Genomic DNA, 144179 nt, shown 5'->3' on the forward strand with positions numbered 1-144179 from the left:
TAGGTTCAGAATAATTTTTGTGAATTCACTACATACACAAATTTTTGCTTGCCCTCTTCTGCAAGAAGAGCGTTGCTATTTAAGCAAAAATCGCAAGTCTTGCAGTTTTGCCTGTTTGGCACGATATATATATATATATATATATATATATATATATATATATATATATATATATATATATATATATATATATATATATATATATATATATATATATATATATATATATATATATATATATATATATATATAATGTGAGCAATTACTGAGGTTTACAGAGTATTACCTGAATTATTACCTGCAAGTAATTTGGGCGAGGTAAGTGAAACTTAGTCACACGGTTGCTGAACTGTCACTCCCTCGATGCCCACTTCACCAATTAGTGAGCCGTTAACCAGACTGAGAGTCGAAGACGCAAAATTTTTTTGAGGAAAACACACAATTTGGTAGGCTCAAACCTATCTGATATTAGCATCTCATATTAGCACCTGATATTATCTGATATTAGCATGACATACCCATGCACTCTGCTCCAGACCCAGACTCATGGAACTCTGTGTTCATCAAGAACTGCAAGAAACCCATATCATGTGGTTTTAACATCCTAAGGAGAGAGAACATGGACACTGGGGTCATCCCACAGCTGCTGAAAACAACAGACATAGCCCCACTCCACAAAGGTGGCAGTAAAGCAATAGCAAAGAACTACAGTCCGATAGTGCAAGCATCCCATAAAAAATCTTGAAGGGTTCTAAGAACCAACATCGCCACTCATCTAGATACCCATCAGTTACACAACCCAGGGCATCATGGGTTTAGAGCTGGTCGCTCCTGCCTGTCCCAACTACTGAACCACTATGACAAGGTCCTGGATGCTCTAGAAGACGAAGAAAATGCATATGTATTATACACACACTTTGCAAAAGTCTTTGACAGGTGTGACCATGGTATAATAGAGCACAAAATCGTGATAAAGGAAAAACAGAAAGTTTCTAGATGAATCTATAATTTCCTAACAAATATAACACACAATAAACAGAGTAAAGTCTGAGGCAGCTACTATGAAAAGCTGTTTCATAAGGCACAGTACTCGTTCCTTGCTTCTCATCCTCATATCTGATAAAGACAAGGATGTCAGCCACAGCACCGTGTCGTTCTTTGCAGATGACACCCGAATCTGCATGACAGTGTCTTCCATTGCAGACACTGCAAGGCTCCAGGTGGACATCAACCAAATCTTTCAGTGGGCTGCAGAAAACAATATGAAGTTCAATGATGAGAAATTTCAATTATTCTGATATGGAAAATGTGAGGAAATTAAAACTATATTGGAGTATAAAACAAATTCCAACCAAACAGTAGAGCGAGAAACTAATGTAAAAGACCTGGGAGTGCTAATGTCAGAGGATTTCACTTTCAAAGACCACAACATTGTAAGAATTGCACTGCTAAAAATAATGACAGGATGGATAATGAGAACCTTCAAAACTAGGGATGCCAAGCCCATGATGACACTCTTAAGGTCACTTGTTCTATCTAGGCTGGAATATTGCTGCACACTAACAGCACCTTTCAAGGCAGGTGAAATTGCTGACTTAGAAAATGTACAGAAAACTTTCACAAAACGCAACACTGCGATAAAATACCTCACTGGCAACGCTTGAAATTCCTCAACCTGTACTCCCTAGAATGCAGGCGGGAGAGATACATGATTATATACACTTGGAAAATCCTAGAGGGACTAGTACCAAACTTGCACACGAAATCACTCCCTATGAATACAAAAGACTCAGCAGACGATGCAACATTCCCCCAATGAAAATCATGGGCAACACTAACACGATAAGAGAAAAGACAAGTGTGAGCAGCCCAAGACTGTTAAACTGCCTCCCAACATACATGAGGGGGGATTACCAATAGACCCTTGGCTGTCTTGCAGAAGGCACTGGAAAGGCACCTAAAGTCAGTACGTGACCAGCCAGGCTGTGGTTCATATGTTAGGTTGCGTGCAGCCAACAGTAACAGCCTGGTTGATCAGGCCCTGATCCACCATGAGGCCTGGTCACAGATTGGGCAGTGGGGGCGTTGACCCCCGAGACCCTCTCTAGGTATACTCCATGTAATTCCAGTAATGGAAAATTATAAAATGTGGACTGTATATGATTAGGTTTGCTGGGTACACAGAATATAACAATTTATATAAATTATAATGCTATGGTGTTATTAGAAAATAAATTCATATTACCACTTTTCATTGAATTACTGGATCACAATTATGTGTAATACACCCTGATGCTACCTTAATAGATAGAATTTACGATGGCCAACACAAAACTACTATTGTAGATGAATGGTTCAGATAACCGACACGTTGATGAATTAGACACATGTGCAAAACTTGGGTATCTTTTTTGAGGAGACGTTTCGCCACACAGTAGCTTCATCAGTCCATACAAAGGAGAAACTTGAAGAACAGGAGGAGAATGAGGTAATCAGTCCCCCAACCTTGAGTCGATGTGGTCAGTCCATCAATCTTGAATAGAATACGGCAAATGTGCGGAGAAGGAGCTTATAAACCGTAGGCAGGAGAGGTGCAGCAGTCGTAGGTGGTGTCACATGTGTCCAATGTGGAAGTAGGTCGTGCCCAAGGGTTAGTCAAGCGAAGAACTCCCAAGAATTAAGATCCCAAGAAGTTGCATTGTCTGACAGGATTGTAGATGAATTGTTCACAGAACCGACACGCTTCTCCTTTGTATGGACCGATGAAGCCACTGTGTGGCGAAACATTTCTTCAATAAAGATACCCAAGAGCTGGACATGTGTCTAATTTATCAATAAAACTACTATACATTATGGGTAAGCATCACTTATCTAGGGTGTGCTGCTGGGAAGGATTGCAGTCCTCTATTTTTCTCTTTGTTGTTGAATTGCAAAGGTTTTCCACACTATCCCAATTCTTCAGCAATGTCTAAATTAAGGATTGAGGCTGATATACAACAACTGAACCTCGATGACACCTGATTACGTAACTATTGTAATAACCAGTGTACACACATTAAATTCACTATGGCGTCCTCCCCTATCCGCCTTGCGGCTGTTCCACATCCCCCCCTGCTTGAAATTTCTCGAAGGGTCAAATCAGCACTCCATTTTAATACACAATTTTTATATTATTCAAATTTACGCATGCTAAAGGAAAATTCTAAATTTTTCACACTGTGGCTGGGGGAAGGTTATTGATAAATGACTTATTGTTTCTTCCTCTCTGAGATGATTCCAGCCAACTCAAGCTTGAGTGATTGTTCTTGTTTGTCTTCCTACAATTTTTTCATTTTGCATTCCTTGGTCAGCGCTATCTTCAATTTCACTCGTGTCACTTTCCCATAGATTATCATTTACATTTTGTTGAACAGCATTTAATTCCAAGGGAATTAATTTATTAATGGTACACAAGTTTTCCTGACCACGACACACCTTGACATTCCTGAATACATCTTGTACACAACGTGTATTCAGGAAAAAAAGAAATGTAAGTTGTTACAAAAAATACGATTCTAAAAGCTTAGAGATCTCCAGTGAATACTAGCATCCAGCCTGTTACTGGGTTTTCGTAACAAGTAGTCAGTATCCTTGTCCAATTATCCATTAGAATTCAGTATGGTTCAATAGTGCTTCAGGATTACAACTGGTAGGCTACTAACTAGAGAAATTAAAATTTAATAAATTTATTAAGTCTAGAGGTATATTATCAAATTAAATTAAATTAAATTAATCACAGTAATCAAAATAATATCACTTCTCTCAAGTACAATATTATTGTGCTGAAAGCACATATCACATTTATAATTCTTAAGTACCGTCTGGTACATTAACATTTAATAAGATATTACAAATATGTACAAGTAATTTTGTGTGTATGTGTGTAAGTGCTCTAAGTAGTTCGCTTTGTCTCACGACTCGACTAGACTTAAACAAGTGACTGACAAAGTCCTCAAATAAACTAACTTCTTGACCAACTGGCTATCAGAACAGTCTGCTTGAACAATAAAAAGAATGCTAAGCCCAATAGCAATATAACAAGCAACTGCGACACAATCAGGATCAAGGAGATAATATAACGACACTAAGTAGGGACCATCTGCAGATCATCCACAAAAGTCACAAAACTCCCATACTACTGAATCTAAGTTCAGCATAAGAAAATCCCCGACTGTGATAATATACAGATACCAGTACAAGTTAGGTCAGAAGCTACAGCTCAGGACCTGAGTTGCTCAGAGTGTCTAAGAGACACACAACCTCAGTACAATGTCGAAAATCACTAAGTCTATACAATGTTCTGTGAAGAGAGTTCTACAGAAATAACAATAATGATGAGACAGACAATCTGTCCAACCACCAAGAGAGTCTAGACCAGACTGAATACTTCAGGCAAGGTGAGGACAACCCCCCTCAATCACGTGATAGCTCCGTGGACAGCTGCAGCTCACAAACAGAAGCCGGCAGTCTAACGAGCAAAGAGCGATAATTACAGTAGTTAGACAATCAAGACTTGAACTGAGCACATAATATGTTACGTCCTACCTAACAAAAGGAAGCTAAGTCAAATAACAATATAAAGCAATACATTTACGATTTAGCTATTATCGCAAATACAAGCAATATAAAATTATATGAAAAGGTAATAATTATATATATACATAATCATTGCAACCCATTCAGGGGTTGCAACACCCCCCCAACACGACAAACGGTCGCACTAGGAGTTGCACTAATGACTTTCACATTACTGATTACTCAGGTTACATTACTAACAATATAATATAAACCTTAATCAGAGTCACTCTTGTGCCAAGCACTTCTATAATTTCACAGCATCTATACAATAAGATATGCCCCTAGTACTAGGGCAGTACACAGTATCGTATCTCTGCATACTCGTGGTTATGTACATCAGTGTAGAGACAGGATAGCGCAGACGAGCCTGACACGTTGAGGCTCGATCATAGTAGTGTAGACAGCATAATTGTCTTGTGCTATAGACAGGAGACAGCATTCCACTCTTAAGCAGTGGTTGTGGAATGCTATTTAGTATGGACATCTGAGTATGAAACAGCTTAAGGTGTGTAGTGAGGGGGGGGGGTCTGCAGCAGGACAGTGTTCCGTCACGCAGTACATCGCCCACACAACACTACCCACTCATCACTCAGATTATGCCTCCTCCTCATACACATCACTACTGTGAATATATAAATATAATAATTAGACATGACATGAGTATACATAATTAATATGGGCTGGAGGGATTAAGTTACTCTACTGAATTTGACATAGCAAGTAACAAAAGGTATTTGGGCATTAAAATTACGTTAATTTAATGTAACTGATAATTATTAAGGACGTGACAGAGTGTCAGCAAATACATTACAATGACCACTTATGTGTTTTGTACTAATAGAATAAGGTTGGATTCTGAGGGCCCACCTCATGATCCTAGCATTCTTACTCTTCATAGTGTTAATATAAGTGAGTGGATTGTGGTCTGAAAAAACGTTAATTTTAAATGGGGAAGTGCCCAAATACACGTCAAAATGTTCCAAGGACACCACAAGAGCTAGAGCCTCTTTCTCAATAGTGGCATAATTTTTCTGGTGTCGCTTAAGCTTAGATGAATAGTAACATATAGGATGGAGAATGTCAGTGGATGTTGACTGTTGGAGCAGCACAGCGCCCACTGCATAACTCTCGCATCTATACGTAAAAAGAAGGGAAGATTGAAATTAGGACTCAACACTGGAGCAGAGGAAAGCAGATGCTTCAACCTTTTGAATGAGTCTGAACAATGTCTAGTCCAGATGAACTGAACTTTGCTACTAATGAACACAGTGAGAGGTGTAGGTGGAGGTGTGTGTGCTGGCTTGTCTGTCACTTGACACACGTGGCAACGTCGCACATGATCAGCTACTGTTTCCTTCATCTTTGGCCAAGTAAAATGTTTTGCCAGTTTACCGAGTGTCTTCTTGACACCCAAATGTCCTCCTATGGGACTATTGTGAGCAAAATCAATGGTTTGTTCACGAAATGTAACTGGTAACACTACGAGATGCTTGACTGTGGTGGAAACACTATCAGCTGACAACTTACATGTATTTTTCTCCATCAGTACACCGTTACTATAATAGTAACAATTATCGAGATCCTTTGCTTCACTCTCAGTAACTGCTATATCTCTCAGTCTTTCCAGTGACTGATCAACAAACTGATCCTTGATTAAATCATCATGAGTTAGAAATTTAACGTCAGTTGGGTCCTGACTAGGTTGATGACCGGGGGGAGTCAGTGTTAATGATCCTGGACGCAGAGCGTCACTAAACAACATATTCAAGCCCAAATCATTGTCATCCACTAACTCAACAGGAGACAAGGATGGTTGTTGAATCTTTGACATAGCTCTAGTAATTGCACTGAGAGGAAATAAAATAGGTTTCTCTTTACAAGCTTCAATGGCATAATTATCATCAGTGTTATTATCAATCACAAGTGGTTCCTTACATACACCAGCATGAAGGATATCGTTCCCTATCAACAAGTCCACTGACCTGATGGGAAATACACCACTGGATATACCCACTGAAATATAACCAGTATAATAGCTTGTTTCAATGTATACCTTGTGCAGAGGTACTTTTATAACAGCCCCACCATAGGCTTCTAACAATACATCTATCTTGCAATAGGTATCATCAGTTATGGGCAGTACATCTTCTCTTAATAAGGTGAGATAACTGCCAGTGTCTCTGAAAGTAATTATCTCAGTTAGATGTGATTCGTCAAATCCTACTTTACCTCTCGAAAAGTAAGGACTCATCGCTGAACGAATCTTTTCGTCAGATACACTTTCTGACGCTAGTCATCTGTTCTGAGTAATATTATCTAAAACAGTAGGATCAGAGGTATTACATGTACTAGGATTTTGGTGCCTTTGTTGCTCGGAAGAGGATACGACTTGAGTGGGGGCGCCAGCCGCACGACTGTCTCTTGTATCTCTTTCTAACTTATAGCAATACTCTCTAGCATGTCCTTTTTTGTTCCAATAGGTACATTTAACTTTCTTCTTCTCGATATCCGATTTCTGTCTAGCCACAGAGACAGATTCAGGATTGTAAGTTTTCCTGGTAAAGGTACGAGAAGTTACAGTAGCAGGTACATCAGGCCGGCAATGAGCAGCTGATTTAGGTTGCCAACTTCTAAGACAATCTTTAGTTACCTTGTTTCTTTGTTTTTTAGTACGTACAAATTTGTGAGAAATCTCGTAATTGTCTGCTAATGCTGCAGTTTCCAGAATATCCGAGGTAGTATGATCGATCAGATATTCTTGTATGTCAGCAGACATACAGTTGTTAAACTCTTCGTGTAGTAACAACTGAACTAGACTGTCGTAGTTATTGCACTTGGCAGATCTACACCACCTCTCAAATGCAACTTTTTTCTCACGAGCAAACTCTACACAAGTTTGATCTTGTCGTCGTTGTAATGTACGAAATGCGCTTTGATAACTTACAGGTAACAAGTTATACGTCTCTAGAATAGTTTGCTTGACGGTGTCATAACTAATGTACTTGGCAAATGGTAAAGCAGCAGTACAAGTTTGAGCTCTTCCTGTTATAGCTGTGTGCAATAAGGTAGCCCAGTGCTTACGTAGCCAGTTCATAGCACGTGCCTGGCTCTCAAACACATCAAAATAGGTGTCTAAGTCACTCTCAAAAAAATTTAGGAACCATGGATGCCGCTTTCTGCACATTAAATGTGTCCTGTGATCTATCAATCTGTTGTCTTCCAAGACGAACATTTTCTCTTTGGAAATCTTCTTCGTTCAATTTCCTCTGTGCCTCTATTTGTGCAGTCTTCAACATAATGAGACGTTCTAACCTCTCAAACTGTTCCTGAGAGATAGGACCGGTAGGTAATGGAGGAGAAGGGAAATTAACATGTCTTTCTGGACTGTCCTTAGGTCGGAAACTTCGTCAAGCCGTCCCTAAAGAGTCTAGATCTGGTCTAGGATATGTAGATACAGGTGTAGCATACACAGTACTAGCGTGAGGCTTAGTCATACTACCAGCTATACTCTGTACTAATGTGTCAGTGAGGGAAGGAGTGAGCGAGAACTGAGCTACACTAGGCTCAGACACTTCTGCCTTAGTTGCTCTTTCTTCTACATCATCAAATAGAGTCATACTTCCTAATTGTGACATTAAGCTTTCTGAATCTGAATCATAATCAGACATCTCTGTATGAGCAGGAAACAATATATCTTTAATTAATGCTCTGACAGTTTCTGCGGTGTAATTCCTGTTATACGTCACACCGAGATATTTGGCTACTCGCCAACACGTCTGAAGTTTTTAATGTACTTAACTCAGACAAAGTCAGCGTATCAATTAACTGTTTCACTTTGACATACATCACGAAAATAATTGTACTACGAGAGTGTGATTATGGGAAACTATAATCCTGATAGGAATTTTAGTGTTGGATGTCTTAGAGCTAGAACTCATAAACAGTATTTCCATCTCCTTGGATCAAGAGACTCAATCAGGTACATACATCCACCTGGTATGTTGTACAAGACTAAACTCAAAGTCTTCAGATTAGGAAAGTACTCAAAGTGTTTGATCATAGAGTTACTAGTATGTCAAACTGGACAATTTCTCCAACACCTTGGATCAAGAGCCTCCCGGACAGGTCCCCATTTGTTACAAAAAACGCGATTCTAAAAGCTTAGAGATCTCCAGTGAATACTAGAAAGGACTACTCTTCTAGCATCCAGCCTGTTACTGGATTTTTGTAACAATTAGTCAGTATCCTTGTCCAATTATCCATTAGAATTCAGTATGATTCAATAGTGCTTCAGGATTACAACTGGTAGGCTACTAACTAGAGAAATTAAAATTTAATAAATTTATTAAGTCTAGAGGAATATTATCAAATTAAATTAAATTAAATTAATCACAGTAATCAAAATAATATCACTTCTCTCGAGTACAATATTATTGTGCTGAAAGCACATATCACATTTATAATTCTTAAGATATTACAAATATGTACAAGTAATTTTGTGTGTATGTGTGTAAGTGCTCTAAGTAGTTCGCTTTGTCTCACGACTCGACTAGACTTAAACAAGTGACTGACAAAGTCCTCAAATAAACTAACTTCTTGACCAACTGGCTATCAGAACAGTCTGCTTGAACAACAAAAAGAATGCTACGCCCAATAGCAATATAACAAGCAACTGCGACACAATCAGGATCAAGGAGATAATATAACGACACTAAGTAGGGACCATCTGCAGATCATCCACAAAAGTCACAAAACTCCCATATTACTGAATCTAAGTTCAGCATAAGAAAATCCCCAACTGTGATAATATACAGATACCAGTACAAGTTAGGTCAGAAGCTACAGCTCAGGACCTGAGTTGCTCAGAGTGTCTAAGAGACACACAACCTCAGTACAATGTCGAAAATCACTAAGTCTATACAATGTTCTGTGAACAGAGTTCTACAGAAATAACAATAATGATGAGACAGACAATCTGTCCATCCACCAAGAGAGTCTAGACCAGACTGAATACTTCAGGCGAGGTGAGGACAACCCCCTCGATCAGGTGATAGCTCCGTGGACAGCTGCAGCTCACAAACAGAAGCCGGCAGTCTAACGAGCAAAGAGCGATAATTACAGTAGTTAGACAATCAAGACTTGAACTGAGCACATAATATGTTACATCCTACCAAACAAAAGGAAGCTAATTCAAATAACAATATAAAGCAATACATTTACGATTTAGCTATTATAGCAAATACAAGCAATATAAAATTATATGAAAAGGTAATAATTATATATATACATAATCACTGCAACCCATTCAGGGATTGCAACATAAGTATGCATATATAATCAATTGAATCTCGGTATTCTCGTAACATTATCAGTAATTATTTAGAAGAAAAATAAACAAGAATTATTTTATTATTAGAGAAAGGTAGATTTATATTGTTTATTTTTTATTAGAAGTCACTAGTCAGGTGACGCTCTTATGTATTCTCGTGTTCCTGGACTCAATCATAATTTATACGAAGACAGCAGATATATATTTCTAAAGGTAAGCAGAATTTTTTTTTTCAGATGTGCCCAGTGGCTGTGTTGTGTATCCAGTGGCCCTGTTGTATGTCCAGTGGCTGTGTTGTGTCCAGTGGCTGTGTTGTGTGTCCAGTGGCTGTGATGTGTATCCCGTGGCCCTGTTGTATGTCAATTGGCTATGTTGTGTCCAGTGGCTGTGTTGTGTGTCCAGTGGCCCTGTTGTATGTCCAGTGGCTGTGTTGTGTATCCAGTGGCTGTGTTGTGTGTCCAGTGGCCCTGTTGCAGGTCCAGTGGCTGTGTTGTGTATCCAGTGGCTCTGTTGTACGTCCATTGGCTGTGTTGTGTATCCAGTGACCCTGTTGTATGTCCAGTGGCTGTGCTGTGTATCCAGTTGCCCTGTTGTATGTCCTGTGGCTGTGTTGTGTCCAGTGGCTGTGTTGTGTATCGAGTTGCCCTGTTGCATGTCCAGTGGCTGTGTTGTGTCCAGTGGCTGTGTTGTGTCCAGTGGCCCTGTTGTATGTCTAGTGGCTGTGTTATGTATCCAGTGGCCCTGTTGTATGTCCAGTGACTGTGTTGTGTGTCCAGTGGCTGTGTTGTGTATCCAGTGGCTGTGTTGTATATCCAGTGGCCCTGTTGTATGTCCAGTGGCTGTGTTGCGTATTCAGTGGCCCTGTTGTATGTCCAGTGACTGTGTTGTGTATCCAGTGGCCCTGTCGCATGTCAATTGGCTGTGTTGTGCGTCCAGTGGGTGTGTTGTGTACCCAGAGGCTGTGTTGTTTATCCAGTGGCCCTGTTGTATGTCCAGTGGCTGTGTTGTGTGTCCAGTTCCTCTGTTGTGTGTCCAGTGGCTGTGTTGTATCTCCAGTGGCTGTGTTGTGTGTCCAGTGGCTGTGTTGTGTGTCCAGTGGCTGTGTTGTGTGCCCAGTGGCTGTATTGTGTATCCAGTGGCCCTGTTGTATGTCCAGTGGCTGTGTTGTATGTCCAGTGGCTGTGTTGTGTGTCCAGTGGCTGTGTTGTGTATCCAAAGGCCCTGTTGTATGTCCAGTGGCTGTGTTGTGTGTCCAGTAGCTGTGATGTGTATCCAGTGACCATGTGGTGTGTCCAGTGGCTGTGTTGTGTGTCAAGTGGCTGTGTTGTGTGTCCAGTGGCTGTGTTGTGTGTCCAGTAGCTGTGTTGTGTGTCCAGTGGCTGTGTTGTGTATCCAGTGGATCTGTTGTATGTCCAATGGCTGTGTTGAGTGTCCAGTGGCTGTGTTGTGTGTCCAGTGACTGTGTTGTGTGTCCAGTGGCTGTGTTGTGTATCCAGTGGATCTGTTGTATGTCCAGTGGCTGTGTTGTGTGTCCAGTGGCCGTGTTGTGTGTCCAGTGGCTGTATTGTGTATCCAGTTGCTGTGTTGTGTCCAGTGGTTCTGTTGCGTATCCAGTGGCTGTGTTGTGTGTCCAGTGGCTGTGTTGTGTGTCCAGTGACTGTTTTGTGTATCCAATGGCTGTGTTGTGTGACCAGTGGCTGTGTTGTGTATCCAGTAGACCTGTTGTATGTCCAGTGGCTGTGTTGTGTTTCCAGTGGCTGTATTGTGTATCCAGTGGCTGTGTTGTGTGTCCAGTGGCTCTGTTGCGAATCCAGTGGCTGTGTTGTGTGTCCAGTGGCTGTGTTGTGTGTCCAGTGGCTGTGTTGTGTGTCCTGTGGCTGTGTTGTGTGTCCAGTGGCCCTGTTGTATGTCCAGTGGCTGTGTTGCGTATTCAGTGGCCCTGTTGTATGTCCAGTGGCTGTGTTGTGTATCCAGTGGCCCTGTTGTATGTCCATTGGCTGTGTTGTGCGTCCAGTGGCTGTGCTGTGTACCCAAAGGCTGTGTTGTGTATCCAGTGGCCCTGTTGTAGGTTCAGTGGCTGTGTTGTGTGTCCAGTTCCTCTGTTGTGTGTCCAGTGGCTGTGTTGTATCTCCAGTGGCTGTGTTGTGTGTCCAGTGGCTGTGTTGTGTGTCCAGTGGCTGTGTTGTGAGCCCAGTGGCTGTATTGTGTATCCAGTGGCCCTGTTGTATGTCCAGTGGCTGTGTTGTATGTCCAGTGGCTGTGTTGTGTGTCCAGTGGCTGTGTTGTGTATCCAAAGGCCCTGTTGTATGTCCAGTGGCTGTGTTTTGTGTCCAGTAGCTGTGTTGTGTATCCAGTGACCATGTGGTGTGTCCAGTGGCTGTGTTGTGTGTCTAGTGGGTTTGTTGTGTGTCCAGTGGCTGTGTTGTGTGTCCAGTGGCTTTGTTAGGTAAGACACATATGCAACAGTTAGACAACTTTATTCCGAAACGTTTCGCCTACACAGTAGGCTTCTTCAGTCGAATGACTTAAGAAATCGTAATGACACGATTTCTTAAGTCATGTTGACGGCAGTGAAGGGACTTGAGCTAGAGTTCGTCACGGCCACGCTAGCTGGAGATTCGTCTGTAAAAACTTGCATTTGTGGTCACAGAGGTGCCTGTGCTAACTTTCCTATGGTGTAGAAATATACCTAGTTGGATGAATCTTATTGTGGCTAGCTGGTCTAGTGGCTAGCGCGACGGGCTGGAGTTTTGAGACTCTATGACCGCGGGTTCAATCCCGGCCGGGGGTATGGTTTCTTCAGTCGAATACAGAAAATAGGTAGGAACAGTAGAGATGTGAAGACGATGTAATCAGTCCATCACCCTTGTAGTCGTAGAATTTGAGGTTGTCAGTCCCTCGGCCTGGAGAAGTTCAGTTCCATAGTCAGGAACTATCTGAAGATCAAGCGACAGTGCGGAGACTTAAATACTGTCGGAAGGAGAGGTGCAGAGTAGTAGTAGTAGTAGTAGTAGTAGTAGTAGTGAGAATGTAACCACTGATAGGTCATGTCCCTCTCAGATCCAACACTTCTCACTTGAAAAGCTTGTCAAAGGTGTTTTCTGTACCAAGATGCCATGTGTTGCAGTGTCTGACAAGATGAACATCAAAATGGTATACCATTTTGATGTTCGTCCAGTGGCTTTGTTGTGTGTCCAGTGGCTGTGTTGTGTATCCAGTGGATCTGTTGTATGTCCAGGGCTGTGTTGTGTGTCCAGTGGCTGTGTTGTGTGTCCAGTGGCTGTGTTGTGTGTCCAGTGGCTGTGCTGTGTATCCAGTGGATCTGTTGTATGTCCAGTGGCTGTGTTGTGTATCCAGTGGCTGTGTTGTGTCCAGTGACTGTGTTGTGTATCCAGTGAATGTGTTGTGTGTCCAGTGGCTCTTTTGTATGTCCAATGGCTGTGTTGTGTGTCCAGTGGCTGTGTTGTCTTTCCAGTAACTGTGTCGTGTGTCCAGTGGCTGTGTTGTGTGTCCAGTGGCTGTATTGTGTATCCAGTGGCTGTGTTGTGTGTCCAGTGGCTCTGTTGCGTATCCAGTGGCTGTGTTGTGTGTCCAGTGGCTGTGTTGTGTCCAGTAGCTGTGTTGTATCCAGTGGCTGTGTTTTGTGTCCAGTGGCTGTGTTGTGTATCCAGTGGCTCTGATGTATATCCAGTGGCTGTGTTGTGTATCCAGTGGCTGTGTTGCGTCCAGTGACTGTGTTGTGTATCCAGTGACTGTGTTGTGTGTCCAGTGGCCCTTTTGTATGTCCAGTGGCTGTGTTGTGTGTCCAGTGGCTGTGTTGTGTTTCCAGTTGCTGTGTTGTGTGTCCAGTGGCTGTGTTGTGTGTCCAGTGGCTGTGTTGTGTGTCCAGTGGCTGTGTTGTGTATCCAGTGGCCCTGTTGTATGTCCAGTGGCTGTGTTGTGTGTCCAGTGGCTGTGTTGCGTACCCAGTGGCTGTGTTGTGTGTCCAGTGGCTGTGCTGTGTATCCAGTGACTGCTGTATGTCCAGTGGCTGGGTTGTGTGTCCAGCTGCTGTGTTGTGTAACAAGTGGCTGTGTTGTGTGTCCAGTGGTTGTGTTGTGTGTCCAGTGGCAATATTGTGTGTCCAGTGGCTGTGCTGTGTATCCAGTGCCTCTGTTGTATGTCCTTTGGCTGTGTTGTGTCCAGTGGCTATATTGTGTGTCCAGTGGCTGTGTTGTGTATCCAGTGGCTCTGTTGTATGTCTAGTGGCTGTGCTGTGTCCAGTGGCTCTGTTGTATGTCTAGTGGCTGTGTTGTGTCCAGTGGCTGTGTTGTGTATTCAGTGGTTGTGTTGTGTCCAGTGGCTCTGTTGTATGTATAGTGGCTGTGTTATGTCCAGTGGTTGTGTTGTGTCCAATGGCTGTGTTTTGTGTTCAGTGGATGTGTGTCCAGTGGCTCTGTTGTATGCCTAGTGGCTGTGTTTTGTGTCCAGTGGCTTTGTTCTTTGTCCAGTGGCTGTGTTACGTGCCCAGTGGCTGTGTTATGTCCAGTGACTGTGTTGTATGTCCAGTGGCTCTGTTATGTATCCAGTGGCTGTGTTGTGTATCCAGTGACTGTGTTGCGTATCCAGTGGCTCTGTTGTGTCTAGTGGCTGTGTTGTGTGCCCAGTGGCTGTGTTGTGTATCCAGTAGCTGTATTGTGTATCTAGTGGCTATATTGTGTATCCAGTGGCTTTGTGTATCCAGTGGCTGTATTGTGTATCCAGTGGCTGTATTGTGTCCAGCGGCTGTGTTGTGTGTCCAGTGGCTGTGTTGTGTATCCAGTGGCTGTGTTGTGTCCATTGACTGTGTTGTGTGTTCAGTGGCTGTATTGTGTATCCACTCGCTCTGTTGTATGTCTAGTGGCTCTGCTGTGTCCATTGGCTGTGTTGTGTGTCCAGTGGCTCTGATGTGTATCCAGTGGCTGTGTTGTATATCCAGTGGCTTTGTTGTTTATCCAGTGGCTGTGTTGTGTCCAGTGGCTGTGTTGTGTCCTGTGGCTGTGTTGTGTGCCCAGTGGCTGTGTTGTGTTCAGCGGCTTTGTTGTGTGTCCAGTGGCTGTGTTGTGTATCCAGTGGCTGTGTTGTGTCCAGTGGCTGTGTTGTGTGTTCAGTGGCTGTGTTGTGTCCAGTGGTTATATTGTGTGTTCAGTGGCTGTGTTGTGTCCAGTGGCTGTATTGTGTATCCACTCGCTCTGTTGTACGTCTAGTGGCTGTGTTGTATGTCTAGTGGCTCTGTTGTATGTCTAGTGGCTCTGTTGTATGTCTAGTGGCTCTGTGTGTCCAGTGGCTGTGTTGTGTATCCAGTCGGTCTGTTTTATGTCCAGTGGCTGTGTTGTGTATCCTGTCCCTCTGTATGTCTAGTGGCTCTGTTGTATGTCTAGTGGCTCTGTTGTTTATCTAATGGCTCTGTTGTATGTCTAGTGGCTCTGTTGTATATCTAGTGGCTCTGTTGTATATCTAGTGGCTCCGTTGCATATCTAGTGGCTCTGTTGTGTGTCCAGTGGCTGTGTTGTGTATCCAGTCGCTCTGTTGTATGTTGTTACAAAAAACGCGATTTCTAATAAGCATTGAGATCTCCAGGTAATACTAGAAAGGACTGCCCTTCTAGCATCCAGCCTGTTACTGGGTTTTTGTAGCAAGTAGTCAGTATCCTTGTCTAATTATCCTTTAGAATTTAGTAAGATTCAATAGTGCTTCAGGATTACAACTGGTAGGCTACTAACTAGAGAAATTAACATTTTAATAAGTTTATTAATAACAATAAAGTTGTATAGGTGTATAAGATCAAAGTAAATTAAAGTAATCAATTGAATATAATATAGGATAGAAGTTGCTACACTTCTCTGGTGTACAGTAGTATTGTGCTGAAGGCACATATCACATCTTTATGGCTTTTAAGTACCGTCTGGTGCACTGTTACCATTAAATAACATAATACAAATATATACAAGTACTTGACCCACGTGGCAATCAGAACAGCTTGCTTGAACAATAAAACGACTGATAAGCCGAACAGCAATATAACAAGCAACAGAAACACAATCAGGAACAAGGACATAATGTAACTACACTAAGGGACCATCTGCAGATCCTCCACAAAAGTCACAAACCTCCCATACTACTGAATCTAAGTTCAGCATTAGAAAATCCCAAACTGTGACAGTACACAGATACCAGTACAAGTTAGGTCACAAGCTACAGCTCAGGACCTGAGTTTCTCAGAGTGTCTATGTGACACACAACCTCAGTACAACGTCGAAAATCACTAAGTCTAGCCTACGTTCTGTAAACAGAGTTACACAGAACCAACAACAAGAAAGCGACAGAGATGATCTTCCAACAAGGGCCAGCAAGGGAGAGCTGGAGAGGCACGTCTTGTTGGAAGCCACGTCAAACAGACAAGAAGGAGCACAGGCCATGCAGACTCTCACTCCTAATGAGATGTGATCACCCCATCCTGATCACGTGACTCTCCGTGGACTGCTGCTGCCCAGCAACTACAGAGAAGCCGGCAACGAAATGAGCGGAGCGATAATTACAGTAGTTAGACAATGTTGTCAGCTACTTAACTCTCTCAAACAATGACCACTGAATAATATATGAATGTTACATCCTACTTAATAATATAACTAAGTCAAATAAGAATATGAAGCAATATATTTACGATTTAGCTAATATCAAAAATATAATCAATATAAAATTATATGAACAGATAATATACATTATATACATTGTGACCCATTCAGGGGTTGCAATATATGTCCAGTGGCTGTGTTGTATGTCCAGTGACTGTGTTGTGTGTCCAGTGACTGTGTTGTATGTCTAGTGACTGTGTTGTATGTCTAGTGACTGTGTTGTATGTCCAGTGACTGTTGTGAGTGTCCAGTGACTGTTGTGAGTGTCCAGTGACTGTTGTGAGTGTCCAGTGACTGTTGTGAGTGTCCAGTGACTGTTGTGAGTGTCCAGTGACTGTTGTGAGTGTCCAGTGACTGTTGTGAGTGTCCAGTGACTGTGTTGCGTGTCCAGTGACTGTGTTGTGTGTCCAGTGGCTGTGTTGTATGTCCAGTGACTGTGTTTTATGTCTAGTGACTGTGTTGTATGTCTAGTGACTGTGTTGTATGTCCAGTGACTCTGTTGTGTGTCCAGAGACTGTGTTGTATGTCTAGTGACTGTGTTGTGTGTTCAGTGACTGTGTTGTGTGTCCAGTGACTGTGTTGTGTGTCCAGTGACTGTGTTGCGTGTCCAGTGACTGTGTTGTGTGTCCAGTGACTGTGTTGTGTGTCCAGTGACTGTGCTGTGTGTCCAGTGACTGTGTTGTATGCCTAGTGACTGTGTTGTGTTTCCAGTGACCGTGTTGTGTGTCCGGTGGCTGTGTTGTGTGTCCAGTGGCTGTGTTGTATGTCCAGTGACTGTTGCGTGTCCAGTGACTGTGTTGTGTGTCCAGTGGCTGTGTTGTGTGTCCAGTGACTGTGTTGTATGTCTAGTGACTGTGTTGTGTGTCCAGTGACTGTGTTGTGTGTCCAGTGACTGTGTTGTGTGTCCAGTGACTGTGTTGTGTGTCCAGTGACTGTGTTGTGTGTCCAGTGACTGTGCTGTGTGTCCAGTGACTGTGTTGTGTGTCCAGTGACTGTGTTGTGTGTTCAGTGACTGTGTTGTGAGTCCAGTGACTGTGTTGTGTGTCCAGTGACTGTGTTGTGTGTCCAGTGACTGTGCTGTGTGTTCAGTGACTGTGTTGTGAGTCCAGTGACTGTGTTGTGTGTTCAGTGACTGTGTTGTGTGTCCAGTGACTGTGTTGTGTGTCCAGTGACTGTGTTGTGTGTCCAGTGACTGTGTTGTGTGTTCAGTGACTGTGTTGTGTGTCCAGTGACTGTGCTGTGTGTCCAGTGACTGTGTTGTGTGTCCAGTGACTGTGTTGTGTGTTCAGTGACTGTGTTGTGAGTCCAGTGACTGTGTCGGTTCTCTGAACCATTCATCTACAAACCTGTCAGACACTGCAACTTCTTGGAATCTTAATACTTAGGAATTCTTCGCTTGCCTAATTCTTGGGCACGACCTACTTCCACATTGAACAAATGTGACACCACCTATGACTGTTGCACCTCTCCTGCCATACGGTTTATAAGCTGCTTCTCCGCTGATATGCCGTATTCTATTCAAGATTGATGGACTGAACACATCGACTCAAGGTTGAGGGACTGATTACCTCATTCTCCTCCTGTTCTTCAAGTTTCTCCTACGTATGGACTGATGAAGCCACTGTGTGGCGAAACGTTTCCTCAATAAAGATACCCAAGAGTTGCACATGTGTCTAATTTATCAACATGTCGGTTCTCTGAAGCATTCATCTACAAAAATATCAATCATAATTTATACGAAGACAGCAGATATATATTTCTAAAGGTAAGCAGAATTTTTTTTTTCAGAAGTATGTGCCCAGTGGCTGTGTTGTGTATCCAGTGGCCCTCTTGCATGTCCAGTGGCTGTGTTGTGTCCAGTGGCTGTGTTGTGTGTCCAGTGGCTGTGATGTGTATCCAGTGGCCCTGTTGTATGTCCAGTGGCTGTGTTGTGTCCAGTGGCGGTGTTGTGTGTCCAGTGGCCCTGTTGTATGTCCAGTGGCTGTGTTGTGTATCCAGTGGCTGTGTTATGTGTCCAGTGGCCCTGTTGCAGGTTCAGTGGCTGTGTTGTGTATCCAGTGGCCCTGTTGTACGTCCATTGGCTGTGTTGTGTATCCAGTTGCCCTGTTGTATGTCCAGTAGCTGTGTTGTGTATCCAGTTGCCCTATTGCACGTCCAGTGGCTGTGTTGTGTCAAGTGGCTGTGTTGTGTCCAGTGGCCCTGTTGTATGTCCAGTGGCTGTGTTGTGTATCCAGTGGCCCTGTTGTATGTCCAGTAGCTGTGTTGTGTATCCAGTGACTGTGTTGTGTGTCCAGTGACTGTGTTGTGTGTCCAGTGGCTGTCTTGTGTATCCAGTGGCCCTGTTGTATGTCCAGTGGCTGTGTTGTGTATCCAGTGACTGTGTTGTGTGTCCAGTGACTGTGTTGTGTATCCAGTGGCTGTGTTGTATATCCAGTGGCCCTGTTGTATGTCCAATGGCTGAGTTGCGTATTCAGTGGCCCTGTTGTATGTCCAGTGGCTGTGTTGTGTATCCAGTGGCCCTGTTGTATGTCCATTGGCTGTGTTGTGCGTCCAGTGGCTGTGTTGTGTACCCAGAGTCTGTGTTGTGTATCCAGTGGCCATGTTGTATGCCCAGTGGCTGTGTTGTGTGTCCAGTTGCTCTGTTGTGTGTCCAGTGGCCGTGTTGTATCTCCAGTGCCTGTGTTGTGTGTCCAGTGGCTGTGTTGTGTGTCCAGGGGATGTGTTGTGTGCCCAGTGGCTGTATTGTGTATCCAGTGGCCCTGTTGTATGTCCAATGGCTGTGTTGTATGTCCAGTGGCTGTGTTGTGTGTCCAGTGGCTGTGTTGTGTATCCAAAGGCCCTGTTGTATGTCCAGTGGCTGTGTTGTGTGTCCAGTGGCTGTGTTGTGTATCCAAAGGCCCTGTTGTATGTCCAGTGGTTGTGTTGTGTATCCAGTGACCATGTGGTGTGTCCAGTGGCTGTGTTGTGTGTCTAGTGGCTGTGTTGTGTGTCCAGTGGCAGTGTTGTGTGTCCAGTGGCTGTGTTGTGTGTCCAGTGGCTGTGTTGTGTATTCATTGGATCTGTTGTATGTCCAGTGGCTGTGTTGTGTGTCCAGTGGCTGTGTTGTGTGTCCAGTGGCTGTGTTGTGTGTCCAGTGGCTGTGTTGTGTATCCAGTGGATCTGTTGTATGTCCAGTGGCTGTGTTGTGTGTCCAGTGGCTGTGTTGTGTGTCCAGTGGCTGTATTGTGTATCCAGTTGCTGTGTTGTGTCCAGTGGTTCTGTTGCGTATCCAGTGTCTGTGTTGTGTGTCCAGTGGCTGTGTTGTGTGTCCAGTAGCTGCTTTGTGTATCCAATGGCTGTGTTGTGTGTCCAGTGGCTGTGTTGTGTATCCAGTGGACCTGTTGTATGTCCAGTGGCTGTGTTGTGTGTCCAGTGGCTGTGTTTTGTTTCCAGTGGCTGTATTGTGTATCCAGTGGCTGTGTTGTGTGTCCAGTGGCTCTGTTGCGTATCCAGTGGCTGTGTTGTGTGTCCAGTGGCTGTGTTGTGTGTCCAGTGGCTGTGTTGTGTGTCCAGTGGCCGTGTTGTATGTCCAGTGGCTGTGTTGTGTGTCCAGTGGCTGTGTTGTGTGTCCAGTGGCTGTATTGTGTATCCAGTGGCTGTGTTGTGTGTCCAGTGGCTCTGTTGCGTATCCACTGGCTGTGTTGTGTGTGCTGTGGCTGTGTTGTGTCCAGTGGCTGTGTTGTGTCTAGTGGCTGTGTTTTGTGTCCAGTGGCTGTGTTGTGTATCCAGTGGCTCTGTTGTATGTCCAGTGGCTGTGTTGTGTATCCAGTGGCTGTGTTGTGTCCAGTGACTGTGTTGTGTATCCAGTGACTGTGTTGTGTGTCCAGTGGCCCTTTTGTATGTCCAATGGCTGTGTTGTGTGTCCAGTGGCTGTGTTGTGTTTCCAGTGGCTGTGTTGTGTGTCCAGTGTCTGTGTTGTGTGTCCAGTGGCTCTGTTGCGCATCCAGTGGCTGTGTTGTGTGTCCAGTGGCTGTGTTGTGTGTCCAGTGGCTGTGTTGTGTATCCAGTGGCCCTGTTGTATGTCCAGTGGCTGTGTTGTGTGTCAAGTGGCTGTGTTGCGTACCCAGTCGCTGTGTTGTGTGTCCAGTGGCTGTGCTGTGTATCCAGTGACTGCTGTATGTCCAGTGGCTGTGTTGTGTGTCCAGTTGCTGTGTTGTGTAACAAGTGGCTGTGTTGTGTGTCCAGTGGTTGTGTTGTGTGTCCAGTGGTTGTGTTGTGTGTCCAGTGGCAATATTGTGTGTCCAGTGGCTGTGCTGTGTATCCAGTGCCTCTGTTGTATGTCCAGTGGCTGTGTTGTGTCCAGTGGCTATATTGTGTGTCCAGTGGCTGTGTTGTGTATCCAGTGGCTCTGTTGTATGTCTATTGGCTGTGCTGCGTCCAGTGGCTCTGTTGTATGTCTAGTGGCTGTGTTGTGTCCAGTGGCTGTGTTGTGCATTCAGTGGTTGTGTTGTGTGCAGTGGCTCTATTGTATGTATAGTGGCTGTGTTATGTCCAGTGGCTGTGTTGTGTCCAATGGCTGTGTTTTGTGTTCAGTGGATGTGTGTCCAGTGGCTCTGTTGTATGCCTAGTGGCTGTGTTTTGTGTCCAGTGGCTCTGTTCCTTGTCCAGTGGCTGTGTTATGTGCCCAGTTGCTGTGTTATGTCCAGTGACTGTGTTGTATGTCCAGTGGCTCTGTTATGTATCCAGTGGCTGTGTTGTGTATCCAGTGACTGTGTTGTGTGCCCAGTGGCTGTGTTGCGTTCAGTGGCTGTACTGTATCCAGTGGCTGTGTTGTGTATTCAGTGGCTGTGTTGTGTATCCAGTAGCTGTATTGTGTGTCTAGTGGCTGTATTGTGTATCCAGTGGCTTTGTGTATCCAGTGGCTGTATTGTGTATCCAGTAGCTGTATTGTGTCCAGCGGCTGTGTTGTGTGTCCAGTGGCTGTGTTGTGTATCCAGTGGCTGTGTTGTGTCCATTGGATGTGTTGTGTGTACAGTGGCTGTATTGTGTATCCACTCGCTCTGTTGTATGTCTAGTGGCTCTGCTGTGTCCATTGGCTGTGTTGTGTGTCCAGTGGCTCTGTTGTGTATCCAGTGGCTCTGTTGTGTATCCAGTGGCTTTGTTGTTTATCCAGTGGCTGTCTTGTGTCCTGTGGCTGTGTTGTGTGCCCAGTGGCTGTGTTGTGTTCAGTGGCTGTATTGTATCCAGTGGCTGTGCTGTGTATCCAGTGGCTGTGTTGTGTATCCAGTGGTTGTGTTGTGTCCAGTGGTTGTATTGTGTGTTCAGTAGCTGTGTTGTGTCCAGTGGTTGTATTGTGTATCCACTCGCTCTGTTGTATGTCTGGGTGTGTTGTGCCCAGTCGCTCTGTTGTACGTCTAGTGGCAGTGTTGTATGTCTAGTGGCTCTGTTGTATATCTAGTGGCTCTGTTGTGTGTCCAGTGGCTGTGTTGTGTATCCAGTCCCTTTGTTGTATGTTGTTACAAAAAACGCGATTTCTAATAAGCATAGAGATCTCCAGGTAATACTAGAAAGGATTGCCCTTCTAGCATCCAGCCTGTTACTGGGTTTTTGTAGCAAGTAGTCAGTATCCTTGTCCAATTATCCATTAGAATTTAGTAAGATTCAATAGTGCTTCAGGATTACAACTGGTAGGCTACTAACTAGAGAAATTAACATTTTAATAAGTTTATTAATAACAATAAAGTTGTATAGGTGTATAAGATCATAGTAAATTAAAGTAATCAATTGAATATAATATAGGATACAAGTTGCTACACTTCTCTGGTGTACAGTAGTATTGTGCTGAAGGCACATATCACATCTTTATGGCTTTTAAGTACCGTCTGGTACATTGTTAACATTTAATAACATAATACAAATATATACAAGTACTTGACCCACGTGGCAATCAGAACAGCTTGCTTGAACAATAAAACGACTGATAAGCAGAACAGCAATATAACAAGCAACAGAAACACAATCAGGAACAAGGACATAATGTAACTACACTAAGGGACCATCTGCAGATCCTCCACAAAAGTCACAAACCTCCCATACTACTGAATCTAAGTTCAGCATTAGAAAATCCCCAACTGTGACAGTACACAGATACCAGTACAAGTTAGGTCACAAGCTACAGCTCAGGACCTGAGTTTCTCAGAGTGTCTATGTGACACACAACCTCAGTACAACGTCGAAAATCACTAAGTCTAACCTACGTTCTGTAAACAGAGTTACACAGAACCAACAACAAGAAAGCGACAGAGATGATCTTCCAACAAGGGCCAGCAAGGGAGAGCTGGAGACGCACGTCTTGTTGGAAGGCACGTCAAACAGACAAGAAGGAGCACAGGCCATGCAGACTCTCACTCCTAATGAGGTGTGATCACCCCATCCTGATCACGTGACTCTCCGTGAACTGCTGCTGCCCAGCAACTACAGAGAAGCCGGCAACGAAATGAGCGGAGCGATAATTACAGTAGTTAGACAATGTTGTCAGCTACTTAACTCTCTCAAACAATGACCACTGAATAATATATAAATGTTACATCCTACTTAATAATATAACTAAGTCAAATAATAATATGAAGCAATATATTTACGATTTAGCTAATATCAAAAATATAATCAATATAAAATTATATGAAGAGATAATATACATTATATACATTGTGACCCATTCAGGGGTTGCTATATATGTCCAGTGGCAGTGTTGTATGTCCAGTGACTGTTGTGTGTCCAGTGACTGTGTTGTGTGTCCAGTGACTGTGTTGTGTGTCCAGTGGCTGTGTTGTGTGTCCAGTGACTGTGTTGTGTGTCCAGTGACTGTGTTGTGTGTCCAGTGGCTGTGTTGTATGTCCAGTGACTGTGTTGTGTGTCCAGTGACTGTGTTGTGTGTCCAGTGGCTGTGTTGTGTGTCCAGTGACTGTGTTGTATGTCTAGTGACTGTGTTGTGTGTCCAGTGACTGTGTTGTGTGTCCAGTGACTGTGTTGTGTGTCCAGTGACTGTGTTGTATGTCCAGTGACTGTGTTGTGTGTCCAGTGACTGTGTTGTGTGTCCAGTGACTGTGCTGTGTGTCCAGTGACTGTGTTGTGTGTTCAGTGACTGTGTTGTGTGTCCAGTGACTGTGTTGTGTGTTCAGTGACTGTTGTGAGTCCAGTGACTGTGTTGTGTGTCCAGTGACTGTGTTGTGTGTTCAGTGACTGTTGTGAGTCCAGTGACTGTGTTGTGTGTATAAAAATTAGACACGTGTGTAACTCTTGGGTATCTTTATTGAGTTGCACAAGTGTCTAATTTAACAACATGTCGGTTCTCTGAACCATTCATCTACAAACTGTGTTGTGTGTCCAGTGACTGTCTTGTGTGTCCAGTGACTGTGTTGTGTGTCCAGTGACTGTGTTGTGTGTCCAGTGACTGTGCTGTGTGTCCAGTGACTGTGTTGTGTGTCCAGTGACAGTGTTGTGTGTTCAGTGACTGTGTTGTGTGTCCATTGACTGTGTTGTGTGTTCAGTGACTCTGTTGTGGGCTCAGTGGCTGTGTTGTGTGTCCAGTGGCTGTGTTGTGTGTTCAATGATTGTGTTGTGTGTCCAGTGAGTGTGTTGTGTGTCCAGTTGTTGTGTTGTGTGTTCAGTGACTGTGTTGTGTGTTCAGTGACTGAGTTGTGTGTTCAGTGACTGTGTTGTGTTCAGTGTGTTGTGTGTTCAGTGACTGTGTTGTGTGTTCAGTGGCTGTGTTGTGTCCAGTGGCTCTGTATAGTGGCTATGTTGTGTGTCAAGTGGCTATGTTGTGTATCCAGTGACTGTGTTGTGTGTTCAGTGGCTGTTGTGTGTCTAGTAACTGTGTTGTGTGTCTAGTGACTGTGTTGTGTGTTTAGTGACTGTTGTGTGATCAGTGACTGAGTTGTGTGTTCAGTGACTTTGTTGTGTGTCCAGTGACTCTGTTGTGTGTTCAGTGGCTGTTGTGTGATCAGTGACTGAGTTGTGTGTTCAATGACTGTGTTGTGTGTTCAGAGGCTGCGTTGTGTGTTCAATGACTGTTTAGTTCAGTGGCTGTGCTGTGTGTTCAGTGACTGTGTTGTGTGTTCAGTGGCTCTGTTTTGTCCAGTGGCTCTGTTGAGTATCCAGTGGCTCTGTTGTGTATCCAGTGGCTCTGTTGTGTATCCAGTGGCTCTGTTGTGTATCCAGTGACTGTGTTGTGTGTTCAGCGACTGCGTTGTGTGCTCAGTGACTGTGTTGTGTGTTCAGTGGCTGTTGTGTGTTCAGTGACTGTGCTGTGTGTCTAGTGACTGTGTTGTGTGTCTATTGACTGTGTTGTGAGTCTAGTGACTGTGTTGTGTGTCTAGTGACTGTGCTGTGTGTCTAGTGACTGTGTTGTGTGTTCTGTGACAGTGTTGTGTGTTCTGTGACAGTGTTGTGTGTTCTGTGACAGTGTTGTGTGTTCTGTGACAGTGTTGTGTGTTCTGTGACAGTGTTGTGTGTTCTGTGACAGTGTTGTGTGTTCTGTGACAGTGTTGTGTGTTCTGTGACAGTGTTGTGTGTTCAGTGCCTGTGTTGTGTGTCCAGTGATTGTGTTGTGTGTCCAATGACTGTGTTGTGTGTTCAGTGATTGTGTTGTGTGATCATTGGCTGTGTTGCGTATCCAGTGGCTCTCTTGTGTATCCAGTGACTGTGTTGTGTGTTCAGTGGCTGTGTTGTGTGTTCAGTGCCTATGTTGTGTGTTTAGTGACTGTGTGGATGTGTTCAGTGACTGTGTTGTGTGTCCAGTGACTGTGTTGTGTGTTCAGTGACTGTTGTGTGTTCAGTGACTGTGTTGGGATAAGCAGAAAACAAACTTTTGTGTGTTCAATGACTGTGTTGTGTGTTCAATGACTGTGCTGTGTGTTCAGTGGCTGTGTTGTGTGTTCAATGTCTGTTTTGTGTTCAGTGGCTGTGTTGTGTGTTCAGTGACTGTGTTGTGTGTTCAGTGGCTCTGTTTTGTCCAGTGGCTTTGTATAGTGGGTCTGTTGTGTATCCAGTGGCTCTGTTGTGTATCCAGTGGCTCTGTTGTGTATCCAGTGACTGTATTGTGTGTTCAGTGACTGTGTTGTGTGCTCAGTGACTGTGTTGTGTGTTCAGTGGCTGTTGTGCGTTCAGTGACTGTGTTGTGTGTCTAGTGACTGAGATGAGTGTCTAGTGACTGTGTTGTGTGTCTAGTGACTGAGATGAGTGTCTAGTGACTGTGTTGTGTGTCTAGTGACTGTGTTGTGTGTTCAGTGACTTTGTTGTGTGTTCAGTGACTGTATTGTGTGTCCAGTGACTGTGTTGTGTGTTCAGTGACTGTGTTGTGTGTTTAGTGACTGTGTTGTATGATTAGTGACTGTATTGTGTGTTTAGTGACTGAGTTGTGTGTCCAGTGACCGTGTTGCGTGTTCAGTGCCTGTGTTGTGTGTCCAGTGATTGTGTTGTGTGTCCAATGACTGTGTTGTGTGTTCAGCGATTGTGATGAGTGCTCATTGGCTGTGTTGTGTATCCAGTGGCTCTGTTGAGTATCCAGTGACTGTGTTGTGTGTTCTGTGGCTGTGTTGTGTGTTCAGTGTCTATGTTGTGTGTTTAGTGACTGTGTGGATGTCTTCAGTGACTGTGTTGTGTGTCCAGTGACTGTGTTGTGTGTTCAGTGGCTGTTGTGTGTTCAGTGACTGTGTTGGGATAAACAGAAAACAAACTTTTGTGTGATCAATGACTGTGTTGTGTGTTAAATGACTGTGCCGTGTGTACAGTGGCTGTCTTGTGTGTTCAATGACTGTTTTGTGTTCAGTGGCTCTGTTTTGTCAAGTGGCTCTGTATAATGGGTCTGTTGTGAATTCAGTGGCTCTGTTGTGTATCCAGTGGCTCTGTTGTGTATCAAGTGACTGTGTTGTGTGTTCAGTGACTGTGTTGTGTGCTCCGTGACTGTGTTGTGTGTTCAATGGCTGTGTTGTGTGTTTAGTTACTGTCTTGTGTACTTAGTTTCTGTGTTGAGTGTTTAGTTACTGTGTTGTCTGTTCAGTTACTGTGTTGTGTGTCCAGTGACTGTGTTGTGTGTCTAGTGACTGTGTTGTGTGTCAAGTGACTGATTTTTGTGTTCAGTGACTGTGTTGTATGTCCAGTGACTGTGTTGTGTGTTCAATGACTGTGTTTTGTGTCCAGTGACTGTGTTGTGTGTCCAGTGGCTGTGTTGTGTGTTCTGTGACTGAGTTGCGTGTTCAGTGACTGTGTTGTGTTTTCAGTGACTGTGTTGTGTTCAGTGTGTTGTGTGTTCAGTGACTGTGTTGTGTGTTCAGTGGCTGTGTTGAGTCCAGTCGCTCTGTACAGTGGCTATGTTGTGCATCCAGTGGCTATGTTGTGTATCCAGTGACTGAGTTGCGTGTTCAGTGGCTGTTGAGTGTCTAGTGACTGTGTTGTGTGTCTAGTGACTGTGTTGTGTGTTTAGTGACTGTGTTGTGTGTTCAGTGACTGTGTTGTGTGTCCAGTGACTGTGTTGTGTGTTCAATGCCTGTGTTGTGTGTTCAGTGGCTGTGTTGTGTGTTCAATGACTGTTCTGTGTTCAGTAGCTGTGTTGTGTGTTCAGTGACTGTGTTGTGTGTTCAGTGGCTCTGTTTTGTCCAGTGGCTTTGTTGTGTATCCAGTGGCTCTGTCCTGTATCCAGTGGCTCTGTTGTTTATCCAGTGACTGTGTTGTGTGTTCAGTGACTGTGTTGTGTGTCTAGTGGCTGTGTTGTGTGTCTAATGACTGTGTTGTGTGTCTAGTGACTGTGTTGTGTGTCTAGTGACTGTGTTGTGAGTCTAGTGACTGTGATGTGTATCTAGTGACTGTGTTGTGCGTTCAGTGACTGTGTTGTGTGTTCAGTGACTGTGTTGTGTGTCCAATGACTGTGTTGTGTGTTCAGTGATTGTGTTGTGTGTTTAGTGACTCTGTTGTGTGTTTAGTGACTGTATTGTGTGTTTAGTGACTGTGTTGTGTGTCCAGTGACTGTGTTGTGTGTTCAGTGACTGTGTTGTGTGTTCAGTGGCTGTGTTGTGTGTTCAGTGCCTGTGTTGAGTGTCCAGTGATTGTGTTGTGTGTCCAATGACTGTGTTGTGTGTTCAGTGATTGTGTTGGGTGCTCATTGGCTGTGTTGTGTATCCAGTTGCTCTGTTGTATATCCAGTGACTATGTTGTGTGTTCAGTGGCAGTGTTGTGTGTTCAGTGCCTGTTTTGTGTGTTTAGTGACTGTGTGGATATGTTCAGTGACTGTGTTGTGTGTTCAGTGGCTGTGTTGGGATAAGCAGAAAACAAGCTTTTGAGTGTTCAATGACTGTGTTGTGTGTTCAATGACTGTACTGTGTGTTCAGTGACTGTGTTGTGTGTTCAATGAGTGTTTTGTGTTCAGTGGCTGTGTTGTGTGTTCAGTGACTGTGTTGTGTGTTCAGTGGCTCTGTTTTGTCCAGTGGCTCTGTATAGTGGGTCTGTTGTGTATCCAGTGACTGTGTTGTGTGTTCAGTGACTGTGTTGTGTGTCTAATGAATGTGTTGTGTGTCTAGTGACTGTGTTGTGCGTCTAGTGACTGTGCTGTGTGTCTAGTGACTGTTGTGTGTCTAGTGACTGTGTTGTGTGTCCAGTGGCTGTGTTGTGTGTTCAGTGCCTGTGTTGTGTGTTCAGTGGCTGTGTTGTTTGTTCAGTGCCTGTGTTGTGTGTCCAGTGATTGTATTGTGTGTCCAATGACTGTGTTGTGTGTTCAGTGATTGTGTTGTGTGCTCTATGGCTGTGTTTTGTATCCAGTGGCTCTTTTGTGTATCCAGTGACTGTGATGTGTGTTCAGTGCCTGTGTTGTGTGTTTAGTGACTGTGTGGATGTGTTCAGTGACTGTGTTGTGTGTCCAGTGACTGTGTTGTGTGTTCAGTGGCTGTTGTGTGTTCAGTGACTGTGTTGTGTGTTCAGTGCCTGTGTTGTGTGTCCAGTGATTGTATTGTGTGTCCAATGACTGTGTTGTGTGTTCAGTAATTGTGTTGTGTGCTCATTGGCTGTGTTGTGTATCCAGTGGCTCTTTTGTGTATCCAGTGATTGTGATGTGTGTTCAGTGGCTGTGTTGTGTGTTCAGTGCCTGTGTTGTGTGTTTAGTGACTGTGTGGATGTGTTCAGTGACTGTGTTGTGTGTCCAGTGACTGTGTTGTGTGTTCAGTGGCTGTTGTGTGTTCGTTGACTGTGTTGGGATAAGCAGAAAACAAACTTTTGTGTGTTGAATGACTGTACTGTGTGTTCAGTGGCTATGTTGTGCGTTCAATGACTGTTTTGCGTTCAGTGACTGTGTTGTGTGTTCAGTGGCTCTGTTTTGTCCAGTGGCTCTGTATAGTGGGTCTGTTGTGAATCCAGTGGCTCTGTTGTGTATCCAGTGGATCTGTTGTGTATCCAGTGACTGTGTTGTGTGTTCAGTTTCTGTGTTGTGTGCTCAGTGACTGTGTTGTGTGTTCAGTGGCTGTTGTGTGTTCAGTGACTGTGTTGTGTGTCCAGTGACTGTGTTGTGTGTCTAGTGACTGTGTTCTGTGTCTAGTGACTGTGTTCTGTGTCTAGTGGCTGTGTTGTGTGTCTAATGATTGTGATATGTGTTCTGTGAGTGTGTTGTGTGTTCTGTGACAGTGTTGTGTGTTCTGTGAGTGTGTTGTGTGTTCTGTGACAGTGTTGTGTGTTCTGTGAGTGTGTTGTGTGTTCTGTGACAGTGTTGTGTGTTCTGTGAGTGTGTTGTGTGTCCAATGACTGTGTTGTGTGTTCAGTGATTGTGTTGTGTGTCCAATGCCTGTGTTGTGTGTTCAGTGATTGTATTGTGTGCTCAGTGGCAGTGTTGTGTGTTCAGTGCCTGTGTTGTGTGTTCAGTGACTGTGTTGTGTGTCCAGTGATTGTGTTGTGTGTCCAATCACTGTGTTGTGTGTTCAGTGATTGTGCTGTGTGTCCAATGACTGTGTTGTGTGTTCAGTGATTGTATTGTGTGCTCAGTGGTTGTGTTTTGTGTTCAGTGACTGTATTGTGTGTTCAGTGATTGTGTTGTGTGTCCAATGACTGTGTTGTGTGTTCAGTGAGTGGCTCTTTTGTGTATGTGTGTGTGTGTTTTCAGTGGTTGTGTTGTGTGTTCAGTGCTTGTGTTGTGTGTCCAGTGATTGTATTGTGTGTCCAATGACTGTGTTGTGTGTTCAGTGATTGTGTTGTGTGCTAACTGGCTGTGTTGTGTATCCAGTGGCTCTTTTGTGTATCCAGTGACTGTGATGTGTTTTCAGTGGCTGTGTTGTGTGTTCAGTGCCTGTGTTGTGTGTTTAGTGACTGTGTGGATGTGTTCAGTGACTGTGTTGTGTGCCCAGTGACTGTGTTGTGTGTTCAGAGGCTCTGTTGTGTGTTCAGTGATTGTGTTGTGTGCTCAGTGACTGTGTTGTGTATCCAGTGACTGTGTTGTGTGTTCAATGACTGTGTTTTGTGTTCAATGGCTGTGTTGTGTGTTTTGTTACTAAGTTGTATATTTATTTACTGTGTTGTGTGTTTAGTTACTGTAATGAGTGTTTAGTTACTGTGTTGTGTGTCCAGTGACTGTGTTGTGTGTCCAGTGACTGTGTTGAGTGTCCAGTGACTCTGTTGTGTTTCCAGTGACTCTGTTGTGTGTCCAGTGACTGTGTTGTATGTTCAGTGACTGTGATGTGTGTCCACTGACTGTGTTGTGTGTCCAGTTCAGTGGCTGTGTTGTGTGTTCAGTGCTTGTGTTGTGTGTCCAGTGATTGTATTGTGTGTCCAATGACTGTGTTGTGTGTTCAGTGATTGTGTTGTGTGCTAACTGGCTGTGTTGTGTATCCAGTGGCTCTTTTGTGTATCAAGTGACTGTGATGTGTGTTCAGTGCCTGTGTTGTGTGTTTAGTGACTGTGTGGATGTGTTCAGTGACTGTGTTGTGTGTCCAGTGACTGTGTTGTGTGTTCAGTGGCTGTTGTGTGTTCAGTGACTGTGTTTTGTGTTCAGTGACTGTGTTGTGTGTCCAGTGATTGTATTGTGTGTCCAATGACTGTGTTGTGTGTTCAGTGATTGTGTTGTGTGCTCATTGGCTGTGTTGTGTATCCAGTGGCTCTTTTGTGTATCCAGTGATTGAGATGTGTGTTCAGTGGCTGTGTTGTGTGTTCAGTGCCTGTGTTGTGTGTTTAGTGACGGTGTGGATGTGTTCAGTGACTGTGTTGTGTGTCCAGTGACTGTGTTGTGTGTTCAGTGGCTGTTGTGTGTTCATTGACTGTGTTGGGATAAGCAGAAAACAAAATTTTTGTGTTCAATGACTGTACTGTGTGTTCAGTGGCTATGTTGTGCGTTCAATGACTGTTTTGTGTTCAGTGGCTGTGATGTGTGTTCAGTGACTGTGTTGTGTGTTCAGTGGCTCTGTTTTGTCCAGTGGCTCTGGACAGTGGGTCTGTTGTGAATCCAGTGGCTCTGTTGTGTATCCGGTGGATCTGTTCTGTATCCAGTGACTGTGTTGCGTGTTCAGTGACTGTGTTGTGTGCTCAGTGACTGTGTTCTATGTTCAATGGCTGTTGTGTGTTCAGTGACTGTGTTGTGTGTCCAGTGACTGTGTAGTGTGTCTAGTGACTGTGTTGTGTGTCTAGTGGCTGTGTTGTGTGTCTAATGATTGTGATGTGTGTTCAGTGACTGTGTTGTGTGTTCAGTGACTGTGTTGTGTGTTCAGTGACTGTGTTGTGTGTTCATTGGCAGTGTTGTGTGTTCAGTGCCTGTGTTGTGTGTTCAGTGACTGCTTTGTGTGTCCAGTGATTGTGTTGGGTGTCCAATGACTGTGTTGTGTGTTCAGTGATTGTGTTGTGTGTCCAATGACTGTGTTGTGTGTTCAGTGATTGTATTGTGTGCTCAGTGGCTGTGTTGTGTGTTCAGTGCCTGTGTTGTGTGTTCAGTGACTGTGTTGTGTGTCCAGTGATTGTGTTGTGTGTCCAATCACTGTGTTGTGTGTTCAGTGATTGTGCTGTGTGTCCAATGACTGTGTTGTGTGTTCAGTGATTGTATTGTGTGCTCAGTGGTTGTGTTTTGTGTTCAGTGACTCTGTTGTGTGTTCAGTGATTGTGTTGTGTGTCCAATGACTGTGTTGTGTGTTCAGTGACTGTGTTGTGTGTTCAGAGGCTGCATTGTGTGTTCACAGCCTGTGTTGTGTGTTCAGTGGCTGTGTTGTGAGTTCAGTGCTTGTGTTGTGTGTCCAGTGATTGTATTGTGTGTCCAATGACTGTGTCGTGTGTTCAGTGATTGTGTTGTGTGCTCACTGGCTGTGTTGTGTATCCAGTGGCTCTTTTGTGTATCCAGTGACTGTGATGTGTGTTCAGTGGCTGTGTTGTGTGTTCAATGCCTGTGTTGTGTGGTTAGTGACTGTGTGGATGTGTTCAGTGGCTGTTGTGTGTTCAGTGACTGTGTTGGGATAAGCAGAAAACAAACTTTTGTGTTCAATGACTGTACTGTGTGTTCAGTGGCTGTGTTGTATGTTCAGTGACTGTGTTGTGTGTTCAATGGCTCTGTTTTGTCCAGTGGCTCTGTATATTGTTTCTATTGTGTATCCAGTGGCTCTGTTGTGCATCCAGTGACTGTGTTGTGTGTTCAATGACTGTGTTGTGTGTTCAATGACTGTGTAGTGTGATCAGTGACTGTGTTGTGTGTCCAGTGACTGTGTTGAGTGTCTAGTGACTGTGTTGTGTGTCTAGTGGCTGTGTTGTGTGTCTAATGATTGTGATGTGTGTTCAGTGTCTGTGTTGTGTGTTCAGTGACTGTGTTGTGTGTCCAGTGACTGTGTTGTGCGTTCAGTGACTGTGTTGTGTGTTCAATGACTGTGTTGTGTGTTCAATGACTGTGTAGTGTGATCAGTGACTGTGTTGTGTGTCCAGTGACTGTGTTGAGTGTCTAGTGACTGTGTTGTGTGTCTAGTGGCTGTGTTGTGTGTCTAATGATTGTGATGTGTGTTCAGTGTCTGTGTTGTGTGTTCAGTGACTGTGTTGTGTGTCCAGTGACTGTGTTGTGCGTTCAGTGACTGTGTTGTGTGTCCAGTGACTGTGTAGTGTGTCTAGTGACTGTGTTGTGTGTCTAGTGGCTGTGTTGTGTGTCTAATGATTGTGATGTGTGTTCAGTGACTGTGTTGTGTGTTCAGTGACTGTGTTGTGTGTTCAGTGACTGTGTTGTGTGTTCATTGGCAGTGTTGTGTGTTCAGTGCCTGTGTTGTGTGTTCAGTGACTGCTTTGTGTGTCCAGTGATTGTGTTGGGTGTCAAATGACTGTGTTGTGTGTTCAGTGATTGTGTTGTGTGTCCAATGACTGTGTTGTGTGTTCAGTGATTGTATTGTGTGCTCAGTGGCTGTGTTGTGTGTTCAGTGCCTGTGTTGTGTGTTCAGTGACTGTGTTGTGTGTCCAGTGATTGTGTTGTGTGTCCAATCACTGTGTTGTGTGTTCAGTGATTGTGCTGTGTGTCCAATGACTGTGTTGTGTGTTCAGTGATTGTATTGTGTGCTCAGTGGTTGTGTTTTGTGTTCAGTGACTCTGTTGTGTGTTCAGTGATTGTGTTGTGTGTCCAATGACTGTGTTGTGTGTTCAGTGACTGTGTTGTGTGTTCAGAGGCTGCGTTGTGTGTTCACAGCCTGTGTTGTGTGTTCAGTGGCTGTGTTGTGAGTTCAGTGCTTGTGTTGTGTGTCCAGTGATTGTATTGTGTGTCCAATGACTGTGTCGTGTGTTCAGTGATTGTGTTGTGTGCTCACTGGCTGTGTTGTGTATCCAGTGGCTCTTTTGTGTATCCAGTGACTGTGATGTGTGTTCAGTGGCTGTGTTGTGTGTTCAATGCCTGTGTTGTGTGGTTAGTGACTGTGTGGATGTGTTCAGTGGCTGTTGTGTGTTCAGTGACTGTGTTGGGATAAGCAGAAAACAAACTTTTGTGTTCAATGACTGTACTGTGTGTTCAGTGGCTGTGTTGTATGTTCAGTGACTGTGTTGTGTGTTCAATGGCTCTGTTTTGTCCAGTGGCTCTGTATATTGTTTCTATTGTGTATCCAGTGGCTCTGTTGTGCATCCAGTGACTGTGTTGTGTGTTCAATGACTGTGTTGTGTGTTCAATGACTGTGTAGTGTGATCAGTGACTGTGTTGTGTGTCCAGTGACTGTGTTGAGTGTCTAGTGACTGTGTTGTGTGTCTAGTGGCTGTGTTGTGTGTCTAATGATTGTGATGTGTGTTCAGTGTCTGTGTTGTGTGTTCAGTGACTGTGTTGTGTGTCCAGTGACTGTGTTGTGCGTTCAGTGACTGTGTTGTGTGTTCAGTGACTGTGTTGTGTGTTCAGTGGCTCTATTGTGTATCCAGTGGCTCTTTTGTGTATCCAGTGACTGTGTTGTGTGTTCAGTGGCTCTGTTGTGTATCCAGTGGCTCTATTGTGTATCCAGTGGCTCTGTTGTGTATCCAGTGTCTGTGTTGTGTGTTCAGTGGCTCTGTTGTGTGTTCAGTGACACTGTTGTGTGTTCAGTGACTGTGTTGTGTGTTCAATATCTGTGTTGTGTTTTCAGTGGCACTGTTGTGTGTTCAGTGACTGTGTTGTGTGTTCAGTGACTGTGTTGTGTGTTCAGTGACTGTGTTGTGTATCCAGTGACTGTGTTGTGTATCAACTGACTGTGTTGTGTGTTCAGTGACTGTGTTGTGTGTTCAGTGACTGTGTTGTGTGTCCAGTGGCCGTGTTGTGTGTCCAGTGTCTGTGTTGTGTGTCCAGTGACTCTGTTGTGTGTCCAGTGACTGTGTTGTGTGTCCAGTGACTGTGTTGTGAGTCCAGTGACTGTGTTGTGTCCAGTGACTGTGTTGTGTGTTCAGTGTCTGTGTTGTGTGTTTATTGGCTGAGTTGTGTGTTCAGTGACTGCGTTGTGTGTTCAGTGACTGTGTTGTGTGTTCAGTGACTGTGTTGTGTATCCACTGACTGTGTTGTGTGTTCAGTGACTGTGTTATGTGTTCAGTGACTGTGTTGTGTATCCAGTGACTGTGTTGTGTGCTCAGTGGCTGTTGTGTGTTCAGTGACTGTGTCGTGTGTTCAGTGGCTCTGGTGTGTGTTCAGTGACTGTGTTGTGTGTTCAATGACTGTGTTGTGTGTTCAGTGACTGTGTTATGTGTTCAGTGACTTTGTTGTGTGTCCAGTGACTGTGTTGTGTGTTCCGTGGCTGTTGTGTGTTCAGTGACTGTGTCGTGTGTTCAGTGGCTCTGTTATGTGTTCAGTGACTGTGTTGTGTGTTCAATGACTGTGTTGTGTGTTCAGTGGCTGTTGTGTGTTCAGTGACTGTGTTGTGTGTCCAAAGACTGTTGTGTGTCCAATGACTGTGTTGTATGCTCTGTGATTGTGTTGTGTGTAAAATGACTGTGTTTTGTGTTCAGTGATTGTGTTGTGTGCTCAGTGGCTGTGTTGTGTATCCAGTGGCTCTGATGCGTATCCAGTGACTGTGTTATGTGTTCAGTGGCTGTGTTGTGTGTTCAGTGATTGTGTTGTGTGTCCAATGACTGTGTTGTGTGTTCGGTGATTGTGTTGTGTGCTCAGTAACTGTGTTGTGTATCCAGTGGCTCTGTTGTGTATCCAGTGACTGTGTTATGTGTTCAGTGGCTGTGTTGTGTGTTCAATGACTGTGTTGTGTATTCAGTGGCTGTGTTGAGTATCCAGTTTCTCTGTTTTGTATCCAGTGACTGTTATGTGTGTTCAGTGGCTGTGTTGTGTATCCAGTGGCTGTGTTGTGTGTTCAGTGGCTGTGTTGTGTGTTCAGTGATTGTGTTGTGTGTCCAATGACTGTGTTGTGTGTTCGGTGATTGTGTTGTGTGCTCAGTAACTGTGTTGTGTATCCAGTGGCTCTGTTGTGTATCCATTGACTGTGTTATGTGTTCAGTGGCTGTGTTGTGTGTTCAATGACTGTGTTGTGTATTCAGTGGCTGTGTTGAGTATCCAGTTTCTCTGTTGTGTATCCAGTGACTGTTATGTGTGTTCAGTGGCTCTGTTGAGTATCCAGTGGCTGTGTTGTGTGTTCAGTGGCTGTGTTGTGTGTTCAGTCGCTCTGTTGCGTATCCAGTGGCTCTGTTGTGAATCCAGTGGCTCTGTGGTGTATCCAGTGACTGTGTTGTGTGTTCAGTGGCTCTGTTGTGTATCCAGTGACTGTGTTGTGTGTTCAGTGGCTGTGTTGTGTGTTCAGTGGCTCTGTTGTGTATCCAGTGGCTGTATTTAGTGTCCAGTGGATCTGTTGTGTATCCAGTGACTGTGTTGTGTGTTCAGTGGCTCTGTTGTGTGTTCAGTGACACTTCTGTGTGTTTAGTGGTTGTGCTGTGTGTTCAGTGGCTCTGTTGTGTGCTCAATGACTGTGTTGTGTGTTCAATGACTGTGTTGTATGTTCAGTGACTGTGTTGTGTATCCAGTGACTGCGTTGTGTGTTCAGTGGCTCTGTTGTGTGTTCAGTGACTGTGTTGTGTGTTCAGTGACTGTGTTGTGTATCCAGTGACAGTGTTGTGTGTTCAGTGACTGTGTTTTGTGTTCAATGGCTGTGTTGTGTGTTTAGTTACTGTGTTGCATATTTATTTACTGTGTTGTGTGTTTAGTTACTGTGTTGAGAATTTAGTTACTGTGTTGTGAGTCCAGTGACTGTGTTGTGTGTCCAGTGACTGTGTTGAGTGTCCAGTGACTGTGTTGTGTTTCCAGTGACTCCGTTGTGTGTCCAGTGACTGTGTTGTATGTTCAGTGTCTGTGTTGTGTGTCCACTGACTGTGTTGTGTGTCCAGTGTCTGAGTTGTGTGTCCTGTGACACTGTTGTGTGTCCAGTGACTGTGTTGTGTGTCCAGTGACTGTGTTGTGTGTCCAGTGACTGTGATGTGTATTCAGTGACTGTGTTGTGTGTCCAGTGACTGTGTTGTGTGTTCAGTGACTGTGTTGTGTGTCCTGTGACTGTGTTGTGTGTTAAGTGGCTGTGTTGTGTGTTCAGTGCCTGTGTTGTGTGTTAAGTGACTGTGTTGTGTGTTCAGTGACTGTGTTGTGTGTCCAGTGATTGTGTTGTATGCTCAGTAACTGTGTTGTGTATCCAGTGGCTCTGTTGTGTATCCAATGACTGTGTTTTGCGTTAAGTGGCTCTGTTGTGTATCCAGTGTCTGTGTTGTGTGTTCAGTGGCTGTGTTGTGTGTTCAGTGCCTGTGTTGTGTGTTCAGTGACTGTGTTGTGTGTCCAGTGATTGTGTTGTGTGTCCAATCACTGTGTTGTGTGTTCAGTGATTGTGCTTTGTGTCCAATGACTGTGTTCTGTCTTCAGTGATTGTACTGTGTGTTCAGTAGCGGTGTTGTGTGTTCCGTGCCTGTATTGTGTGTTCAGTGACTGTGTTGTGTGTTCAGTGATTGTTTTGTGTGTCCATTAACTGTGTTGTGTGTTCAGTGACTGTGTTGTGTGTTCAGAGGCTGTGTTGTGTGTTCAGTGGCTTTGTTGTGTGTTCAGTGACTGTGTTGTGTGTCCAGTGATTGTGTTGTGTGTCCAATGACTGTGTTGTGTGTTCAGTGATTGTGTTGTGTGTCCAGTGACTCTGTTGTGTGTTCAGTGATTGTATTGTGTGCTCAGTGACTGTGTTGTGTATCCAGTGGCTCTGTTGTGTATCCAGTTACTGTGTTGTGTGTTCAGTGGCTGTGTTGTGTGTTCAGTGACTGTGTTGTGTGTTCAGTGACTGTGTTGTGTGTCCAGTGATTGTGTTGTATGCTCAGTAACTGTGTTGTGTATCCAGTGGCTCTGTTGTGTATCCAATGACTGTGTTTTGCGTTAAGTGGCTCTGTTGTGTATCCAGTGTCTGTGTTGTGTGTTCAGTGGCTGTGTTGTGTGTTCAGTGACACAGTTGAGTGTTCAGTGACTGTGTTGTGTGTTCAGTGTCTGTGTTGTGTGTTCAGTGGCACTGTTGTGTGTTCAGTAGCTCTGTTGTGTATCCAGTGATTGTGTTGTGTGTTCAGTGGCTCTGTTGTGTATCCAGTGGCTCTATTGTGTATCCAGTGCCTCTGTTGTGTATCCAGTGACTGTGTTGTGCGTACAGTGGCTCTGTTGTGTGTTCAGTGACACTGTTGTGTGTTCAGTGACTGTGTTGTGTGTTCAGTGTCTGTGTTGTGTGTTCAGTGGCACTGTTGTGTGTTCAGTAACTGTGTTGTGTGTTCAGTGACTGTGTTGTGTGTTCAGTGACTGAGTTGTGTATCCAGTGACTGTGTTTTGTGTTCAGTGGCTCTGTTGTGTGTTCAGTGGCACTGTTGTGTGTTCAGTAAGTGTGTTGTGTGTTCAGTGTCTGTGTTGTGTGTTCAGTGGCACTGTTGTGTGTTCAGTAACTGTGTTGTGTGTTCAGTGACTGTGCTGTGTGTTCAATGACTGTGCTGTGTGTTCAGTGACTGTTGTGTACCCACTGACTGTGTTGCGTGTTCAGGGACTGTGTTGTGTGTTCAATGGCTGTGTTGTGTGTTTAGTTACTGTGTTGTGTAGTTAGTTACTGAGTTGAGTGTTTAGTTACTGTGTTGTGTGTTTAGTTACTGGGTTGTGTGTCCAATGACTGTGTTGTGTGTTCAGTGACTGTGTAGTGTGTCCAGTGGCTGTGTTGTGTGTCCAGTGTCTGTGTTGTGTGTGTAGTGACTCTGTTGTGTGTCCAGTGACTGCGTTGTGTGTTCAGTGACTTTGTTGTGTGTTCAGTGACTGTGTTGTGTGTTCAGTGACTGTGTTGTGTGTTCAGTGATTGTGTTGTGTATACAGTGACTGTGTTGTGTGTTCAGTGGCTCTGTTGTGTGTTCAGTGACTGTGTTGTGCGTTCAGTGACTGTGTTGAGTGTTCAATGGCTGTGTTGTGTGGTTAGTCACTGTGTTGTGTAGTTAGTTGCTGTGTTTTGTGTTTAGTTACTGTTTTGTGTGTTTAGTTACTGGGTTGTGTGTCCAGTTACTGTGTTGTGTGTCCAGTGACTGTGTTTTGTGTCCAGCGACTGTGTTTTGTGTCCAGTGACTGTGTTGTGTGTTCAGTGACTGTGTTGTGTGTCCAGTGGCTGTGTCGTGTGTCCAGTGTCTGTGATGTGTGTCCATTGACTCTGATGTGTGACCAGTGACTGCGTTGAGTCTCCAGTGACTGTGTTGTTTCCAGTGACTGTGCTGTGTGTCCAGAGACTGTGTTGTGTGTTTATTGACTGTGTTGTATGTTCAGTGACTCTGTTGTGTCCAGTGACTGTGTAGTGTGTTCAGTGACTGTGTTCTGTGTTCAGTGACTGTGTTGAGTGTTCAGTGTCTTAGTTGTGTGTTCAGTGACTGTGTTGTGTGTTCAATGACAGTGTTGTGTGTTCAGTGACTGTGTTATGTGTTCAGTGACTGTGTTGTGTGTCGAGTGACTGTGTTGTGTGTTCAGTGGCTGTTGTGTGTTCAGTTACTGTCGTGTGTTCAGTGGCTTTGTTGTGTGTTCAGTGACTGTGTTGTGTGTTCATGACGGTGTTGTGTGTTCAGTGGCTGTTGTGTGTTCAGTGACTGTGTTGTGTGTCCACAGACTGTGTTGTGTGTCCAGTGACTGTGTTGTATGCTAAGTGATTGTGTTGTGTGTCCAATGACTGTGTTTCGTGTTCAGTGATTGTGTTTTGTGCTCAGTGGCTGTGTTGTGTATCCAGTGGCTCTGTTGTGTATCCAGTGACTGTGTTATGTGTTCAGTGGCTGTGTTGTGTGTTCAGTGATTGTGTTGTGTGTCCAATGACTGTTTTGTGTGTTCGGTGATTGTGTTGTGGGCTCAGTAACTGTGTTGTGTATCCAGTGGCTCTGTTGTGTATCCAGTGACATGTGTTATGTGTTCAGTGGCTGTGTTGTGTGTTCAATGACTGTGTTGTGTGTTCAGTGGCTGTGTTGAGTATCCAGTGCCTCTGTTGTGTACCCAGTGGCTCTGTTGTGCATCCAGTGGCTCTGTTGTGTATCCAGAGGCTGTGTTGTGTGTTCAGTGGCTCTGTCGTGTATTCAGTGACTGTGTTGTGTGTTCAGTGGCTGTGTTGTGTGTTCAGTGGCTCTGTTGTGTATCCAGTTGCTCTATTTAGTATCCAGTGGCTCTGTTGTGTATCCAGTGACTGCGTTGTGTGTTCAGTGGCTCTGTTGAGTGTTCAGTGACACTGATGTGTGTTCAGTGGTTGTGTTGTGTGTTCAGTGACAGTTGTGTATTCAGTGACGGTGTTTTGTGTTCAGTGACTGTGTTGTGTGTTCAGTGGCTCTGTTGTGTGTTCAGTGACTGTGTTTTGTGTTCAGTGACTGTGTTGTGCGTTCAGTGACTGTGTTGTGTATCCAGTGACTGTGTTGTGTGTTCAGTGGCTCTCTTGTGTGTTCAGTGACTGTGTTGTGTGTTCAGTGACTGTGTTGTTTATCCAGAGACTGTGTTTTGTGTTCAGTGACTGTGTTGTGTGTTCAATGGCTGTATTGTGTGTTTAGTTACTGTGTTGTGTGTTTAGTTACTGTGTTGTGTGTCCAGTGACTGTGTTGTGTGTCCAGTGACTGTGTTGTGTGTCCAGTGACTGTATTGTGTGTCCATTGACTCTGTTGTGTGTCCAGAGACTGTGTTGCGTGTTCCGTGACTGTGTTGTGTGTCCAGTGACTGTTGTGTGTCCAGTGTCTGAGTTGTGTGTCCAGTGACTGTGATGTGTGTCCAGTGACTCTGTTGTGTGTCCAGTGACTGTGTTGTGTGTCCAGTGACTGTGTTGTGTGTCAAGTGACTTTGTTGTGCGTTCAGTGACTCTGTTGTGTGTTCAGTGACTGTGTTGTGTGTTCAGTGGCTGTGTTTTGTGTCCAGTGATTGTTTTGAGTTCAGTGACTGTGCTGTGTGCTCAGTGACTGTCTTGTGTGTCCAGTGGCCGTGTTGTGTGTTCAGTGGCTTTGTTGTGTGTTCAATGACTGTGTTGTGTATTCAGTGGCTCTGTTGTGTCCTGTGGCTCTGTTGTTTTAGTGGCTCTGTTTTGTATCCAGTGGCTCTGTTTTGTGTTCTGTGGCTGTTGTGTGTTCAGTGACTCTGTTGTGTGTTCAGTGGCTGTTGTGTGTTTAGTGACTGTGTCGTGTGTTCAGTGGCTCTGTTGTGTGTTCAGTGACTGTGTTGTGTGTTCAATGACTGTGTTGTGTGTTCAATGGCTGTTGTGTGTTCAGTGTCTGTGTTGTGTGCCCACAGACTGTGTTGTGTGTCCAGTGACTGTGTTGTATGCTCAGTGATTGTGTTGTGTGTCCAATGACTGTGTTTCGTGTTCAGTGATTGTGTTGTGTGCTCAGTGGCTGTGTTGTGTATCCAGTGGCTCTGTTGTGTATCCAGTGACTGCGTTATGTGTTCAGTGGTTGTGTTGTGTGTTCAGTGATTGTGTTGTGTGTCCAATGACTGTGTTGAGTGTTCGGTGATTGTGTTGTGTGCTCAGTAACTGTGTTGTGTATCCAGTGGCGCTGTTGTGTATCCAGTGACTGTGTTATGTGTTCAGTAGCTGTGCTGTGTGTTCAATCACTGTGTTGTGTGTTCAGTGGCTGTGTTGAGTATCCAGTGCCTCTGTTGCGTACCCAGTGGCTCTGTTGTGCATCCAGTGGCTCTGTTGTGTATCCAGTGACTGTGTTGTGTGTTCAGTGGCTCTGTCGTGTATTCAGTGACTGTGTTGTGTGTTCAGTGGCTCTGTTGTGTTTCCAGTTGCTCTATTTAGTATCCAGTGGCTCTGGTGTGTGTCCAGTGACTGTGTTGTGTGTTCAGTGGCTCTGTTGTGTGTTCAGTGACACTGTTGTGTGTTTAGTGGTTGTGTTGTGTGCTCAGTGACTCTGTTGTGTGTTCAGTGACGGAGTTGTGTGTTCAGTGACTGTGTTGTGTGTTCAGTGACTGTGTTGTGTATCCAGTGACTGTGTTGTGTGTTCAGTGGCTCTGTTGTGTGTTCAGTGACTGTGTTGTGTGTTCAGTGACTGTGTTGTTTATCCAGTGACTGTGTTTTGTGTTTAATGACTGTGCTGTGTTCTCAGTGACTGTCTTGTGTGTTCAGTGGCTGTGTTGTGTGTTCAGTGGCTTTGTTGTGTGTTCAGTGACTGTGTTGTTTGTTCAATGACTGTGTTGTGTGTTCAGTGACTGTGTTATGTGTTCAGTGACTGTGTTGTGTGCCCAGTGACTGTGTTGTGTGTTCAGTGGCTGTTGTGTGTTCAGTGTCTGTCGTGTGTTCAGTGGCTTTGTTGTGTGTTCAGTGACTGTGTTGTGTGTTCATGACGGTGTTGTGTGATTCAGTGGCTGTTGTGTGTTCAGTGACTGTGTTGTGTGTCCACAGACTGTGTTGTGTGTCCAGTGACTGTGTTGTATGCCAAGTGATTGTGTTTTGTGTCCAATGACTGTGTTTCGTGTTCAGTGATTGTGCTGTGTACTCAGTGGCTCTGTTGTGTATCCAGTGGCTCTGTTGTGTATCCAGTGACTGTGTTATGTGTTCAGTGGCTGTGTTGTGTGTTGAGTGATTGTGTTGTGTGTTCGGTGATTGTGTTGTGTACTCAGTAACTGTGTTGTGTATCCAGTGGCTCTGTTGTGTATCCAGTGACATGTGTTCAGTGGCTGTGTTGTGTGTTCAATGACTGTGTTGTGTGTTCAGTGCCTGTGTTGAGTATCCAGTGCATCAGTTGTGTACCCAGTGGCTCTGTAGTGCATCCAGTGGCTCTTTTGTGTATCCAGAGGCTGTGTTGAGTGTTCAGTGGCTCTGTCGTGTATTCAGTGACTGTGTTGTGTGTTCAGTGGCTGTGTTGTGTGTTCAGTGGTTCTGTTGTGTATCCAGTTGTTCTACTTAGTATCCAGTGGCTCTGTTGTGTATCCAGTGACTGCGTTGTGTGTTCAGTGGCTCTGTTGTGTGTTCAATGACACTGTTGTGTGTTTAGTGGTTGTGTTGTGTGTTCAGTGACTCTGTTGTGTGTTCAGTGACGGTGTTTTGTGTTCAGTGACTGTGTTGTGTGTTCAGTCGCTCTGTTGTGTGTTCAGTGACTGTGTTTTGTGTTCAGTGACTGAGTTGTGTGTTCAGTGACTGTGTTGTGTATACAGTGACTGTGTTGTGTGTTCAGTGGCTCTCTTGTGTGTTCAGTGACTGTGTTGTGTGTTCAGTGACTGTGTTGTTTATCCAGTGACTGTGTTTTGTGTTCAGTGACTGTGTTGTGTGTTCAATGGCTGTGTTGTGTGTTTAGTTACTGTGTTGTATATTTGGTTACTGTGTTGTGTGTTCAGTGACTGTGTTGTGTGTCCAGTGACTGTGTTGAGTGTCCAGTGACTGTGTTGTGTTTCCAGTGACTCTGTTGTCTGTCCAGTGAATGTGTTGTATGTTCAGTGACTGTGTTGTGTTTCCACTGACTGTGTTGTGTGTCCAGTGTCTGAGTTGTGTGTCCTGTGACTCTGTTGTGTGTCCAGTGACTGTTGTGTGTCCAGTGATTGTGTTGTGTGTCCAGCGACTGTGATGTGTGTCCAGTGACTGTGTTGTGTGTCCAGTGACTGTATTGTGTGTCCAATGACTGTGTTGTGTGTACAGTGATTGTGTTGTGTGCTCATTGGCTGTGTTGTGTATCCAGTGGCTCTTTTGTGTATCAAGTGACTGTGATGTGTGTTCAGTGCCTGTGTTGTGTGTTTAGTGACTGTGTGGATGTGTTCAGTGACTGTGTTGTGTGTCCAGTGACTGTTGAGTGTTCAGTGGCTGTTGTGTGTTCAGTGACTGTGTTATTCGTTCAGTGCCTGTGTTGTGTGTCCAGTGATTGTATTGTGTGTCCAATGACTGTGTTGTGTGTTCAGTGATTGTGTTGTGTGCTCATTGGCTGTGTTGTGTATCCAGTGGCTCTTTTGTGTATCCAGTGGCTCTGTTGTGTATCCAGAGGCTGTGTTGTGTGTTCAGTGGCTCTGTCGTGTATTCAGTGACTGTGTTGTGTGTTCAGTGGCTGTGTTGTGTGTACAGTGGCTCTGTTGTGTATCCAGTTGTTCTATTTAGTATCCAGTGGCTCTGTTGTGTATCCAGTGACTGCGATGTGTGTTCAGTGGCTCTGTTGTGTGTTCAGTGACACTGTTGTGTGTTTAATGGTTGTGTTGTGTGTTCAGTGACTCAGTTGTGTGTTCAGAGACGGTGTTTTGTGTTCAATGACTGTACTGTGTGTTCAGTGGCTATGTTGTGCGTTCAATGACTGTTTTGTGTTCAGTGGCTGTGTTGTGTGTTCAGTGACTGTGTTGTGTGTTCAGTGGCTCTGTTTTGTCTAATGGCTCTGTATAGTGGGTCTGTTGTGAATCCAGTGGCTCTGTTGTGTATCCGGTGGATCTGTTGTGTATCCAGTGACTGTGTTGCGTGTTCAGTGACTGTGTTGTGTGCTCAGTGACTGTGTTCTATGTTCAGTGGCTGTTGTGTGTTCAGTGACTGTGTTGTGTGTCCAGTGACTGTGTTGTGTGTCTAGTGACTGTGTTGCGTGTCTAGTGGCTGTGTTGTGTGTCTAATGATTGTGATGTGTGTTCAATGACTGTGTTGTGTGTCTACAGACTGTGTTTTGTGTCCAGTGATTGTGTTGTGTGCTCAGTGGCTCTGTTGTGTTTCCAGTGGCTCTGTTGTGTATCCAGTGACTGTGTCATGTGTTCAGTGGCTGTGTTGTGTGTTCAGTGATTGTGTTGTGTGTCCAATGACTGTGTTGTGTGTTCGGTGATTGTGTTGTGGGCTCAGTAACTGTGTTGTGTATCCAGTGGCTCTGTTGTGTATCCAGTGACATGTGTTATGTGTTCAGTGGCTGTGTTGTGTGTTCAATGACTGTGTTGTGTGTTCAGTGGCTGTGTTGAGCATCCAGTGCCTCTGTTGTGTTCCCAGTGGCTCTGTTGTGCATCCAGTGGCTCTGTTGTGTATCCAGAGGCTGTGTTGTGTGTTCAGTGGCTCTGTCGTGTATTCAGTGACTGTGTTGTGTGTTCAGTGGCTGTGTTGTGTGTTCAGTGGCTCTGTTGTGTATCCAGTTGTTCTATTTAGTATCCAGTGGCTCTGTTGTGTATCCAGTGACTTCGTTGTGTGTTCAGTGGCTCTGTTGTGTGTTCAGTGACACTGTTGTGTGTTTAGTGGTTGTGTTGTGTGTTCAGTGACTCTGTTGTGTGTTCAGTGACGGTGTTTTGTGTTCAGTGACTGTGTTGTGTGTTCAGTGGCTCTGTTGTGTGTTCAGTGACTGTGTTTTGTGTTCAGTGACTGTGTTGTGCGTTCAGTGACTGTGTTGTGTATCCAGTGACTGTGTTGTGTGTTCAGTGGCTCTCTTGTGTGTTCAGTGACTGTGTTGTGTGTTCAGTGGCTGTGTTGTTTATCCAGTGACTGTGTTTTGTGTTCAGTGACTGTGTTGTGTGTTCAATGGCTGTGTTGTGTGTTTAGTTACTGTGTTGTATATTTAGTTACTGTGTTGTGTGTTCAGTTACTGTGTTGTGTGTTTAGTTACTGTGTTGTGTGTCAAGTGACTGTGTAGTGTGTCCAATGACTGTGTTGTGTGTCCAGTGACTGTGTTGTGTGTCCATTGACTCTGTTGTGTGTCCAGAGACTGTGCTGCGTGTTCCGTGACTGTGTTGTGTGTCCAGTGACTGTGTTGTGTGTCCAGTGTCTGAGTTGTGTGTCCAGTGACTGTATTGTGTGTCCAGTGACAGTGTTGTGTGTCCACTGTCTGTGTTGTGTGTCCAGTGACTGTGATGTGTGTCCAGTGACTCTGTTGTGTGTCCAGTGACTGTGTTGTGTGTCCAATGACTGTGTTGTGTGTCAAGTGACTTTGTTGTGCGTTCAGTGACTGTGTAGTGTGTCCAGTGACTGTGTGTGTCCAGTGACTGTGTTGTGTGTCCAGTGACTGTGTTGTGTGTTCAGTGACTGTGTTGTGTGTTCAGTGACTGTGTTGTGTGTCCATTGACTGTGTTGTGAGTCCAATGACTGTGTTTTGTGTCCAGTGATTATGTTGAGTTCAGTGACTCTGCTGTGTGCTCAGTGACTGTCTTGTGTGTTCAGTGGCTGTGTTGTGTGTTCAGTGGCTGTGTTGTGTGTCCAGTGGCCGTGTTGTGTGTTCAGTGGCTTTGTTGTGTGTTCAATGACTGTGTTGTGTATTCAGTGGCTCTGTTGTGTCCAGTGGCTCTGTTGTTTTAGTGGCTCTGTTTTGTATCCAGTGGCTCTGTTTTGTGTTCAGTGGCTGTTGTGTGTTCATTGACTCTGTTGTGTGTTCAGTGGCTGTTGTGTGTTCAGTGACTGTGTCGTGTGTTCAGTGGCTCTGTTGTGTGTTCAGTGACTGTGTTGTGTGTTCAATGACTGTGTTGTGTGTTCAGTGGCTGTAGTGTGTTCAGTGTCTGTGTTGTGTGTCCACAGACTGTGTTGTGTGTCCAGTGACTGTGTTGTATGCTCAGTGATTGTGTTGTGTGTCCAATGACTGTGTTTCGTGTTCAGTGATTGTGTTGTGTGCTCAGTGGCTGTGTTGTGTATCCAGTGGCTCTGTTGTGTATCCAGTGACTGCGTTATGTGTTCAGTGGCTGTGTTGTGTGTTCAGTGATTGTGTTGTGTGTCCAATGACTGTGTTGTGTGTTCGGTGATTGTGTTGTGTGCTCAGTAACTGTGTTGTGCATCCAGTGGCGCTGTTGTGTATCCAGTGACTGTGTTATGTGTTCAGTAGCTGTGTTGTGTGTTCAATGACTGTGTTGTGTGTTCAGTGGCTGTGTTGAGTATCCAGTGCCTCTGTTGCGTACCCAGTGGCTCTGTTGTGCATCCAGTGGCTCTGTTGTGTATCCAGTGACTGTGTTGTGTGTTCAGTGGCTCTGTCGTGTATTCAGTGACTGTGTTGTGTGTTCAGTGGCTCTGTTGTGTGTTCAGTGACACTGTTGTGTGTTTAGTGGTTGTGTTTTGTGCTCAGTGACTCTGTTGTGTGTTCAGTGACGGTGTTGTGTGTTCAGTGACTGAGTTGTGTGTTCAGTGTCTGTGTTGTGTATCCAGTGACTGTGTTGTGTGTTCAGTGGCTCTGTTGTGTGTTCAGTGACACTGTTGTGTGTTTAGTGGTTGTGTTGTGTGCTCAGTGACTCTGTTGTGTGTTCAGTGACGGTGTTGTGTGTTCAGTGACTGTGTTGTGTGTTCAGTGACTGTGTTGTGTATCCAGTGACTGTGTTGTGTGTTCAGTGGCTCTGTTGTGTGTTCAGTGACTGTGTTGTGTGTTCAGGGACTGTGTTGTTTACCCAGTGACTGTGTTTTGTGTTTAATGACTGTGCTGTGTGCTCAGTGACTGTCTTGTGTGTTCAGTGGCTGTGTTGTGTGTTCAGTGGCTGTGTTGTGTGTCCAGTGGCCGTGTTGTGTGTTCAGTGGCTTTGTTGTGTGTTCAATAACTGTGTTGTGTATTCAGTGGCTCTGTTGTGTCCAGTGGCTCTGTTGTTTTAGTGGCTCTGTTTTGTATCCAGTTGCTCTGTTTTGTGTTCAGTGACTGTTGTGTGTTCAGTGACTCTGTTGTGTGTTCAACGACTGTGTTGTGTGTTCAGTGGCTGTTGTGTGTTCAGTGACTGTGTTGTGTGTCCACTGGCTGTTTTGTGTGTCCAATGACTGTGCTTTGTGTTCAATGATTGTGTTGTGTGCTCAATGGCAGCGTTGTGTATCCAGTGGCTCTGTTGTGTATCCAGTGATTGTGTTATGTGTTCAGTGGCTGTGTTGTGTGTTCAGTGATTGTGTTGTGTGTCCAATGACTGTGTTGTGTATTCGGTGATTGAGTTGTGTGCTCAGTAACTGTGTTGTGTATCCAGTGGCTCTGTTGTGTATCCAGCGACTGTGTTATGTGTTCAATGGCTGTGTTGCGTGTTCAATGACTGTGTTGTGTGTTCAGTGGCTGTGTTGAGTATCCAGTGCCTCTGTTGTGTATCCAGTGACTGTGTTGTGTGTTCAGTGGCTGTGTTGCGTGTAAAGTGGCTCTGTTGTGTACCCAGTGGCTCTGTTGGGCATCCAGTCTCTCTGTTGTGTATCCAGTGACTGTGTTGTGTGTTCAGTGGCTCAGTCGTGTATCCAGTGACTGTGTTGTGTGTTCAGTGGCTGTTTTGTGTGTTCAGTGGCTCTGTTGTGTATCCAGTGACTGTGTTGTTTGTTCAGTGGCTCTGTTGTGTGTTCAGTGACACTGTTGTGTGTTCAGTGGTTGTGTTGTGTGTTCAGTGACTCTGTTGTATGTTCAGTGACGGTGTTTTGTGTTCAGTGACTGTGTTGTGTGTCCAGTGACTGTGTTGTGTGTCCAGTGACTGTGTTGTGTGTCCAGTGACTGTGTTGTGTGTCCAGTGACTCTGTTGTGTGTCCAGTGAATGTGTTGTGTGTTCAGTGACTGTGTTGTGTGTCCAGTGACTCTGTTGTGTGTCCAGTGTCTGAGTTGAGTGTCCTGTGACTGTGTTGGGTGTCCAGTGACAGTGTTGTGTGTCCAGTGACTGTGTTGTGTGTCCAGTGACTGTGATGTGTGTCCAGTGACTGTGTTGTGTGTCCAGTGACTGTGTTGTGTGTCCAGTGACTGTGTTGTGTGTCCAGTGACTTTGTTGTGCGTTCAGTGACTGTGTTGTGTGTCCAGTGACTGTGTGTGTCCAGTGACTGTGTTGTGTGTTCAGTGACTGTTGTGTGTTCAGTGACTGTGTTGTGTGTTCAGTGACTGTGTTGTGTGTCCATTGACTGTGTTGTGTGTCCAATGACTGTGTTGTGTGTTCAGTGACTGTGTTTTGTGTCCAGTGATTATGTTGTGTTCAGTGACTGTGCTGTGTGCTCAGTGGCTGTGTTGTGTGTTCAGTGGCTGTGTTGTGTGTTCAGTGGCTGTGTTGTGTGTCCATTGGCCGTGTTGTGTGTTCAGTGGCATTGTTGTGTGTTCAATGACTGTGTTGTGTATTCAGTGGCTCTGTTGTGTCCGGTGGCTCTGTTGTTTCAGTGGCTCTGTTTTGTATACATTGGCTCTGTTTTGTGTTCAGTGACTGTTGTGTGTTCAGTGACTCTGTTGTGTGTTCAGTGGCTGTTGTGTGTTCAGTGACTGTGTCGTGTGTTCAGTGGCTCTGTTGTGTGTTCAGTGACTGTGTTGTGTGTTCAATGACTGTGTTGTGTGTTCAGTGGCTGTTTTGTGTTCAGTGACTGTGTTGTGTGTCCATTGACTGTGTTGTGTGTCCAATGACTGTGTTGTATGCTCAGTGATTGTGTTGTGAGTCCAATGACTGTGTTTTGTGTTCAGTGATTGTGTTGTGTGTTCAGTGATTTTGCTGTGTGTCCAATAACTGTGTTGTGTGTTCGGTGATTGTGTTGTGTGTTCATTAACTCTGTTGTGTATCCAGTGGCTCTGTTGTGTAACCAGTGACTGTGTTATGTGTTCAGTGGCTGTGTTGCGTGTTCAATGACTGTGTTGTGTGTTCAGTGGCTGTGTTGAGTATCCAGTGGCTCTATTGTGTATCCAGTGACTGTGTTGTGTGTTCAGTGGCTCTGTTGTGTATCCAGTGACTGTGTTGTGTGCTCAGTGGCTGTGTTGTGTGCTCAGCGGCTCTGTTGTGTATCCAGTGGCTCTGTTGTGCATCCAGTGGCTCTGTTGTGTATCCAGTGACTGTGTTGTGTGTTCAGTGGCTCTGTTGTGTATCCAGTGACTGTGTTGTGTGTTCAGTGGCTGTGTTTTGTGTTCAGGGGCTCTGTTGTGTATCCAGTGGCTGTATTTAGTATCCAGTGGCTCTGTTGTGTATCCAGTGACTGTGTTGTGTGTTCAGTGGCTCTGTTGTGTGTTCAGTGACACTGTTGTGTGTTTAGTGGTTGTGTTGTGTGTTCAGTGGCTGTGTTGTGTGTTCAGTGGCTGTGTTGTGTGTCCAGTGGCCGTGTTGTGTGTTCAGTGGCTTTGTTGTGTGTTCAATGACTGTGTTGTGTATTCAGTGGCTCTGTTGTGTCCAGTGGCTCTGTTGTTTTAGTGGCTCTGTTTTGTATCCAGTGGCTCTGTTTTGTGTTCAGTGGCTGTTGTGTGTTCATTGACTCTGTTGTGTGTTCAGTGGCTGTTGTGTGTTCAGTGACTGTGTCGTGTGTTCAGTGGCTCTGTTGTGTGTTCAGTGACTGTGTTGTGTGTTCAATGACTGTGTTGTGTGTTCAGTGGCTGTAGTGTGTTCAGTGTCTGTGTTGTGTGTCCACAGACTGTGTTGTGTGTCCAGTGACTGTGTTGTATGCTCAGTGATTGTGTTGTGTGTCCAATGACTGTGTTTCGTGTTCAGTGATTGTGTTGTGTGCTCAGTGGCTGTGTTGTGTATCCAGTGGCTCTGTTGTGTATCCAGTGACTGCGTTATGTGTTCAGTGGCTGTGTTGTGTGTTCAGTGATTGTGTTTTGTGTCCAATGACTGTGTTGTGTGTTCGGTGATTGTGTTGTGTGCTCAGTAACTGTGTTGTGCATCCAGTGGCGCTGTTGTGTATCCAGTGACTGTGTTATGTGTTCAGTAGCTGTGTTGTGTGTTCAATGACTGTGTTGTGTGTTCAGTGGCTGTGTTGAGTATCCAGTGCCTCTGTTGCGTACCCAGTGGCTCTGTTGTGCATCCAGTGGCTCTGTTGTGTATCCAGTGACTGTGTTGTGTGTTCAGTGGCTCTGTCGTGTATTCAGTGACTGTGTTGTGTGTTCAGTGGCTCTGTTGTGTGTTCAGTGACACTGTTGTGTGTTTAGTGGTTGTGTTTTGTGCTCAGTGACTCTGTTGTGTGTTCAGTGACGGTGTTGTGTGTTCAGTGACTGTGTTGTGTGTTCAGTGACTGTGTTGTGTATCCAGTGACTGTGTTGTGTGTTCAGTGGCTCTGTTGTGTGTTCAGTGACACTGTTGTGTGTTTAGTGGTTGTATTGTGTGCTCAGTGACTCTGTTGTGTGTTCAGTGACGGTGTTGTGTGTTCAGTGACTGTGTTGTGTGTTCAGTGACTGTGTTGTGTATCCAGTGACTGTGTTGTGTGTTCAGTGGCTCTGTTGTGTGTTCAGTGACTGTGTTGTGTGTTCAGGGACTGTGTTGTTTACCCAGTGACTGTGTTTTGTGTTTAATGACTGTGCTGTGTGCTCAGTGACTGTCTTGTGTGTTCAGTGGCTGTGTTGTGTGTTCAGTGGCTGTGTTGTGTGTCCAGTGGCCGTGTTGTGTGTTCAGTGGCTTTGTTGTGTGTTCAATAACTGTGTTGTGTATTCAGTGGCTCTGTTGTGTCCAGTGGCTCTGTTGTTTTAGTGGCTCTGTTTTGTATCCAGTTGCTCTGTTTTGTGTTCAGTGACTGTTGTGTGTTCAGTGACTCTGTTGTGTGTTCAACGACTGTGTTGTGTGTTCAGTGGCTGTTGTGTGTTCAGTGACTGTGTTGTGTGTCCACTGGCTGTTTTGTGTGTCCAATGACTGTGCTTTGTGTTCAATGATTGTGTTGTGTGCTCAATGGCAGCGTTGTGTATCCAGTGGCTCTGTTGTGTATCCAGTGATTGTGTTGTGTTCAGTGGCTGTGTTGTGTGTTCAGTGATTGTGTTGTGTGTCCAATGACTGTGTTGTGTATTCGGTGATTGAGTTGTGTGCTCAGTAACTGTGTTGTGTATCCAGTGGCTCTGTTGTGTATCCAGCGACTGTGTTATGTGTTCAATGGCTGTGTTGCGTGTTCAATGACTGTGTTGTGTGTTCAGTGGCTGTGTTGAGTATCCAGTGCCTCTGTTGTGTATCCAGTGACTGTGTTGTGTGTTCAGTGGCTGTGTTGCGTGTAAAGTGGCTCTGTTGTGTACCCAGTGGCTCTGTTGGGCATCCAGTCTCTCTGTTGTGTATCCAGTGACTGTGTTGTGTGTTCAGTGGCTCAGTCGTGTATCCAGTGACTGTGTTGTGTGTTCAGTGGCTGTTTTGTGTGTTCAGTGGCTCTGTTGTGTATCCAGTTGCTCTATTTAGTATCCAGTAGCTCTGTTGTGTATCCAGTGACTGTGTTGTTTGTTCAGTGGCTCTGTTGTGTGTTCAGTGACACTGTTGTGTGTTCAGTGCTTGTGTTGTGTGTTCAGTGACTCTGTTGTATGTTCAGTGACGGTGTTTTGTGTTCAGTGACTGTGTTGTGTGTCCAGTGACTGTGTTGTGTGTCCAGTGACTGTGTTGTGTGTCCAGTGACTGTGTTGTGTGTCCAGTGACTCTGTTGTGTGTCCAGTGAATGTGTTGTGTGTTCAGTGACTGTGTTGTGTGTCCAGTGACTCTGTTGTGTGTCCAGTGTCTGAGTTGAGTGTCCTGTGACTGTGTTGGGTGTCCAGTGACAGTGTTGTGTGTCCAGTGACTGTGTTGTGTGTCCAGTGACTGTGATGTGTGTCCAGTGACTGTGTTGTGTGTCCAGTGACTGTGTTGTGTGTCCAGTGACTGTGTTGTGTGTCCAGTGACTTTGTTGTGCGTTCAGTGACTGTGTTGTGTGTCCAGTGACTGTGTGTGTCCAGTGACTGTGTTGTGTGTCCAGTGACTGTGTTGTGTGTCCAGTGACTGTGTTGTGTGTCCAGTGACTTTGTTGTGCGTTCAGTGACTGTGTTGTGTGTCCAGTGACTGTGTGTGTCCAGTGACTGTGTTGTGTGTTCAGTGACTGTTGTGTGTTCAGTGACTGTGTTGTGTGTTCAGTGACTGTGTTGTGTGTCCAATGACTGTGTTGTGTGTTCAGTGACTGTGTTTTGTGTCCAGTGATTATGTTGTGTTCAGTGACTGTGCTGTGTGCTCAGTGGCTGTGTTGTGTGTTCAGTGGCTGTGTTGTGTGTTCAGTGGCTGTGTTGTGTGTCCATTGGCCGTGTTGTGTGTTCAGTGGCATTGTTGTGTGTTCAATGACTGTGTTGTGTATTCAGTGGCTCTGTTGTGTCCGGTGGCTCTGTTGTTTCAGTGGCTCTGTTTTGTATACATTGGCTCTGTTTTGTGTTCAGTGACTGTTGTGTGTTCAGTGACTCTGTTGTGTGTTCAGTGGCTGTTGTGTGTTCAGTGACTGTGTCGTGTGTTCAGTGGCTCTGTTGTGTGTTCAGTGACTGTGTTGTGTGTTCAATGACTGTGTTGTGTGTTCAGTGGCTGTTTTGTGTTCAGTGACTGTGTTGTGTGTCCATTGACTGTGTTGTGTGTCCAATGACTGTGTTGTATGCTCAGTGATTGTGTTGTGAGTCCAATGACTGTGTTTTGTGTTCAGTGATTGTGTTGTGTGTTCAGTGATTTTGCTGTGTGTCCAATAACTGTGTTGTGTGTTCGGTGATTGTGTTGTGTGTTCATTAACTCTGTTGTGTATCCAGTGGCTCTGTTGTGTAACCAGTGACTGTGTTATGTGTTCAGTGGCTGTGTTGCGTGTTCAATGACTGTGTTGTGTGTTCAGTGGCTGTGTTGAGTATCCAGTGGCTCTATTGTGTATCCAGTGACTGTGTTGTGTGTTCAGTGGCTCTGTTGTGTATCCAGTGACTGTGTTGTGTGCTCAGTGGCTGTGTTGTGTGCTCAGCGGCTCTGTTGTGTATCCAGTGGCTCTGTTGTGCATCCAGTGGCTCTGTTGTGTATCCAGTGACTGTGTTGTGTGTTCAGTGGCTCTGTTGTGTATCCAGTGACTGTGTTGTGTGTTCAGTGGCTGTGTTTTGTGTTCAGGGGCTCTGTTGTGTATCCAGTGGCTGTATTTAGTATCCAGTGGCTCTGTTGTGTATCCAGTGACTGTGTTGTGTGTTCAGTGGCTCTGTTGTGTGTTCAGTGACACTGTTGTGTGTTTAGTGGTTGTGTTGTGTGTTCAGTGACTGTGTTGTGTGTTCAGTGGCTCTGTTGTGTGTTCAGTGACTGTGTTGTGTGTTCAGTGACTGTGTTTTGTGTTCAGTGACTGTGTTGTGTATCCAGTGACTGTGTTGTGTGTTCAGTGTCTCTGTTGTGTGTTCAGTGACTGTGTTGTGTGTTCAGTGACTGTGTTGCGTGTTCAGTGACTCTGTTGTGTATCCACTGACTGTGTTGTGTGTTCTATGACTGTGTTGTGTGTTCAATGGCTGTGTTGTGTGGTTAGTTTCCGTGTTGTGTAGTTAGTTACTGTGTTTTGTGTTTAGTTACTGTTTTGTGTGTTTAGTTACTGGGTTGTGTGTCCAGTGACTGTGTTGTGTGTCCAGTGACTGTGTTTTCTGTCCAGTGACTGTGTTGTGTGTCCAGTGACAGTGTTGTGTGTTCAGTGACTGTGTTGTGTGTCCAGTGGCTGTGTTGTGTGTCCAGTGTCTGTGTTGTGTGTCCAATGACTCTGTTGTGTGTCCAGTGACTGCGTTGTGTCTCCAGTGACTGTGTTGTGTCCATTGACTGTGTTGTGTGTCCAGTGACTGTGTTGTGTGTTTAGTGACTGTGTTGTGTGTTCAGTGACTGTGTTGTGTGTTCAGTGGCTTTGTTGTGTGTTCAGTGACTCTGTTGTGTGTTCAATGACTGTGCTGTGTGTTCAGTGACTGTGTTATGTGTTCAGTGACTGTGTTGTGTGTCCAGTGACTGTGTTGTGTGTTCACTGGCTGTTGTGTGTTCAGTGACTGTGTCGTGTGTTCAGTGGCTCTGTTTTGTGTTCAGTGACTGTGTTGTGTGTTCAATGAGTGTGTTGTGTGTTCAGTGACTGTGTTGTGTGTCCAGTGACTGTGTAGTGTGTTCAGTGTCTGTGTTGTGTGTTCAGTGACTGTGTTGTGTGTTTAATGACTGTGTTGTGTGTTCAGTGACTGTGTTATGTGTTCAGTGACTGTGTTGTGTGTCCAGTGACTGTGTTGTGTGTTCAGTGGCTGTTGTATGTTCAGTGACTGTCTCGTGTGTTCAGTGGCTTTGTTGTGTGTTAAGTGACTGTGTTGTGTGTTCAATGACTGTGTTGTGTGTTCATTGGCTTTTGTGTGATCGGTGACTGTGTTGTGTGTCCACAGACTGTGTTGTGTGACAAGTGACTGTGTTGTATGCTCAGAGATTGTGTTGTGTGTCCAAAGACTGTGTTTCGTGTTCAGTGATTGTGGTGTGTGCTCAGTAACTGTGTTGTGTATCCAGTGGCTCTGTTGTGTATCCAGTGACTGTCTTATGTGTTCAATGGCTGTGTTGTGTGTTCAATGACTGTGTTGTGTGTTCAGTGTCTGTGTTGAGTATCCAGTGCATCTGTTGTGTACCCAGTGGCTCTGTTGTGCATCCTGTGTCTCTGTTGTGTATCCAGTGACTGTGTTGTGTGTTCAGTGGCTCCGTCGTGTATTCAGTTACTGTGTTGTGTGTTCAGTGGCTGTGTTGTGTGTTCAGTGGCTCTGTTGTGTATCCAGTTGCTCTATTTAGTATCCATTGGCTCTGTTGTGTATCCAGTGACTGCGTTCTGTGTTCAGTGGCTCCGTTGTGTGTTCAGTGACACTGTTGTTTGTTTAGTGGTTGTGTTGTGTGCTCAGTGACTCTGTTGTGTGTTCAGTGACGGTGTTTTGTGTTCAGTGGCTGTGTTGTGTGTTCAGTGGCTCTGTTGTGTGTTCAGTGACTGTGTTGTGTGTTCAGTGACTGTGTTATTTATCCAGTGACTGTGTTTTGTGTTCAGTGACTGTGTTGTGTGTTCAATGGCTGTGTTGTGTGTTTAGTTACTGTGTTGTGTGTTTAGTTACTGTGTTGTGTGTCCAGTGACTGTGTTGTGTTTCCAGTGACAGTGTTGTGTGTCCAGTAACTGTGTTGTGTGTCCAGTGACTCTGTTGTGTGTCCAGTGACTGTGTTGTGTGTTCAGTGACTGTGTTGTGTGTCCAGTGACTGTGTTGTGTGTCCAGTGTCTGAGTTGTGTGTCCTGTGGCTGTGTTGTGTGTCCAGTGACTGTGCTGTGTGTCCAGTGAGTGTGATGTGTGTCCAGTGACTGTGTTGTGTGTCCAGTGACTGTGTTGTGTGTCCAGTGACTGTGTTGTGTGTCCAGTGACTTTGTTGTGCGTTCAGTGACTGTGTTGTGTGTCCAGTGACTGTGTGTGTCCAGTGACTGTGTTGTGCGTCCAGTGACTGTGTTGTGTGTTCAGTGACTGTGTTGTGTGTTCCATGACTGTGTAGTGTGTCCAATGACTGTGTTGTGTGTCCAATGACTGTGTTGTTTGATTAGTGACAGTGTTTTGTGTCCAGTGATTATGTTGTGTTCAGTGACTGTGCTGTGTGCTCAGTGACTGTTTTGTGTGTTCAGTGGCTGTGTTGTGTGTTCAGTGGCTGTGTTGTGTGTCCAGTGGCCGTGTTGTGTTTTCAGTGGCTTTGTTGTGTGTTCAATGACTGTGTTGTGTGTTCAGTGGCTGTGTTGAGTATCCAGTGCATCTGTTGTGTACCCAGTGGCTCTGTTGTGCATCCTGTGTCTCTGTTGTGTATCCAGTGACTGTGTTGTGTGTTCAGTGGCTCCGTCGCGTATTCAGTTACTGTGTTGTGTGTTCAGTGGCTGTGTTGTGTGTTCAGTGGCTCTGTTGTGTATCCAGTTGCTCTATTTAGTATCCATTGGCTCTGTTGTGTATCCAGTGACTGCGTTGTGTGTTCAGTGGCTCCGTTGTGTGTTCAGTGACACTGTTGTTTGTTTAGTGGTTGTGTTGTGTGCTCAGTGACTCTGTTGTGTGTTCAGTGACGGTGTTTTGTGTTCAGTGGCTGTGTTGTGTGTTCAGTGGCTCTGTTGTGTGTTCAGTGACTGTGTTGTGTGTTCAGTGACTGTGTTATTTATCCAGTGACTGTGTTTTGTGTTCAGTGACTGTGTTGTGTGTTCAATGGCTGTGTTGTGTGTTTAGTTACTGTGTTGTGTGTTTAGTTACTGTGTTGTGTGTCCAGTGACTGTGTTGTGTTTCCAGTGACAGTGTTGTGTGTCCAGTAACTGTGTTGTGTGTCCAGTGACTCTGTTGTGTGTCCAGTGACTGTGTTGTGTGTTCAGTGACTGTGTTGTGTGTCCAGTGACTGTGTTGTGTGTCCAGTGTCTGAGTTGTGTGTCCTGTGGCTGTGTTGTGTGTCCAGTGACTGTGCTGTGTGTCCAGTGAGTGTGATGTGTGTCCAGTGACTGTGTTGTGTGTCCAGTGACTGTGTTGTGTGTCCAGTGACTGTGTTGTGTGTCCAGTGACTTTGTTGTGCGTTCAGTGACTGTGTTGTGTGTCCAGTGACTGTGTGTGTCCAGTGACTGTGTTGTGCGTCCAGTGACTGTGTTGTGTGTTCAGTGACTGTGTTGTGTGTTCCATGACTGTGTAGTGTGTCCAATGACTGTGTTGTGTGTCCAATGACTGTGTTGTTTGATTAGTGACAGTGTTTTGTGTCCAGTGATTATGTTGTGTTCAGTGACTGTGCTGTGTGCTCAGTGACTGTTTTGTGTGTTCAGTGGCTGTGTTGTGTGTTCAGTGGCTGTGTTGTGTGTCCAGTGGCCGTGTTGTGTTTTCAGTGGCTTTGTTGTGTGTTCAATGACTGTGTTGTGTATTCAGTGGCTCTGTTGTGTCCAGTGGCTCTGTTGTTTTAGTGGTTCTGTTTTGTATCCAGTGGCTCTGTTTTGTGTTCAGTGACTGTTGTGTGTTCAGTGACTCTGTTGTGTGTTCAGTGGCTGTTGTGTGTTCAGTGACTGTGTCGTGTGTTCAGTGACTGTTGTGTGTTCAGTGACTGTGTTGTGTTTTCAGTGGCTGTTGTGTATTCAGTGACTGTGTTGTGTGTCCACAGACTGTGTTGTGTGCCCAATGACTGTGTTGTATGCTCAGTGATTGTGTTGTGTGTCCAATGACTGTGTTTTGTGTTCAGTGATTGTGTTGTGTGCTCAGTGGCTGTGTTGTGTATCCAGTGGCTCTGTTGTGTATCCAGTGGCTGTGTTATGTGTTCAGGGGCTGTGTTGTGTGTTCAGTGATTGTGTTGTGTGTCCAATGACTGTGTTGTGTGTTCGGTGATTGTGTTGTGTGCTCAGTAACTGTGTTGTGTATCAAGTGGCTCTGTTGTGTATCCAGTGACTGTGTTATGTGTTCAGTGGCTGTGTTGTGTGTTCAATGACTGTGTTGTGTGTTCAGTGGCTGTGTTGAGTATCCAGTGCCTCTGTTGTGTATCCAGTGACTGTGTTTTGTGTTCAGTGGCTCTGTTGTGTATCCAGTGACTGTGTTGTGTGTTCAGTGGCTGTGTTGTGTGTTCCGTGGCTCTGTTGTGTACCCAGTGGCTCTGTTGTGCATCCAGTGGCTCTGTTGTGGATCCAGCGATTGAGTTGTGTGTTCAGTGGCTCTGTCGTGTATCCAGTGACTGTGTTTTGTGTTCAGTGGCTGTGTTGTGTGTTCAGTATCTCTGTTGTGAATCCAGTTGCTCTATTTAGTATCCAATAGCTCTGTTGTGTATCCAGTGACTGTGTTGTGTGTTCAGTGGCTCTGTTGTGTGTTCAGTGACACTGTTGTGTGTTTAGAGGTTGTGTTGTGTGTTCAGTGACTCTGTTGTGTGTTCAGTGACGGTGTTTTGTGTTCAGTGACTGTGTTGTGTATCCAGTGACTGTGTTGTGTGTTCAGTGGCTCTGTTGTCTGTTCAGTGACTGTGTCGTGTGTTCAGTGACTGTGTTGTGTATCCAGTGACTGTGTTTTGTGTTCAGTGACTGTGTTGTGTGTTCAACGGCTGTGTTGTGTGTTTAGTTACTGTGTTGTATATTTAGTTACTGTGTTGTGTGTTTAGTTACTGTGTTGTGTGTTTAGTTACTGTGTTGTGTGTCCAGTGGCTGTGTTGTGTGTCCAGTGACTGTGTTGTGTGTCCAATGACTGTGTTGTGTGTCCAGTGGCTCTGTTGTGTGTCCAGTGACTGTGTTGTGTGTTCAGTGACTGTGTTGTGTGTCCAGTGACTGTGTTGTGTTTCCAGTGTCTGAGTTATGTGTCCTGTGACTGTGTTGTGTGTCCAGTGACAGTGTTGTGTGTCCAGTGACTGTGTTGTGTGTCCAGTGACTGTGATGTGTGTCCAGTGACTGTGTTGTGTGTCCAGTGACTGTGTTGTGTGTCCAGTGACTGTGTTGTGTGTCGAGTGACTTTGTTGTGCGTTCAGTGACTGTGTTGTGTGTCCAGTGACTGTGTGTGTCAAGTGACTGTGTTGTGTTTCCAGTGTCTGAGTTATGTGTCCTGTGACTGTGTTGTGTGTCCAGTGACTGTGTCGTGTGTTCAGTGTCTCTGTTGTGTGTTCAGTGACTGTGTTGTGTGTTCAATGGCTGTGTTGTGTGTTCAGTGGCTGTTGTGTGTTCAGTGACTGTGTTGTGTGTCCACAGACTGTGTTGTGTGTCTAATGACTGTGTTGTATGCTCAGTGATTGTGTTGTGTGTCCAATGACTGTGTTTTGTGTTCAGTGATTGTGTTGTGTGCTCAGTGGCTGTGTTGTGTATCCAGTGGGTCTGTTGTGTGTTCTGTGACTGTGTTATGTATTCAGTGGCTGTGTTGTGTGTTCAGTGATTTTGTTGTGTGTCCAATGACTGTGTTGAGTGTTCGGTGATTGTGTGGTGTGCTCAGTCACTGTGTTGTGTATCCAGTGGCTCTGTTGTGTATCCAGTGACTGTGTTATGTGTTCAGTGGCTGTGTTGTGTGTTCAATGACTGTGTTGTGTGTTCAGTGGCTGTGTTGAGTATCCAGTGGCTCTATTGTGTATCCAGTGACTGTGTTGTGTGTTCAGTGGCTCTGTTATGTATCCAATGACTGTGTTGTGTGTTCAGTGGCTGTGTTGTGTGTTCAGTTGCTGTGTTGTGTGTTCAGTGGCTCTGTTGTGTATCCAGTGGCTCTGTTGTGCATCCAGTGGCTCTGTTGTGTATCCAGTGACTGTGTTGTGTGTTCAGTGGCTCTGGTTTGTATCCAGTGACTGTGTTGTGTGTTCAATGGCTGTGTTGTGTGTTCAGGGGCTCTGTTGTGTGTTCAGTGACACTGTTGTGTGTTTAGTGGTTGTGTTTTGTTCAGTGACTCTGTTGTGTGTTCAGTGACGGTGTTTTTTGTTCAGTGACTGTGTTGTGTGTTCAGTGGCTCTGTTGTGTGTTCAGTGACTGTGTTGTGTGTTCAGTGACTGTGTTGTGTGTTCAGTGACTTTGATGTTTATTCAGTGACTGTGTTGTGTGCTCAGTGGCTCTGTTGTGTGTTCAGTGACTATGTTGTGTGTTCAGTGACTGTGTTGTGTATCCAGTGACTGTGTTGTGTGTTCAGTGACTGTGTTGTGTGTTCAATGGCTGTGTTGTGTGTTTAGTTACTGTGTTGTGTATTTAGTTACTGTGTGTTACAAAAAAACTCGATTCTAAAAGCTTAGAGTTCTCCTGTGAATACTAGAAAGGACTGCCCTTCTAGCGTCCAGCCTGTTACTGGGTTTTCCTAACAAGTAGTCAGTATCCTTGTCCAATTATCCATTAGAATTCAGTATGAATCACTAGTGCTTCAGGATTACAACTGGTAGGCTACTAACTAGAGAAATTAAAATTTAATAAATTTATTAAGTCTAGAGGTATATTATCAAATTAAATTAAATTAAATTAATCACAGTAATCAAAATAATATCACATCTCTCGAGTTCAATATTATTGTGCTGAAAGCACATATCACATTTATAATTCTTAAGTACCGTCTGGTACATTAACATTTAATAAGATATTACAAATATGTACAAGTTTGCGTATGCGTGTAAGTGCTCCTAGTAGTTCGCTTTACACAAATAACCCGCACATAAAAGAGAGAAGCTTACGTCGACGTTTCGGTCCGACTTGGACCATTGACAAAGTCACTTTGTCAATGGTCCAAGTCGGACCGAAACGTCGTCGTAAGCTTCTCTCTTTTATGTGCGGGTTATTTGTGTATCGTTCCAGTCACAGTATTGTGCCTTTTTGTTATTTAGTTCGCTTTGTCTCACGACTCGACTAGACTTAAAGAAGTGACTGACAAAGTCCTCACATAAACTAACTTTTTGACCAACTGGCAATCAGAACAGTCTGCTTGAACAATAAAAAGAATGCTTAGCCCAATAGCAATATAACAAGCAACTGCGACACAGAATCAGGAACAAGGAGATAATGTAACGACACTAAGTAGGGACCATCAGCAGATCCTCCACAAAAGTCACAAAAGTCCCATACTACTGAATCTAAGTTCAGCATAAGAAAATCCCCGACTGTGATAATACACAGATACCAGTACAAATTAGGTGAGAAGCTACAGCTCAGGACCTGATATGTTTCGAGTGCCTATGAGACACACAACCTCAGTACAACGTCGAAAATCACTAAGTCTATACAATGTTCTGTGAAGAGAGTTCTACAGAACTAACAAGAATAATGAGACAGACAATCTGTCCAACCACCAAGAGAGTCTAGAGCAGACTGAATACTTCAGGCAAGGTGAGGCCCCCCCCCCTCTCGATCACGTGATAGCTCCGTGGACAGCTGCTGCTCAGCAACAACGAGAAGCCGGTAGTCTAACGAGCCACAAGCGATAATTACAGTAGTTAGACAATCAAGACTTGAACTGAGCACATAATATGTTACATCCTACCAAACAAAATTTAGCTAAGTCAAATAATAATAATATAAAGCAATATATTTACGATTTAGCTATTATCGCAAATATAAGCAATATAAAATTATATGAAAAGGTGATAATTATATATATACATTATATTCATAATCATAATATACATTATATATATTGCAACCCATTCAGGGGTTGCAACACTGTGTTGTGTGTTTAGTTACTGTGTTGTGTGTTTAGTTACTGTGTTGTGTGTCCAGTGACTGTGTTGTGTGTCCAGTGACTGTGATGTGTGTTTAGTTACTGTGTTGTGTGTTTAGTTACTGTGTTGTGTGTCCAGTGACTGTGTTGTGTGTCCAGTGACTGTGTTGTGTGTTTAGTTACTGTGTTGTGTGTTCAGTGGCTGTGTTGTGTGTTCAGTGACTGTGTTGTGTGTCCAGTGACTCTGTTGTGTGTTCAGTGACTCTGTTGTGTGTTCAGTGGCTGTGTTGTGTGTTCAGTGACTGTGTTTTGTGTCCAGTGACTGTGTTGTGTGTCCAGTGACTGTGTTGTGTGTTCAGTGACTGTGTTGTGTGTCCAGTGACTCTGTTGTGTGTCCAGTGACTCTGTTGTGTGTTCAGTGACTGTGTTGTGTGTCCAGTGACTGTGTTGTGTGTTCAGTGACTCTGTTGTGTGTTCAGTGACTCTGTTGTGTGTCCAGTGACTCTGTTGTGTGTTCAGTGGCTGTGTTGTGTGTTCAGTGACTGTGTTGTGTGTCCAGTGACTCTGTTGTGTGTCCAGTGACTCTGTTGTGTGTTCAGTGACTGTGTTGTGTGTCCAGTGACTGTGTTGTGTGTCCAGTGTCTGAGTTGTGTGTCCTGTGACTGTGTTGTGTGTCCAGTGACTGTGTTGTGTGTCCAGTGACTGTGTTGTGTGTCCACTGACTGTGTTGTGTGTCCAGTGACTGTGTTGTGTGTCCAGTGATTGTGTTGTGTGTCCAGTGACTGTGTTGTGTGTCCAGTGACTTTTTGTGCGTTCAGTGACTGTGTTGTGTGTCCAGTGTCTGAGTTGTGTGTCCTGTGACTGTGTTGTGTGTCCAGTGACTGTGTTGTGTGTCCAGTGACTGTGTTGTGTGTCCAGTGACTTTGTTTTGCGTTCAGTGACTGTGTTGTGTGTCCAGTGTCTGAGTTGTGTGTCCTGTGACTGTGTTGTGTGTCCAGTGACTGTGTTTTGTGTCCAGTGACTGTGTTGTGTTTCTAGTGACTGTGTTGTGTGTCCAGTGACTGTGTTGTGTGTCCAGTGACTGTGTTGTGTGTCCAGTGACTGTGTTGTGTGTCCAGTGACTTTGTTGTGCGTTCAGTGACTGTGTTGTGTGTTCAGTGACTGTGTTGTGTGTCCAGTGACTGTGTTGTGTGTCCAGTGACTGTGTTGTGTGTTCAGTGACTGTGTTGTGTGTTCAGTGACTGTGTTGTGTGTCCAGTGACTGTGTTGTGTGTTCAGTGGCTGTGTTGTGTGTTCAGTGACTGTGTTGTGTGTTCAGTGGCTGTGTTGTGTGTTCAGTGGCTGTGTTGTGTGTCCAGTGGCCATGTTGTGTGTTCAGTGGCTGTTTTGTGTGTTCATTGACTGTGTTGTGTATTCAGTGGCTCTGTTGTGTCAAGTGGCTCTGTTGTTTTAGTGGCTCTGTTTTGTATCCAGTGGCTCTGTTTTGTGTTCAGTGACTGTTGTGTGTTCAGTGACTCTGTTGTGTGTTCAGTGGCTGTGTTGTGTGTTCAGTGGCTGTGTTGTGTGTTCAGTGACTTTGTGTGTTCAGTGGCTGTGTTGTGTGTTCAGTGGCTGTGTTGTATGTTCAGTGGCTGTGTTGTGTGTTCAGTGACTTTGTTTTGTGTTCAGTGGCTCTGTTGTGTATCAGCTATTTGTTTGTGTCAGAGGTCAAACACAGGTATGGCAACACTGTGGACATTGGAGTCGGGGTGTACCTTCAGTGGATTCCGTCTCACTCTGGTTTTCAGATGCATGAGAGAACTGAGGAATTGAGAAAGGCCTTCAAAGGTTGAGTAGATTACCATCTTTGGCTGTCAGCCAGGAGTCTTTGAACAATAATTCGAAAAGAACTTCAAGTAAACTTCATTGACTTAAGACTGAGGGAGACTGACACCAGTCAGTCCATCCATCATCATTCTATCATGCAGGAGGAGACACATGTCTATGGTGCTTCCAACAAAGTAAGCCGAGTCTTGGATGTCACTACCGCCCGGCTCCGGCTGGGTTACAAGTATCTTTGGCAGGTTAAATTACCACCACCAGATGTAGACCAAACGAACTGTAAACTTTGCCAGATGGACTATTGTCACACCTTGTCTCATATATTCTAGAATGTACATAATTAATTAATTCATAGGCAAATCAGAAATGTTGAAGAAATGTCAAAGTATTTTATCCACATGTTACATTACAAACCACACTGGAAAAATACCTTGGCTGGCCCACTGTAAATAAATCATTACCACTTGTTTTTGTTTTGTACGTGTTTGTGACTTAATTCACGTCTGTATTACGATTGTGACTGGATATAAACATGTAAATAGTTCATTACCACTGTAACTTGTTAAGCTATCAAAACTTTGTGGCTAAGTTCCTGGACCCATTGTGCACCTCTGTGATCTTTTGACTATCACCCACAGGATGGGTACGGGATGTACAATATAGTGAACTAACTTCAAAATGCAGAAGCAATTTGTTGATCCTGTAGCCGTTGTCGTTTTGAAGTTGGCGGTGAGTTGTATGCAAATTTAGAGTAATATTAGTCATGATAACTCTTCTGCAGCAGGACAGGCAGACAATACTCTATGTAAATATGTGTACGTCCAGTTGCGTTCAGAATTTATTTTCCAATATTTTCTTGCAATATTCACTGTTATCGCTACATACATCACTGTTATCGCTACATACATCACTGTTATCGCTACATACATCACTGTTATCGCTACATCACTGTTATCGCTACATACATCACTGTTATCGCTACATAAATCACTGTTATTGCTACATACATCACTGTTATCGCTACATACATCAGTGTTATCGCTACATCACTGTTATCGCTACATACATCACTGTTATCCATACATACATCACTGTTATCGCTACATACATCACTGTTATCGCTACATACATCACTGTTATCGCTACATAAATCACTGTTATTGCTACATACATCACTGTTATCGCTACATACATCACTGTTATCCCTACATACATCACTGTTATCGCTACATACATCACTGTTATCGCTACATCACTGTTATCGCTACATCACTGTTATCGCTACATACATCACTGTTATCGCTACATCACTGTTATCGCTACATACATCACTGTTATCGCAACATACATCACTGTTATCGCTACATCACTGCTATCGCTACATACATCACTGTTATCGCTACATACATCACTGTTATCGCTACATCACTGTTATCGCTACATACATCAAATGTTATCGCTACATCACTGTTATCGCTACATACATCACTGTTATCGCTACATACATCATTGTTATCGCTACATCACTGTTATCGCTACATACATCACTGTTATCGCTACATCACTGTTATCGCTAAATACATCACTGTTATCGCTACATCACTGTTATCTCTACATACATCACTGTTATCGCTACATCACTGTTATCGCTACATACATCACTGTTATCGCTACATCACTGTTATCGCTACATCACTGTTATCGCTACATCACTGTTATCGCTACATACATCACTGTTATCGCTACATCACTGTTATCGCTACATACATCACTGTTATCGCTACATACATCACTGTTATCGCTACATCACTGTTATCGCTACATACATCACTGTTATCGCTACATCACTGTTATCGCTACATCACTGTTATCGCTACATACATCACTGTTATCGCTACATCACTGTTATCGCTACATATATCACTGTTATCGCTACATACATCACTGTTATCGCTACATCACTCTTATCGCTACATACATCACTGTTATCGCTACATCACTGTTATCGCTACATACATCACTGTTATCGCTACATACATCACTGTTATCGCTACATCACTGTTATCGCTACATACATCACTGTTATCGCTACATACATCACTGTTATCGCTACATACATCACTGTTATCGCTACATCACTGTTATCGCTACATACATCACTGTTATCGCTACATCACTGTTATCGCTACATACATCACTGTTATCGCTACATCACTGTTATCGCTACATACATCACTGTTATCGCTACATCACTGTTTTCGCTACATACATCACTGTTATCGCTACATCACTGTTATCGCTACATACATCACTGTTATCGCTACATACATCACTGTTATCGCTACATCACTGTTATCGCTACATACATCACTGTTATCGCTACATCACTGTTATCGCTACATACATCACTGTTATCGCTACATCACTGTTATCGCTACATACATCACTGTTATCGCTACATACATCACTGTTATCGCTGCATCACTGTTATCGCTACATACATCACTGTTATCGCTACATACATCACTGTTATCGCTACATCACTGTTATCGCTACATACATCACTGTTATCGCTACATCACTGTTATCGCTACATACATCACTGTTATCGCTACATCACTGTTATCGCTACATACATCACTGTTATCGCTACATACATCACTGTTATCGCTACATCACTGTTTTCGCTACATACATCACTGTTATCGCTACATCACTATTATCGCTACATACATCACTGTTATCGCTACATACATCACTGTTATCGCTACATCACTGTTATCGCTACATACATCACTGTTATCGCTACATCACTGTTATCGCTTCATACATCACTGTTATCGCTACATACATCACTGTTATCGCTGCATCACTGTTATCGCTACATACATCACTGTTATCGCTACATACATCACTGTTATCGCTACATCACTGTTATCGCTACATACATCGCTGTTATCGCTACATACATCACTGTTATCGCTACATACATCACTGTTATCGCTACATACATCACTGTTATCGCTACATACATCACTGTTATCGCTACATCACTGTTATCGCTACATACATCGCTGTTATCGCTACATACATCACTGTTATCGCTACATACATCACTGTTATCGCTACATACATCACTGTTATCGCTACATACATCACTGTTATCGCTACATACATCACTGTTATCGCTACATACATCACTGTTATCGCTACATACATCACTGTTATCGCTACATACATCACTGTTATCGCTACATACATCACTGTTATCGCTACATACATCACTGTTATCGCTACATACATCACTGTTATCGCTACATACATCACTGTTATCGCTACATACATCACTGTTATCGCTACATACATCACTGTTATCGCTACATACATCACTGTTATCGCTACTTACATCACTGTTATCGCTACATACATCACTGTTATAGCTACTTACATCACTGTTATCGCTACATACATCACTTTACAAATAATCGAAGAAAAGAGTGAAAAAATCTCTTAGTAGTGAGAGAAAGAAATTAGTGGAGTAACATGGCAGGACACACTTGATATTCATTTCTACAATCTTCAAGAGAAGTTGAACAGAATTTCTTCCTTTTATCAATTTTTTCTGCTATTTCCCGTTTTTCGGGCTAATTTGACTTCCAGAGCCTCTGTTATTGTTGAATACAAAGCTGTTTAGTTACTTCTATAGAAGCTGCTGCAGCTTGGAACAAAAGCTTAATATTATAATCAAAGGGCGAGAAAACAATATAGAAACCAAGACAATGAAAAATAATGAAATTCAAGACAAAGACATCAGCTGCAACTGCCTGTTTCCTTTGTTTTGTTATTCTTTGCGAGTTCCTGGAAATTAATACCTTGATCTTAACGATTTTATTCCAAATAAAGTTGTCTAAAGAAAAAGTTACTAGTTTCTGGTTGAGTCAACACCATGTAAAGCTGCGTCTGTGGTGGTGGAGCTTGTGGTGGTGGAGCTTGTGGTGGTGGAGCTTGTGGTGTTGGAGCTTGTGGTGGTGGAGCTTGTGGTGGTGGAGCTTGTGGTGGTGGAGCTTGTGGTGGTGGAGCTTGTGGTGGTGGAGCTTGTGGTGGTGGTTGAGAATGGTATAAGTTTGCAGCTGGTAAAGATTTGCTTACCAGAAGGGCGGAGGTTACTTGAACTGACTCGGAGAGTGCACCAGAAATATTGGGGTTGTCAGTAGAGTCAGACGGTCGGGGTTGTCAGTAGAGTCAGACGGTCGGGGTTGTCAGTAGAGTCAGACGGTCGGGGTTGTCAGTAGAGTCAGACGGTCGGTGATCATCTTAAAGTGAGACGCTGTGAGTAACCTAGATTTACGTCTGTCTTGAAGACCATCGCTCGGCTGCTGCTGTCAGTAAATATACTTACCATAGGATTATAGTTTTTGCTCTGAGGTGACTGACACGACAATCTTTGAGGTGACTGTCTTAGACACGACAATCTTTGAGGTGACTGTGTTAGACACGACAATCTTTGAGGTGACTGTGTTAGACACGACAATCTTTGAGGTGACTGTGTTGGACACGACAATCTTTGAGGTGACTGTGTTAGACACGACAATCTTTGAGGTGACTGTGTTAGACACGACAATCTTTGAGGTGACTGTGTTAGACACGACAATCTTTGAGGTGACTGTGTTAGACACGACAATCTTTGAGGTGACTGTGCTGGACACGACAATCTTTGAGGTGACTGTGCTGGACACGACAATCTTTGAGGTGACTGTGCTGGACACGACAATATTTGAGATGACTGTTGGAAACGACAATTTTTGAGGTGATTGTGTTGAACATGACAGTCTTTGAGGTGACTGCGCTGGACACAATATTTGAGGTGACCGTGCTGGACACGACAATCTTTGAGGTGACTGTGTTAGACACTACAATATTTGAGGTGACTGTTGGACACGACAATCTATGAGGTGACTGTACAGGACACGACAATCTTTGAGGTGACTGTACTGGACACGACAATCTATGAGGTGACTGTACAGGACACGACAATCTTTGAGGTGACTGTACTGGACACGACAATCTATGAGGTGACTGTACTGGACACGACAATATATGAGGTGACTGTACTGGACACGACAATATATGAGGTGACTGTACTGAATACGACAATATATGAGGTGACTGTACTGAATACGACAATATATGAGGTGACTGTACTGGACACGACAATATATGAGGTGACTGTACTGGATACGACAATATATGAGGTGACTGTACTGGACACGACAATATATGAGGTGACTGTACTGGATACGACAATATATGAGGTGACTGTACTGGATACGACAATATATGAGGTGACTGTACTGGATACGACAATATATGAGGTGACTGTACTGGATACGACAATATATGAGGTGACTGTACTGGACACGACAATATATGAGGTGACTGTACTGGACACGACAATATATGAGGTGACTGTACTGGACACGACAATATATGAGGTGACTGTACTGGACACGACAATATATGAGGTGACTGTACTGGATACGACAATATATGAGGTGACTGTACTGGATACGACAATATATGAGGTGACTGTACTGGACACGACAATATATGAGGTGACTGTACTGGACACGACAATATATGAGGTGACTGTACTGGACACGACAATATATGAGGTGACTGTACTGGACACGACAATATATGAGGTGACTGTACTGGATACGACAATATATGAGGTGACTGTACTGGATACGACAATATATGAGGTGACTGTACTGGACACGACAATATATGAGGTGACTGTACTGGACACGACAATATATGAGGTGACTGTACTGGACACGACAATATATGAGGTGACTGTACTGGACACGACAATATATGAGGTGACTGTACTGGATACGACAATATATGAGGTGACTGTACTACAATATATGAGGTGACTGTACTGGACACGACAATATATGAGGTGACTGTACTGGACACGACAATATATGAGGTGACTGTACTGGACACGACAATATATGAGGTGACTGTACTGGACACGACAATATATGAGGTGACTGTACTGGATACGACAATATATGAGGTGACTGTACTGGACACGACAATATATGAGGTGACTGTACTGGACACGACAATATATGAGGTGACTGTACTGGACACGACAATATTTCACATCTCGTTAAAGATATGAGAAAGATTGCTAGTTCTCCGGCCTATTTTTTTTTTTTTTAAGAATTGTGTAAACACCAGTTTAACAAAAATTCTGAATCAAATCATTGCAATAAATAATATTCCACTGCCCTGAGTCCACCAAACTTCCATTTACCCACACTGCAGTACTCTACCCACACTGCAGTACTCTACCCACACTGCAGTACTCTACCCACACTGCAGTATTATACTCACACTGCAGTACTCTACCCACACTGCAGTACTCTACCCACACTGCAGTACTCTACCCACACCGCAATACTCTACCCACACTGCAGTACTCTACCCACACTGCAGTACTCTACCCACACTGCAGTACTCTACCGACACTGCAGTACTCTACCCACACTGCAGTACTCTACCCACACTGCAGTACTCTACCCAAACTGCAGTACTCTACCCACACTGCAGTACTCTACCCACACCGCAATACTCTACCCACACTGCAGTACTCTACCCACACTACAGTACTCTACCCACACTGCAGTACTCTACCCACACTGCAGTACTTTACCCACACTGCAATACTCTTCCCACACTGCAGTACTCTACCCACACTGCAGAACTCTACCCACACTGCAGTACTCTACCCACACTGCAGTACTCTACCCACACTGCAGTACTCTACCCACTCTGCAATACTCTACCCACACTGCAGTACTCTACCCACACTGCAGTACTCTACCCACACTGCAGTACTCTACCCACACTGCAGTACTCTGCCCACACTGCAATACTCTACCCACACTGCAGTACTCTACCCACACTGCAGTACTCTACCCACACTGCAGTACTCTACCCACACTACTCTACCCACACTGCAGTACTCTACCCACACTGCAGCAACTACTCTACCCACACTGCAGTACTCTACCCACACTGCAATACTCTACCCACACTGCAGTACTCTACCCACACTGCAGTACTCTACCCACACTGCAGTACTCTACCCACACTGCAGTACTCTGCTCTACCCACACTGCAGAACTCTACCCACACTGCAGTACTCTACCCACACTGCAGTACTCTACCCACACTGCAGTACTCTACCCACACTGCAGTACTCTACCCACACTGCAGTACTCTACCCACACTGCAATACTCTACCCACACTGCAGACTGCAGTACTCTACCCACACTGCAGAACTCTACCCACACTGCAGTACTCTACCCACACTGCAGTACTCTACCCACACTGCAGTACTCTACCCATACTGCAGTACTCTACCCACACTGCAGTACTCTACCCACACTGCAGTACTCTACCCACACTGCAGTACTCTACCCACACTGCAGTACTCTACCCACACTGCAGAACTCTACCCACACTGCAGTACTCTACCCACACTGCAGTACTCTACCCACACTGCAGTACTCTACCCACACTGCAGTACTCTACCCACACTGCAGTACTCTACCCACACTGCAGTACTCTACCCACACTGCAGTACTCTACCCACACTGCAGTACTCTACCCACACTGCAGTACTCTACCCACACTGCAGTACTCTACCCACACTGCAGTACTCTACCCACACTGCAGTACTCTACCCACACTGCAATACTCTACCCACACTGCAGTACTCTACCCACACTGCAGAACTCTACCCACACTGCAGTACTCTACCCACACTGCAGTATTCTACCCACACTGCAGTACTCTACCCACACTGCAGTACTCTACCCACACTGCAGTACTCTACCCACACTGCAGTACTCTACCCTCACTGCAGTTTCTCTCCCCACACTGCAGTACTCTACCCACACTGCAATACTCTACCCACACTGCAGTACTCTACCCACACTGCAGAACTCTACCCACACTGCAGTACTCTACCCACACTGCAGTACTCTACCCACACTGCAATACTCTACCCACACTGCAGTACTCTACCCACACTGCAGTACTGTACCCACACTGCAGTACTCTACCCACACTGCAGTACTCTACCCACACTGCAGTACTCTACCTACACTGCAGTACTCTACCCACACTGCAGTACTCTACCCACACTGCAGTACTCTACCCACACTGCAGTACTCTACCCACACTGCAATACTCTACCCACACTGCAGTACTCTACCCACACTGCAGTACTCTACTCACACTGCAATACTCTACCCACACTGCAGTACTCTACCCACACTGCAGTACTCTACCCACACTGCAGTACTCTACCCACACTGCAGTACTCTACCCACACTGCAGTTCTCTACCAACACTGCAATACTCTACCCACACTGCAGTACTCTACCCACACTGCAGTACTCTACCCACACTGCAGTACTCTACCCACACTGCAGTACTCTACCCACACTGCAATACTCTACCCACACTGCAGTACTCTACCCACACTGCAGTACTCTACCCACACTGCAGTACTCTACCCACACTGCAGTACTCTACCCACACTGCAGTACTCTACCCACACTGCAGTACTCTACCCACACTGCAGTACTCTACTCACACTGCAATACTCTACCCACACTGCAGTACTCTACCCACACTGCAGTACTCTACCCACACTGCAGTACTCTACCCACACTGCAGTACTCTACCCACACTGCAGTTCTCTACCCACACTGCAATACTCTACCCACACTGCAGTACTCTACCCACACTGCAGTACTCTACCCACACTGCAGTACTCTACCCACACTGCAGTACTCTACCCACACTGCAGTACTCTACCCACACTGCAATACTCTACCCACACTGCAGTACTCTACCCGCACTGCAGTACTCTACCCACACTGCAGTACTCTACCCACACTGCAGTACTCTACCCACACTGCAGAACTCTACCCACACTGCAGTACTCTACGCACACTGCAGTACTCTACCCACACTGCAATACTCTACCCACTCTGCAGTACTCTTCCCACACTGCAGTACTCTACCCACACTGCAGTACTCTACCCACACTGCAGTACTCTACCCACACTGCAGCACTCTACCCACACTGAAGTACTCTACCCACACTGCAGTACTCTACTCACACTGCAATACTCTACCCACACTGCAGCACTCTACCCACACTGCAGTACTCTACCCACACTGCAATACTCTACCCACACTGCAGTACTCTACCCACACTGCAGTACTCTACCCACACTGCAGTACTCTACCCACACTGCAGTACTCTACCCACACTGCAGTACTCTACCCACACTGCAGTACTTTACCTACACTGCAGTACTCTTCCCACACTGCAGTACTCTACCCACACTGCAGTACTCTACACACACTGCAGTACTCTACCCATACTGCAGTGCTCTACCCACACTGCAGTGCTTTATCCACACTGCAGTGCTCTACCCACACTGCAGTGCTCTACCCACACTGCAGGGCTTTAATCACACTGCAGAGCTCCACCCACACTGCAGTACTCTACTCACACTGCAGTAATCTACTCACACTGCAGTACTCTACCCACACTGCAGTGCTCCACTCACACTGCAGTGCTCCACTCACACTATCCCACGCACACTGCAGTGCTCCACGCACACTGCAGTGCTCCACCCATAATGCAGTGCTCTACCCACAATGCAGTGCTCTACTCACATTGTGGTGTAACGCCCACATTGCAGTGTCCCAGCCACCTTGCATTGTTTCTCCCTCGCTACACTGTCCATCCGCACTACAGTGTATCACTCACACTACAGTGTTCCACCCACGCTGCAGTGTTTCACCCACACTACATGTACCATCCACACTACAGTGTCCCACCCACCCGACTGCTGTCCACCCACACTATAGTGTCTCACCCACACTATAGTGTCTCACCAACACTACAGTGTCTTGCACTGCAGTGTTCCAGCCCCACTATAGTACCCCATTCACACTACAGTGCCCTGTCCACACAGAAATGTTCTACCCATATGTTACGTTGGTTTGTCCCTTATTACTTTGATAGTAAGGTTCTCACTACATGTTCTAGTGTGGGGTAGCTTTTACTTAATGGCCTTATCTGTCTATGGGTAATACTTACATCATGGCTGATCGTCTTGAGTGTCTGGTATCCTCTCACCAGCCCTCTTCACAGGTTATGTAAACTACTACTATAAAAATATAACTGTATTCTCAATAGATATGTACAGAGTATACAATTACAGCCTCACATTTTCAAAACAAAGATCTACACACTCCATAGCTGTTCTCCCACATGGTGTATCTCAACAACTTTTGTCCTTCTCTCTTCTTGACATAACTCTGGGCTAACCAGTGTTTTGACACACTTTAGTCACCCTGGGTATGGTGGCCACAACTTAAATTATAATAACTAACCCATGGAGCACACATAATGCCCCAAAAGATAGAAAGAAGGACCCAGAGATCTTGCCACCTCCATGTCCACAAGAGAAGAGAGAGAGAGAGAGAGAGAGAGAGAGAGAGAGAGAGAGAGAGAGAGAGAGAGAGAGAGAGAGAGAGAGAGAGAGAGAGAGGGAGGAGCCTAGCTAAACTCCTCCCACCAAAACAAAAGACTATTGCCAAGCACAGTTCTCTTGTTACCAAAATTCTACTATACCTTATTTTACTGTTACAAAAAGAAATACAACTTTATAAACTACTTGTTTAAATTGTGTGTGTGTGTCTATAGTATAACCTATTATATTGAGAAAAAAGGCTTGACCCAGCTGCCTCTCAGTCATAAGAGTGATCAGCCCTTATGACATTTAGAGCAAAGTCCCCATCAATTCAATATAATTAGGTATTCCAGAGTAACTGTTACTTATAAATACATGTTGGGTCCTATAGCCCCATAACACCCCCACCTCCAGACGAAGTCTCACAAAAGCTAGTCGTGTCCCTCAGGATACGGCTAGTAAAAGTATATTGCTTAAGTCTGAAGGCGGTAAGCAAGACTACTAGAAATGCTACTTATTTCCTAGGACCATAACTACTCTTCACTTTACTGTTATTTACAACAGATTGCAGAATTTTTTTAGAAAAGCATTTTAACCATACCCATATACTCAAGGGTGTAACTTTTTACAATTTTAGTGGCTTTTAAAACAATACACATTACAATGCAAGAATTGCACACAATGTCCACTGTGAAAGCCCGCACCAACAGGCCTGTGCCTCTGCTGCGGTAATCCAGCAAGCAACTGGTACTCCAGGGTGGCATCTTCCTGATCAGGAGACGAGAGTAGAGCCAAACCCAGAGCAGTCAGGTGTACACCAGGCAGGAAACTTCACAAAACATGTCAAGGTGTCTCTCACTTGGTGGCCGAACCAAACAGTGAGACTTCCAGTCAACATTCACGATCCTTAACATGGTCAGGCACTCAAGCCCATCTTCCGAGGTCCCACTCCACACAGATCCTCCAAACTTATGAAGAGGAGGCTGACATAGAACATGGAGGGGTCCAAGGGACCACAAAGGCAAATCGTCGGGCCGTTTTGTACATAGAGCACACCAAGACACAACATCACATACCTTCCTGAACGTCTCATGTTACCGAAGGTTGTCAACCACTGCCTCAACTCACATTTACATATACACTGACCCTCGTCACACTTTTGGCTCCGACTCGACTCCTTCACAGTCAGATGGCTGGTAGAGAGTACTCAGGCTCGCCGAGAGTTCACCACTGCAAAAAACAACAAGGTCAGCACATGACAAACACTATGTACAAAGTACGCACTATGCATCTACATGAAACATCTAGAGAGAGCATTAGCAACCACATTCTCTGAGCCTTTTATATATTTGACTTCCAAATTAAAAGGCTGTAGGAACAAAGCCCATTTTAAGAGTCTGATTTTAGTCACCATACACAGGAACAGGATGAAGAGATCCTGAGACATGTACAAATGCTGAATAGCCAGCCCCAAAATGAAAATTTTCCTTCCTGTGGTAAAATGTTGACATTTAAACTTAGAAGGTTGTTCATAGATAGTAACAGTTCTGCAACCTCTCGCAGTACAACAACAAACACCAAAGACATCTCTTTGCACCCAGGTTGGATACATCAAGTTTACACAAATACCATCACGTTCCATCTCACACACAAATTTTAAGCACACAATGAACACAATTTGCATTACACACATTAAAATGGTACTGGAACACAGGCCATGTAAATCACATCTTCCTGCCCCATGTTTTAGTTTATTTAAAATGTTTGCATCTCTTAGTGCATAAGTATCAATCTTTCTAATCCTGTAAACCTTAGTTGTTAAACGTACTCTGTGGTAGTCAGTGTTTATGCCCAGGGTGCCATCTAATTTGGGAACCATGAAGCATGGGAATGCCCACTGACTTTCACTAGGCACTACAAACTGGTGTTGGAAGAATTTCACTTCTTCCTCCATCTCCAATTTTTTATACAGATTTTTCCCACACAAAAATTGTTGAATTGGCTCAGCTTCCTTAACAATTTCTTCATGGAGTTTCAACTTTTCCCCATTACTGACATCCCAAACTTTTAAAAAGTTCCAAGGTGGCTGAGCCAACTCTCCAACACTTTTCTCATTAAAACCAAGCATTCATTTCCCAAAATCTTTTACACACATGTTATTTCTTAAATACACTTTTGGTATTTCATACAGATTATTGTTTTGCAGCCCTTTACATTCCATTAAAACATTGGTCTCTCTGAATTTTTGACATAACTTCAAACCCTTTGACCGGTTACTGTGTACATTATACTCATTCTTTTCTTGTTTGGGGGTGTGGGTTTTATATCTAACCTCTGGGAACTTCCCCCACAACATGTTCAGCTCACAACAACTTGCCATACAGATTTTCACATGAATTGGCTCCAGTATCAGCACTTCCTCTCCAGCCTCCAGAGTATCATGGTCTACATTATGGTCCCACATCATCATCCTGGTCTGGTTGATGGGCACGTTCACTGGTACCATCCACCTCATACGAGCCAAACAGTATCTGAAACTGAGAAAAAGCTCCGAGGGGGGAGCATCACCATCCTCCCCAAGCCAATAGCTCAGAGATTCCAGAGTGCTTCCCCACTCAGCAAATACAAAGAAAGGGATCCTCTCATCCCAGTTGTTAGTATTATCTATACCATAGGCTTGCATCATTGTCTTGAGGGTTTGATGTAATTTCTCTATTTCCCCTTGAGATGGAGAGTGATACACAGTTGAACACTGAGACTCTACTTTTAGTCCCTTCAAAACATTTCTAAAAGACTTTGAGGTAAAGTTAGGCCCTTGGTCTTTTTGCACTGCTTGAGGAAAACAAACATGAAAAAAGAACTTCATCAAAACCCTTAAGACTACATGAGCAGTTATCTTATGCAGAGGGACTGCTTCCAGGTACCTGGTAGTGGAGCAAATATTTGTGAGTAAATAATCATTTCCCAGTTTGGTCCTTGGGAATGGACCAAGTACATCTACTACCAGCTTGCTGAAGGGTTCACCTGGTGCTGAAATAGACTGAAGGGGAACAGGTTTAATACTTCGACTAGGTTTCCCTATAATTTGAAAGATATGATAGGTCTCAATATACTCTCTGACAGTCTCCCACAGCTGAGACCAGAAGAAATGCCTGGAAACCTTGGACATCACCATCTGGGGACAAAACCCTTGTTCTCCTTCCATCGATACTGCAAACAGAGGTGAATTCTTTGTAAGAGTTTCCTCCCTGAAATGAAAACACTTATTTAACTGTAAAATCTCTTCCTCAGCAACAGCGACATTTTCCTGCACAGAAATTAAGTGCACCCTAGCAGGTGCAGCCTCTCTCACACTATTTAACTGATCCATTCTCCATGCTCAGCTCTGGCTGGAACATCCTTTTCTTCAGCTGACTGCAGTTCAACATCAGAAAGCAGAGTTACCAAACTTAAGCCCTCACCATCCTCATGAGAAATATCATGAAGACTGTTGGTAGCATGATCATGAGTCATACTTCTCATGGTGGAACCATCAGGGAGAAGGTCTGGCAGGGTTTTCCTAGCCATTTCCTCTCAACATTTGGGATTTAGTTTCCCCCAAACGAGTTGTTCCTCACTGTCTAACAGGCCCATAACATTATTCCCTAATAAGAGGTCGACCCCTTCGAAGGGAATTTCATCTGAGATACCTACAGGGAGATAGCCAACTTGGTATGCAGATTCTACCCATAATTTGTGTACAGGTGTCCTTATGGTTGAACCCGTAATACCCTTCAACAATATATCTACTCCAGTATAGGTATCTTTAGACACTGGCAACACTCCAGCACGTAGCAAGGAGTTGGTGCTACATCCATCTCTCAAGGACACTATGTTCTCAACCCTACCCACATCCTTATGCAAAGCAACTGTGGACTTGCTAGAAAATACCTGCATCCTGGGGTCTAGACCCAAAGGTACCTCCCCACCTTGCTTTGAAGACCAAATACAGGCAACTGGATGTGTGTCTGCAGTTAGAGTCCTCTGGGGTGGTTCCTTCCTTTCCTGATCTAGCTGCCTTGACCAGCAAAACTTTTGTGTGTGTCCAGTTTTGTTACAGTAGTAACAGGCATAACTCTTAAAGGTATTTTTACCATTTGGTGTAGGACTGGTACTGTTTACTCGAGGACCTGAAAAATTATCTGATTGTCTAGGTAAACTTTGAGCTCCAGCTGACTTACCTTTTCTTTCTATTTTAGAGGGTGCCTCAGCCTTCATTTGTCCCTGAAAATTCTTGTCCCACTTACCTTTATGACCATAGGACTTGGAATTAGGGTTAGAATGAGTGGGAAAATTTTCAGAAGGAGCATGACTGTTTTTACTTACCAATTCCCTGCGAGCCAAGAATCGGTCACCTAGATCCAGTGCTTCTGAAAGATTATCTGGGTTTTTGTCCACCAAATATTCTCTGAGGTCAACAGGGATTGTATTGTACAATTCCTCATGAACCATCAGATCTACTAATTTGTTATAGTCTTTATTAACTCCTTTAGAACAAACCCATTTCTTAAAAAGGAACAGTTTCTCATTCCCAAACTCAGTTAAGGTCTGCCCATCCCGAAATTTTTTATTTCTGAACTTTTGTCTATATTTCTCAGGTATCATTTGGTAGGCAAGCAATACTTCCTCTTTAATTTTATCATAATTAGAAAAATCTTGCCCCTCCAGAGTCTCTACTCTCTGGAATCCTTTACCCACAAGTTGTGTGCGAACTAGGGTAGCCCACTTCTGTTTGGGCCATCCTTGCTCCAAAGCAGTCTTCTCAAAAAAAGAAAAATATCTATCTGGGTCACTCTCTGTAAACTTAGGGACAAAATTTGCAGCTTTAGTTACGTTAAAGTACTGCTCAGGCTCTTGTTCTGAACCTCCTAACCTTTGAAGCTCTTCCTCTTTAGCTTTCATTAATTTCATTTCAGCCTCTAGCACAGCTAATTTCAGTCTCATCCATTCCATTTCTGTAACACCTGGGGTAGGTGATCCCTCATGTTCACTGTTAATAGGCATGTTTACTGATGAATTATTACCTTCCTCCCTGAAGCCTGAAAAGTTGAAAGACTCAACTTCTGACATAGTTTTATCTTTAAACACTTGCTTCCCTCTTACAGTATCAGTGGACAAAGCTTTCCCACAGGTACATAAAATAACACAAATTGAATGTAAACTATGCACATAGCACTTACCATAACCACAACAAAAATGTGTTACTTAACCTTTCTCTCACCTTAAGAGAAAAACAACCTGTAAACTAATATATGAAAACAACACTTCCACTGACACCACCTTGGTAAATCTTCTACCAGAAACATGCAACTGTTATTACCCCATACCAGCACATATAGTTCAAAGAATGTTTTGAGTTATTTTAGCAGTCAAATAACTCTAACGGACAGGCCCCCATGTTACGTTGGTTTGTCCCTTATTACTTTGATTGTAAGGTTCTCACTACATGTTCTAGTGTGGGGTAGCTTTTACTTAATGGCCTTATCTGTCTAGGGGTAATACTTACATCATGGCTGATCGTCTTGAGTGTCTGGTATCCTCTCACCAGCCCTCTTCACAGGTTATGTAAACTACTACTATAAAAATATAACTGTATTCTCAATAGATATGTACAGAATATACAATTACAGCCTCACATTTTCAAAACAAAGATCTACACACTCCATAGCTGTTCTCCCACATGGTGTATCTCAACAACTTTTGTCCTTCTCTCTTCTTGACATAACTCTGGGCTAACCAGTGTTTTGACACACTTTAGTCACCCTGGGTATGGTGGCCACAACTTAAATTATAAAAACTCACCAATGGAGCACACATAATGCCCCAAAAGATAGAAAGAAGGACCCAGAGATCTTGCCACCTCCATGTCCACAAGAGAAGAGAGAGAGAGAGAGAGAGAGAGAGAGAGAGAGAGAGAGAGACAGACAGACAGAGAGAGAGAGAGAGGGAGGAGCCTAGCTAAACTCCTCCCACCAAAACAAAAGACTATTGCCAGGCACAGTTCTCTTGTTACCACAATTCTACTATACCTTATTTTACTGTTACAGAAAGAAATACAACTTTATAAACTACATGTTTAAATTATGTGTGTGTGTCTATAGTATAACCTGTTATATTGAGAAAAAAGGCTTGACCCAGCTGCCTCTCAGTCATAAGAGTGATCAGCCCTTATGACATTTAGAGCAAAGTCCCCATCAATTCAATATAATTAGGTATTCCAGAGTAAATGTTACTTATAAATACATGTTGGGTCGTATAGCCCCATAACACCATACGACAGTGCCAAATCCACACCACTCACTCCCACCCATACTATAATATCACACCCACATCACGCTGAGGTCAGTGGTCACCTGCGGTCACACCTGTCCTAAGCTCTCTGGGAGTTAGCGTGTTACCAAGCACCATGGCTTGTTGTAGTGTTTTAGAATCTCAGGTTCAGGTGTTGAAGGAGGTTCTACTTCAGGAGGAAAATAGGAGGCTGAAGCTTCGCCTTGATAAGTTTTGGAGTGAGTGTGAGAAGGATTTAGCCGGTAAGGAGGAAATGGTCACTAGCAGTAATAGTGGCAGCCGCTTTAAGTGGTAAGTGGTTCACAGTTCAGGAAGAAGAAAGATAAGGAAGGTTAACAGAGATGTGAAGGTAGGAAATCGATTCTCTGTTCTCAAGGACGAGTGCATTTCAGTGGTTAGTGAGGCTGAAGGTACCACTGATTCCCCTGCTAATAAAGGTAAGAATATTTTAATAGTAGGAGATTCTCGGGTAAGATATATGGACCGTGCTTTTTGTAACAGAGACAGAAAGGTCAGACAGAGAGTGTGCCTTCCAGGAGCTGGTGTTGGTGACATAGCAGGTTGGATAATATTATGTCAGGTAATGGGAACAACCCCATTATCTGACTTAGTGCTGGGAGTAATGACATTGAGAAGGGCAAGAGACAGGTGCTACTGGATAAGTACAGGTCAGCCATAGAAGTAGTTAGGTCTAAGGGAGGGATCCCAGTCATATGTAGCATCTTGCCTAGAAAGGGAGTGGGCAATGAATGGATGTCTAGGGCAATTGGTATAAATTGCTGGCTAGACAGGTACTGCAAGGAACTTGCAGTCCCATTCATTGATAACTGTGACCTATTCTTTGGCAAACGTGATATGTATGCAAGGGATGGGGTTCATCTCTCTGGAGATGGAGTGGTTTCATTAGCAAATTCGATTGAGAGGGTAATTGATGGCTTGTCTAGGAATTTAAACTGATAGATTATAGAGGTATGAGTGCAGCATTAGGGTTAAAAACAGCAATTACCGGGATACCTCAGAGATATGTTTAAAAGACAATATTCAAAATACACTTGATCAACAAACAGAGAGACATAGTAGAGGGTAACGAGTGACTAGCTCCCTTAAGGTTTACTATACAAATAGTAGGAGTCTAAGAAATAAGATAGATGAGCTAAGATTACTTGCAAGTGTAGGTAATACAGATATTATTGGTATAACAGAGACCTGGTTCAACCTGAATGCAACACAGAGGGTTATAAACTATTCCACACTGATAGGGTCAACAGGAAGGGTGCTGGAGTGGCGATGTATGTCAGAGAAAATTTAAATTGTTGTTTTAGACATGATATAAGATTAGAAACATCGAACACAGAATCTGTTTGGCTACAGTTTCTCGAGGATCGTGACAAATTAATTTTGGGTGTGATTTATAGGCCCCCAAACCTTGATAGGGTGTGCAGTAAGCTCTTATGGGACGAAATTCATAAGGCATCTAGAAATAAAAATGTTGTGATAATGGGAGATTTTAACTTTAGACAAATTGATTGGAACAATATGACAGGAAATCTTGAGTCTAGTGACTTTCTTGATACGGTTCAGGATTGCTTTTTAAAACAGGTTGTGACAGAACCAACTAGAGGAAACAATCTGCTTGACTTGGTTCTTGCCAACAAAGATTCACTAATTAATAATCTTGAGGTTAATGATGAGCTTGGGGAAAGTGATCACAGATCACTTAGTTTCAATATATCATGGAATTACCCAGATAACTGCAATCAAATCTCTGTCCCAGATTTTCGCTTGGCTGACTTCGTGGGACTGAAAAATTACCTGGGTGGGCTAAATTGGGATGTCCTGACTATGGGTCAGGTAGGTGATCTTGGTTGCCAGTATGACGTTTTTCAGAGCATAGTTCTAGCTGCCCAGACAACTTTTGTTCTGAGTAGGGAGATTAGATCTAACAAAAATGATCCCAAATGGATGAACAATAGATTAAAACATCTCATTGGTCAAAAGGAGGCATATATAGGCGTATCAAAAGAGGAGATGGGCAGTTAAGAAATCAGTATATTCAATTAAAGAGAGAAATAAAAAAAGGAATAAGAAAAGCAAAACGGGATTATGAGGCTAAGGTCGCAAGGGATTCAAAGACTAACCCAAAAGGGTTCTTTCAGGTATACAGAAGTAAGATTAGGGACAAAATAGGCTCACTTAAGAGTAACTCTGGTCAGATCACTGACAGTGATAAGGATATGTGTGAAATTCTAAATACCTACTGCCTCTCAGTTTTCACCCAGGAAAATACTAGCGATATTCCTGAAATAATAGATTATGTAGAACAGGATGACAATAAACTATGTGCGATTGCGGTAACTAGTGACATGGTCGTCAGACAGACAGAGAAACTAAAACCTAACAAATCCCCAGGTCCTGATGAACTGTTTGCAAAGGTGTTAAAGGAATGTAAAGAGGAACTTAGCTTACCTTTGGCTAATCTTTTTAACATATCACTACAAACTGGCATAGTGCCTGATAAGTGGAAAATAGCAAATGTAATATCTATTTATAAGACAGGTGACAGGTCCTTGGCTTCGAACTATAGACCAATAAGCCTTACCTCCATAGTGGGAAAATTTATGGAAACAATAATTACCGAAGCAATTCGTAGCCATCTTGATAGGCAGATTGATTAATGAATCTCAACACGGCTTTACAAAGGGGTGTTCCTGTCTTACGAATTTACTAACTTTTTCACTAAGGTGTTTGAGGAGGTAGATCATGGTAATGAATATGATATTGTGTATATGGACTTCAGTAAGGCTTTAGATAGAGTTCCACATCAGAGGCTTTTGAGGAAACGTAAGGGACACGGAACAGAAGAAATTTTTTCCTGGGTAGAGGCATGGCTGACAAATAAGCAGCAGAGAGTTTGCATAAATGGGGAGAAATCAGAATGGGGGCACGTCACAAGCTGTGTTCCTCAGGGGTCAGTGTTGGGCCCGTTGTTGTCCACAATTTACATAAACGACATAGATGAGAGAATAAATAGCAACATAAGCAAATTTGCTGATGGCACCAAAATAGGCCGTCCAATTCATTCTAATGAGGACACTAGAGCACTCCAGGATGATTTGAATAGTGATGCAATGGTCGGAGATGTGGCAGATGCAGTTTAATATTGACAAATGGAAAGTTCTAAATGTTGGACAGCTAAATATCCATGCCACATATAAACTAAATAATGTAGATCTTAGATTGCGAAAAGGATTTAGGTGTTCTGGCTAGCAGTAATCTAAAACCAAGACAACAGTGCATTAGTGTTCGCAACAAAGCTAACAGAATTCTTGGCTTCATATCTAGAAGCATAAATAATAGAAGTCCTCAGATTGTTCTACTCTATATATCCTTGGTTAGGCCTCATTTAGACTATGCTGCTCAGTTTTGGTCACCGTATTACAGAATGGTTATAAATGCTATGGAAAACGTACAGAGGAGAATGACAAAGATGATCCCATGTATCAGAAATCTTTCCTATGAGGATAGACTGATGGCCCTGAATCTGCACTCTCTTGAAAGGCATAGAATTAGGGGGATATGATCGAGGTGTATGAATGGAAAACAGGAATAAATAAAGGGGATGTAAATAGCGTGCTGAAAATTTCACACCAAGACAGGACTCGCAGCAATGGTTTCAAGTTGGAAAAATTTAGATTCAGGAAGGATATAGGAAAGCACTGGTTTGGTAATAGAGTTGTGGATGAGTGGAACAAACTCCCGAGTACAGTTATTCAGGCTAAAACGTTGTGTAGTTTTAAAAATAGGTTAGATAAATACATGAGTGGGTGTGGGTGGGTGTGAGTTGGATCTGACTAGCTTGTGCTGCTGGGTCTGGTGCCGTGTTCCTTGAGTGGAGGTGACCAGACTGGGTGGGTAATTGGGCTTATCCGGGGGGGGGGGACATGGACCTGCTCTGCATGGGTCAGTAGGCCTGTTGCAGTGTTCCTTCTTTATTATGTTCTTATGACTCTTGTGTAGATAGGGTAGTGCAGTATCTTCACCAGAGTCGTCCTTTGTATAGCTACAAAACGATGGTATTAACACTACTGAAACCCAACATCTGCACCATCACAGCATGACACTGGCTCCTTCAAACGCAGCTACAATAAATCCTAGCAAACAGAATTACAATCTATGTAAATACTGTGCCCTGGGTATCTGCAGGAACTGGATATCTGGTGAAACAGGTGGGACATGCACCTTTGACCATCCCAAAAAATGCCGTACCCACGTGACAAAAGGAGAGTGCCACTTTCCCTCCTGTAACTTATTTCACTCAGAAATGTGTCACTCATCAATCCATGAAAGAAAATGGTACAATGCATACTGCCAGGCACATCACCTAAAGGGAACTAGAAGACACAGACCAGCCAAAAGAGAGGAGCCACAACCTCTCCAGGGACAGAGGCTTTTTTTTTTAGGGCTAATAGGGAAAAAAGACTAGCAAGAAATAACAATCCTACACCACCTGAAAACACTTCTGGAGCAGAGGCACGAACATTGGCCTCTACTCCAGAACAATAGATATTAGAGCAAGCAAATAAAACCCCCTAAATTCCATCAATACAACGACATTTGTCTGCAAACATACAGGGTTAAAACCGTCAAAGAACAAGAAAATTCCTTACATCAAGGGACTGCTCACAGAGTCAAATGCAATGTTTGCAGCATTCACAGAGACCCACATAAAGGATCATTATAACAACGAAATAAGGATCCCGGGTTATAACCGATTTCGATGCGACAGACTAATCAGGCAACAAGGGGAGGTTGGCCTATATGTCACAGTCGCTCATTTGCACAGAACTGCTAAACATCTCAAATGATATAGTTAAAGTTTTGGCGGTAAAGATTGAAAAGCAAAACCTTGTCATTGTGGTAGTATACAAGCCACCAGATGCAACTTCCCAACAATTCAAGGAGCAGCTTGAGAAAATTGACCTGCCCCAAACATCTTACTACCGGGAGATTTCAACTTGAGACACCTAAAATAGAGAAGTACAGCAAACAATGTTTTAGCAGAGATCATCCCGGGAAGCAGCTCAGATGAAAATTCACACACACACTAACTATTAAATCTTTGCACCAAATTCACCTTAAACCAGTATATAGTAGATCCTACTAGACTAGAAAATACGCTGGACCTCATTTTCACTAAGAATGACGATCTGATACGTAATATAGCTGTATTAAAGACAGTACATTCATATCACAATATAATAGAAGTACAGACATGTACACACAGGGTTCTGGACCAGCAAAATGTGAGCAGTCATGAAGGTCTTCACGAAATTCAATTTCAATAACAAAAACATGCAATGGGATTAAGTAAACCATGTCCTAAATGAAACAAGCTGGGAAGATATCCTAAACAACATGAACCCGAACATCTGCATTGAAAAAATGAATTCTGTGGTTCTTGATATCTGCTCAAGATATATTCCATTAAGAAAAAGAAAGGGAAGATGTAAACTAGAAAGAGAGAGACGTTCCCTATACAGACGAAGCTGAAGAGTCACAGAGCTGCTGTGTGAGGTCAATATATCTGAAATACGAAAGGAAGCACTAGTCAGTGAAATTACAAATATCGAATTTAAGCTGAAGGAATCTTACAGGAGACGAGAATCGCAGGAAGAACTAAAAGCCATAAAGGAAATTGAAAAAAAACAAAATACTTCTCTTATGCCAAATCTAAGGGAAAAACAACATCCAGTATTGGGCCCCTGCTTAGGCAGGATGGGACATGCACAGATGACTGCCAAGAAATGAGTGAGAGGCTAAAGTTCTAATATGACTTAGTGTTCAGGGAGCCACTGCCCAGACTAAGGGTCGACAATCCAAATTAATTCTTTATGAACAAAACCAAAAATTTGGTCATCCCAAAAATCTTGGACATTATTCTAACTCCACAAGACTTTGAAGAGGCAATGACATACCCATGCACTCTGCCCCAGGCCCAGACTCGTGGAACTCCATGTTCATCAAGAATGGCAAGAAGTCCCTATCGCGTGCCTTCAGCATTTTATGGAGAGGGACCATGGACACGGGGGTCATCCCATACACACTAAAAACAACAGACATAGCCCCATTAAACAATGGTGGTAGTAAAGCAATTGCAAAGAACTACAGACCGATAGCACTAACATCCCATATAAAAATCTTCGAGAGGGTTCTAAGAAGCAGGATAGCCAACCACCTAGATACCCATCAGTTACACAACCCAGGGCAACACGGGTTTAGAGCAGGTCGCTCCTGCCTGTCCCAGCTACTGGACCACTACGGCAAGGTCCTGGATGCTCTAGAGGATAAAAATACATATGTAGTATACACAGACTTTGCAAAAGCTATCGACAAGTGTGACCATGGTGTAATAGCACACACAATGCGTGATGAAGGAATAACGGGAAAAGTTGGTAGATGGATCTACAACTTCCTGACAAATCGAACATAAAAAGTAATATTAAACAGAGTAAAGTCCCAGGCAGCCATGGTAAAAAGCTCTGTTCCACAAGGCACAGTACTCTCTTCTATTCTATTCCCCATCCTCATTTCTGACATAGATATGTAAGCCATAGCTCCGTGTCTTCCTATATGGATGACACCCGGATCACCATGGCAGTGGCCTCCATCGAAGACACTGCGAGATTCCAAGCTGACATCAACCAAGTCTTCGATTGGGCCACTCAAAGCAATATGAAGTTCAACGAGGAGAAATTTCAACTACTCAGATATGGGAAACTTGAAAAAATTAAAAATGCGTCAAGGTATACGACAAATTCTAACCATACAATTGAGCAGAAAAGTAATATGAAGGACCTGGGAGTGATAATGTCAGAGGATCTCGCCTTCAAAGACCACAACAATGTATCTACCTCATCTGCTAGGAAAATGATAGGATAGATAATGAGAACCTTCAAAAGTAAGGACGCCAAGCCCATGATGATTCTCTTCAAATCGCTTGTGCTCTCTAGGCCGGAATACTTCTGTACACTAACGGCTCCCTTCAAAGCTGGCGACATTACGGACCTGGAGAGTGTACAAAGAATTTTCACGGCACACACAAGTACGATAAGCACCTAAACTACTGGAAACGGTTGAAGGTATTTGATCTGTATTCCCTCGAACGCAGGCGAGAGAAATACACGATAATATACACTTGGAAGGTCCTGGAGGGATTGGTACCAAACCTGTACACGAAAATCACTCCCTATGAAAGCAAAAGACTCGGCAACATTCCCCTGATGAAAAGCCGGGGCAGAGCGAGTACATTGAGAGACAACACAATCATACCACGAGTGGGGTTTGAACCCGCGGTAAGAGTGTCTCAAAACTCCAGACCGTCCCGTTAGCCACTGGGCCAGCTAGCCCAGTGGCTAACGCGACGGCTGGAGTTTTGAGACACTCTTACCGCGGGTTCAAACCCCACCCGTGCTATGGTTTGTTTGCAATCGCGTCATTACTATTTCGTGAGTCATACAGCACAATAAGTGTCCGGGGCCCAAGACTCTTCAACTGCCTCCCAGCAAACATAAGGGGGGTTATCAATAGACCCCTGGTTGTCTTCAAGAAGGCACTGGACAGGCACCTAAAGTCAGTACCTGACCAACCGGGTTGTGGTTCGTACGTCAGTTTGCATGCGGCTAGCAGTAACAGCCTGGATGATCAGACCCTGATCCACCATGAGGCCTGGCTTCAGACCAGGCCGCGGGGGCGTTGACCCCCGAAACCCTCTCCAGGTAAACCCTCCAGGTAGGTGATGGTGTCGAGGGCTCTGTTGGTAACTTGTTCAGAGTCGTCGGGATATTTGCTGATTAGACAAGTGTTATAATTATTTGTTATGAGGATGCACTGACTCCGTACTGGCCATGCAGCACATAGGAAGTGAGAGGTAATTAGATTTGATCTTAAGAAGAGGAAAGGGAGTGTCAGTCTTAATTATTGGACCATGAGAGCTTCATCAACTTTAAGAAACACTCTCCTTGCCATTCAACCTTGTAGGGAGAGGCAGAGTGTTAGGGAGTAACGTTGGCGTGGTCCTGTACTGTTATTATCCTCACTGCAGCTTGCTGCTTCCCGCTACACAACCTTGTAGGGAGAGGCAGAGTGTTAGGGAGTAACGTTGGCGTGGTCGTGTACTGTTATTATCCTCGCTGCAGCTTGCTGCTTCCCACTACACAACCTTGTAGGGAGAGGCAGAGTGTTAGGGAGTAACGTTGGCGTGGTCGTGTACTGTTATTATCCTCACTGCAGCTTGCTGCTTCCCGCTACACAACCTTGTAGGGAGAGGCAGAGTGTTAGGGAGTAACGTTGGCGTGGTCGTGTACTGTTATTATCCTCACTGCAGCTTGCTGCTTCCCACTACACAACCTTGTAGGGAGAAGCAGAGTGTAAGGGAGTAACGTTGGCGTGGTCGTGTACTGTTATTATCCTCGCTGCAGCTTGCTGCTTCCCGCTACACAACCTTGTAGGGAGAGGCAGAGTGTTAGGGAGTAACGTTGGCGTGGTCGTGTACTGTTATTATCCTCGCTGCAGCTTGCTGCTTCCCACTACACAACCTTGTAGGGAGAGGCAGAGTGTTAGGGAGTAACGTTGGCGTGGTCGTGTACTGTTATTATCCTCGCTGCAGCTTGCTGCTTCCCACTACACAACCTTGTAGGGAGAGGCAGAGTGTTAGGGAGTAATGTTGGTGTGGTCGTGTACTGTTATTATCCTCACTGCAGCTTGCTGCTTCCCACTACACAACCTTGTAGGGAGAGGCAGAGTGTTAGGGAGTAATGTTGGTGTGGTCGTGTACTGTTATTATCCTCGCTGCAGCTTGCTGCTTCCCGCTACACAACCTTGTAGGGAGAGGCAGAGTGTTAGGGAGTAACGTTGGCGTGGTCGTGTACTGTTATTATCCTCACTGCAGCTTGCTGCTTCCTGCTACACAACCTTGTAGGGAGAGGCAGAGTGTTAGGGAGTAATGTTGGTGTGGTCGTGTACTGTTATTATCCTCACTGCAGCTTGCTGCTTCCCGCTACACAACCTTGTAGGGAGAGGCAGAGTGTTAGGGAGTAACGTTGGCGTGGTCGTGTACTGTTATTATCCTCACTGCAGCTTGCTGCTTCCCGCTACACAACCTTGTAGGGAGAGGCAGAGTGTTAGGGAGTAACGTTGGCGTGGTCGTGTACTGTTATTATCCTCGCTGCAGCTTGCTGCTTCCCGCTACACAACCTTGCAGGGAGAGGCAGAGTGTTAGGGAGTAACGTTGGCGTGGTCGTGTACTGTTATTATCCTCGATGCAGCTTGCTGCTTCCCGCTACACAACCTTGTAGGGAGAGGCAGAGTGTTAGGGAGTAACGTTGGCGTGGTCGTGTACTGTTATTATCCTCACTGCAGCTTGCTGCTTCCCACTACACAACCTTGTAGGGAGAAGCAGAGTGTAAGGGAGTAACGTTGGCGTGGTCGTGTACTGTTATTATTCTCACTGCAGCTTGCTGCTTCCTGCTACACAACCTTGTAGGGAGAGGCATAGTGTTAGGGAGTAACGTTGGCGTGGTCGTGTACTGTTATTATCCTCGCTGCAGCTTGCTGCTTCCCGCTACACAACCTTGTAGGGAGAGGCAGAGTGTAAGGGAGTAACGTTGGCGTGGTCGTGTACTGTTATTATTCTCACTGCAGCTTGCTGCTTCCTGCTACACAACCTTGTAGGGAGAGGCAGAGTGTTAGGGAGTAACGTTGGCGTGGTCGTGTACTGTTATTATCCTCGCTGCAGCTTGCTGCTTCCCGCTACACAACCTTGTAGGGAGAGGCAGAGTGTAAGGGAGTAACGTTGGCGTGGTCGTGTACTGTTATTATTCTCACTGCAGCTTGCTGCTTCCTGCTACACAACCTTGTAGGGAGAGGCAGAGTGTTAGGGAGTAACGTTGGCGTGGTCGTGTACTGTTATTATCCTCGCTGCAGCTTGCTGCTTCCCGCTACACAACCTTGTAGGGAGAGGCAGAGTGTAAGGGAGTAACGTTGGCGTGGTCGTGTACTGTTATTATTCTCACTGCAGCTTGCTGCTTCCTGCTACACAACCTTGTAGGGAGACGCAGAGTGTTAGGGAGTAACGTTGGCGTGGTCGTGTACTGTTATTATCCTCGCTGCAGCTTGCTGCTTCCCGCTACACAACCTTGTAGGGAGAGGCAGAGTGTTAGGGAGTAATGTTGGCGTGGTCGTGTACTGTTATTATCCTCGCTGCAGCTTGCTGCTTCCCGCTACACAACCTTGAAGGGAGAGGCAGAGTGTTAGGGAGTAACGTTGGCGTGGTCGTGTACTGTTATTATCCTCGCTGCAGCGTGCTGCTTCCCGCTACACAACCTTGAAGGGAGAGGCAGAGTGTTAGGGAGTAACGTTGGCGTGGTCGTGTACTGTTATTATCCTCGCTGCAGCTTGCTGCTTCCCGCTACACAACCTTGAAGGGAGAGGCAGAGTGTTAGGGAGTAACGTTGGCGTGGTCGTGTACTGTTATTATCCTCGATGCAGCTTGCTGCTTCCCGCTACACATCCTTGTAGGGAGAGGCAGAGTGTTAGGGAGTAACGTTGGCGTGGTCGTGTACTGTTATTATCCTCGCTGCAGCTTGCTGCTTCCCACTACACAACCTTGAAGGGAGAGGCAGAGTGTTAGGGAGTAACGTTGGCGTGGTCGTGTACTGTTATTATCCTCGCTGCAGCTTGCTGCTTCCCGCTACACAACCTTGAAGGGAGAGGCAGAGTGTTAGGGAGTAACGTTGGCGTGGTCGTGTACTGTTATTATCCTCGCTGCAGCTTGCTGCTTCCCGCTACACAACCTTGAAGGGAGAGGCAGAGTGTTAGGGAGTAACGTTGACGTTGTCGTGTACTGTTATTATCCTCGCTGCAGCTTGCTGCTTCCCGCTACACAACCTTGTAGGGAGAGGCAGAGTGTTAGGGAGTAACGTTGGCGTGGTCGTGTCCTGTTATTATCCTCGCTGCAGCTTGCTGCTTCCTGCTACACAACCCTGAAGGGAGAGGCAGAGTGTTAGGGAGTAACGTTGGCGTGGTCGTGTACTGTTATTATCCTCGCTGCAGCTTGCTGCTTCCCGCTACACAACCTTGTAGGGAGAGGCAGAGTGTTAGGGAGTAACGTTGGCGTGGTCGTGTCCTGTTATTATCCTCGCTGCAGCTTGCTGCTTCCTGCTACACAACCCTGAAGGGAGAGGCAGAGTGTTAGGGAGTAACGTTGGCGTGGTCGTGTACTGTTATTATCCTCGCTGCAGCTTGCTGCTTCCCGCTACACAACCTTGAAGGGAGAGGCAGAGTGTTATGGAGTAATGTTGGTGTGGTCGTGTACTGTTATTATCCTCACTGCAACTTGCTGCTTCCCATTAATTTCGGATGTGTTAATGAAAAAACATGAAAAATTGTAAACTTATGTTACAACGACGATATGAATACTTATTGTAAACATTAACATAAGGTTTATTATAATTTTTAATGAAAGACTTTGGATGTGTGTTGTCATCCCCTTGAGAGCCCTCAGTACCCACCTGTGAGTGTTGCCATCCCCTTGAGAGCCCTCAGTGCCCACCTGTGAGTGTTGCCATCCCCTTGAGGGCCCGCAGTGCCCACCTGTGAGTGAAAGTCAAAAGATTACAATAGCACACAGCGGGTGGAAACGGGGGCTGAAGAACACCTTACTGTTGATTCCATCTTACACTGGTCTTCAGATGCTTGATGCAACTGATGAATTGGCTAAGTTATATGCCTTCAAAGGGGGAGTAGATTACAGTCTTTTGGCTGTCAGTTAGAAGTTTGAGAAAAATACAAAAAAAAACTTCAACTGAACTTTATTGACCTATGACTGAGGGAGACTGACACTAGTCAGTCCATCTATCATCATTCTATCATGCAGGAGGAGCCACATGTCTATGGTGCATCCAATAAAGTAACCAGACACTTGGATGTCACTACCGCCCGGCTCCGACTGGGTTACAGGTATCTTTGGCAGGTTAATTCACCACCACCAGATGTAGACCAAACGAAATGTACCTTGGGTCATTGTCTACTGGAATGCGATATAATTAATGAATTCAGAGACAACTCTGGAAAAATACCTTGACTTTCCTCGCTGTAAATAAAGATTACAACTTTGTGAGTGTACTCACCTAGTTGTGATTGCAAGGGTCGATTCACAGCTCCTGGCCACGCCTCTTCACTGATCGCTATTAGGTCGCTCTTCCTGCTCCATGAGCTTATCATACCTGTTCTCAAAGCTATGTATGGATCGTGCCTCCACTGCATCACTTCCCAGACTATTCCATTTCGTGACAATTTTCAATTGTGAACACTTGTTGCAGTGTTCCATCTCTGGAACATCCTGTCTCTGTCCACCTTGTCAATTCCTTTCAGCATTTTATATGTTATCATATCCCCCCATTCTCTTCTGTCCTCCAGTGTCGTCAGGTCGATTTCCCTTAACTCATCGTAAGACAAGCCCCTTAGCTCCGGGACTAGTCTTGTTGCAAACATTTGCACTTTCTCTAATTTTCTTACGTGCTTAGCTAGGTGTGGGTTCCAAACTGGTGCTGCATATTCTAATATAGGTCTGACATACACGGTATACAGGGTCCTGAACGATTCCTAATTGATAAGCCGAAATGATATTCCTAGGTTTACTAGGCGACCATATTGCTGAAACAGTTATTTGGTTGATGTGCGCCTCAGATGTCCCCGGTGTTATACTCGCCTCAACATCCTTTTCCTTGAGTGAGGTTTGTAGTCTCTGGCCCCCCTAGACTGTACTCCGCCTGCGGTCTTCTTTGCCCTTCCCCAATCTTCATGACTTTGCACTTGGTGGAGATCCTGGACCAGGCCTGCGGCCTGTCCCTATCCCATTGTAGTTCTGTTTGGTCCACGTCTGATTGAATTCTTTTCATCTGCTTCACATCATCTGCAAACAGGGACACTTCTGAGTCTATTCGTTCCGTTACGTAGCTCACATATATCAGAAATAGCACCGGTCCTATGACCGACCCCTGTGGGACCCCGCTCGTCACAGGCGCCCACACTGACACCTCGTCACGTACCATGGCTCGTTGTCATCTTCCTAACAGGTATTTCCTGATCCATTGCAGTGCCTTCCTTGTTATACCTACCTGGTCGTCCAGCTTATGCACTAATCTCTTGTGCGTGTACTAAGCTATTTGTGGCTGTAGAGGTCGAGTCATAGCTCCTGGCTACGCCTCTTCACTGATTGCTACTAGATTCTCTCTCCCTGCTCCATGAGCTTTATCAAACCTCGTCTTAAAAATATGTATGGTTCCCGCCTCCACTACGTCACTTTCTAGGCTATTCCACTTCCCTACAACTCTATGACTGAAGAAACACTTCCTAACATCCCTTTGACTCATCTGAATCTTCAACTTCCAATTGTGTCCCCTTGTTTCTGTGTCCCATCTCTGGAACATCCTGTCTTTGTCCACCTTGTCCATTCCACGCATTATTTTATATGTTATTATCATGTCTTCCCTGACACTCCTGTCCTCCAGTGTCGTCAGGCAAACTTCCCTTAACATTTCTTCATTGGACAATCCCCTTAGCTCTGAGACTAGTCTTGCTGCAAACCTTCGCACTTCTCTAATTTCTTGACGTGCTTGACCAGATGTGGATTCCAGAGTGGTGCTGCATATTCCAGTATGGGCCTGGCGTACACGGTGTACAGTGTCTTGAACGATTCCTTATTAAGGTATCGGAAAGCTGTTCTCAGGTTTGCCAGGCGCCCATATGCTGCAGCAGTTACCTGGTTGATGTGTGCTTCCGGAGACATGCTCGGTGTTACACTCACCCCAAGATCTTTCTCCTTGACCGAGGTTTGCAGTCTTTGGCCACCTAGCCTATACTGTGTCTGTGTTCTTCTGTGCCCATCCCCTATCTTCATGACTTTGCATTTGGCGGGATTAAATTCGAGAAGCCAGTTGCTGGACCAGGTGTCCAGTGTGTGTGTGTGTGTGTGTGTGTGTGTGTGTGTGTGCGTGTGTGTGTTTGTGTGCGTGTGTGTGTGTTTGTGTGTGTGTGTGTGTTTGTGTGTGTGTGTGTTTGTGTGCGTGTGTGTGTTTGTGTGCGTCTCTGCGTGTGTTTGTTTGTGTGTGTGTGTGTGTGTGTGTGTGTGTGTGTGTGTGTGTGTGTGTGTGTGTTTGTGTGTGTGTTTGTGTGTGTGTGTGTGTGTGTGTTTGTGTGTGTGTGTGTGTGTGTGTGTGTGTGTGTGTGTGTGTGTTTGTGTGTGTGTGTGTGTGTGTGTGTGTTTGTGTGTGTGTGTGTGTGTGTGTGTGTGTGTGTGTTTGTGTGTGTGTGTGTGTGTGTGTGTGTGTGTGTGTGTGTGTGTGTGTGTGTGTGTGTGTGTGTGTGTGTGTGTGTGTGTGTGTGTGTGCGTGCGCGCGCGCGCATGTGTATGGAACCAAATTTATGTTTGCATAAATAACTTATTATTGTGAGCGAATATCAACATGGAAACAGTTCACTACCACTGTCACTTGTTCAGCTATCAAAACTTTGCGACTTAATCCCTGCACCGTTGTTTTGGTAACGTTTGTAAGGAAACAGCACAAGTGTTCCTGACGCGGGTCTTAGTTATATAATGACCCGCCGCTGGAGCTCTTGGTCTGACCGACATCCTCCGCTGGTTTACCTGTCCAGCACTGACTGTTGTGCACTTACTGTTGTGCACTTACTGTTGTGCACTTACTGTTGAGCACTGACTGTTTTGCACTGACTGTTGTGCACTGACTTTTGTGCACTGACTGTTGTGCACTAACTGCTGTGCACTTACCATTGTGCAAGAATGGTATATAATACCGACAAGATGAAATTAAGACACATGCGCAACATCTGGATATCATTATTGTAGACGTTTCGCCATCCAGTGTCTTTATCAATACAAATTCTAGGACATAAATTGAAGACAGTAAGACTATGTACAGAAGATGAGGTAATCAGTCCCTCAACCTAGGAGTAGGTGCGAAGAGCACCATAGTCGTGGAGATTCTGAAGCAGAAGCAAGGAGCCTGGCGCTTATATAGTAACGTCAGGTGTAGCAGACGAGGACATAGTCACTGGTAGGCGGGAATCTTGATTCTGAGGACATGTACATAACCTTCACGACTACGACAACTACAACTACAACTAACTCATCTCTTTGGGAAGGACCTACTTCCACTGGGGAATCCCGCCTACCAGTGACTATGCCTTCGTCTGCTACACCTGACGTTACTATATAAGCGCCAGGCTCTTTGCTTCTGCTTCAGAATCTCCACGACTATGGTGCTCTTCGCACCTACTCCAAGGTTGAGGGACTGATTACCTCATCTTCTGTACATAGTCTTACTGTCTTCAATTTATGTCCTAGAATTTGTATTGATAAAGACACTGGATGGCGAAACGTCTACAATAAAGATACCCAGATGTTGCGCATGTGTCTTAATTTCACTTTCCATTGTGCACTGACTGTTGTGCACTGAGTGCTGTGCACTGACTGCTGTGCACTTACTGTTGTGCACTAACTGTTGTGCACTGAAGAAAGGTTAAAGGAAATCGGCCTGACGACACTGGAGGACAGGAGGGTCAGGGGAGACATGATAACGACATATAAAATACTGCGCGGAATAGACAAGGTGGACAAAGACAGGATGTTCCAGGGAGGGGACACAGACACAAGAGGTCACAATTGGAAGTTGAAGACTCAGATTTGTCAAAGGGATGTTAGGAAGTATTTCTTCAGTCATAAAGTTGTCAGGCAGTGGAATAGCCTAGAAAGTGTTGTATTGGAGGCAGGAACCATACATAGTTTTAAGACGAGGTATGATAAAGCTCATGGAGCGGGGAGAGAGAGGACCCAGTAGCAACCGGTGAAGAGGCGGGGCCAGGAGCTAAGACTCGACCCCTGCAATCACAAATACATGAGTACTGACTGTTGTGCGCTGACTGTTGTGCGCTGACTGTTGTGCACTGACTGTTGTGCACTGACTGTTGTGCACTGACTGTTGTGTACTGTTGTGCACTGACTGTTGATCACTGAATGTTGAGCACTGACTATTGTACACTGTTGAGCACTGTTGTACAGTGACTGTTGATCACTGACTGTTGTGCACTGACTGTTGTGCACTGACTGCTGTGCACTGACTGTTGTGCACTGACTGTTGTGCACTGACTGTTGTGTACTGTTGTGCACTGACTGTTGATCACGCTGTTGTGCACTGACTGTTGAGCACTGACTATTGTACACTGACTGTTGAGCACTGTTGTACACTGCTGAGCACTGACTATTGAACACTGTTGAGCACTGACTGTTGTACACTGACTGTTGATCACTGACTGTTGTGCACTGTCTGTTAAGCACTGATTATTGTACACTGTTGATCACTGACTGTTGTACACTGTTGTACACTAACTGTTGATCACTGACTGTTGTGCACTGACTGTTGAGCACTGTTGTGCACTGACTGTTGAGCACTATTGTGCACTGACTGTTGAGCACTCACTATTGTACACTGACTGTTGAGCACTGGCTATTGTGCACTGTTATACACTGACTGTTGATTACTGTTGTGCACTGACTGTTGTGCACTGACTGTTGTGCACTGACTGTTGAGCACTGACTATTGTACACCGACTGTTGAGCACTGACTGTTGAGCACTGTTATACACTGACTGTTGATCACTGACTGTTGTGCACTGACTGTTGTGCACTGACTGTTGTGCACTGACTGTTGTGCACTGACTGTTGAACACTGACTATTGTACACCGACTGTTGAGCACTGACTGTTGAGCACTGTTATACACTGACTGTTGATCACTGACTGTTGTGCACTGACTTGTGCACTGACTGTTGTGCACTGACTGTTGAACACTGACTATTGTACACCGACTGTTGAGCACTGACTGTTGATCACCGACTGTTGTGCACTGACTGTTGTGCACTGACTGTTGTGCACTGACTGTTGAACACTGACTATTGTACACCGACTGTTGAGCACTGACTGTTGAGCACTGTTGTGCACTGACTGTTGACTTTGTCATCCTTCTTTACATGCTTCCCTGCACATTTATGTACATTCTCCAACACTGTGACTACAAGTCTACAACAGTCATAAAGAAGTCTAACTTACAATATATGGAAATTAAGAATAACCTGAGGACTCCTCTTGTACTTCTTGATATGAATCTAAGAGTTTAATTTGCTTTATTGCGAACATTTACGCACTGTTGTCTTGGCTTTAGATTACTGGTAACGATTTGTCTATATTAAGGTACATGCAACACTTGTTGACCACTGTGTCAACCTATGTGATCTTCCTGCAGCGCTTTAATGTCTTCATCAAAATTAATGTGACGATCTGTTTCAGTACATTGTCAAATTTGCTCATGTCGCTGCTTATTACGTCATCAATGTTGTTTATGTATATTGTGAAGAACAAAGGTCTCAACACTGTCCCGTGTGGAACACCACTTGTGACGCGTTTAGTTCAAGTTCTTTAGGATGGGTTGGTTTAGGTTAAGTTAGGTTAGTTTACCTGGAGTTTACCTGGAGAGAGTTCCGGGGGTCAACGCCCCCGCGGCTCGGTCTGTGACCAGGCCTCCTGGTGGATCAGAGCCTGATCAACCAGGCTGTTGCTGCTGGCTGCACGCAAACCAACGTACGAGCCACAGCCCGGCTGATCCGGAACTGACTTTAGGTGCTTGTCCAGTGCCAGCTTGAAGACTGCCAGGGGTCTGTTGGTAATCCCCCTTATGTGTGCTGGGAGGCAGTTGAACAGTCTCGGGCCCCTGACACTTATTGTATGGTCTCTTAACGTGCTAGTGACACCCCTGCTTTTCATTGGGGGGATGATGCATCGTCTGCCAAGTCTTTTGCTTTCGTAGTGAGTGATTTTCGTGTGCAAGTTCGGTACTAGTCCCTCTAGGATTTTCCAGGTGTATATAATCATGTATCTCTCCCTCCTGCGTTCCAGGGAATACAGGTTTAGGAACCTCAAGCGCTCCCAATAATTGAGTTGTTTTATCTCCGTTATGCGCGCCGTGAAAGTTCTCTGTACATTTTCTAGGTCGGCAATTTCACCTGCCTTGAAAGGTGCTGTTAGTGTGCAGCAATATTCCAGCCTAGATAGAACAAGTGACCTGAAGAGTGTCATCATGGGCTTGGCCTCCCTAGTTTTGAAGGTTCTCATTATCCATCCTGTCATTTTTCTAGCAGATGCGATTGATACAATGTTATGGTCCTTGAAGGTGAGATCCTCCGACATGATCACTCCCAGGTCTTTGACGTTGGTGTTTCGCTCTATTTTGTGGCCAGAATTTGTTTTGTACTCTGATGAAGATTTAATTTCCTCATGTTTACCATATCTGAGTAATTGAAATTTCTCATCGTTGAACTTCATATTGTTTTCTGCAGCCCACTGAAAGATTTGGTTGATGTCCGCCTGGAGCTTTGCAGTGTCTGCAATGGAAGATACTGTCATGCAGATTCGGGTGTCATCTGCAAAGGAAGACACGGTGCTGTGGCTGACATCCTTGTCTATGTCGGATATGAGGATGAGGAACAAGATGGGAGCGAGTACTGTGCCTTGTGGAACAGAGCTTTTCACCGTAGCTGCCTCGGACTTTACTCTGTTGACGACTACTCTCTGTGTTCTGTTAGTGAGGAAATTATATATCCATCGACCGACTTTTCCTGTTATTCCTTTAGCACGCATTTTGTGCGCTATTACGCCATGGTCACACTTGTCGAAGGCTTTTGCAAAGTCTGTATATATTACATCTGCATTCTTTTTGTCTTCTAGTGCATTTAGGACCTTGTCGTAGTGATCCAATAGTTGAGACAGACAGGAGCGACCTGTTCTAAACCCATGTTGCCCTGGGTAGTGTAACTGATGGGTTTCTACATGGGTGGTGATCTTGCTTCTTAGGACCCTTTCAAAGATTTTTATGATATGGGATGTTAGTGCTATTGATCTGTAGTTCTTTGCTGTTGCTTTACTGCCCCCTTTGTGGAGTGGGGCTATGTCTGTTGTTTATAGTAACTGTGGGACGACCCCCGTGTCCATGCTCCCTCTCCATAGGATGGAAAAGGCTCGTGATAGGGGCTTCTTGCAGTTCTTGATGGACACAGAGTTCCATGAGTCTGGCCCTGGGGCAGAGTGCATGGGCATGTCATTTATCGCCTGTTCGAAGTCATTTGGCGTCAGGATAACATCGGATAGGCTTGTGTTAATCAAATTTTGTGGCTCTCTCATAAAAAATTCATTTTGATCTTCGACTCTCAGTCTGGTTAGCGGCTTGCTAAAAACTGAGTCATATTGGGACTTGAGTAGCTCACTCATTTCCTTGCTGTCATCTGTGTAGGACCCATCTTGTTTAAGTAGGGGCCCAATACTGGACGTTGTTCTCGATTTTGATTTGGCATAGGAGAAGAAATACTTTGGGTTTCTTTCGATTTCATTTATGGCTTTTAGTTCTTCCCGCGATTCCTGACTCCTAAAGGATTCTTTTAGCTTAAGTTCGATGCTTGCTATTTCTCTGACCAGTGTCTCCCTACGCATTTCAGATATATTGACCTCTTTTAGCCGCTCTGTTATTCTTTTCCGTCGCCTGTAAAGGGAGCGCCTGTCTCTTTCTATTTTACATCTACTCCTCCTTTTTCTTAGAGGAATAAGCCTTGTGCATACATCGAATGCCACCGAGTTATTCTGTTCTAGGCATAAGTTGGGGTCTGTGTTGGTTAGTATATCTTCCCAGCTTATATCGGTTTGGACTTCGTTTACTTGGTCCCACTTTATGTTTTTGTTATTGAAGTTGAATTTGGTGAATGCTCCCTCGTGACTAATCTCATTATGTCGGTCTGGGGCTCCGCGCATACATGACTGAACCTCAATTATGTTGTGATCTGAGTATATTGTTTTTGATATGGTGACATTTCTTATCAGATCATCATTGTTAGTGAAGATGAGGTCTAGTGTATTCTCCAGTCTAGTAGGCTCTATTATTTGCTGGTTTAAATTGAATTTTGTGCAGAGATTTAAAAGCTCGCGTGAGTGAGTTTTCATCAGAGCTGCCTCCTGGTGTTATTTCTGCAACAATATTATTTGCTATATTCCTCCATTTTAGGTGCCTTAAGTTGAAATCCCCCAGGAGCAAGATGTTGGGTGCAGGAGCTGGAAGATTTTCCAGACAGTGGTCAATTTTTAACAGCTGTTCCTGGAATTGCTGGGATGTTGCATCCGGAGGCTTGTAGACTACCACAATGACTAGGTTTTGGTTCTCGACCTTTACTGCTAAAACTTCCACTACATCATTTGAGGCATTTAGCAGTTCTGTGCAAACAAGTGACTCTGCAATGTACAGGCCAAACCCCCCCCCCCTTTTGCCTGTTCACTCTGTCACATCTGTATAGGTTGTAACCTGGGATCCATATTTCGTTGTCCAAGTGATCCCTTATGTGGGTCTCAGTGAAAGCCGCGAACATTGCCTTTGCCTCTGTAAGCAGTCCACGGATGAAAGGCATTTTGTTGTTTGTTGCTGGCTTTAGACCCTGTATATTTGCCAAGAAGAATGTTATCGGACTGGTGGTATTGTTGGTACTGGGGAGGGATTTTTTTTTCCGGCATTAGTATCTGTATCTGTTGGTTTGGAGTGGAGGCCATCGACTGTGGTTCCACTCCAGGAATGACTGGATTTGGTGTACAATTTCTGCCATTTCCTGCCAGTTTTTTTTCCTTCCTGGCACTAAAAAACCTCTCCCTCTTGAGTGGCTGTGGCTACCCAGGTTTTCCCATGGCCTGGATGTTTTGTATCTTTTTGTCCCCTTTAGATGGTATGCCTGGCAATTTAAGTTATAGCACAGTCTTTCCTGTACTGAAGAGGTACACAGTTCAGGGTGAAAAAGCTTACAGGAAGGGAGTTTGCATTTTCCTGTTGTCATATGGGCATGGCATTTTCTAGGGTGGTCATAGTTGCACGTCCCATCTGTTTTTCCAGATTTCCCATGCCAGCAGATACCGAGTGCATAGTATGTGCACAGGCTTGGTTTCCGTTTGCCTTGGGTTTCTGTGACTGTATTCCCTGTTGGTGCATGTTTCCCTGTCTTACTTCTATCCTCCCTAGCACCTACAATGGAGCTCCCACCATTTGTTTTTGGTAATTTATCCTCACTATTGCTATTGGAGTCCTCTTGTTTGCTATTTCCTGCGGTATTTCTAGTTTGCAATATTGGTTTTATCTTATCTTTGACTTCACTTGTTTCCCTACTATGGCTCCTGTCCTCTATGAGGTCATTTATATGTATTCCTTCCTGCGTATAATTCCCGACTACCTGGACAAAATCTCCAGCTTCACCATTACTGTCTCCCAGGACAGCATCTCCAGCTTCACCATTACTGTCTCCCAGGACAGCATCTCCAGCTTCACCATTACTGTCTCCCAGGACAGCACCTCCAGCTTCACCATTACTGTCTCCCAGGACAGCACCTCCAGCTTCACCATTACTGTCTCCCAGGACAGCACTATCAGCCCCCCATTTACTGACTACCAGGACATCATCTCCAGCCTTACAGTTTCTGACTACATGGCCAGTATCAAGGGCAGTACCATTCAGCCCAGACTTTTTATGTTCCCATCTGTTGTAGAAAGCTTCCAGGTTTTCTATGAAAGCAGCTTTGATGTTGACTTCTTTTAATACCCTTGTGATTTTAGTCCACAGATTTATCTCATTTGGGCATACCCAAAAACACTTCCCTGTTTTAATACTGCTTGTAGCTAGTTCTTGGATATCTGCACAAGGGGCGTGACACCAATTTCCACAAAAATGACAATTTATGCATGTGGAAGCCCGTTTGTTTGACTGACCACAGACTACACACAGCTTCATAATGATTTGAATGGTTGATTTACTGCAATTCTACTAGCAACCTCTTGAATATTCTATTAATAGCCTCCTTAAATGAAGCTCTAGCTATTTGTATTTCTGTTTCTAACTGTTTTTGTATATTGGACAGCTTACCGTGCACGTTCCTGGCATATATTAATGTTTGTGTTTATAAGGGCGCCTACAACCCCATCCGTTTACAGTCTGCTTTATTGTCCAACGAAACCGTTTGAAACCAGTCAAGGGTTCGGACCAGTCAAGGGCTCGGACCAGTCCAGGGTTCGGACCAGTCAAGGGTTCGGACCAGTCGATCTGATCTGATCAGTGGGTCACTTATTTAAACCATACTGGTCGGTGATTTGAGCTAACACATGAAGGATCTACTGGAAATTATCTACCCGAGTAATATGTGATTTGATTGATACAAAAGTATAACTTGCGTGTTGAAGAGCCGGTGACTGCTGGCAACTCCTACAGTGACGAACGGTCGACCTCCACCCTTGTTTATCAATCGCTGTATCTAGCTTTTCTATTTTTTTTTCCGTCTCCACCACAATAAATGCTATATTATCACTATAGTTGACTGGTGCAAATTTTGGAGGAAGGACGCTTTTTCTGTAGTAATAATTGCTTCTGGCTGTGTATATTGCGACCGCTGGTAACTACAGGTTATATGAAATTCACAGTATATGTCTGGTATTTCAAGAAAAAGAAACTAATGAAAGTCACTCCACTCCACTAAGTACCATTATAATACTGGTTAGTTGCTACTACAGCACTGTATTCTGCTATTCACTGGTATCACTAGATTATATGCGAGTACACTAGCAGGCCAGGAAGATTATTAAAAACAGCTGACCTGTGGTAAGTTTCTGGCGACTTCTGGCACCTGCCTCTATAGGCTTATCACTTCATTTACAAATTCACCTGTTTTCAAATGACACTTTAGGCTTTATCATCAATATACTAGGGAGCCACTGTAGTATACACTATACACTATGTATACACAATGTTATCAGGGAGACTTGGTCAACTTAATTTAGGATAGGAATGGGTTGATAAGAGTACGTAAGTTTAGTTAAGGTTCATTTATATTAGGTTTGGTCGGGTCAGGTAATGTTCGGTTTCTTTGTCTTAAGTTTGGTTAGTTTACGCTCGGTTAATTTATTTCTGATAAGACTGGGTTAATTAAAAATAATTTAGACAAACTTGGCCTAAATTTGGCTAAGGGTACGTTAGGTCAGGATAGGTTACTTAAGGTTGAATTTAAGCTATAATAGGCAAGGTTGAGCTAAATGAGATCGGGATATCTAAGGATGGGTCAGGTGATACTGGGTTAGGTTAAATTAGGCAAGATTGGTTTTTGCTAGATTAGGTAAAACTTGGCCAGATAAGGTTGGGGTTGGTAAGACTGGGTTAGGTAAGATTAGATACGATGGAGTTTGTTATGGATTAGAAAAGTCTGGGTTAAATAAGGCTGAGTTAGGGAAGGCTAGATAATGCTAGTACGGTTAGATAAGGCTGCGCTAGGTAAGGCTACGTTAGGTAAGGCTAAGTTAGGTAAGGATGAGTTAGGTAAGGCTACGTTAGGTAAGGATGAGTTAGGTAAGGCTACGTTAGGTAAGGATGAGTTAGTAAAGTTGTGTATTAACACATTACGCTGGATTAAGTCAAGCTTGATCAGGTAAGACTGGGTTACTTATGGCTGGTTTAGGTAAGGATGGATGACAGATGGTTGGGTTAGGTAAGGATGGATGACAGATGGTTGGGTTAGGTAAGGATGGATGACAGATGGCTGGTTTAGGTAAGGATGGATGACAGATGGCTGGTTTAGGTAAGGATGGATGACAGATGGTTGGGTTAGGTAAGGATGGATGACAGATGGCTGGTTTAGGTAAGGATGGATGACAGATGGCTGGTTTAGGTAAGGATGGATGACAGATGGCCGGTTTAGGTAAGGATGGATGACAGATGGCTGGTTTAGGTAAGGATGGATGACAGATGGTTGGGTTAGGTAAGGATGGATGACAGATGGCTGGTTTAGGTAAGGATGGATGACAGATGGCTGGTTTAGGTAAGGATGGATGACAGATGGCCGGTTTAGGTAAGGATGGATGACAGATGGTTGGGTTAGGTAAGGATGGATGACAGACGGTTGGGTTAGGTAAGGATGGATGACAGATGGTTGGGTTAGGTAAGGATGGATGACAGATGGCTGGTTTAGGTAAGGATGGATGACAGATGGCTGGTTTAGGTAAGGATGGATGACAGATGGCCGGTTTAGGTAAGGATGGATGACAGATGGCTGGTTTAGGTAAGGATGGATGACAGATGGCTGGTTTAGGTAAGGATGGATGACAGATGGCCGGTTTAGGTAAGGATGGATGACAGATAGCTGGTTTAGGTAAGGATGGATGACAGATGGCTGGTTTAGGTAAGGATGGATGACAGATGGCTGGTTTAGGTAAGGATGGATGACAGATGGCCGGTTTAGGTAAGGATGGATGACAGATGGTTGGGTTAGGTAAGGATGGATGACAGATGGTTGGGTTAGGTAAGGATGGATGACAGATGGTTGGGTTAGGTAAGGATGGATGACAGATGGCTGGTTTAGGTAAGGATGGATGACAGATGGCCGGTTTAGGTAAGGATGGATGACAGATGGCCGGTTTAGGTAAGGATGGATGACAGATGGCCAGTTTAGATAAGGATGGATGACAGATAGCCGGTTTAGTAAGGATGCATGACAGATGGCCGGTTTAGGTAAGGATGGATGACAGATGGCTGGTTTAGGTAAAGATGGATGACAGATGGCCGGTTTAGGTAAGGGTGGATGACAGATGGCCGGTTTAGGAAAGGATGGATGACACATAACCGGTTTAGGTAAGGATGGATGACAGATGGCCGGTTTAGGTAAGGATGGATGACAGATGGCTGGTTTAGGTAAGGATGGATGACAGATGGTTGGTTTAGGCAAGGATGGATGACAGATGCCTGGTTTAGGTAAGGATGGATGACAGATGGCTGGTTTAGGTAAGGATGGATGACAGATGGCTGGTTTAGGTAAGGATGGATGACAGATGGCTAGTTTAGGTAAGGATGGATGACAGATGGCCGGATTAGGTAAGGATGGATGACAGATGGCTGGTTTAGGTAAGGATGGATGACAGATGGCTGGTTTAGGTAAGGATGGATGACAGATGGCTGGTTTAGGTAAGGATGGATGACAGATGGCTAGTTTAGGTAAGAATGGATGACAGATGATTGGTTTAGGCAAGAATGGATGACAGATGGCCGGTTTAGGTAAGGATGGATGACAGATGGCTGGTTTAGGTAAGGATGGATGACAGATGGCTGGTTTAGGTAAGGATGGATGACATATGGCCGGTTTAGGTAAGGATGGATGACAGATGGCCGGTTTAGGTAAGGATGGATGACAGATGGCCAGTTTAGGTAAGGATGGATGACAGATGGCCGGATTAGGTAAGGATGGATGACAGATGGCCGGTTTAGGTAAGGATGGATGACAGATAGCCGGTTTAGGTAAGGATGGATGACAGATGGCCGGCTTAGGTAAGGATGAATGACAGATGGCCGGTTTACGTAAGGATGGATGACAGATGGCCGGTTTAGTAAGGATGGATGACAGATGGCCGGTTTAGGTAAGGATGGATGGCAGATGGCCGGTTTAGGTAAGGATGGATAACAGATGGCCGGTTTAGGTAAGGATGGATGACAGATGGCCGGTTTAGGCAAGGATGGATGACAGATGGCCGGTTTAGGTAAGGATGGATGACAGATGGCCGGTTTAGGTAAGGATGGATGACAGATGGCCGGTTTAGGTAAGGATGGATGACAGATGGCCGGTTTAGGTAAGGATGGATGACAGATGGCCGGTTTAGGTAAGGATGGATGACAGATGGCTGGTTTAGGTATGGATGGTTGACAGATGGCTGGTTTAGGTAAGGATGGATGACAGATGGCTGGTTTAGGTAAGGATGGATGACAGATGGCTGGTTTAGGTAAGGATGGATGACAGATGGCAAGTTTAGGTAAGGATGGATGACACATGGCCGGATTAGGTAAGGATGGATGACAGATGGCTGGTTTAGGTAAGGATGGATGACAGATGGCTGGTTTAGGTAAGGATGGATGACAGATGGCTGGTTTAGGTAAGGATGGATGACAGATGGCCGGTTTAGGTAAGGATTGATGACAGATGGCCGGTTTAGGTAAGGATGGATGACAGATGGCCGGTTTAGGTAAGGATGGATGACAGATGGCTGGTTTAGGTAAGGATGGATGACAGATGGCCGGTTTAGGTAAGGATGGATGACAGATGGCTGGTTTAGGTAAGGATGGATGACAGATGGCTGGTTTTGGTAAGGATGGATGACAGATGGCCGGGTTAGGTAAGGATGGATGACAGATGGCCGGTTTAGGTAAGGATGGATGACAGATGGCCGGTTTAGGTAAGGATGGATGACAGATGGCCGGATTAGGTAAGGATGGATGACAGATGGCCGGATTAGGTAAGGATGGATGACAGATGGCCGGATTAGGTAAGGATGGATGACAGATGGCTGGTTTAGGTAAGGATGGATGACAGATGACTGGTTTAGGTAAGAATGGATGACAGATGGCCGGATTAGGTAAGGATGGATGACAGATGGCCGGATTAGGTAAGGATGGATGACAGATGGCCGGATTAGGTAAGGATGGATGACAGATGGCTGGTTTAGGTAAGGATGGATGACAGATGACTGGTTTAGGTAAGAATGGATGACAGATGGCCGGATTAGGTAAGGATGGATGACAGATGACCGGATTAGGTAAGGATGGATGACAGATGGCCGGATTAGGTAAGGATGGATGACAGATGGCCGGATTAGGTAAGGATGGATGACAGATGGCCGGATTAGGTAAGGATGGATGACAGATGGCCGGATTAGGTAAGGATGGATGACAGATGACCGGATTAGGTAAGGATGGACGACAGATGGCCGGATTAGGTAAGGATGGATGACAGATGGCTGGTTTAGGTAAGGATGGATGACAGATGGCTGGTTTAGGTAAGGATGGATGACAGATGGCTGGTTTAGGTAAGGATGGATGACAGATGGCTGGTTTAGGTAAGGATGGATGACAGATGGCTGGTTTAGGTAAGGATGGATGACAGATGGCTGGTTTAGGTAAGGATGGATGACAGATGGCCGGTTTAGGTAAGGATGGATGACAGATGGCTGGTTTAGGTAAGGATGGATGACAGATGGCTGGTTTAGGTAAGGATGGATGACAGATGGCTGGTTTAGGTAAGGATGGATGACAGATGGCTGGTTTAGGTAAGGATGGATGACAGATGGCCGGTTTAGGTAAGGATGGATGACAGATGGCCGGTTTAGGTAAGGATGGATGACAGATGGCTGGATTAAGTAAGGTTTGTTAAATAAAGTTTGGTTAGTTCTATGTGATTTAGACTGGGTTGGGTTAGGAAAAGTTAGGTTAGGCTAAGTTAGGTTAGGTTGGGCTAGGTGAGAATGGGTTAAATAGAGCTGGGTTAGTTTTGGCTAGTTTAGATTGGGTTACGTATGGTAAGGTTAGCTAAGAATGGGATAGGTTTGTAATAAGCGAGGATGAGTTATGTCAGGCTGAGTTAGGTAAGGTTGTGTTAAGTGAGGATGAGTTATGTCAGGCTGAGTTAGGTAAGGTTGTGTTAAGTGAGAATGAGTTATGTCAGGCTGAGTTAGGTTAGGTTGTGTTAAGTGACGATGAGTTATGTCAGGCTGAGTTAGGTTTGGCTAAATGAGGATGAGTTATGTCAGGCTGAGTTAGGTTAGATTGTGTTAAGTGAGGATGACTTATGTCAGGCTGAGTTAGGTTAGATTGTGTTAAGTGAGGATGATTTATGTCAGGCTGAGTTAGGTAAATTTGTGTTAAGTGAGGATGAGTTATGTCAGGCTGAGTTAGGTAAGGGTGTGTTAAGTAAGGATGAGTTATGTCAGGCTGAGTTAGGTAAGGTTGTGTTAAGTGAGGATGAGTTATGTCAGGCTAAGTTAGGTAAGGTTGTGTTAAGTGAGGATGAGTTATGTCAGGCTGAGTTAGGTTAGATTGTGTTAAGTGAGGATGATTTATGTCAGGCTGAGTTAGGTTAGATTGTGTTAAGTGAGGATGATTTATGTCAGGCTGAGTTAGGTAAATTTGTGTTAAGTAAGGATGAGTTATGTCAGGCTGAGTTAGGTAAGGTTGTGTTAAGTGAGGATGAGTTATGTCAGGCTGAGTTAGGTAAGGTTGTGTTAAGTGAGGATGAGTTATGTCAGGCTAAGTTAGGTAAGGTTGTGTTAAGTGAGGATGAGTTATGTCAGGCTGAGTTAGGTATGGTTGTGTTAAGTGAGGATGAGTTATGTCAGGCTGAGTTAGGTAAGGTTGTGTTAAGTGAGGATGAGTTATGTCAGGCTGAGTTAGGTAAGGTTGTGTTAAGTGAGGATGAGTTATGTCAGGCTAAGTTAGGTAATGTTGTATTAAGTGAGGATGAGTTATGTCAGGCTAAGTTAGGTAAGGTTGTGTTAAGTGAGGATGAGTTATGTCAGGCTGAGTTAGGTAAGGTTGTGTTAAGTGAGGATGAGTTATGTCAGGCTGAATTAGGTAAGGTTGTGTTAAGTGAGGATGAGTTATGTCAGGCTGAGTTAGGTAAGGTTGTGTTAAGTGAGGATGAGTTATGTCAGGCTGAGTTAGGTAAGGTTGTGTTAAGTGAGGATGAGTTATGTCAGGCTAAGTTAGGTAAGGTTGTGTTAAGTGAGGATGAGTTATGTCAGGCTAAGTTAGGTAAGGTTGTGTTAAGTGAGGATGAGTTATGTCAGGCTGAGTTAGGTAAGGTTGTGTTAAGTGAGGATGAGTTATGTCAGGCTGAATTAGGTAAGGTTGTGTTAAGTGAGGATGAGTTATGTCAGGCTGAGTTAGGTAAGGTTGTGTTAAGTGAGGATGAGTTATGTCAGGCTGAGTTAGGTAAGGTTGTGTTAAGAGAGGATGAGTTATGTCAGGCTAAGTTAGGTAAGGTTGTGTTAAGTGAGGATGAGTTATGTCAGGCTAAGTTAGGTAAGGTTGTGTTAAGTGAGGATGAGTAATGTCATGCTAAGTTAGGTAAGGTTGTGTTAAGTGAGGATGAGTTATATCAGGCTGAGTTAGGTAAGGTTGTGTTAAGTGAGGATGAGTTGTGTCAGGCTGAGTTAGGTAAGGCTGTGTTAAGTGAGGATGAGTTATGTCAGGCTGAGTTAGGTAAGGTTGTGTTAAGTGAGGATGAGTTGTGTCAGGCTGAGTTAGGTAAGGTTGTGTTAAGTGAGGATGAGTTATGTCAGGCTGAGTTAGGTAAGGTTGTGTTAAGTGAGTTATGTCTGAGTTATTTAAGGTTGTGTTAAGTGAGGATGAGTTACGTCATCCTGAGTTAGGTAAGGTTGTGTAAAGTGAGGAAGAGTTATGTCAGGCTGAGTTATTTAAGGTTGTGTTAAGTGAGGATGAGTTGTGTCAGGCTGAGTTAGGTAAGGTTGTGTTAAGTGAGGATGAGTTGTGTCAGGCTGAGTTAGGTAAGGCTGTGTAAAGTGAGGAAGAGTTATGTCAGGCTGAGTTATTTAAGGTTGTGTTAAGTGAGGATGAGTTACGTCAGGCTGAGTTAGGTAAGGTTGTGTTAAGTGAGGATGAGTTGTGTCAGGCTGAGTTAGGTAAGGTTGTGTTAAGTGAGGATGAGTTATATCAGGCTGAGTTAGGTAAGGTTGTGTTAAGAGAGGATGAGTTGTGTCAGGCTGAGTTAAGTAAGGTTGTGTTAAGTGAGGATGAGTTGTGTCAGGCTGAGTTAGGTAAGGTTGTGTTAAGTGAGGATGAGTTGTGTCAGGCTGAGTTAGGTAAGGTTGTGTAAAGTGAGGAAGAGTTATGTCAGGCTGAGTTATTTAAGGTTGTGTTAAGTGAGGATGAGTTACGTCATCCTGAGTTAGGTAAGGTTGTGTAAAGTGAGGAAGAGTTATGTCAGGCTGAGTTATTTAAGGTTGTGTTAAGTGAGGATGAGTTACGTCAGGCAGAGTTACCTACGGTTGTGTGTAAGGATGTTTTCATTGTTTACAAAGACCTCCGGTCATACCATACCATCACTGCATTTACCAATGATTTCGTTCGACTGGCTGACACAAACGAACATTTACAGAAATTACTTCATTGTTATGAGGGAGAATCTATTGCTGAAAGCTACAAATTAACTTCAGCAAATGGAAATGTATTGTATTTCGACAGTTAGATTGTATGTGTTGAAAAATTTATCGTATTTTGTGAAGAATGTATCGTATTTTGCGAAGAATATCGTATATCGTATATCGTATTTTGTTAAGACTGTATCGTATTTTGTGTAGAATGTATCGTATTTTGTGAAGAATGTATCGTATTTTGTGAAGAATGTATCGTATTTTGCGAAGAATGTATCGTATTTTGTGAAGAATGTATCGTATTTTGTGAAGAATGTATCGTATATTGTGAAGAATGTGTCGTATTTTGTGAAGAATGTGTCGTATTTTGTGAAGAATGTGTCGTATTTTGTGAAGAATGTATCGTATTTTGCGAAGAATGTATCGTATTTTGTGAAGAATGTATCGTATTTTGTGAAGAATGTATCGTATATTGTGAAGAATGTGTCGTATTTTGTGAAGAATGTATCGTATTTTGTGAAGAATGTGTCGTATTTTGTGAAGAATGTATCGTATTTTGTGAAGAATGTATCGTATTTTGTGAAAAATTTATCGTATTTTGTGAAGAATGTATCGTATTTTGTGAAGAATGTATCGTATTTTGTGAAAAATGTATCGCATTTTGTGAAGAATGTATCGTATTTTGTGAAGAATGCATCGTATTTTGCGAAGAATGTATCGTATTTTGTGAAGAATGTATCGTATATTGTGAAGAATGTATCGTATTTTGTGAAGAATGTATCGTATTTTGTGAAGAATGTATCGTATTTTGTGAAGAATGTATCGTATTTTGTGAAGAATGTATCGTATTTTGTGAAGAATGTGTCGTATTTTGTGAAGAATGTATCGTATTTTGTGAAGAATGTATCGTATTTTGTGAAGAATGTATCGTATTTTGTGAAGAATGTATCGTATTTTGTGAAGAATGTATCGTATTTTGTGAAGAATGTGTCGTATTTTGTGAAAAATGTATAGTATTTTGTGAAGAATGTATCGTATTTTGCGAAAAATGTATCGTATTTTGCGAAGAATATATCGTATTTTGTTAAGACTGTATCGTATTTTGTGAAGAATGTATCGTATTTTGTGAGGAATGTATCGTATTTTGTGAAGAATGCATCGTATTTTGCGAAGAATGTATCGTATTTTGTGAAGAATGTATCGTATATTGTGAAGAATGTATCGTATTTTGTGAAGAATGTATCGTATTTTGTGAAGAATGTATCGTATTTTGTGAAGAATGTGTCGTATTTTGTGAAGAATGTATCGTATTTTGTGAAGAATGTATCGTATTTTGTGAAAAATGTATTGTATTTTGCGAAGAATGTATCGTATTTTATGAGGAATGTATCGTATTTTGTGAAAATTGTATCGTATTTTGCGAAGAATGTATCGTATTTTGTGAGAAATGTATCGTATTTTGCGAAGAATGTATCGTATTTTGCGAAAAATGTATCGTATTTTGCGAAGAATATATCGTATTTTGTTAAGACTGTATCGTATTTTGTGAAGAATGTATCGTATTTTGTGAGAAATGTATCGTATTTTGCGAAGAATGTATCGTATTTTGCGAAAAATGTATCGTATTTTGCGAAGAATATATCGTATTTTGTTAAGACTGTATCGTATTTTGTGAAGAATGTATCGTATTTTGTGAGGAATGTATCGTATTTTGTGAAGAATGTATCGTATTTTGCGAAGAATGTATCGTATTTTGTGAAGAATGTATCGTATTTTGTGAAGAATGTATCGTATTTTGTGAAGAATATATCGTATTTTGTGAAGAATGTATCGTATTTTGTGAAGAATGTGTCGTATTTTGTGAAGAATGTATCGTATTTTGTGAAGAATGTATCGTATTTTGTGAAAAATGTATCGTATTTTGTGAAGAATATATCGTATTTTGTGAGGAATGTATCGTATTTTGTTAAGAATGTATCTTATTTTGTGAAGAATGTATCGTATTTTGTGAAGAATGTATCGTATTTTGTGAAGAATGTATCGTATTTTGTGAAAAATGTATTGTATTTTGTGAAGAATGTATCGTATTTTGTGAAAAATGTATCGCATTTTGTCAAGAATGTATCGTATTTTGTGAAATATGTATCGTATTTTCTGAAGAATGTATCGTGTTTTGTGAGAAATGTATCGTATTTTGTGAACAATGTATCGTGTTTTGTGAAGAATGTATCGTATTTTGTGAACAATGTATCGTATTTTGTGAAAAATGTATCGTATTTTGTGAAAAATGTATCGTATTTTGTGAAGAATGTATCGTATTTTGTGAAGAATGTATCGTACTTTGTGAATGTATCGTATTTTGTGAAGAATGTATCGTATTTTGTAAAAAATGTATCGTATTTTGTGAAGAATGTATCGTATTTTGTGAAGAATGCATCGTGTTTTGTGAAGAATGTATCGTATTTTGTGAAGAATATATCGTATTTTGTGAAGAATGTATCGTATTTTGTGAAGAATGTATCGTATTTTGTGAAAAATGTATCGTATTTTGTGAAGAATGTATCGTATTTTGTGAAGAATGTATTGTATTTTGTGAAGAATGTATCGTATTTTGCGAAAAATGTATCTTATTTTGCGAAGAATGTATCGTATTTTGTGAGGAATATATCGTATTTTGTGAAGAATGTATCGTATTTTGTGAAGAATGTATCTTATTTTGTGAAGAATGTATCGTATTTTGTGAAGAATGTATCGTATTTTGTGAAGAATGTATCGTATTTTGTGAAAAATGTTTCGTAATTAGTGAAGAATGTATCGTATTTTGTGAAGAATGTATCGTATTTTGTGAAGAATGTATCGTATTTTGTGAAGAATGTATCGTATTTTGTGAAGAATGTATCGTATTTTGTGAAGAATGTATCGTATTTTGTGAAGAATGTATCGTATTTTTTTTGAAAATACTAAAATAAGTAATGATCTGGTTATTATTAATATGAATTCTTTAGGAACTTTATATATCTGGGAGACTAAAATATTTAGTTCACTTTAAATATTTACCCTCTTAGTATGTCTAAGTAAGTTAGAAGAAATTAAGGAAGTGGGATTATGCCTTATACATCTGGAATAGTAATAGTGTTTAGTAGTATGTATATTAGCGTCTTTAATATTGCATTTATTGAAACTCTTTGATTAATTTTAGGTTTCCCACATTCAGTGATAGTTCTCCACAATTATATATTTTACTTATACAGTGTAGCTTTATTACAAGCTGGGTTTGTTAAATGAATGTATAATATAAATTCTGTCTTCTTAAGTTTACTTACCAATTTGTATGATTTTCAGATCTTCGTTTCCCCATATTATATTTTTTATAATGATTTACATGTGTTAAAATCCAGAATAAGTTGGTTAGACATCATACGAGTATGTGTATGTTGCTACGAGTATGTGTATGTTGCTATGAGTATGTGTATGTTGCTACGAGTATGTGTATGTTGCTACGAGTATGTGTAGCTATGAGCATGTGTATATAGCTACGAGCATGTGTATATAGCTACGAGCATGTGTATCTAGCTACGAGCATGTGTATCTAGCTACGAGCATGTGTATCTAGCTACGAGCATGTGTATCTAGCTACGAGCATGTGTATCTAGCTACGAGCATGCGTATCTAGCTACGAGCATGTGTATATAGCTACGAGCATGTGTATGTAGCTACGAGCATGTGTATCTAGCTAAGAGCATGTGTATCTATCTACGAGCATGTGTATGTAGCTACGAGCATGTGTATCTAGCTACGAGCATGTGTATATAGCTACGAGCATGTGTGTATAGCTACGAGCATGTGCATATAGCTACGAACATGTGTACGTAGCTACGGGCATGTGTGTCTAGCTACGAGCATGTGTATCTATCTACGAGAATGTGTATCTAGCTACGAGCATGCGCATCTAGCTACGAGCATGTGTATCTAGCTACAAGCATGTGTATCTAGCTATGAGCATGTGTATATACCTACCAGCAGCTGTTAAATACCAACATGCAGTAATAGTTTATATGCCTAGATATATGCAATGTGTGTTTAAACTGTAGCGTTTTATTAACTGACTTAAACTGAACTGAGACATTCGTATCAGAAAACATTCTCATCCTGGTACGTTGATCACTTCTAACATGCAAGGATGAAAAATGACGGTCAATATAGGCATAAAAATGAAGTGTGAGAGGCAAATAGCGACCTGAAGAAAGGAGGAGTGAGGATTTTGAGATGGTGTCAGGCGGTCCTTGAAATCACCTGATTTCTTCTGTAAGGTTGATGGGGCCTAACTTGGTCCAGTGTCAAGCATGCTGATACTCTTGGTATATTGTAGTTCCCAGGTTTTTGTTCCACAGTGTTGCTGATCAGAGGTTACATGATCTTTGTCCTCGTCTATGCAGACTTTCTGTTGCTATATTAATGATATTTACATGTAATACAGATTTATTAGACACATTACCTGGAGAGAGTTTCGGGGGTCAACGCCCCCGCCGCCCGGTCTGTGACCAGTATATTTTGAGTATATTTTGCAGACGTTTGGCCAGTCATTGGATTTATCAATACAGTACAGGGACATAAACTGAAGACTTTAGAAGAGAAGATAATCGGTCCCACAGCCTCACAGAATTCATCAAGACTAAGGTGCTTATTACCAGCTCTTAGGATAAGGGACTGATTGTCTCTTCTTCTACAGTCGTCCGTTTATGCTCCTGTATTGTACTGTATTGTATTGTATTGTACGCCAACCAATGGTTGGCGAAACGTCTACAAAAAATAGTTACTCAGATTCTGCACATGTATTTAATTCATTAACTCTGTTGCTTACTAGTTAAAATGCGCCTCGATCCAGGCGAAAATTTCCCCTCGTATTCCATGTGCTGCTAATTTCTTCAACAGTCTCCTGTGTGGAACTCTATCAAAGGTCTTATTTCTCTTTTGATTTCTCTCCTTTGTTGGTGTATGTGAATGCCTCTTTTTTGAGCTGTGACACATCTATTGTTTATTAATTTAAGGATCATTTTTGTCTGACATAATTTTCCTATTTGGAATATATGTAGACTGAACAGCTTGCACAAAGCTTTGAAAAAGTCATATTGATAACCACAGCCACCATCCAGCTCTAATGAATAATCTCCAGTCAGGTTACCCCAGATAACCTTAGCTGAATACAATCACTTGAGCAAAAATAAAAAACCTTCTCTTAATAATTTAAGATCACTTTCTCCACATTTCATCACAAACTTCAAACTTATAAATTATAGATTCTTCTTTGGCAGAATCTAGTTGAGCAGGTTATTTCCTCTAGTTCATTCTGTCACAGGCTGTTTACAAAAAAAATCTTGGATTATTTCTAGAAAGTTGCTAGACTCTAGAGTTCCTGTCAATTCTGGAAAATGTATAACTCCCATTAAAATAAAATTTTAAGTCTGAATGACATAGTAATTTCGTTCTAGAGAAGTTTACCGTTATTTCTATCAAGATCAAGATAACGATATGATCATACCTATATGATCATACCTTTACGATACATCATACCTGTATGACACAGGTACATCAAACCTGTTGTTTTTCACGTGCCTCGAGAAACTGCAGCCAAACACACGCAATATCCATCATTTCCTCATCTAATGCATAAGTTTAATTTTTTCCTGCCATACATCGACATTCTGTAACCTTTTTGTTGACTATTGACGAGGAACAGATTATACCCTTGTATGTGGCCTTCAACAGACATATCTTTTCCAGACTGAACCAGGTCCCGGTTAGTGCAATAATATCTAAGTTTCCTGCACATGTAATTATTCTTAGTTTGTCTATTTTATTTTCACTCCTTATATTAGTACAGTAAACATCTCCATTCTCACTGTTATTTACTTTTTCTGAAGTATCACGGCAGGTTTTGCTTATTATCATTCTGTTAGTTGTAGGTCTTATAAGACTCAGCATTGGCTCCCTCGACAGAGTTGGATAATTTTCTTACCTCTACCTCAATACAGCTATGAGTTTAGCCGGATATTTTCTCTTCTTATCTGAGAAATCTATTGATTGACCGCTTCTCTTCTAGGCAAAATTTTACATGTCGAGATTCCTTCCTTGGATCTAATTAAATCTATTGATATGTTGTATGTGACTAACAGCAGTGAGGCGGATAACAGGTTCGTTCGGATAACAGGTTCGTTCGGATAACAGGTTCGTTCCTATTACGTGACATGTTATTATCCAATCATGGACATTTAATGAAACACTTTACTGTGGTAACGTTACGCTCTCCATGAGCCTCTGGAGAGCGAAACGTTGCCACAAAATGTTGCATTAGTTGCACATGTGTCCTTTTACCTAACATATTGTCAGTAATTTAACATTACATTGTCCAACTTGCGGGAAACACATCCTGTCTTATTTTCTTTATCCTGTTACAGTAAACCCAGTCTATATATCATACCTATGAATCTCCAGTCACGAAAATATTCTTAACTCTTGCTGGTTTAATGGTACCTTTGTCTTCGTTGATTAATGAAGAACCTTATTCCTGGAGAACAGAAAAGCGATTTCCTATCTGTTCCTGTAACCTTACTCAGTTTTATGCTTCTTCCTTTACTGGAAACCATCTTCCCCATTTGTTTGTGTTAACAATACCCTCGTTGATACTAACCTGCCTCCCTTCACTATCCTCACAATCACTTTATACTAATTGCTACAGGTTTTGAGATGAAATTTCATTTTCCACCCAGAAGATAAAAACTTTCTTAATCAACACCGGAACTCTGATTGTAAAAAATCACACATAAAAATATTTGTAATACTCTGCACTGATTTCCCAGATAGCTGCTGCAGGACAAGCAGCGTGACCTCTCGTGACCTCTGACCTCTGTGTTTATATATTATATCTCTTGACTCTTGTCCTGCTGCTTCCTCGAGTGTCTTCCGAAAGCACTTGTCAGTATCACTAAGATTTACATCATATTTCAGTTAGGAATTTTAAGAGACGAAACAGTAAGTGTCAGGGGCCCAAGACTGTTCAACTGCCTCCCAGTATGCATAAGGGGGATTACCAATAGACCCCTGGCTGTCTTCAAGAGGGAGCTGGACAGGCACCTAAAGTCAATACCTGACCAGCCGGGCTGTGGTTCGTACGTCGGTTTACGTGCTGCCAGCAGGATAAACCTGGTTGATCAGGTCCTGATCCACCGCGAGGCCTGGTCATGGTCGCGGGGGCGTTGACCCCCGGAACCCGCCCTCCAGGCATATCCAAGTGTTGTACTTGCGTCCTAAAGAGAGTTGTGTTAGGTAAGGCCGATTTAGATAAGGCTAGGTCAGGTAAGGTTGGGTTAGGCAAAGTTGAGTTATGTTAGGCTGAGTTAAATAATGCTGGGTTAGATGAGGCTGGGTTAGGTAAGACTGGGCTTCGTTTGGCTGGGTTAGGTAAAGTTGGGATGGGTAAGGCTGGGTTTATGAGATAATTTAGACAAAATACTTGAGTTTAGTTCATTCGAACAATACCTCTGTTACTTTACATAAAAAAAAATTCTTGTAATCCTGTATTTAAGTTCATTTTCATGAATGAACATTTCTAAGTAACACATTTAAAGTAACTTTAGTTAGGTTACTTATCAAATAATTATATTCCTCTTGAAGGGCTGAAGCCATATGCATTACACAAAATCTGGGGAATGGGAAGTTATCAGATTTTACACAATGTTTCCTTTATCTGGTTGAAGAATGTGTCACTATCTCAAAGTTGTCTACTGACAGACATCAATGTGTAAGTTTACTTTTAAGTATGTTTAATGAATTAATTACTTAATGCTTGTCGATGAAACCGACTAGGTTGAGCCAGGAGCCTCAACTCGAACCCCGCATGCACATATAGGCGAGTATATCTTAATTAATCCGTCCTAAATACAGTTTGAATAATATATTTTAATCAGATATGATATTTTTCTGGTTTTATTTACGACTCTTAACCTTCCGAAAAAATAGTGTTGGAAATAAGAGCTTTAACATAGCATTCATCGCGAGGTGGCGTTCCAGCGGTGCACCTTTTGGTTCCTCTTCTATTCCAGTACAAACTGAGCACAATAATGTAACATTGTATCAACATTCATGGTCCCAGATTACTCAGCATCTTACCAGAAGATATCAGAAACACTGTCGGGACAAGTGCAAAAGTCTTCAAGAGATAACTGGACAAGTATTTTTACCAGTTTGCCAGATTAAACAGGCTGTGATGGATATGTGGGGCTGCGGACCACAACAGCAACAGCCCGGTTGATAAGGCAAGCACCAGGCGAGCCTGACACATAGCCAGGCTCCGGTAGTAGAAAAACTCTCGGAACTCATCAAAGGTATATCAAATGTTTTATATAAAGGTATACATAGGGAGGTTTGTATCATTCAATGTATATTCCGTTAGAGTTTACTTCCTATTTTAGTGATCACGATGTCTTGACTGGTGATGTATGCTTGACCTGCAACCTTTGTGACCCTTGTGCTTGACCTACAACCTTTGTGACCCTTGTGCTTGACCTACAACCTTTGTGACCCTTGTGCTTGACCTACAACCTTTGTGACCCTTGTGCTTGACCTACAACCTTTGTGACCCTTGTGCTTGATCTACAACCTTTGTGACCCTTGTGCTTGATCTACAACCTTTGTGACCCTTGTGCTTGATCTACAACCTTTGTGACCCTTGTGCTTGACCTACAACCTTTGTGACCCTTGTGCTTGACCTACAACCTTTGTGACCCTTGTGCAATCCAGACTAATTTAGTGTAAACTGAGAAGATACACAGTAACCCGCACATGGGGGAAAGAATCTTAAAACTACGCATCAGTCAGACTTGGACACCGTCGTAAAACAAGCCAGACAGGAAATCAAACTAGTTTGATATAATTATTACTTTATGTAGATGATGTAATATTTAAACATTTTCCGTCACATTACCACTAACTCTTGTAAAATTTCTGCTGGTTCACGGGCACTCCAACAGGTTAGGTAACTGCGCTGTAATGAGTCCGTCTAAGAACTAGTTAAACTAGTAACTGTTACCAAGCCGCTACACTATGAGTGAGCAACTTTCTCCTCACTGACGGCATGATCTAAATTTTCCAAAATTAGGCTTTCACACACATGTTCCGCCTCGCTGGTAATATGTAATTTTTACAAGTGTTGTAGATATGTACACCGGCCAGAGAGGTGTCTTGATATGTACACCGGCCAGAGAGGTGTCTTGATATGTACACCGGCCAGAGAGGTGTCTTGATATGTACACCGGCCAGAGAGGTGTCTTGATAAGTACACCGGCCAGAGAGGTGTCTTGATAAGTACACCGGCCAGAGAGGTGTCTTGATAAGTACACCGGCCAGAGAGGTGTCTTGATATGTACACCGCCCAGAGAGGTGTCTTGATATGTACACCGGCCAGAGAAGTGTCTTGATACGTACACCGGCCAGAGAAGTGTCTTGATATGTACACCGGCCAGAGACGTGTCTTGATATGTACACCGACCACAGAGGTGTCTTGATATCTAAACCGGCCAGATAGGTGTCTTGCTATGTACACGGGCCAGAGAGGTGTCTTGATATCTAAACCGGCCAGATAGGTGTCTTGATATGTACACTCGCCAGAGAGGTGTCTTGCTATGTACACCGGCCAGAGAGGTGTCTTGATATCTAAACCGGCCAGATAGGTGTCTTGATATGTACACTCGCCAGAGCGGTGTCTTGATATGTACACTCGCCAGAGAAGTGTCTTGATATGTACACCCGCCAGAGAGGTGTCTTGATATGTACACTCGCCAGAGAAGTGTCTTGATATGTACACCGGCCAAAGAGGTGTCTTGATATGTACACTCGCCAGAGAGGTGTCTTGCTATGTACACTCGCCAGAGAGGTGTCTTGCTATGTACACCAGCCAGAGAGGTGTCTTGATATGTACACTCGCCAGAGAGGTGTCTTGATATGTACACCGGCCAGAGAGGTGTCTTGATATGTACACTCGCCAGAGAGGTGTCTTGATATGTACACTCGCCAGAGAGGTGTCTTGCTATGTACACCGGCCAGAGAGGTGTCTTGATATGTACACTCGCCAGAGAGGTGTCTTGATATGTACACTCGCCAGAGACGTGTCTTGATATGTACACTCGCCAGAGAAGTGTCTTGATATGTACACCGGCCAGAGAGGTGTCTTGATATGTACACCGGCCAGAGAGGTGTCTTGATATGTACACTCGCCAAAGAGGTGTCTTGATATGTACACTCGCCAGAGAGGTGTCTTGCTATGTACACTCGCCAGAGAGGTGTCTTGCTATGTACACCGGCCAGAGAGGTGTCTTGATATGTACACTCGCCAGAGAGGTGTCTTGATATGTACACTCGCCAGAGAAGTGTCTTGATATGTACACCCGCCAGAGAGGTGTCTTGATATGTACACTCGCCAGAGAAGTGTCTTGATATGTACACCAGCCAGAGAGGTGTCTTGATATGTACACTCGCCAGAGAGGTGTCTTGATATGTACACTCGCCAAAGAGGTGTCTTGATATGCACACTCGCCAGAGAGGTGTCTTGATATGTACACTCGCCAGAGAAGTGTCTTGATATGTACACCGGCCAGAGAGGTGTCTTGATATGTACACCGGCCAGAGAGGTGTCTTGATATGTACACTCGCCAAAGAGGTGTCTTGATATGTACACCAGCCAGAGAGGTGTCTTGCTATGTACACTCGCCAGAGAGGTGTCTTGCTATGTACACCAGCCAGAGAGGTGTCTTGATATGTACACTCGCCAGAGAGGTGTCTTGATATGTACACCGGCCAGAGAGGTGTCTTGATATGTACACTCGCCAGAGAGGTGTCTTGATATGTACACTCGCCAGAGAGGTGTCTTGCTATGTACACCGGCCAGAGAGGTGTCTTGATATGTACACTCGCCAGAGAGGTGTCTTGATATGTACACTCGCCAGAGACGTGTCTTGATATGTACACTCGCCAGAGAAGTGTCTTGATATGTACACTCACCAGAGAAATGTCTTGATATGTACACTCGCCAGAGAGGTGTCTTGATATGTACACTCGCCAGATAAGTATCTTGATATGTACACTCGCCAGAGAAGTGTCTTGAGGGGGACAGCAGAGGGCAGCAAGGGACTAGCTCCCTTAAGGTTTACTATACTAATAGCAGGAGTGTAAGAAATAAGATAGATGAGCTAAGATTAATTGCAAGTGCAGGAAACATAGATATTATTGCTATAACAGAGACCTGGCTCAATCTGAAAGATAGAGAGATGCCCTCTGAATGTCACATACAAGGCTATAAATTATTCCACACTGACAGGGTCAACAGGAAAGGTGGTGGAGTAGCGATGTATGTCAGAGACAATTTAAATTGTTGTGTTAGACAGGATATTAAATTAGAAGCGTCAGCCACTGAATCTGTTTGGTTACAGCTTCTCGAGGGCCGAGAAAAACTAATTTTGGGTGTGATTTACAGGGCCCCAAATCTTGATAGGGAGTGCAGTAAATTTCTATGGGACGAAATTCGTAAGGCATCTACATACGAAAATGTTGTGCTAATGGGGGATTTCAACTATAGACAGATTGACTGGAGCAATTTGACAGGAAATTTAGAGTCAGGTGACTTTCTTGATACGATCCAGGATTGTTTTTTAAAACAGTTTGTGACAGAGCCAACTAGGGGAAATAACCTCCTTGACTTGGTTCTTGCCAGTAGGGAAACACTAATTAATAATCTTGAGGTTAATGATTAGCTTGGGGAAAGTGATCACAAATCACTCAGATTTAATATATCATGGAATTCCCCTAATAATGGCAATCAAGTCTCCGTCCCTGACTTTCGCTTGGCTGATTTCATAGGACTGAAAAATTACTTAGGTGGGCTGAACTGGAATGACCTGACTAAGGGTCAGGTAGGTGGTGATGGTTGCCGATATGATGCTTTCCAGGGCATAGTTCTAGCTGCTCAGTCAAATTATGTTCCAAATAGGGAAATCAGATCAAGCAAAAATGATCCTAAATGGATGAACAATAGATTAAAATATCTGATTGGTCAAAAGAGAGGCATATATAGGCAAATCAAAAGAGGAGAGGGGCAATTGAGAAATCGATATATTCAGTTAAAGAGAGAAATAAAAAAGGGAATTAGAAAAGCAAAAAGAGATTATGAGGTTAAAGTTGCAAGAGAATCGAAGACTAACCCAAAAGGATTCTTTCAGGTATACAGAAGTAAGATCAGGGACAAGATAGGCCCACTCAAAAGTTCCTCGGGTCAGCTCACTGACAGTGATAAGGAAATGTGTAGAATTTTTAACACATACTTCCTCTCAGTTTTTACACAGGAGGATACCAGCGATATTCCAGTAATGATAAATTATGTAGAACAGGACGATAATAAACTGTGCACTATTAGGGTCACAAGTGACATGGTCCTTAGGCAAATAGATAAATTAAAACCTAACAAATCCCCAAGCCCTGATGAACTGTATGCAAGGGTTCTAAAGGAATGTAAAGAGGAGCTTAGCACACCTTTGGCTAATCTTTTCAACATATCACTACAAACTGGCATGGTGCCAGATAAGTGGAAAATGGCAAATGTGATACCTATTTTCAAAACAGGTGACAGGTCCTTAGCTTCGAACTATAGACCAATAAGCCTAACCTCCATAGTGGGAAAATTTATGGAATCAATAATTGCCGAGGCAGTTCGTAGCCACCTTGAAAAGCATAAATTAATCAACGAATCTCAGCATGGTTTTACAAAGGGACGTTCCTGCCTTACGAATTTATTAACTTTTTTCACTAAGGTATTTGAGGAGGTAGATCATGGTAATGAATATGATATTGTGTATATGGACTTCAGTAAGGCTTTTGACAGGGTCCCACATCAGAGACTATTGAGGAAAATTAAGGCACATGGAATAGGAGGAGAAATTTTTTCCTGGATAGAGGCATGGTTGACAAATAGGCAGCAGAGAGTTTGCATAAATGGGGAGAAATCAGAGTGGGGAAGCGTCACGAGCGGTGTTCCACAGGGGTCAGTGTTGGGCCCCCTGCTGTTCACAATCTACATAAACGACATATTGTTAGGTAAGACACATATGCAACAGTTAGGTATCTTTATTTCGAAACGTTTCGCCTACACAGTAGGCTTCTTCAGTCGAGTACAGAAAAGTTGATAGAAGCAGAAGATACTTGAAGACGATGTAATCAGTCCATCACCCTTAAAGTTTTGAGGTGGTCAGTCCCTCAGTCTGGAGAAGAGCATTGTTCCGTTGTCTGAAACAATATGTTTTCAGACAACGGAACAATGCTCTTCTCCAGACTGAGGGACTGACCACCTCAAAACTTTAAGGGTGATGGACTGATTACATCGTCTTCAAGTATCTTCTGCTTCTATCAACTTTTCTGTACTCGACTGAAGAAGCCTACTGTGTAGGCGAAACGTTTCGAAATAAAGATACCTAACTGTTGCATATGTGTCTTACCTAACAATCTGTCGGTATTTTATACCATTTTAATGTTCATAAACGACATAGATGAGGGCATAAAGAGCGACATCGGCAAATTTGCCGATGACACCAAAATAGGCCGTCGAATTCATTCTGACGAGGACATTCGAGCACTCCAGGAAGATTTGAATAGACTGATGCAGTGGTCGGAGAAGTGGCAGATGCAGTTTAATATAGACAAATGCAAAGTTCTAAATGTTGGACAGGACAATAACCATGCCACATATAAACTAAATAATGTAGATCTTAATATTACGGATTGCGAAAAAGATTTAGGAGTTCTGGTTAGCAGTAATCTGAAACCAAGACAACAGTGCATAAGTGTTCGCAATAAAGCTAATAGAATCCTTGGCTTCATATCAAGAAGCATAAATAATAGGAGTCCTCAGGTTGTTCTTCAACTCTATACATCCTTGGTTAGGCCTCATTTAGATTATGCTGCACAGTTTTGGTCACCGTATTACAGAATGGATATAAATTCTCTGGAAAATGTACAAAGGAGGATGACAAAGTTGATCCCATGTATCAGAAACCTTCCCTATGAGGATAGACTAAGGGCCCTGAAACTGCACTCTCTAGAAAGACGTAGAATTAGGGGGGATATGATTGAGGTGTATAAATGGAAGACAGGAATAAATAAAGGGGATGTAAATAGTGTGCTAAAAATATCTAGCCTAGACAGGACTCGCAGCAATGGTTTTAAGTTGGAAAAATTCAGATTCAGGAAGGATATAGGAAAGTACTGGTTTGGTAATAGAGTTGTGGATGAGTGGAACAAACTCCCAAGTACCGTTATAGAGGCCAGAACGTTGTGTAGCTTTAAAAATAGGTTGGATAAATACATGAGTAGATGTGGGTGGGTGTGAGTTAGACCTGATAGCTTGTGCTACCAGGTCGGTTGCCGTGTTCCTCCCTTAAGTCAATGTGACCTGACCTGACTAGGTTGGGTGCATTGGCTTAAGCCGGTAGGAGACTTGGACCTGCCTCGCATGGGCCAGTAGGCCTTCTGCAGTGTTCCTTCGTTCTTATGTTCTTATGATATGTACACCGGCCAGAGAAGTGTCTTGATATGTACACTCGCCAGAGAGGTGTCTTGATATGAACACTCGCCAGAGAAGTATCTTGATATGTACACTCGCCAGAGAAGTGTCTTGATATGTACACTCGCCAGAGAGGTGTCTTGATATGTACACTCGCCAGAGAGGTGTCTTGATATGTAAACTCGCCAGAGAGGTGTCTTGATATGTACACTCGCCAGAGAGGTGTCTTGATATGTACACTCGCCAGAGAAGTAACTTGATATGTACACTCGCCAGAGAAGTGTCTTGATATGTACACTCGCCAGAGAGGTGTCTTGATATGTACACTCGCCAGAGAAGTATCTTGATATGTACACTCGCCAGAGAGGTGTCTTGATATGTACACTCGCCAGAGAGGTGTCTTGATATGTACACTCGCCAGAAAAGTGTCTTGATATGTACACCGGCCAGAGAGATGTCTTGATATGTACACTCGCCAGAGAGGTGTCTTGATATGTACACCGGCCAGAGAAGTGTCTTGATATGTACACTCGCCAGAGAGGTGTCATAAGAACATAAGAACATAAGAAAGTATGTAAAGTAAAAGGACACAAGTGCAACTAATGTGACATTTATTGTGGCAACGTTTCGCTCTCCAGGAGCTTTATCAAGCCATTACAAACAATACATGGACACAGAGGGTATATAAAGGCTCAGAGTGAGGTGAATACTAGTGAGGTACCATTTCGATGTTCACTAGTGGTAGTAGTAGTAGTAGTAGTGGTAGTGGCAAAAGCAATTAATTCGTACATGAGTAAAAGGATATAAAAGCTATTACTTGGGTAACATAAAAATAGGTTGGACAAATATAAACTGGAATGAGGCAGGTTGTTTCAGTGTTCACTCTCTGTGCTTTGTGTAGTATAACAGGAGAGACTATGTGATGGCAGGGTTTACTGTTTTCAGGAGGATTCTTGCTAAGATTTCGGAGATGGTGAAGCTGCCGTTGTTTTGTTTAATTGTATTCGAAACAGCGATCAGTGCTGATTCAAGGCACTTGCGTGTGCGGAAATTAGTTTCTTTTATCACTAATTGGGCGTCTCTGAATTTCATAAGATGATTGGTGGAATTTCGGTGTTGTACACAGGCGTTGTTTAAGTTGTCGTTCCTACATGCGTATATGTGTTCATTGAGGCGGGTGTCGAGGTTTCTTGCTGTTTCACCTACGTAGATCTTGTCACAGCCTCCACAGGGTATAGTGTAAACTCCTGCATTGACTGGTTCGTGGTGCTTGGGTTTTGTCCTGGTTAGATCCTTTATTGAAGTGGTAGAAGCGATGGCGACTCTGGTGTTAGCTTGTGAAAGTACTTTTGAGACGTTTAGTGCAACCTGGCTGTTGGGAAGAATTATAACTTTGTTGGGAGCGGCGTTGATGCGTGGAGAATCAATGAACACATATACGCATGTAGGAACGACAACTTAAACAACGCCTGTGTACAACACCGAAATTCCACCAATCATCTTATGAAATTCAGAGACGCCCAATTAGTGATAAAAGAAACTAATTTCCGCACACGCAAGTGCCTTGAATCAGCACTGATCGCTGTTTCGAATACAATTAAACAAAACAACGGCAGCTTCACCATCTCCGAAGTCTTAGCAAGAATCCTCCTGAAAACAGTAAACCCTGCCATCACATAGTCTCTCCTGTTATACTACACAAAGCACAGAGAGTGAACACTGAAACAACCTGCCTCGTTCCAGTTTATATTTGTCCAACCTATTTTTATGTTACCCAAGTAATAGCTTTTATATCCTTTTACTCATGTACGAATTAATTGCTTTTGCCACTACCACTACTACTACTACTACTACCACTAGTGAACATCGAAATGGTACCTCACTAGTATTCACCTCACTCTGAGCCTTTATATACCCTCTGTGTCCATGTATTGTTTGTAATGGCTTGATAAAGCTCCTGGAGAGCGAAACGTTGCCACAATAAATGTCACATTAGTTGCACTTGTGTCCTTTTACTTTACATATTGTCGGTAATTCTACCAACTTTATTACAACATAAGAAAGGAGGAACACTGCAGGAGGCCTGTTGGCCCATACCAGGCAGGTCCTTTACAATTCATCCCACTAACAAAAAATTTGAACAACCCAATTTTCAATGCCACCCAAGAAATAAGCTCTGATGTGAAAGTCCCACTCAAATCCAACCCCTCCCACTCATGTACTTATCCAACCTAAATTTGAAACTACCCAAAGTCCCAGCCTCAATAACCCAACTAGGTAGACTGTTCCACTCATCAACTATCCTATTTCCAAACCAATACTTTCCTAAGTCCTTTCTAAATCTAAACTTATCTAATTTAAATCCAGAGGTGTCTTGATATGTACACTCGCCAGAGAAGTATCTTGCTATGTACACTCGCCAGAGAGGTGTCTTGATATGTACACTCACCAGAGAGGTGTCTTGCTATGTACACCGGCCAGAGAGGTGTCTTGATATGTACACTCGCCAGAGAGGTGTCTTGATATGTACACTCACCAGAGAAGTGTCTTGATATGTACACTCGCCAGAGAAGTGTCTTGATATGTACACTCGCCAGAGAAGTGTCTTGATATGTACACTCGACATAGAGGTGTCTTGATATGTACATCGGCCAGGGAGGTGTCTTGATATGTACACCGGCCAGGGAGGTGTCTTGATATGTACACCGGCCAGAGAGGTGTCTTGATATGTACACCGGCCATGGAGGTGTCTTGATATGTACACCTACCAGAGAGGTGTCTTGATATTTACACCGGCCAGGGAGGTGTCTTGATATGTACACCGGCCAGGGAGGTGTCTTGATATGTACACCGGCCAGAGAGGTGTCTTGATATGTACACCGGCCAGAGAGGTGTCTTGATATGTACACCAGCCAGGGAGGTGTCTTGATATGTACACCGGCCAGGGAGGTGTCTTGATATGTACACCGGCCAGGGAGGTGTCTTGATATGTACACCGGCCAGAGAGGTGTCTTGATATGTACACCGGCCAGGGAGGTGTCTTGATATGTACACCGGCCAGGGAGGTGTCTTGATATGTACACCGGCCAGAGAGGTGTCTTGATATGTACACCGGCAAGGGAGGTGTCTTGATATGTACACCGGCCAGAGAGGTGTCTTGATATGTACACCGGCCAGGGAGGTGTCTTGATATGTACACCGGCCAGAGAGGTGTCTTGATATGTACACCGGCCAGGGAGGTGTCTTGATATGTACACCGGCCAGAGAGGTGTCTTGATATGTACACCGGCCAGAGAGGTGTCTTGATATGTACACCGGCCAGGGAGGTGTCTTGATATGTACACCGGCCAGAGAGGTGTCTTGATATGTACACCGGCAAGGGAGGTGTCTTGATATGTACACCGGCCAGACAGGTGTCTTGATATGTACACCGGCCAGAGAGGTGTCTTGATATGTACAGCGGCCAGGGAGGTGTCTTGATATGTACACCGGCCAGGGAGGTGTCTTGATATGTACACCGGCCAGGGAGGTGTCTTGATATGTACACCGGCCAGGGAGGTGTCTTGATATGTACACCGGCCAGAGAGGCGTCTTGATATGTACACCGGCCAGAGAGGTGTCTTGATATGTACACCGGCCAGGGAGGTGTCTTGATATGTACACCGGCCAGAGAGGTGTCTTGATATGTACACCGTCCAGGGAGGTGTCTTGATATGTACACCGGCCAGAGAGGTGTCTTGATATGTACACCGGCCAGGGAGGTGTCTTGATATGTACACCGGCCAGGGAGGTGTCTTGATATGCGTCAGAGGTTCTTACTTCTTCCTTTCTTTTTATCATCCAATTTTTTGCACACTTTAAAAAAATCGAAAAATAATGGAAGTTGAGTTATTCATATAGAAAAATAGCTTAACTCTTTGGCAACACACTGGTACCAGAATGAATGTTGTACGACGTTTCTACAAGAAATTATAGTCATTTATATCAGTGTGGACAGCAAGAAGGGTACTATCATCTGTAAATCTTCTGAGAGTATTGACCTCATAATCACATTCTACAAGATTGATGGACTGAACACATCGACTCAAGGCTGAGGGACTGACTAGAGTGGTGAAGTGTACTCAGTGGTGAGTGGTGACGTGTACTTAGCTCTGTGAAGACCTGTTTGTGTGCTCTCTGTGAATCTGAACCAGGATGCCCTCTCTTGAGCAGCTTTACCAGCAGCTGAGAGAAGAGCTCAGAGTTGCTAAGCTGGAGATACGGCGATTAACGGAGGAGAACAAGAGGATTCGTAGTAATCCTCCTGTTGTGAGTCCCCAGGTTAAGAGGGGAGCTTGGTCAGTGGCCGGGCAACATGGAACCAAGCTGAAGATCAAGAAAACGGTTGGAGAGGCAGAAACAACGAGAAACCAGAAGACTACCGTGGAAACTTCCAACCCATTCTCGGTGCTACCTGACGAATGTGAGTGTTCTACTGGGAATGCCACAACGAGCACCAAAGAAGCATTGGCAGACGTGAGTAAGACATCCCTAGAAACCCCAACGAAGACCATCGAGAACGTCTTGAGGAATTCCACAAGTGGTGTAATGCTACCTGACGAATGTGAATCGACTACTCGGAGCATCACGACGGACGACGCCAAGGAAGGTAAAAACATTGTTGTTGTTGGGGATAGCCAGATTAGGTACATGGATAGGGCATTCTGCTTGAAGGATAGGAGTAGGAGGCAGAGAGTGTGTTTTCCTGGGGCTGGGATAAAGGATATTGTTAGCCGTCTGGATGACATCATGAGAGGTAATGGGAGCAATCCTATTATCTGTCTCAGTGCTGGAGGCAACGATGTTGGCAGACGTAGGAGTGAGGACCTGATTAGCAGGTATAGGTCAGCTATAGAGATAATTAGGAGGAAGGGTGGGAAACCTGTCATATGTGGCATTTTGCCAAGGAGAGGAGTTGGAAATGAATGGTTGTCCAGAGCAATTGGTGTCAATTGCTGGCTGGACAAATACTGTAAGGAAAATGCGGTAACATTCATTGACAACTGGGACCTCTTCTATGGCAGAAATGACATGTATACCAGGGATGGGGTTCACTTATCTAGGTATGGGGTGGGAGCACTGGCCAACACAGTGGAGGGAGCTGTTAGGTCTTTAAACTAGGAATAGTTAGTGGTATGGGTTTTTGCGGGAAAACTGTGAAGTCGCAGTGTAGTAATATGAGTACTAGGAGAACTAGTAATAGGCAAAATGAGGTGGATATTGGAAAGCCAGTGGCACTAATTGACAAGGACAGTAATAGGTTTAGTGGAATAACAGAAAGGAGCAGGAAGGGTAAAGAGAGAGGAGGGTCTTTAAATATTTATTACACAAATAGTCGCAGTGCTAGGAATAAGATGGACGAGTTGAGACTAGTTGCTAGTGCAGGTAACATTGATGTATTTGCCATAACTGAGACGTGGTTTAATTCGAAAAGTTGGGACATGCCTGCAGAATGTCACATTCAGGGTTTTAAATTGTTCCAAGTAGATAGAAGTGTCGGGAAGGGGGGTGGGGTGGCATTGTATGTCCGAGATCGATTGAACTGTTGCATAAAAACGGGTATTAAGTCTGAAATAACACATACAGAGTCTGTTTGGATAGAATTTTCATAGGGGCATGAAAAATTAATTTTAGGTGTGATATACCGTCCCCCAAATTTAGATGGGGACCAGGGGAGACTACTATGGGAGGAAATTGTTAGGGCCACAAGGCACGATAATGTAGTAATTCTAGGAGACTTTAACTTTAGTCATATTGATTGGAATTTCTTGACTGGGAATTTAGAATCATACGACTTCTTAGAAGTAGTTCAGGATTGTTTTTTGAAGCAGTTTGTGACAGAACCTACAAGGGGTAATAACCTGCTTGACTTAGTTCTGGCAAACAATGAATCCCTTGTAAAGTAAAAGGACACAAGTGCAACTAATGTGACATTTATTGTGGCAACGTTTCGCTCTCCAGGAGCTTTATCAAGCCATTACAAACAATACATGGACACAGAGGGTATATAAAGGCTCAGAGTGAGGTGAATACTAGTGAGGTACCATTTCGATGTTCACTAGTGGTAGTAGTAGTAGTAGTAGTAGTAGTAGTAGTGGTAGTGACAAAAGTAATACAATATGGTAGAGCAATTAATTCGTACTTGAGTAAAAGGATATAAAAGCTATTACTTGGGTAACATAAAAATAGGTTGGACAAATATAAACTGGAATGAGGCAGCTTGTTTCAGTGTTCACTCTCTGTGCTTTGTGTAGTATAACAGGAGAGACTATGTGATGGCAGGGTTTACTGTTTTCAGGAGGATTCTTGCTAAGACTTCGGAGATGGTGAAGCTGCCGTTGTTTTGTTTAATGGTATTCGAAACAGCGATCAGTGCTGATTCAAGGCACTTGCGTGTGCGGAAATTGGTTTCTTTTATCACTAATTGGGCGTCTCTGAATTTCATAAGATGATTGGTGGAATTTCGGTGTTGTACACAGGCGTTGTTTAAGTTGTCGTTCCTACATGCGTATATGTGTTCATTGAGGCGGGTGTCGAGGTTTCTTGCTGTTTCACCTACGTAGATCTTGTCACAGCCTCCACAGGGTATAGTGTACTAATTAATTGCTCTACCATATTGTTTTACTTTTGTCACTACCACTACTACTACTACTACTACTACTACCACTAGTGAACATCGAAATGGTACCTCACTAGTATTCACCTCACTCTGAGCCTTTATATACCCTCTGTGTCCATGTATTGTTTGTAATGGCTTGATAAAGCTCCTGGAGAGCGAAACGTTGCCACAATAAATGTCACATTAGTTGCACTTGTGTCCTTTTACTTTACATATTGTCGGTAATTCTACCAACTTTATTACAATGAATCCCTTGTTAATAATTTAGAAGTTTCAGAGGAACTGGGTGCTAGCGACCACAAATCAATTACATTTAGCATTGAATGGAAGTATGATAGTAGGGATAACTCAGTAATGGTCCCAGATTTTCGCTTAGCAGATTACGATGGGCTTAGAGAACACTTATCATCTGTTGACTGGGGTAACGAGGAGAGCTGTCAATATGACAGCTTTCTGAACACCATACATGCTGCTCAAAGAACGTTTATCTCTTATAAAGAAATTAGATCAAATAGAAATGACCCAAAATGGATGAATAATAGGCTCAAATATCTACTAGGGCATAAGAAAGGAATTTATAGGCGTATCAAAAGAGGTGAGGGTCTTCTTATGAATCAGTATATTGATATTAAGAGGGACATTAAAAAGGGGATAAGAAAAGCTAAAAGGGACTATGAAATTAAAGTTGCTAGGGATTCTAAAGCTAACCCAAAAAGTTTTTTCCAGGTATATAGAACAAAAGTCAGAGATAAGATAGGTCCCCTTAAAATTAACTATGGGCATCTTACTGACAAAGAGAATGAAATGTGCTCGATTTTAAATAATTATTTTCTCTCGGTTTTTACACAGGAAGACACTAATAATATTCCAGTAATGAATTTTTATAGTGGGCCAGAAGAAGATAAATTATGTTGTTAGGTAAGACACATATGCAACAGTTAGACAACTTTATTCCGAAACGTTTCGCCTACACAGTAGGCTTCTTCAGTCGAATACAGAAAATAGGCCTATTTTCTGTATTCGACTGAAGAAGCCTACTGTGTAGGCGAAACGTTTCGGAATAAAGTTGTCTAACTGTTGCATATGTGTCTTACCTAACAACCTGTCGGTATTGTACACCATTTTGATGTTCATCAAGATAAATTATGTAACATCACAGTCACTAGTGAAATGGTTGTGAAGCAGATAGACCGACTGAAGCAAAATAAGTCACCGGGTCCTGATGAGGTTTTTTCAAGGGTTCTTAAGGAATGCAAAATGGAACTCTGTGAACCATTAACTAATATTTTTCATTTATCTCTTCAAACAGGTGTAGTGTCTGATATGTGGAAGATGGCTAATGTAATTCCTATTTTTAAAACAGGGGACAAGTCGTTACCGTCAAATTACCGCCCAATAAGCCTGACCTCAATTGTAGGCAAATTACTAGTCAATTATAGCTGAGATTATAAGAATGTTATGTTAATCAAGGGGAAGCGCTAAACCCGGAGGATTATACAGCGCCTGGGGGGGGGGGTGTGGAAGGCATTCAGGCTTAATTCGGGGAACTGGAGCACAGATCCAATTCCCTAAATCAAGAGCCCCTCACCAACATCAAGGAACCTTCCTTGAGGGGTGAGATTATAAGAAGCCATCTCGATAAGCATAGCTTGATTAATGATACTCAGCATGGATTCACAAGAGGCCGGTCTTGTCTAACTAATTTACTAACTTTCTTCAGTAAAGCTTTTGAGGCTGTTGACCACGATAAAGAATTTGTTGTTAGGTAAGACACATATGCAACAGTTATGTATCTTTATTATGAAACGTTTCGCCTACACAGTAGGCTTCTTCAGTAGAGTACAGAAAAGTTGATAGAAGCAGAAGATACTTGAAGACGATGTAATCAGTCCATCACCCTTAAAGTTTTGAGGTGGTCAGTCCCTCAGTCTGGAGAAGAGCATTGTTCCATAGAATTTGATATCATTTACTTAGATTTTAGTAAGGCATTTGAGAGTTCCGCACCAAAGACTGTTAAAGAAAGTAGCAGCTCATGGCATTGGGGGAAGGGTGCTCTCGTGGATCGAGTCATGGCTCACAGACAGGAAGCAGAGAGTGTCCATAAATGGGGTTAAATCCGAGTGGGGTTCAGTAACAAGTGGCGTTCCACAGGGATCAGTCTTGGGTCCGTTGTTGTTAATAATATATATCAATGATCTTGATGAAGGAATTACTAGTGATATGAGCAAATTCGCCGATGACACAAAGATAGGTAGAATAATTGATTCAAACGTAGATGTTAGGGAACTTCAGGAGGATTTAGACAAACTCTATTCTTGATCAGAAAAGTGGCAGATGCAGTTAAATGTAGATAAATGCAAGGTTCTGAAGCTCGGGAGTGTCCATAACCCTAGCACTTATAAGTTAAATAATGTAGAACTTAGCCATACAGATTGCGAAAAGGACTTGGGGATTATGGTAAGCAGCAACCTTAAACCAAGACAGCAATGCCTAAGCGTACGTAATAAGGCAAATAGATTACTGGGATTTATATCAAGAAGTGTAAGCAACAGAAGTCCAGAGGTCATACTGCAGCTTTATACTTCATTAGTAAGGCCTCACCTAGATTATGCAGCTCAATTCTGATCTCCATATTACAGAATGGATATAAATTCATTAGAAAACATTCAGCGTAGGATGACTAAATTAATACATAGCATTAGAAATCTTCCTTATCAAGAAAGATTGAAGACTCTTAAGTTACATTCACTTGTTAGACGAAGAATGAGGGGAGACCTGATCGAAGTGTATAAGTGGAAGATAGGTATTAATAAAGGGGATATTAACAAGGTCTTGAGGATATCTCTCCAAGAGAGAACCCGCAGTAATGGATTTAAATTAGATAAGTTTAGATTTAGAAAGTATTGGTTTGGAAATAGGATAGTTGATGAGTGGAACAGTCTACCTATTTGGGTTATTGAGGCTAGGACTTTGGGTAGTTTCAAATTTAGGTTGGATAAGTACATGAGTGGGAAGGGTTGGATTTGAGTGGGACTTTCATACCAGAGCTTATTTCATGGGTGGCATTGAAAATTGGGTTGGGCAAATGTTTCGTTAGTGGGATGAATTGTAAAGGACCTGCCTAGTATGGGCCAACAGGCCTGCTGCAGTGTTCCTCCTTTCTTATGTTCTTATGTTCTTATGGATGGTGACGGCGATGTGGGTAGCGCGTCTGCTCACAGCCCATATATTTTTTGGAATTTTTTCCTTGTTTTTTATCGCTTTTTCTTGCATTATTCTTTCTAATGTTATAATTGACTATTTGGTATCATAAAACAGTAGGCGGAGCTTATACATAGACTTCTAGCCAATCAGGAACCATCTTGGAACACTGGCAGCATTCCCGCTCCAGAGAGCCAGGAGAAATCACTTCATTATTACGCTTATATCAACTCTACGGCTTATTTATCTATCAGAATTGATTTAACATGATATAATAAACACTATAAATAACATACAAACATGTTATATACTCTAGACTGAATAAAATAAACCATAATATGGCCATAGTCAATCAAAAACTATCGATATAAAATCGTTACCCCTCGTCTCCATGTCGTATTCTTTGACCTTCAGTGATAGAAAATGATGTTTTAAGAGCATAACTGCACTAGAACACCAGTTTTCTAAGAACTCCACCAAAATAAAGGCGATTTTTTGGAAAAAAAAAAAACTGTTTTTTTTCGAGACGGTGGGTCGGCCGGCGCTCCAGGCCAATATCTCGGAAGTAACTTATTCACTTATATCGCTTTACCACGCCTTTATTACTTAATTAAGTGGAATAATATTCACAGAAATTTTAAAATAATGATTTCTCTAATTTCTAATGAAACATTTTTGGAAATATTCCAAATATTTTGTGATTTATGAGGGAGTAAAGGGCAGATTTTTTGCAACATTCCAAGAACTAACAAACTTTATTTTTTTTTTAAATAAAGATATATTTAGAGGAAAGGAATTAATTAAAAATTCGTATTAGCATTGTTCTCTCGGCACCAAGTGTCCAAACAACCTTACGTCGTCCCATATAGGACTACCATCCCGCCAAAAGGGCATTTTCAGTAAGTCGTTCCTTTCTCAGTCTTTTCTCAGTTGCTGTTTGAGGTATCTTATTGACAAATATTTACAGGAACTAGAGAAAATACTTCGTCTTGTGCACCAAAAATGAAGGAAATCTGACAGAAAACAAGCAAAAATTAATTGGATGACTGCCCCCTTTGCGCTCCGTGATTCCCACCCCTCAAGGAAGGTTCCTTGATGTTGGTGAGGGGCTCTTGATTTAGGGAATTGGATCTGTGCTCCAGTTCCCCGAATTAAGCTTGAATGAACATTAAAATGGTATAAAATACCGACAGATTGTTAGGTAAGACACAAAATAAAGATACCTAACTGTTGCATATGTGTCTTACCTAATAAGCTTGAATACCTTCCACATCATCCCCCCCAAGGCGCTGTATAATCCTCCGGGTTTAGCGCTTCCCCTTGATTATAATAACGCTCCCACTTGGGTAATAATAATAATATAATAATAATAATATAGTGAAAATATTATCAATAATAATCATAATTTTAATTAATTATCCCTTACGTGCCATACAACGTTTTCTGTGGGGATGTGCGAGAGTAGAAATGTGTGATTGCTAGGGGGTGTGTTATGGGTAGGGGTGAGGGAAGGTAGGAACTAATGCATATGGGGGAGGGGGGGTTAGTGCTAGTATATAAATGAAATAGTAGTTAGTGCAATAAGGTAGTTTCCACTGTAAAAGTATAGAAGAGAATCTACAACAAAGGTTGAGCGAGGATCATTTAATTTATGGTGACGCAGTGAGTCCTGCGTCACCACTGTCACACCAGACATATTGAGATATGGAGAAGTGAGATTCATTTCTGCATGTAACATAAGAACATAAGAACATAAGAAAGGAGGAACACTGCAGCAGGCCTGTTGGCCCATACTAGGCAGGTCCTTTACAAATCATCCCAATAACATCCTCGTGAGAGTTGCATGTGTCCGGTTCATCAGCTTAGGAGTGCGGTTTCCCACACCTGGCAGCGTTTACAGGAAGATGACCAGACTCACGAAATCGTAATTACACGATTGAAAACAAACCATACCACAGGCGGTGTTAGAACCCACGATCAGAGTCATATGACGCTCTGATCGCGGGTTCTAACCCCGCCCGTGGTATGGTTTAAGATGATCAGAATGCCCATTTATGGTTTGATGGGAAAAACCTTGTTGCCAGCAGATGGAGTTACTGAGAATGCACTGAAAAACAGTCCGAGAAAAAAATAATCTTGGAAAAAACTGGGAGGTCGTAAAAAAAATGACCGAGAACATAATCTGCTTGTTCATTGTCGTCAGTAGTTGCGTGTGCTGAGATATAGTAAAAAACGACTTTTTTTGTGTTTACTAGAAATGCGAGATAACTAAAGTTGTATACAAACGACGACGGGAGTACAGCAACTGAGTTTTTGGATAGCTTGTAATACACTTTAGGAGTCGCAAATACTACGTATGACGAGACGGACATTGTCGCAATGTGAATGATAGCAGTGACTATTGCTTGTAACTCTTCTATGAAAATACTGGTAGACTGCTAGACAACCTTGAATTATTCATACCGGAAAAAAGCTGTATACCTAATATCATCGAAGGATTTAAATCCATCAGATTTAAATAAGAGAGAGTGTAAAGTGAGCTTTTAGGCACAAAAGCTGAGAGAAGTGGCAGATGCAGTTTAATATTGACAAATGCAAAGTTCTAAATGTTGGACAAGAAAATAACCATACCACATATAAACTAAACAATGTAGATCTTAATACTACTGATTGCGAAAAGGATTTAGGTGTTCTGTTTAGCAGTAATCTAAAACCAAGACAACAGTGCATTAGTGTTCACAATAAAGCTAACAGAATTCTTGGCTTCATATCTAGAAGTATAAATAATAGAAGTCCTCAGGTTGTTCTTCAACTCTATATATCCTTGGTTAGGCCTTATTTAGACTATGCTGCTCAGTTCTGGTCACCGTATTACAAAATGGACATAGATGCTCTGGAAAACGTACAGAGGAGGATGACAAAGATGATCCCATGTAATAAAGTTGGTAGAATTACCGACAATATGTAAAGTAAAAGGACACAAGTGCAACTAATGTGACATTTATTGTGGCAACGTTTCGCTCTCCTGGAGAGCGAAACGTTGCCACAATAAATGTCACATTAGTTGCACTTGTGTCCTTTTACTTTACATGATCCCATGTATCAGAAATCATCCCTATGAGGATAGACTGAGGGCCCTGAATCTGTACTCTCTCGAAAGGCGTAGAATTAGGGGAGATATGATCGAGGTGTATAAATGGAAAACAGGAATAAATAAAGGGGATGTAAATAGCGTGCTGAAAATTTCCAGCCAAGACAGGACTCGCAGCAATTCAATTCAAAGTTTATTGCCATCTTGTGGTGGCCCGGTTGTCTGGTGGCTAAAGCTCCCGCTTCACACACGGAGGGCCCGGGTTCGATTCCCGGCGGGTGGAAATTCCGACACGTTTCCTTACACCTACTGTCCTGTTCACCTAGCAGCAAATAGGTACCTGGGTGTTAGTCGACTGGTGTGGGTCGCATCCTGGGGGACAAGATTAAGGACCCCAATGGAAATAAGTTAGACAGTCCTCGATGACGCACTGACTTTCTTGGGTTATCCTGGGTGGCTAACCCTCCGGGGTTAAAAATCCGAACGAAATCTTATCTTATCTTATCTCTATAAGGATTACAATGCTGAGTTTACAGGAATTTGGTTATTGTGTGGTTTACATGTAGTAAAATAGTGATTACAGAGTGTACCACTAGAACGCTTAGCATGGCTAGGCATTTCGGGCATACTTAGTTTTATTCTTAATTGTAAAATATTACAAATTATGAGGTAAGTTGGTATTATGGCTAAGTGACTAAATACTAGTTTGTGAGTTTAGCAATGTGAATGCTTTTGTTTTGGCACAGTACATAGTTTCAGTATTGGAGTATCACAGGATTCATTATTTTAAGATTGAGATTAATATTTCTGTTTATGGTCAAATGAGTGAGTGAGTGTAAGTATGAACCACCAGGTGGTATTCGTGTAGTTAGTTGACGGGGTGTATCAGGGAGATAAGATGTTTTCTAATGGTAGTTTTGAAGGTGATGAATGTGTCTGCAGTTCTAGAGTTTTCAGGTAGGGTATTCCAGATTTTAGGGCCTTTGACATACATTGAATTTTTGTAAAGGTTTAGTCGGACACGGGGAATGTCGTAGAGATGTTTGTGTCTGGTGTTATGCCTGTGGGTTCTGTCACAACTATCAAGAAAGCGCTTTAGGTCAAGGTTGATATTAGAGTTTAAGGCCCTGTAGATGTAGATTGCACAGTAGTAAGTGTGGATGTACTGAACAGGGAGTAAGTTTAGGTCTATGAAGAGTGGGGGGGGGTGTGTTGCCAGGGATGGGATTTAGTGATTATTCTTACTGCAGCTTTTTGTTGGGTTATTATTGGCTTTAGGTGTGTTCCTGCAGTTGATCCCCAAGCACAAATAGCATAGGTGAGGTATGGATAAATAAGTGAGTGGTATAGTGTGAGAAGGGCATTTTGCGGCACGTAGTATCGTCTCTTGGAGAGGATCCCAACCGTTTTGGATACTTTTCTGGTTATATGCTGGATATGGGTGCTGAAATTCAGGTTGTTGTTAAGGTATAAGCCTAGGAATTTGCCCCCATTATTTCTGGTAATTAGAGTGTTGTCAATCTTAATGTTAATTTGTGCATCTCCTGCTCTGCTACCAAACATAATATAGTAGGTTTTGCCAGTGTTAAGCATAAGTTTATTGGCTGTCATCCAAGTCGATATTTTGATCAGCTCCTCATTCACAATGGTGTTGAGGGTGGCAAGATTAGGGTGAGAGATGACATAAGTCGTGTCGTCAGCAAAGAGAATGGGTTTCAGGTGTTGGGATACGTTTGGAAGGTCATTGATGTATGTGAGGAAGAGCAGGGGATCAAGGACACTTCCCTGCAGAACTCCAGTATCAAGTGGCCGTGTTGTTGATGCTGTGTCTTTATTGGTGACATACTGATACCTATTAGTAAGGTAAGATTTGAAACATGCAAGCGCATGGCCTCTTATACCATAATGGTCAAGTTTGTGGAGTAGGATGCCGTGGTCTACTGTGTCAAAAGCTTTTCTTAGGTCAATAAAAATTCCTAGTGGATATTCCTTGTTTTCCAATGCTGTGTAAAGTAGATCTAGCATTTTTATGATTGCATCATTAGTGCTTTTATTTTTCCTGAATCCAAATTGGCAGGGGTTGAGTATGTTATGAGCCGTTATAAATGAATACAGTCTCCTGTGCACGAGTTTCTCAAAGATTTTGGATAGCAATGGTAAGTTAGATATTGGCCTATAGTTGTTTAAGTCTGTAGGGTCACCACCTTTATGTATTGGTGTAACCCTTGCCATCTTGAGTAGTTTCGGGAAGGTGCTAGTCTCTAGTGACTTGTTTAAAAGTAATGAAATAGCATGTGAAAGGACATGGGCCGCTCGCTTGTACAGTAATGGTGGGACGTGAGACAGATTCCCCGAGTTATTTTTAAGTGACTTTATAATCTCGGTGACTTCCGTGGGCTCAGTTGGTGCAAGATAGAAGGAATTAGGGAAATTCCCATCTAGGTAGTCCCCGGCATGGGCATTGGTATGTGGGATTTTATTGGCGAGATTAGATCCTATGGTTGAGAAGAAGTCGTTTATCTTGTTAGCTGTGTCAGTGGGATGTAGTGGTGTTTCATTAGGTTTAGTTAGGACAATATTCTTGGTTTTCTCAGTCTGTGGGTCCCTAGAATCTGAGAGAGTGTTTTCCAGGTCTTTTTTATATCTCCTCTAGTGTCTGTGAATCTACTGGAGTAGTATAGTTGTTTGGCTTTCTTTATTACTTTGGTGAGAGCTGATGAATAGTGTTTAAGAATATCTTTGTGTATTAAGCCCTGTCTATATTGCTTTTCATATTGGTGTTTCTTGTCAATGGATTTCAGAATGGTGCTGGTTAGCCATGGGCAACCAAGCCGTTTGTTTGTGATCTGTTTTGTTTTTATAGGACAATGTTTGTTGTATAGTCTAAGTAATTTGTTAAGAAAAATGTCTGTCCAGTCATCAATACCATTGGCCTTGGAGAATTCTGTAGGCCAGTCAGCAGTCTCTAGGTCAGCTGTGAACTTCCTTACTGAGGCCTCGTCATGGAGTCTAAATGAGACTTTGTTGTATTCAAGTGGTGGTTTACTAATGTTTGTCAGGAGGAAGGTAGGGTAGTGGTCTGTAATGCTATCTGTGATTATCCCTGATTTAAGGGGGGCTAGTATATTGGTCCATATGTGGTCTATTATGGTTGCACTTGTCTCAGTGAGCCTGGTTGGTTTAGTTATTGTTGGTATGAGAAGTGTGTTGTTCATATTGTTGATGAAATCAGTTACAGGCTGATCATCTAGTAAGCCAAGGTTGATGTTGAAGTCTCCAGCTAAGAGAAGGTGGTGCTTATTCATTTGTCTGTTTGTTATTAGTGACTTTAATTTCTCACTGAAATTTGGGATGTTTGTGTGAGGTATCCGGTAAATGGCACCGATTGTTATAGGCGTCTTAAGGTTTTTTACAGTAAAATTAGCAAAAATGTATTCCCCATATTCATCACTAAAGCAAGTGGTGCTAAGACAAGATAATTGGTTAGAGTAATAGATTGCAATACCACCCCCAACTTGGTTTGGTCTGCAGTTGTGAATTGCTGTGTATCCTGGTAGAGGGTAGATATCCATTGTGTCCTGCTTAAGCCAGGTCTCAGTAAGAATAATGCAGGAGAAGGGTGTCTTTAGTGATTCAAGGAGTGCTAGGAGGTCATCATAGTGTTTGCTTAAGGACCTGATGTTGTAGTTAAGTACTGATAGACTTTTAGCATTGTTTAGGATAGTGCTGTCTTGTGATGCTGTGTAATAAAGGCAGTTACTTTCCAATAGGTTTTGATTGGGTGTCAGATTATGGAGGTTTAGATCAGGGTCAACGTGATCAATCATCTTCTAGGTTTAAATTATGGTTATTTATATCCTGAGTTGTGTGTTGAGTTCTAGTACTGATATCTGTAGTGGTAGGAAGTTTGGACAAGTATATAGCTAGAGTATTTTGGTCATGTAGAGTATAGTCACTACTACACATAATGAAGTTGATGTTGTCTATGTGTTGTGCTGGAATGAACTAAAGTACAACTAGGTATAAACTAGTAATATAAAAATACAAATTAAAAATAGAATAAGACTCTCACTTGTAATTGCACTAAGGTCTAATAATGACTTTTGTGGAGTCTATGTTTTGAGCTAGAATGAGCTATAGTGCAATAGGTTTAATCTAATAATATAAAATACAAATTAAAAATAGCACTAGTCTATCACTAGTAATTGCACTTTGGTCTAATATAGTGAATTTGGTATTGACTATGTATTGAGTTAGAATGAGCTATAGTACAACTGAATTTAATCTAATAATATAAAAATACAAATTAAAAATAGCACCCGTCTCTCACTAGTGATTGCACTATGGTCTAATATAGTGAATTTGGTATTGACTATGTATTGAGCTAGAAAGAGCTATAGTACAACTAGGTTTAGTCTAATAATATAAAAATACAAATTACAAATAGCACCAGTCTCTCACTAGTAATTGCACTATGGTCTAGTATAGTGAATTTGGTATTGACTATGTATTGAGCTAGAATGAGCTAGAGTAAAACTGTGATTAATCTAATAATATAATAAAGGAACAAGACTCTCAATTGTAATTGCACTAAGGTCTTATATAAGTTGGAAATATAAACACAAATGCAGTATAATGTGATCCTTTATTGACAACGTTTCACCCACACAGTGGGCTTTTTCAAGTCACACACGGATCTACCTGGGGTTGGAAGGTACGAGAGTATTTATAGTCATGTTGAGGTCAGGTGGAGAATGCTGCAGCTGATGATCTACCGGGTGGGGTTATAGAGTCTTGGGTAGCTTGGCAGGGGTATTGGACAAGTTTTGAGTAGACCTTCTGCAGTGTTCTATGTTCTTATGTGGGATAGCGATGAAGAAGTTTCTTGGCGAGTGGTTCAGCTATGTTATAGAAGCCATTGCTCTGGTTGAAATTGTTGGTTGTAGAGATGAGCGATGATTCCAGGATTCTTCTGTATTGAGTGTTGTCTTCTGTGGCTATAAGTCTTGAGTTTCTGTAGTTAACTAAATGGTTGTGTGAATTGCGATGTTGTACACAGGCATTCCTTGTATCGTCAGTCCTGCTTGCATATTGGTGTTCTGAAATACGTGTTTGGAGGTCTCTTGATGTTTCGCCCACATATAATTTGTTGCAGTCATTACAAAGGATTATGTATACCCCTGCAGAGGATGGAGGCTTGTCCTGTCTACTACTGGTGATGACCCTCGCCTCTTTTGATACGCCTATAAATTCCTTTCTTATGCCCTAGTAGATATTTCAGCCTATTATTCATCCATTTTGGGTCATTTCTATTTGATCTAATTTCCTTATAAGGGATAAACGTTCTTTGAGCAGCATGTATTGTGTTCAGAAAACTGTCATATTGATAGCTCTCTTCGTTACCCCAGTCAACAGATGATAAGTGTTCTCTAAGCCCATCGTAATCTGCTAAGCGAAAATCTGGGACTGTTACTGAGTTATCCCTACTATCATACTTCCATTCAATTCTAAATGTAATTGATTTGTGGTCGCTAGCACCCAGTTCCTCTGAAACTTCTAAATTATTAACAAGGGATTCATTGTTTGCCAGAACTAAGTCAAGCAGGTTATTTCCCCTTGTAGGTTCTGTCACAAACTGCTTCAAAAAACAATCCTGAACTACTTCTAAGAAATTGTATGATTCTAAATTCCCAGTCAAGAAATTCCAATCAATATGACTAAAGTTAAAGTCTCCTAGAATTACTACATTATCGTGCCTTGTGGCCCTAACAATTTCCTCCCATAGTAGTCTCCCTTGGTCCCTATCTAAATTTGGGGGACGGTATATCACACCTAAAATTAATTTTTCATGCCCCTCTGAAAATTCTATCCAAACAGACTCTGTATGTGTTACTTCAGACTTAATACCCGTTTTTATGCAACAGTTCAAGCGATCTCGGACATACAATGCCACCCCACCCCCTTTCCCGATACTTCTATCTACTTGGAACAATTTAAAACCCTGAATGTGACATTCTGCAGGCATGTCCCGACTTTTTGAATTAAACCACGTCTCAGTAATGGCAAACACATCTATGTTACCTGCACTAGCAACTAGTCTCAACTCGTCCATCTTATTCCTAGCACTGCGACTATTTGTGTAATAAATTTTTAGTGACCCTCCACTCTCTTTACCCTTCCTGCTCCTTTCTGTTATTCCACTAAACTTATTACTGTCCTTGTTAATTAGTGCCACTGGCTTTCCAATATCCACCTCATTTTGCCTATTACTAGTTCTCCTAGTACTCATGTTACTACCCTGCGACTTCACAGTTTTCCCGCCAAAACCCATACCACTAACTATTCCTAGTTTAAAGACCTAACAGCTCCCTCCACTGCGTTGGCCAGTGCTCCCACCCCACACCTAGATAAGTGAACCCCATCCCTGGCATACATGTCATTTCTGCCATAGAAGAGGTCCCAGTTGTCAATGAATGTTACCGCATTTTCCTTACAGTACTTGTCCAGCCAGCAATTGACACCAATTGCTCTGGACAACCATTCATTTCCAACTCCTCTCCTTGGCAAAATGCCACATATGACAGGTTTCCCACCCTTCCTCCTAATTATCTCTATTGCTGACCTATACCTGCTAATCAGGTCCTCACTC

This window comes from Cherax quadricarinatus, chromosome 50, assembly GCF_038502225.1.
Source record: "Cherax quadricarinatus isolate ZL_2023a chromosome 50, ASM3850222v1, whole genome shotgun sequence".
In the NCBI taxonomy this organism is placed as follows: Eukaryota; Metazoa; Arthropoda; class Malacostraca; order Decapoda; family Parastacidae; genus Cherax; species Cherax quadricarinatus.